The 123,339-nt window shown below is 44.3% G+C and overlaps 3 protein-coding genes and 1 pseudogene across 4 annotated transcripts in view; 3 read left to right on the top strand and 1 right to left on the bottom strand.

The window, feature by feature from the left end:
* The window catches only part of Pomk (protein O-mannose kinase), a 9,388-nt gene extending 9,148 nt beyond the window's left edge, over positions 1–240 (top strand). For both annotated transcript variants that reach the window (XM_036166773.1, XM_036166774.1), the window contains exon 5: positions 1–240. This exon is cut by the window's left edge and continues 896 nt beyond it. The gene's annotated coding sequence lies outside the window, so the exon portion shown is untranslated.
* A 3,335-nt stretch (positions 241–3,575) lies between these two features.
* On the top strand, positions 3,576–39,241 carry Hgsnat (heparan-alpha-glucosaminide N-acetyltransferase). Its single transcript, XM_036166537.1, has 18 exons — positions 3,576–3,791; positions 6,438–6,553; positions 7,563–7,699; positions 8,100–8,221; positions 10,641–10,710; positions 14,706–14,775; positions 16,069–16,178; positions 18,861–18,937; positions 20,286–20,316; positions 21,802–21,962; positions 23,527–23,642; positions 25,339–25,460; positions 26,437–26,563; positions 27,699–27,785; positions 34,819–34,896; positions 36,237–36,307; positions 36,405–36,517; positions 37,195–39,241. The coding sequence occupies exons 1-18, from the start codon at positions 3,602–3,604 to the stop codon at positions 37,374–37,376; spliced, it is 1,980 nt and encodes a 659-aa protein (XP_036022430.1). The 5' UTR covers positions 3,576–3,601; the 3' UTR covers positions 37,377–39,241.
* A 10,588-nt stretch (positions 39,242–49,829) lies between these two features.
* Positions 49,830–122,172, bottom strand: Kcnu1 (potassium calcium-activated channel subfamily U member 1). Its single transcript, XM_036166917.1, has 27 exons — positions 122,128–122,172; positions 118,792–118,911; positions 115,575–115,636; positions 114,470–114,560; positions 112,628–112,739; positions 111,170–111,245; positions 107,856–107,931; positions 101,948–102,118; positions 100,446–100,537; positions 98,989–99,099; positions 95,630–95,735; positions 92,132–92,214; positions 90,305–90,374; positions 89,752–89,904; positions 85,317–85,429; positions 84,674–84,742; positions 82,748–82,837; positions 82,538–82,635; positions 77,188–77,293; positions 75,090–75,189; positions 70,307–70,531; positions 66,885–67,071; positions 65,713–65,790; positions 64,302–64,441; positions 54,958–55,152; positions 53,031–53,143; positions 49,830–50,809 (listed from the first exon to the last, which is right to left on the bottom strand). Exons 1-27 carry the CDS (start codon positions 122,170–122,172, stop codon positions 50,521–50,523), a joined length of 3,171 nt encoding a protein of 1,056 aa, XP_036022810.1. The 3' UTR covers positions 49,830–50,520.
* LOC118597605 lies at positions 59,936–60,760 on the top strand (annotated as a pseudogene).
* Positions 122,173–123,339: the final 1,167 nt, after the last annotated feature.

The raw sequence follows: 123,339 nt of genomic DNA, 5'->3' as shown, positions 1-123,339 counted from the left end.
CTAGGTCTGCATGCACAGTTGAGTGTACTCTGGTCTCCTGGCAACCTGGATAGAGGTTGCCAAGCGGGAAAACCTTGCTTCAGTGTGCTTCCTGGTGACGATGCAGAGAATCTGTGGCTCTAACAGTGTTTGAAGGGAGTGATGGTACAGTAATCATGAAGACACCTTGCCTACCCTGGTAACTGTATTTATAGACTGGTAGGAAGTGGAAATCTTTAAGTGACCACATATGAAAAAACATACATTAGTTCTTCATTTTCTCCTAGTGGGAAAAGTCCTGTTGGAAGCTGGATGTATATAGCTCAGTGGCCGGGCACTAGTCTCGTTCTGTGCAAAACCCTGGATCTGACCCGTAACATGTGCATACACACACTCAAAGACCATTTTGGGTGTCCAAAGCGCACCGCTTGTCAGGGAGGTCATTGTTAGTGTTGGGGATGATTTTCTGTGAAGCTCCCATGCTATCTCTGTCTACTGAGCCAAGTGTGCTGTGGCAGCAGGCTCTTGAGATTGTGAATAGCTAGCAATGTTGGGACCAGCAAGCTGAGGGAACTTTCTTGCCTGCCTTGCATGGTGCTGACCTGGGGTTTCTGTGTGAATGTTTGATATCCAGTGTCCCTCTTCACTAGAAAGTGCTGCATCTCCCTGGGTTTGCACAACTGAATACAGAAAAACAAAACAAAATGAAACAAAAACAAAACAATAAAACCTGGAGCCAGGAATGATGGTGCACACCTGTAACTATAGCACTTGGGAGATAGAATGGAGGAACTAAGAGTTCAGGGCTATCATGGGCTATACCAGGACCCTGTCCATCCACATAACCACCCCCACCCCCCCCCCCCAAATCAAAAAGGTCTCTCCCATGGTGCTGACGTCCTTATTTGGGGAGACATGAGAGATGTGGTGTGTATTCATGGTCACTCCTGATGTGCCCCCCCTGTCTTCCCCTGAACCTGAGCAGGCAACAGAGCCATGTGGAGTCACAGATGGGGGGCCACCTCAGAGTCTCTAGCTTCGCGGGGCCAGAGCAAAGTCCAAGAATTTTCATTTGTGACTGGTTCCCCATGCCGCCGCCGCCATCGCCTCTAATGTTTCCCTTCTCCCCTGGACACCATCATCCGAGACACATTTCCCCCTTGAGAAGGGGGTACCACAGGCAAAGGAAGTAGGCGGCATCATGCTGCGCTATCTTCTGTAGCCTGTGGCTGACTAGCCGGTGAGCTTGCCATTAGTATCTGAACTGTCACTGTGAAGCGCACAGGGTTCTATGTTCACATAGGGTTGGTCGTCTTACAAAAACTCCACCAAAGCTCACTGGCTTCAAGATATTGACAAGTGTTGGCCAGGATGCGGAGTAATTGAAACCCTTACTATGGGGAAGTCCGGTAGTTAGTTCCTCAGAACATTTAAAGAGAATTATCACGTGACCCAGCAATCCTTCCAAGTATATACCCAGGAGGATTGAAATAATGAAAACATGTTTGCATTATCCATGAACACTGATGGCACAATTATTGATAATAGACAAATAGAAAATAACCCAAATGTTGGTCAGTCACTTTTTTTTTAAATGGTGGCACTCACCCCTTTTTTTAAAAGAAAAAAAAGAAAAAAAAAGATTTATTTATTTATTTATTTATTTATTTATTTATTTATTTATTATGTATACAGTGTTCTGTCTGTATGTTGCCTGCAGGCCAGAAGAGGGCACCAGATCTCATTACAGATGGTTGTGAGCCACCATATGGTTGCTGGGAATTGAACTCAACCTTTGGAAGAGCAGCCAATGCTCTTAACCTCTGAGCCCTCTCTCTAGCCCCAGTCAGTCACTTTATATATCATAATGACATTCTTTTTTTTTTTTTTTTTTTTTTTTTTGGTTTTTTGAGACAGGGTTTCTCTGTGTAGTTTTGGTGGCTGTCCTGGATCTCGCTCTGTAGACCAGGCTGGCTTCGAACTTACTGAAATTGGCCTGGCTTCCTCCCACCCCCCATGCTGCAGTGAGCAAGCCTTGAAAACAGACTGTGTGGAAGAAGCTGCTCATAGAAGATGGCATGTTACATAACTCTACCTGGGCCATCCAGGTCTAAAACCATAGAAACAGGAAGATGAATATGTGTGTGTGTGTGTGTGTGTGTGTGTGTGTGTGTGTGTGTGTAGGGCTGGTAGCAGGGCACGGTTGAAAAATGGGAACTGACTGCTATTGGAAGTGGTAACGAGTGCTGAGATCACACACTGGGAGATATTTACCGCTGAGTTGTATTCAAAGGGAAAAACCGAAAAGATGGACCACCAGGCTGAAAGTTTCTGGGCCTCTCCCTTGACGAGGGCACTTGTCCTCAACCTCAGGGGTAGTTACAATGGAGTGATCCAGAAGTACAAAGTCCAGAGAGGGCACTGAATACAAGAGAGGGTGTAAAACACAAAATCCTAATTCCTTGTCCTACTTCAGGGACACCTTTCTGCACCCTAACGAGGAACTGTTACTTGGCACAAATTCAGAAAAGAAATATTAGAAGTGAAATGGGACTAACCATGTTTCTATAACTGGTAAAATGTGTGCTGTGTGCCTCTACATGCTTCTGCAAATGGGCTTTAAATGCTCCAAAAGTCTTGGCATGATTTTTTTTTTAATTCCCACAAAAAAATATATTTTTATAATTATTTCAGGTATAGAAGGGAGAAGCTAAAAATCTTAAAAATAAGGAACAACTGTATAAGTGACATTCATAGGATTCCCTGAAACTGGAGTTACAGGTGGTTGTGAGCCACCTGGTGTGGGTGCTGGGAACTGAACCTGGGTCCTCTGCAAAAGCAGTAAGCATTCTAGCATCATGAGTAGCTATGTGAAGGTCTCATCATTTGCACTGCGTAGTGTGATCCCATCCCATCTATGGCCCTTTGGATTGCTCACGCAATTTTACAACTAGAAACAATTCGGAGACGGACTGAGCACCCAACCCGGGCTCCCGCAACCGAACCTGGGAAGCCAGGCCGGGCCGGGCTCCCGGGGTCGCAGCTCCTGCGATGCCGCCGGCACTGCGGTCCTGTTCTCTAGGAATACAGACAGCAGTGTGGATCTGCAGACTCCTCATCCCTGGGCACCTTTACCTTCCACAGAAGATTGGCAGCAGCCTCTTCACGGTGCCAGCAACAGGAGACCTTTTAGGGGGTGTATCTTTCCCTCTAGTTAGTGAACGCCTAGAGCTTTGTACCTGTGAGGGGGAAGCTCTGCAGTCTTGTTTGTTACCCAGGGATCTCCTAGAAAGTGGACAGAAGCCTGTAACACCCATTTGCACGTTGAAAGGCTAGGATGGAAGAATTTAGAATGCTGCTCAGGAAGGTGGTGAGGGTGAATGAAGGGAGGCAAAGGCCATTCTTCTGGATGTTTCTCCCCACAGAACGGAAACACTGCGCAAAGGTTATAGAAAACAGCCCGGCAGCAAGCACTCCGGTGTGTTAAGTCAGGATGAAACTAGCTAGGCACACGTTGTCCCTCTGAGCGGGGCGGGGCTAGGAAAGGCAGGGGGCGGGGTCTACGGAGGCTCGGCCACGCCCTCCCCCGCGGGACCGCGGCGGTGACGACACCCGAGCGGCCATGAAGGGCGGGTCGAGCTCGCGCAGGCGCCGGGCGGAGGAGCGCAGCTCGGCAGCGGGGACCGAGGAGCGCGGCTGCCCGAGGGAGGCGGCAGGCGGCATGGGCGCGGGTCCGGTGCTGGCCGCGCTGCTGCTGGCCGGCTCGGTGCTGAGTGCCACGCTGCTGGCCCCGGGCCGCGGGAGGGAGCCAGGTGAGCGACAGACCGCGCGCGCGGGCTCGGGGCAGCGGGGACCGAGCGTGGGCCCGCCCGGGACGTCCCCACGACCCCCGGGGCGCAGGACCTGAGCGAGGCGCCGGGTCCGCTCTGGGGTGGACCGCAGTGCCGGCGGCATCGCGGGAGCTGCGACCCCGGGAGCCCGGCCCGGCCTGGCTTCCCAGGTTCGGTTGCGGGAGCCCGGGTTGGGTGCTCAGTCCGTCTCCGAATTCACCAGGGGAAAGGGTGGGAAGAATAGGAATTCTCGACCCCTTGTTCTCAGGACCCCAGGGTCCTGCAGCACCATTTCACAAACTCCTCGAGTTAGTTTGGCTCGAGGACTGAGGCATGTGGACAAACCCCCTTTGCGCATTGTTTTGGATAGGGCCTGTCATCTGGCCAGGTGTGTCGCCTGCCTCTTCCCCACCATCCACCCCCTTTTCCGTGTCAGAACTTGGATGGGGTGTCTGTGTGAAACACACCCCTCCACCTTCCAAACTTCAAAAATATATTGAAATAATGCAAAAAAAAAAAAAAGTACAAAGGAAGGTGTAAGAATTCAGGACTCTAGGAGTCTTGTTGGGGGGAGAGGTTTTAAAAAATCGTGCCCAGTTTGGAGTCTGGTCAGGTCTTTGAACTTTTTGTTGCGTTTCTTTTTGAAGCTTCCCAGGCAATTCTGATGATCAGCTGGGACTCTGTATAGTCCTGAGTAACATAGTAACATAGAGCTTTGAGAGTCTGGAACCCACAAGGGAAACCGAAGCATGAAACGCACCCCTAAAGACGAAGGAATCACGAAGGGATGCTGAAGGAGAGGGGAAAGATGAGCAAGTGCACAGGGAGTTACACTAAACTGGAAAAGGAAGACCGTCAGAAATGAACCATAGACTGGAGGGATGTCTCCAGGTTAAGTGTACTGGCTGCTCTTCCAGACAACCCGAGTTCAATTCCCAAGCACCCATATGGCAGCTCACAACCATCTATGACTCAACTTCCAGGGGTTTTGATGCTGTCTTCTGGCCTCTTCCGGGACCAGGCACTCATGTGGTATATATACATGCATGCAGGCAAGGCACCTAAACACACTTAAAAAAAAATTAACAGGAGAAATGAAAAAGAAAATTACAACAAAGATAAGAAAGAAAGAAAAAAAAAAACCCTAAGAATACCTGGGTTTAGGAAAGGCATTAAATAAGCAACTCTCAGGAAGGGAAAATTGTCCTTTTGGAACATTTGGCGGACATGTTCAAAGCTCTGTTTTTCTTTTCATCAGCTGGAAAGTGAAGGAGACATCCAAAGGCTAGTTGAGAACCAGAGGCTACAAAAGCAGATACGATTCCTCTCCTTCCTAATCTGCTTTAAAGCTGGAAGGAGATTCAGAATCCCCCACCAGAAAGATGAGGGGCAAGAGGTCTCAAAATATTAAGAAGCAGAATGGCCCAGGAGTCTTGCCCACCTGCACGTGTGAGTTGGGAGGGGGGGCTGCAGTCTGCATTTCTGTTTCTTTTACTGCGCCGGCCAATGTAAGTGGGATTTTGTTACAGTTATTAGGATCCCAAGATTATAGGCATCCATCCACCCTTGGCTTTGCTTGGCCTTGGGTTGGAGGCTGGTACAGTGGTAAATTCAGGAGGGGATAGCACTTGGGGCCGATCATCTCCTCTCTGCTACGATGCTGGGAGAGCTGGATGACGCCTCCATGTAGGTGCAGCAGTCAGTGCAGGCTGGACTGTTATGGTGTAGTCCAAAAGAGTGTGGCCATGCCCCGGCTGCTTGTTGTTGTGCATCCAGTGCGGGTGGTCAGGTTGGGCGCCCTGATTGGATCTTGACCGTGGTATGCCTTCTCAGTGAGGTCACTGGGCTGGACTTTGGAGGGTGATGGCCTTGCCTATCAGGGTTTTCATATACATCCGATCTGGGTGTCTCCTCATTTGATGTTTATGTGTATGGGTGTTTTGTCTGCATGTGGGTCTCTGCACCATGTACGTGCCGGAAGAGGATGTCAGAGCTCCTGGAACTGCAGGTACAGATGGTTGTGGAGTTGCCATATGGGGGCTGGGTGTCGAACTAGTGTCCTTTGGAAGAGCACTTAATGGCTGAGCCATCTGTCCCAGCCTTTGATGTCTTCCCGTTGCCTCCTTGGAGAGAGAGAACTGCAGTCTGCATTTGTAACAAGCTGTTGGGGTTGAGCTCATAACTCATGTGGTAAAGTCTAGACATGGGAATAATAGACTCTTGCTTGGCTCAGATGAGTGATTTCATTGAGTGGCTGTGGCTGTGGGCACGGGCAAAGCTGTGAGCTTTGTTCTCCGGCAAAACAGAAAATAACCTAGCTCATGACGTCTTTATAGTGTGGAGACACCTCAGTTCAGTGAATGTTACCTCCTCACGCACACAGGATGGGAATGATGTTGATGGACCCTCGGTTGTAGTTGACCATCTGTGCCAAAGGGCATCTGTGTGGCGCTGCACACGGGTACATCTGCACACGGGTACATCTGCACACGTTGGGCAGTGTGCTGGAGACTCCACATGTTCTAGCCCGTAGGTATTTGTGAAGCGTTGCTGCTGGGCTCTGTCTTTCACCCTCAGGTGCTTTGGGTTTTTGGTTCTTTTGTCTTTGTAACTTTTCTTTCTTATCAGATGTAGATGAGAAGAGGAATGTGGAGCTGAAGATGGATCAGGCTTTGCTTCTCATCCACAATGAACTGTTGGGAACAAGCCTTACTGTATACTGGAAATCTGAATGGTGTTACCAAGTAAGTGTTGTATGCATCCTCACCATTAGCCTCGGGCCTGTTTGATACACTCTTCTGATGTCCTCACATCTAAGCCCTTTTCCTGTTCCCTTCAGATTTACAGGTATGGAGAATGGTTGGCAGTGATTGGTATCGCTCCTTCTCCTTTCTTAAAAAAAAGAAAAAATTATTTATTTGAGTACTTACTGCTAGGCCACATGTAACAGGAATTCTTATTAAAATTAAGATTTTTGTTTTGTTTTGTTTTGTTTTTGGAGACAGGGTTTCTCTGTGTAGCCCTGGCTGTCCTGGAGCTCACTCTATAGACCAGGCTGGCCTTGAACTCAGAGATCCACCTGCCTCTGCCTCCTGAGTGCTGGGATTAAAGGCATGTACTACTACCACCAACAACTAAGATAATTATTTCTATCCAGTAATTTCATATTGGGAAATTTATGTTAAGGAAAGAATTTAGAAAGAACGAGAACCTCACGTGCGGATATTTTAAAACAACCTATTTATGTGACAGAAATGTAAAGCTGTAGTAGAAAAGCTTTGAAGACGTCAGTATCCACAGTTATTATAGTTGGTGACATGTGTGTATTAAATAGAAATGTGTAACATCAGATCCTGTAATCTTAATTGTTAAATGATACTCATGGAAACAATAGGATGCAAGATTTAAAGTATTTATTAACTTGTGAAAAGTTTACTTATGAATAAAGACTGTTCAACTCCATCCTGGCAGTCATTATTTTAATATAAAATGGGTGAATTTTATCTGAATTACTGGAGTTCACGTTTTTTTAAAAGTACAAGGAAAAGTTAGAATTTTTCTCTTGGATATTGTGTCCCTCAACCACTAGGAGACTTTGGAGACCCCTAACAGGACGAGAGGTGTAGTAAATAGGAAAGACTGCCTAACAGTGCAGGGCCCTGGCTTTGATCCCCAGCACTGCCAAAAACAGCAGCTGCAGCTCTCTGAACTGCGAACACCCCAACACTGTGCCTGTTGTTTTTGTCTCCACAGTGTGCCTTCCAGCCTCTGACAAACGTCTCTCACAGTGGCAAGCCTGCAAAGCGGAGCGTGGCAGCCGTCTCCGTGAGCACTCAGCACGGGTCCATCCTGCAAGTTAATTATACCGGGGGAGAGACGGCAGCCTGCAGGTCCGTGCCTGCTCGTCATGGTCTAACTTGAGTCCTCCACGGTTTTTGTTCTTCTTCTCTTTCAAACATTTTTTTTCTTAATCTTCCTGATCTGTATGTAAGAATTCACGTGGCTCCTCACCGATGGTGTTAGCGGAGTCTAGCTTAAGTGGTTCTCAACCTTCCTAATACAGTTCCTCCTGTGTTGGTGACTGCCCCCACCAGCCATAAAATTATTTCATTGCTACTTCATAACTCTAGTTTTGCTGCTGTTATGAATTGCATTGTAAGTATCTGAGATGCAGAATAACTGATATTCAACTCCATGAGGGTCATGACCCACAGGTTGAGAACCACTGGTCTAGCCCCTTCCTTACTTCCTAGTGTAACGGTGTGCCTTCATTTTACCTGTTCTTTTTAGGCTGGAATACAAGTTTGGAGAATTTGGAAACTATTCCCTTACGGTACAGCATGCTGCCACTGGAGCCAATGAAATTGCCTGTGACCTAGTTGTTAATGAGAATCCAGTCGACAGTAACCTTCGTATGTACATGTTTCTTCGTTAGTTTCTGAAGTTTATATTTTCAAAGTTTTCAGCCTTGTTGCATCCGACGCTTCATGACGTGTTCATTAATTTAAAACATGGGTTATGTATTCTCTCTACCATCTATTTATGGTACAGTTGTAGTTTCTTTTTGGTGCTGGGGATTAAAATCAGGACCTCAGACATGCTAAAGCATGTGCTCTACCGTTGGCCTGTACCTCCAATCCCAGTTTGGTGTTTTACTATGTCATGGACAAATACTAAGAAAATGATGTGATGTAGCACCATATTTCGATGTTGCTAGGTCGAAGCACGTGTTTTTACAAAGCACATGCTTTAAAGAGTCAATACAGTGGAAAGAAGCTAGAAATAGGAAAATGAACTTTCTGTTTGCGGATTTAGGGCACAGGGTTTCCTGTGAGTCTTGACACTGACAGCTAGCTGAGGTTCCCTTACGGTAAAGAACACCCTGAAGAATGAATTTTCTTTTCACTCCACTGCAGAACGTCTTCACCTTGAGCCCTCTCTAGATATTAATGTGTGTGGTGCTCTTTAAGGGACAGCAAGGAATCTTTGCATCATTAATAAGCTCTGTGCACAGAGAGCTAAGAGTGACATTATTTTAGAAGAATATAGAGCTGTTACCCAAGGGGCAGTGTGGGAGAGCTTAAGCAGTTGAAAGAATAACGAAGCCCAGCAAGATGGCTCGGCAGGTAAAAGCATTTGACAAGGAGCCTGAGGATCCAAGTTCAGTGCCCTGAATCTCACATGGTAGGAGAGACCAGACGCCTGCAAGTGTTCTCTGGCCTCCACACACGCACAGTGCAGCACTCATACATACACGCCAAACAGTTAAAAAATATGACTGTCACTGATGAAAAAACAACGTGTGAAAAGTGTAAAAACTGCAGGGTTACTACAGAACAAAGAGGACGAAAATAGAAGCAATGCTAAAGTTGCCTTTGGAGTAACAGGCACTTAATATGGCCAGTAATTTAAAGTTATCAGTTGAGGGACAGCGAGACGGCCCAGCGGGTAAAGGTGCTTGTTGCAAAGCCTCCACCTGGCACCCACGCTGCTGTGCCACCGAATAGACAGGCCTTTGCCAGCTTAGCCAATCTGTGCCACCTCAGTGTGTACAGGTGTGGTGGGGTCCGTTGTGGGCGGAGTCTCCTCGGTGTGAAAGAGGTATTGGTACCTTTGCATGACACTGTCTGAGTACCTGTTATCTATGTCCTTAAACTATATCATCATACCATAATTTCCCTGTATATAATTATCAGGACCAGAAACTTAACACAGCACCGCTCTATAGACATTTAAACTTCCCAAATGGGCTTTTTTAAAATATACATTTGTTTATCTATTGTGCTGGGGTGCCGCAGTCCGCATGTTGTGGAATCACAGGACAGCTTTGGGGCTTTTGCTCTCTCTTTTTTTAAAAAATTGTTTATTTATTATGTATACAGCATGTATGACTGCAGGCCAGAAGAGGGCACCGGATCTCATTACAGACAGTTGTGAGCCACCATGCGGTTGCTGGGAATTGAACTCGGGACCTCTGGAAGAGCAGCCAGTGCTCTTAACCTCTGAGCCATCTCTCCAGCCCCCTGGGGCTTTTGTTCTCTTTACCCCGTGGGTTCTGGGGTTGGAACTCGGGTTGTCAGGCTTGGTGGCAAGGGCATTTATTGCTGAGACGTTTTCCTCGGTGTCATTTCTGGGGATCTGACCCAGGATCCCACACTGCCTTAGCTGTGAGAGCTGCGATGTCCCTCCAGTGTCCCCTCACCCTTCCTTTGTCTTCTTGACCTTGTTGGTTTTGAAGAGAACTGGCTCCTGAGTAGACGCACCCTGTTGGCTATTTTCTCATGAGGAGGAAGAGGTTTTCCATCTGGGGGTAGAAAATTCCCCAAGGAGAGTTGTATTCTCCTCCGTGTGGAATGACAGGAGACATCTGTGGTCCCCAGGCCTTCTGCAGGACCCATATGTGTTATGAACCTAGTGACGTGCATAGGGATGAAATGACACCATGTCTGGGCTTTAAAATATGTTAGCAAAACAAGAAGAAGGGAGTTAATAGATAAGACCAAGCAATACCATTTTTTTTTTTCTGAAGATAGAACTCAAGTCCTTGAAAGTTCAGGGTCAGTACTCCATTACTGAGCTGTGCCCCCAGCTCCAAGAGAGACGGTCTCTTGATAATAGTAATAAATCATCCAGGAGCTGAGTGATAGATGGGGCGTATAGCATGAAATGCTCCTGCATGCTCCATTCTTAATTGTTGATTCAAAGTTTAACATAAGAATGTGAGCTTTGCTCATGTTTGTTCCAGCTGTCACTGACAGGGTAGTGTAATGCCCAACGGCTTTGAGCCTTAGGATGGCATTTTGAGATTAATAGTTTTTTTCTCCTTTATAGCTGTAAGTATCGCTTTCCTTGTTGGTCTGGCAATCATCATCGCGATATCTTTCCTGAGGCTCCTGCTGAGGTAAGTTGTTGAGGAGAGCGTGACGGGGAAACATCGACCCAGAATAATGTACCCAGAAAGGGTAATTTGGCCCTCAACTCACCGTTATCCCCTCTCAGGCCAGTCCCCAAAGCAAACACACATAGCTGACCATTGTTCTTTGTTTACTGAGCATTTGTGCATCTGCCGCATCTGTTCCAGTCCTGGGCATCCGAGCAGACGCTAACACAGTCTCTGACCATAAGGCATGCTCATGAAGGTACAAATGGGCTTTTGCCTTCCATTCTCCCAACATGGCTGAAGATGAAGGTGTTTGAGAGACATTTAGTTCCTAAAGAACCTCCGGGACTGAGTTTTGGTTAGTAGAGGTGGTTTCTAATGTCTCTCGGGGAAGGCAGCCACGCTGGAATCTCCTTCCTTCTCTGCTTCTGAGTCTTGACAACCCCTCCCCTCCATCTTTCTCTGCTCCCCATTAGCCCAGGGGTCTGGGGGCCAAACTGCAGCATCAGGGCAGCACACGGCTCAGGACCTCAGTGTGGACTCCCTTTCCTGTGGGCAGAAGCATCTGAGTGGAGAGGGCATTTGGCCTTCTCTGCCTAGTTAACAGTGACCCTGGTGAGTGAACCAGTGGACAAGACAAGAAAAATGGAGCAAACTAGATCCTGGTTTAATCAGCTCGAAGATTTATTAATTTATTTTTCAAAAGTAGTTTGTGTGTGTCTGTCTTTCTGTGTGTCTGTCTCTCTGTGACTGTCTATCTGTGTATCTGTTCGCGTGCACACTCTGTGTGTGTGTGTGTGTGTGTGTGTGTGTGTGTGTGTGTGTGTGTTGTGTGTGTGTGTGTGTGGTGTGTGTGTGTGTGGTGTGTGTGTGTGTGTGTGGTGTGTGTGTGTCCTCAGAGGCCAGAGACATTGGATCTCCTGGAGCTGGAGTTAAGGTAGTTGTGAACCACCCAATGTAGGTGCTGGGACTCAATCTCAGGTCTTCTTTAAGAACAGAATACGGCCGGGCGGTGGTGGCGCACGCTTTTAATCCCAGCACTCGGGAGGCAGAGGCAGGCGGATCTCTGTGAGTTCGAGGCCAACCTGGGCTACCAAGTGAGTTCCAGAAAAGGTGCAAAGCTACACAGAGAAACCCTGTCTTGAAAAACCAAAAAAAAAAAAAAAAAAGGAACAATACATTCTTAATTGCCAAGCAGGATGGTCATTGGACACACACACATGTAACCCCAACAATTGGAGGGTAGAGGAAGGAGGATTTTGAGTTTGAATTCAAAGCCAGCCTTGGCTCCAGAGTGAACTTGGCCTTAGGGAGGAAGGAAGGACAGAAGGACAGAAGGGAAGAAACACTGCATTTTCACATGTTCATCCTGTTAGGGTCTTGGGTCTCCTGAAGGACTTCATTAGTAAGCTGTGTTCTGTAATGAGCCTTTCTCTGGCCCACCAGCAAGCTCCCAAGTAATGACATGGAGACTCCTTATTATGAAGGCTCAGCCTGTAGCTTAGGCTTGCCCCTAACTAATTCTTATAACTTAAATTAGCCTCTATATTAAGCTACGTTCTCTCATGTGGTATTATCTCTCTTCCATCTTGCACCTCCTGTTTCCTCTCTGTGTCTCTTGGTGTCTCTTGACCCTCGATTCTTTCTCCTCTTCCTTTCTTTCCCTGGAAATCCCACCCCTTCCTCCTGCCTAGCTAGCTATTGGCCATTGAGCTCTTTACTAAACCAATCACAGAACATGTCTTCACATAGAGTACAAATACCCCTCAACAGTGTTCAGATTGGGAGAATGGAAATATGACCTTAGTTTGGCTGCCTTAGGGAGTTTATGTGTTCTGAACTTTCTAGCTTTGTGAGTGTTGGAAACTGTCTCATCCCATGTCTAAGAAACCTGACCTTATCACATGCTGCTTGGACGTGAACATTTGACTCAGCCGCTTCCTGGGGAGAAAGTAGAATTCTCGCTGTTTCATTTCTTTGGAGTCAGTTATTAGCTTGTCAGTCTTCTGGTAGGATGGACTTGCTGACTTAATACAGCAGTGTGCTTTCTCTTGGTGCTCTTCATGTGAATGGATCTGCCCCTTCGCTCCATAGTGACAAACAGCTGAATGAGCCATGCATCTTGTCACCTTGCCCTCTGTGTAGTTGGACTAATCTTTGCCTCTCCTGGGGTGGGAGTGTGTGTGGACTGAATGCTCTGCTGGGAGAGGCGTTAACGGCCATCCCTTGCCCCATTGTTTCCCAGTATCCCTGTGTAAGTTCAAGGACGTTTCATAGGCCATTACGTCCCCTTCCACTTGGAGAAGAGGCAGTCAAAGACAAGTGTGTGTTTGTTTTCAGCATTTCAACTTCTCCATTTTGGTGCTTCCTTGCCTGTGTCTATTTTAATGTTCGCATGTGATGGTGACGTGAGCAGTGCCATGTGGACCGGAAATGGTCCTGGTGTGTAAGAGGAGACACAAGTGGAAGCATTCGCTGTGTGGAGTATGTGTGTGGCTCATCTGCACACTTGAAGTGTACAGAACTCTAGCCAGGGAACTGAGCCGGCGATGGGAACATGGTAAAGGATGTTGCTGTCATTTACATGCGGTTATGGGAAAGGCCTGCATGATGGCACTGGCCACCAAGCCTGACGAACTGACCAACTCCAGTTCCACATGAAGGAGAGAACTAACTCCAGCAAATTGTCCTCTGACCTCCACACCATGGTGTGTGCACACCTCCCCCACGTACTAAATAAACTCAAGAAAATCAATGGAAAGTATAATAACATCATGACTGTGTTTAGAAATAAAACAGTTTTTCCCTTTTACAGATAACTCAGTGTTTATGGATGAGGTGATTTTTATGCCCGGGCTTTCTGTAAAATTCTAAAAGGCAGTGTGAGTCAGGAAGGGGAAGTTAAAATAAGATTGCCCATGTGTGGATATTTGAAGCTCAGTGACTCATTGTATTTATTAAAACATATAGACGGCTTTGTTTTAAAGCAAACTGAGATGGAACTTTCTGGGTTGGTTTTTTTGTTTGTTTGGTTTTTTCAAGACAGTTTTTCTCTGTGTATCCCTGGCTATCCAGGAACTCTCTCTGTAGATCAGGCAGACCTTGAACTCAGAGATCCACCCTCCTCTACCTCACAAGTGCTGGGACTAAAGGCATGCAACACTATGCCCTGCAAGATATTCTGTTTTTTTAAAAAAAAAAGTGTGTGTGTGTGTGTGTGTGTGTGTGTGTGTGTGTGTTTGTGTGTAGCAGGGACATGCGCATGTGTGGAGGTCAGAAGACACCTCTTGGGAGTCAGGTCTCTCCTACCATATGGGTTCCTGAGATCAAACTCAGCTTGTCAGATTAGGTGGCAAACATCTTTACTTGGTGAGCTGTCTTGTGGGCTGGAGATCTTTAGAAAGATGTATGCCCAAGTAGAACTCTCATCTTAAAGAAAATCAATGAATGGATTTACCCTTTTGCCAGCCATGCAAATGAATTTGATTTTTAAATTCGGTCGACCATGCAAAGAGAAGAATTGGATCATTGCCAACGAATGCTTGCTCCAGCTTGCTTGGTGTGCACGTGTGCATTTGTATGTAGCTGCTGTGTGCACATGTGCATTTGTATGTAGTTGCTGTGCACATGTGTGCATTTGTATGTAGCCGCAGTCACATAGACGGTGCTTTTTGCATTTATATGTAATTGCTCACCTCTTGTGTGTTCTGTGGAGTCATTCCTGGGATGAGTGGTCATAACTGTTGCCGTGTGCTTGGCTCCTAATTTTAATACCCGTAAGAACCCTGGTGACAGAGAGCACTGTCTCGTGAGATTTCACAGCTCTTTGAGTCTCCACCATTTATTCTCATTAACTCATGAGGCTACTGCAAACTTTGATCTCTATTTTGCCATTTCTGAAAATCTTCCATAAAGTTTATGGAACCTAAATTTTATTTTAATATCTACTCATTTTGAAGACATTACCATTCAAGAAAGAAAACTAATGGAGGCTTTTTTGTATTTTTTAAATACAGTTTGGATGACTTCAGTAATTGGATTTCTAAGGCAATAACTTCTCGAGAAACTGACCGCCTCATCAATTCTGTGAGTTATTCGAGTTTACATGTGTTGTCTGGGAGGTTTTCTGGATTTGAATTTTTAATTTCCCTTTTAGTGAGCATTATTGTCCAGCTTGATACACTTTAATTATATCGTGGAAAGCCTGAATGTTTTCCCTGTGCTGATTTCCAAACCCAGGGCCTGTGCTATGGCACAGATTCTCCACATGGAGCACATTCCTCATCAGGACCTAGATTCCTCTTCCTGTCTGACATCCCGGCATGTGGGATTGTCAGAGTAAGCCAGCATTCCTGCATGCTTACTTGTTTGCCTGCTTCGTGTCTCTTTTTCATTCTCTCTCCTTAGGAGACAGGGTCCCATGAAGCTTAGGCCGACCTCTAACTTATACATAGTACATAACTAACTTGAACCCCTGATCCTCCTTTTGTCCACCTCCTGAGGGATGAGGTTACAGGCATATGTCATCTTGTTTGATAATGTGGTATGGGGAATCAAACCCAAGGCCTCAAATATGCTAGGCAAGCACCTTTCCAGCCGTCCCAGCCCCCTCACATCTATTCTGTATTTTATTACTTATTTATTAATGACGTGTATGAGACACACGGGTGTGAGTGTGTGCATGCATGTGCGATGCTTGCATGTAGAGCTCAGAAGACAACCTTTGGAAGCGATCTCCTCCTTCTCCTGTGGGCTCTGTTGTGAGGCCTGCACAGCATCCACTTCAGCGTTGGCCGTCTTGCTAGCTCCCAACACGTGTCCTTAATAAAGAGTAGCCCTGTCCTCAGCGTCTGTGGAGGTCCTGTACCCTCTCAGTGAGGGTGGAAGTCTGGGCTGCCTTAAGATGTACGGTTTTCGCTCAGCAGCCAGCCCTGTTGGAAAATGAGCTGAAACATCAGTATTAAATGTGTAGATGCCAATGGCCATTGCGATGACTAAATATACCGTGACGTTTGGACTAACAAGTAGTGCCCTATTGAAGAACCAGTTCGCACCTTATTTTTTTGGTGTAGGAGGTTGAACACATGATCTCTCACATGGTAGGCACTGTGTTCAACACTCCGCTGCTGAGTTACACCTGCGGCCCCAGAACCGTTGCTTTGTGTCACAATCAACATGACTCCCAGCAAACTCAGCAAAGGGCATAAAAACGCAAATAAACTGGAGAATGAAACCTCTGAATGGGATCCTTACAAAACCAAGTTCTCGTCCAAAAGTTCCCCTTGCTTTTCCACTCTAGTTTCTTTGCTGAAATGTCAAATGATGAACTCTGTTCCTTAGCCTCATTAAGTACCATCTCTCGCTCCCTTTGTTTGGAAGGAGCTAGGATCCCCCAGCAGAGCAGACCCTCTCAGTGGTGACTGCCAGCCAGAAACACGCCGCACATCTGCCTTGCCACACCGTCTCCGATGTGTGGACACATTTAGGGGGTAAGTGGGGCTCACAACCTGATGGGGATGGGTCCATGTCAGGTTTTGTAGTTACACACAAGCCCATTTTTAGCTTAAGGTATTTGGCATATTTTTAATTTTCTAGGCTGGCAGAGTGTTGCACTCAGCACTCAGGCTGAGGCAAAAGGATTGCTGCGAATCCAAAGCCAGCCTGGGACACCTAACAAGACCCTTTATCAGAAATCAAAAAGGAAAAGTAGTGTCTGCGGCCTCTTTCCTTGGACTTGTCATGATAAGGGGCCAGAGTATAGGCCAACCAGTTACTTAGCTTGCCCACGACCCAGAAGTCATTCCCCAGCACCACAGAAAGCAAACAGAAAAAAAAAGAAACAAAAGATGAGGTCCTCGTGAGGGTGAGAGAGCAGAATGGAAGAACATACCAGAACAGTTTCCACTAGTGTGGTTAGTCGTCTGGGCAAGTGGCTGTGTTTGGCCCACCCTGTCTCACTGTGTCTACTGAGAAGCGGCAGCTGGGAAGGTGTGCCAGCCCATAGCTGCATCCCGCCCTTCAATACTAGAGCACCTTGAATAACAAGCCCTCTGGTGGCAGATCCACAGTCATGTCGTAACTTGTCATACTGTGCTTCTGGTAGAAGGGCAGAGGCCAAACTCTGACAAAGTGGATAACTGTTTAGCCAAAAAAAATCAGATACACAGTGTCAGCTCTTCAATTTCTTCCACCTGGGAGGGACTGGCTTCTGCCAGTAGCCCTCCATTTCCTTCCCAGACTCCAGAGCCCCGAGGGCCTGTTAGATAAATGGGAGCTGGGGCCTGTGTTTGGATAAGCTGCCCCTATCCAGAACCCTTAGAGCCAGAAGTGTTCCAGAAATCTTGTGACTGGGACCCAGGTCTAAGCACAAATTTACTTTACTTTCCTGTATCCCACATGCATGACCTGAAAGTGACCTTAAACAGGATTTTTACTATGCCTGTGGGTTGTTTGTTTATTTGTTTGTTTGTTGTCTTTTGGGGCAGAGTGAGGCATGCTGGGATTCATAGCAGGCTCTACTCAAGGACAGCAAAGACTGCGTCACCACTGGCAGCACCTGCATTTTTACTGAGCTGTCGTGACAACAGTGTGGTGTATCCCACCTGTGGCATCACGGACGCATGTACTTTTCACAGGTGTAGGAGAACCCACCCCCACTTTTTCCCCAGGGTGCTCTTGAGGAGAGAGGGATAAGAGATATTAGGTAGAAAGATAGAGGGGAGAGAGACAGATAGAAACACAGGAGAGCCTTGGGAGGGCCTGGACCAATTTCCACTGGCCCCTTCTGTATCTTCTAAAGGGCCTTTTATAGGAATACCAAGGGGTGGAGCAAAAGACCTTCCCCTAGCACAGCCAAGTGCAGACCCTACCCAACCTGGTAACCACACATGTGGTCAAGCAATGTTCTAATGCAGCCCTGCTGGGTCAAGCAAGCTCCAATCTCACTAGGAAACCTCTGTGGGCCCCCACACATAGGTGTGTTTCACAGCTGGAGAAATAGAGCCACTGAGTTAAAGAACTTTCTCAGCCACTGAGCTGCTAAGTGGGAGAGTTAGGCTTCTGTTGTAGGCAGTTGGGTCACAAGGCACACACAGGCAGGTAGGTAGGATTCTCAGCATGTCTGAGTGTTCCTTCTCAGGAGAGCACCAAAGGATAGCCTGTTCAGAGTCCATTGGGTGTATGTATTCTTTTTCCGTCTGTCTTCATTGACACTTGCAGATAAGAGGTTCATAACAGGACAGAAACCAGCATGAAGTACCTAGGATGCGTCTAACAAAAAAGCAAGACTCAAGCTTTGGACCTTCCGTTTTCTGGGTCCCAGGCTTCTCTGTCTTCTGTGACAGTCAGCCTGAGATACAGAAATAATTTTAAAAATCACATTACTGGAAACTCATTCCTTTGTTTTCAGATCATAAAATTCAGTAGCATAAGCAGGGTGTGGTGGCACATGCCTTTGATCCCAGCACTCAGGAGGCAGAGGCAGGCTAATCTCTTTGAGTTTGAGGCCAGCTGATCTACAAAGTGAGTTCCAGGAAAGGCAGGACAGTTACACAGAGAAACTCTATCTTTAAAAAAAAATTGTTTTGTTTTGTTTTTTATTTTTTTGAGACAGGGTTTCTCTGTGTAGCTTTGCACCTGTCCTGGAACTCACTCTTTAGCCCAGGCTGGCCTCAAACTCACAGAGATCCGCCTGCTTCTGCCTCCTGAGTGCTGAGATTAAAGGCGTGTGCCACCACCACCCAGCGAAGTTTTTTTTAAGTGTGTGTGTGTGTGTGTGTGTGTGTGTGTGTGTGTGTGTGTGTGTTAGTTGGGGATTTGGGGATTCCTGGTCATAGCGCATATGTGGAGGTGAGAGACAGCTTACAGGACTGAATTCTTCCCTTCTACTTTGTGGGGCTGTTGTGATCTTAGGCATGCAGTGAGGGTCTTTACTAGCTGCGCCATATTGCCAGGCCAAGTATTCAGTTTTCTTGAGCTATTGTTAGAAATGTTGGTGACAGAACATCACCGTGTGGCCCCTCATAGTGACACCAGATAATCATCTTACATTCTCTACGGTGTCACAGACTGCTCTGCAGAGTCACACTGTTATGTGACGCCCCTTGTCTGAAAGTGTCTGTCTGTACTTAAGGATGTGTTGTCACACGGCCCTTCCTTTGTCTGCCTTATAGGATAGCTCTCATTGTCATGGTCTTCGTTAATTATGGAGGAGGGAAATATTGGTACTTCAAACATTCAAGTTGGAATGGTAAGCTACCCAGTCCCCCAGCCTCACCCCCGCTACCCCCAGAACTGTGGACCAGAGGATGACTCAACATTCCTGTGGGCGCCCCACCAGGGCCCTCCCAGCCCATGTAGAACCACCCTGGGCTTACTCAGGGCCCTTTGGTTTTGTTCTTCTTTGGATCTAGAGTGATTCTCTGTAATAACACAAAGACTGGATTTTTCTGCTGTGACACTTCAGGTCTCTGTGGGAAATGTAAGACTTGGTTTTGCATCATCATTGTTATAGTGTAGATAACAGAGCTACCGTATTCTTGCGGTGTCTGCCTCTTCTAAGACTTAGAGTCCTTCTTGGGGTGCCCCTGAGTCTGAGTGGCACTTGATAAAAGCTATACATCTGAGTGGGTAGTTGCTGGACAATGGGTATTTTAGGACCAGGAAAAGGCATGGCATACCTGATCATTACAGACAGGGGCTTTTGAGAACTTTTAGTTGTCTTTACTCTGGCCAGACTGGATATTATTTTCTTTTGTAAAAAGAAATGTTTTTCTACAATATAATTCTATAATATAACTACAGAATATTTTTGTTCTGGAAAAGTCTGAGAAGCCTCTAAAAGATATTCATTATGTTTGACCCAGATTCCATGCATGGATGGTGGAGTGTGCTGCACTCAGTACTCAGACCTAGAGGCCAGATGCTTGTAGAACTTAAATTGTGCTTAAGTTATCTATTGAAAACAAGAGGGGTTGGGGATTTAGCTCAGTGGTAGAGCGCTTGCCTAACAAGTGCAAGGCCCTGAGTTCGATCCTCAGCTCCACAATAAAGAAAGAAAATAAAAGTTACTATTCTGCCTTTTGGCTGAGGTCAGGTGTGAAACATAACTCATGCGCTTGCAAAATTGCTCAGCAGGTGTGGTGCTGGCCGCCCACTTGAGTTCAGTCCCCAGAACCCACACTCCTCTAAGTTCTCCTCTGACCTCTACACATGCCTCCCCATCCATAGATAAATACATAAGGTTAACAGAAGAATTTAAAACAAGAGTCCTGCCTCCCACACTTCCCTAAACACCAGCTTCTCTCTTGTGTGACTCAATGGTTTCTGTTAGGTTCCTTCTGCTGGAAGACATAGAGTGTCTGGAGGAAGGAGAGAATGGGTCTAACTAGTACTGTTGGGAGATCACAGACTCGTCCACAGACGTCTAGTCTGAATGGTTTATGATCAGGGGACCCTCCCCAGCTCCAGGCCCAGTGACTGTGGCTCCTGTCTGTGTGTGGTACTTTCTGTGGAAATATGCAATGAAACGTACACATTTTGGAATTGGGAAGTATTATATCTTAGAACCCTCTTTCTTACTGTTCGTTCTTTTGCAGGACTGACTGTGGCCGACCTTGTCTTCCCATGGTGAGCTGACAGTGTACTGTGAGGGCTAGACACATTAGTGATGAACTCCAGGCCCCAATAATGCCTTGGTGATAATAACAGAAAGAGACAAAAAGCACTTCCCCTTCGCCTTGGAGTCATTTAACCGCAAGCGAGCCGAGACTTGAAATCTCTCCCTCCTGCTCATTGCCTTCCATCTCCTGTGTGTCTGTTGCTTGAGCCTGCTGGAAGGCTGTGTCTGTCCCTCTGTCTGACTGTTGTGTGATTGTCCATTTCTGTCTGTGGGTGCTGTGTGTCTCCCTAACAGAGGACTTCACTCCACGTTTGTTGAACAGCACCAGTGGGGAAGGGATGGGATGCTTTACAGAAGTCTTTAGTAGAGTTCTACAAGGGATTAAGTCGCTGGTGCCAGCTGGTCCCAACTGACAATAAGCATCGTTATTTATCAACCAGTACAGTAGTAGAGTAAAAACACTCTTCCGTAGTGGATTCTCAGTCTTGTCAAGGCGTATTTCCCGTGTGATGCAGCACTTGTGTTTACCCCAAGGCTTAGAGCATTTTCGGTGCTTCGTCATCGGAGCTGGTTCCAGGAGAATGTCTCAGATGTTGGCACTCCCGTGTTTTATTACTACCATACACTCAAGGGGAGAAATACTTGGTTTTTTGAGAGGATTTGGATAGGGTTAGTATTGTTGGCCTGAGATCTGGTAATGACTTCAGCATGCTGCTCTGTGAGACAGCTAAATCCAGGAAGGGAAGCCAGGGGACTCTGGGAGGCAGCCAGAGCAAGCTGCGTTTCCCTAGCTCTGAGCCAATAACTAGGAAGACTATACTGTGGTTTTATATTGGTTGCTTTTCTCCCCAGTGGGACAAAATACCTCACAAGAGCAACTTAGAGGAAGAAGTTACTTTAGCTCAGGGTTGCGCAGCAGTAGGAGCGGGAGGCAGCTTTCTCACACTTGAGAACCAAACAGGAAGCCCAGTCTCGTGGCAGGAACAGGGCTGCTCCAGTCCTCTAGCCCCACCCTGCAGCCCTGTGCTGGCTCAGGAGGCCTGGTGTCCAGAAGGCCCCGTGATCTCCTAAAACCCCACCAAATGGGGACCGACTGAACACGTGAGCCTCTGGACGTCAATGTTTTTGTTTTTTAAAGGAGGAAAGGGAAATATGTGTGACTCCTACCAAATGTTGATGGGGGGGATGTTTTGTTTCTGAAGGACTTGGATGGTGTGTTAACACAAGCCCCTTGGGTCCCAGTGACCATTGCTTTCTTCTCTTATAAATGCTTGCATGGTTGTCCATGGACATCTTACTATTAGCCAGTTCCCCGTACAATAGGACTTGAAGATGTTCTGTCAAAATTCCCAGCTGGTCCCCGCCCCCATTATGACACTGTTTCTGTGATTGGCTGCTGTGGATGGATAGCATGTTCCTTCTCTCCTGTAAGACATTACGGATACATGTATAAAAATTGGAAATGGCCATCTACCAATAGCCTTTCTTTTTAGGTTTGTATTTATTATGGGAACTTCAACTTTCTTGTCAATGACCTCTATCCTACAACGAGGATCTTCAAAAATCAGACTTCTGGGGAAAATTGCATGGAGAAGTCTCCTGCTAATCTGTATAGGAATTATCATTGTCAACCCCAACTATTGCCTTGGTCCATGTAAGTATCTCTGCCCCTTTGTTTATATATAGTCAGGTTGAACTATGGAAAAAACTTGTTTTATATATGTACATGCATATTATATACATATGTGTACACACACACACACACACACACACACACACACACACACACACACACGTATTTTCAGTGTTTGGGATCAAACCCAGGCCCTTGTACATGCTAGGCAAGCTTTTTGCCACTGAGCCCCATGTGTCATAATCTAATGTAATTCTTCCATCCTGGATCCCTCCCAAAGGACTAATTTTTAGAGAGTATGTGTACTGCTTGTAGATCGTTGGGCATTGTTACACTTAGCTTGGAAACTTAGTAATGGGAGACACCTCTGTGACTACTCCAGTTCCTGGAATACAAAAGAGAAGTCAGGCTGAGTGAGGTTGAAGTCTTGTTTCTGGGTCATGTCCATGTATGAAGGGACAGAGGAGGAAATGACCAGGTCACTTTGCTCTCAGACTCTGTCTCCTGGGCCATTTGGTCCCACGGACTGTTAGTTTAAGATATGATGGTGCATGCCTTTAATCCCAGCACTTGGGAGGCAGAGGCAGGCGGATCTCTGTGAGTTCGAGGCCAGCCTGGTCTACAGAGTGAGTTCCAGGACATCCAGGGCTACACAGAGAAAATCTGTCTCAATTAACTGAAACAAACAAACAAACAGACAAATAAACAAATAAGGAAAAGACTCTGTCCTTGCCTGTGTGCCAGCTGTGCTCGGGAAGGGACTCTTCTCCTTGCCTCTGTGTTCTTAAGCGACACCAGATAGTGGCTGAGGATCTGCCCCTTGATCTGTACCAGATACACAGGGAAAGCAGCAGTTACTGTCCTGGGGGCCTGCCTTGTCTCTGGCAAAGGAGAACAGATTCTTACACATCAGCCAAGTCTAGCCCTCGGGCAGTTAGTGCCTAGAAACCTCAGTGGTTCTCCGCCTTCCTCTTGCTGCAGACCCTTTAATACAGTTCCTTATGTGGTGGTGACACTCAGCCATACAATTATTTTCGTTGCTACTTCATAACTGTAATTTTGCTACTGGTATGATCATCTTATAAATCTCTGTGTTTTCCAATGGTCTTAGGCAACCCCTATGAAAGGGTTGATCGACCCCCAGGTTGAGAACCTCTGGCTTAGAGAGAGATCATTTTGCTGTGTTCCACGTGAAGTGGTGTTCTTCCCAACCTCAGGGGAAGCCATTATAGGGTTTGCTCTAAGTTCTTTCCCCGAAACAGCCTGTAACTTGTACAGGGTGAGCACTGGTTTGGGTTTGGTCTGCATGTTTCTGGTGACATGAGGGTTGGATCCATATTCCTAATAGGAAAGGGCTAGGAGCTGGATTCAGTGCCACAGGGGGCTCTGCTTTATCCCCCTACTGAGTGAAGCTGGCTGGCAGCTCGTTTACAGAGGGCGCCATGTCCTCAGTCCACGTGTATTCACGAGCTATGACAATTTACTTACAAATAATATAGATATGTCTCCCCTGCAGGAGACTGTACTGTCTCGGGGTAGGATGCATCATGGTGGCTTAGCCTTCGGTGGCTTGTGTCTTTGGCAGTGTCTTGGGATAAGGTGCGGATCCCTGGTGTCCTGCAGCGGTTGGGAGTGACGTACTTTGTGGTTGCTGTGGTGGAGCTCATCTTCTCAAAGCCTGTCCCTGACAGTTGTACCTTGGTGAGAATCTTACCTGTGTGTGGGGTGGAGGCGGGGAGCCTTGCAGGCCATTTATCAGGTACTGTTCACCTTCTTCCTGAGTCAAGGTCTTTCATTGGCCTGGAACTCCTTGGGTAGGCTTGGCTGCTTGGCCAGTGAACCCTAGGGATCCTTCTTTGCATGGGTTCCTGGGATGGAACCATGGTCCCCTACTGACCCAGCAGCCTTCTCATCCCCAGAAATCCTATTCTTTACATGAGGGGAAAATTCATGGTATGGTTTCCTGGATTTTCTTTTCTTTATCTTTTTAAAAAATTGATTCTTTGGGAATTACACACCATGCAACCCAATCTGGCTCATTTAGTTTTCTGAATTTTTATAGTACATAGTGAACCACTGTACTTCTGCTAAGAAAATACTTTTTCTGTTTCCATTAATTGTTTCCTTTTGTTTGGTTGGTTTTTGCAGTAGTGAGACAGGAGCTCACTCTGTAGACCAAGCTGGGCCTTGGACTCACAGAGATCCTCCTGCCTCTGCCTCCTGAGTGCTGGGATTAAAGGTGTGCACCACCAACACCATGCTCTCTCTATTTTTTTTTTAAGATTTATTTATTTATTATGTATACAGTTTTCTGCCTGCAAGCCAGAAGAGGGCACCAGATCTCATTACAGATGGTTTTGAGCCACCATGTGGTTTCTGGGAATTGAACTCGGGACCTCTGGAAGAGCAGTCAGTGCTCTTAACCTCTAAGCCATCTCTCCAGCCATGCTATTTTTTTTCTGAAGATTTATTATTATTATGTATACAGAAGAGGGCACCAGATCTCATTACAGATGGTTGTGAGCCACCATGTGGTTTCTGGGAATTGAACTCAGGACCTCTGGAAGAGCAGTCAGTGCTCTTAACCTCTAAGCTATCTCTCCAGCCCTATTTTTTTTTTCTTGATGTAGTACTAGGGATTAAACCAAGGGCCTCACATGTGCTGGGCAAGTGTTCTACACTGAGCTAACCCTCCAGCCCATGTATTTCTAACTAATGTTTCACTGTGATATTTTAGAGTGCAAGAACATCAGACATCATCAAACATGTTAGATCATGTTGGGTTGGATTGGGTTGGGTTTTAGATAGGGCCTGTGTAGTCTAGACTGGCCTCAAACTCACTGTGTTCCTGAAGGGTTGACCTTCAACTCCTGGTCCATCTGCCTCCATCTCTCAGGAGCCACTGTGCCTCACATTATTGGATCAGCTTGTGTGTGCAGGCCAGAGAAGACCCTTGGGGGCCCACATGTTCTCTTGAGACTGGGTCTCTCACTGGCCTGGACCTCACCGAGTAGGCTAGGCCAGCGAGCTGAGGACCCTACACTAGGGTTAGAGGCCACACACCAGCTCTTTGTGTTTGTTCTGGGCTTGGATGGGGTCCTTACGATCTCAAAGCCAGATGATTTTTTGTTGTTATTTTGTTTTTGTTTTGCTAGACAGGGTTTCTCTGTGTAGCTTTTGGATCCTGTCCTGGAACTCACTCTGTAGTCCAGGCTGGCCTCGAACTCACAGAGATCCGCCTGCCTCTGCCTCCCAAGTGCTGGGATTAAAGGAATGTGCCACCACCACCCGGCCTCAGATGATTTTTTTTTTTTATTCTGCTATAAAGGCCCAAAACCAATCACTAGGCATTTCCTAGGTTCACTGTTGCTTCACATGCCCTGTTCTTGCTTCTCAGGAGAGAAGCTGCCTTTCTCTTCGAGACATCACTTCCAGTTGGCCCCAGTGGCTTGTCATTTTGATGCTGGAAAGCATTTGGCTGGCTCTGACATTCTTTTTACCTGTCCCTGGGTGCCCTACGTAAGTGACCCCTTGCCAGGCAATCCCTGTGTATGTGTGTGTGTGCTCCTGTTTGTGTGTGGGAGTGTGCATGGGGTGGGGGGTGGTGCATGTGTATGCATCTGAAGGCTGGAGGACGGGTATTATTCCTCAGTCGTTGTTACTTTTTTTTTTTTTTTTTTTTTTTTTTTTTTTTGAGACATAGAGTTTGCCAAGTAGGCTGGCCAGTGAGTCCCAAGGATCTACCTTCTCCACCTCTCCAGGGCTGATATTACAAGTGTGTGCCACTATGCATGGCTTTTATTTTTTTAAAAAGAAAATTATTTTATGTATATGAGTATTTTGCCTCCATGTATCTCTGCATACCATGTGCATGCAGCGCCTGAGGAGGCCAGAAGGAGGCATGGGATCCCTAGAATTGGAACCTCCATGTGGGTTCTGGGAATCAAACCCAGGTCCTCTGGGAGAGCAGCTTGTGGTTCTTAACCACTGAGCCATCCCTCCAGCCCCAGTGCATGGCTTGGCTGGTTCGCTGTCTCTGTCTCTCTTCTCCCCCCACCCCCTTATGTGGGATCTGGAAGCCGTCTCCGGTCCTCAGGCTTACAGGGAAGCACTTTTCTGACTGATCTGTCCCTCAGCTGTGGTAGCTCTTTCTGCATGCCCCTTTCTGCCGTGCCAGAGGTAAGATTCTAGAGCATCGAAATTTCTCTAGTCTCAGGAATTCTTTCTTTCACACTTTCCCCTCCTTTGAGGCTTCCTTTACATGGAGAGGAGGGTTGAGTCTCTCAGCATCACCCTGAGTAGAAAGGGACCTGCCTTCCAGTGATGGCGGCGGCTGCTGTCTGGTCAGAGGACAGGGACTAGAGCTGAGGGGTCAGGGGCTGCTATGGGCCCGTTGGTGTGTGAGGCTCTTTGAATCGGCCCTGTGGGGACAGCCACTGCTCAGCACTGTCCCTTCTGCGGTCCTGTCAGTTAAGTGTGTCTTTCACTTCCTTAGCGGCTACCTTGGCCCTGGCGGTATTGGGGACTTGGGGAAGTACCCTCATTGTACTGGAGGAGCCGCTGGCTACATCGACCGCCTGCTTCTGGGAGACAGTCATCTGTACCAGCACCCGTCCTCTGCTGTGAGTGAGCCTTTGCTGTTCTTGGAACTGGAAATGAGGGAAGGAGGCAGACCTAGCCAGTCTGACACCATTTAAGGGCAGTGTGGTGGGGATCGTTGTTATTAGAAAACTGGCTGCTTTTGTGCCTCACGTGTTCACTTTGTTGGTGGTAGGGGAGGGTATTTTTGATTGTGGGGAGAGACTGAACCATATGAAGCATTTTATTTAGCTCTTTAGGTCTCCAGCCCCAGACTCTGGAGACAGGGACTAGAATGCAGGATGTGCTTGAGGCGTCCCCACTGGGTTAGTCCCTGGGAGAAGGGCAGCTGAGGTGGCAGTTGAGAGCTCTCTTCCACACCGGGTGAAGGGCGGGTCCCCATGTTCCTTATTGGATGTGGACTGTCCGCAGCCCAGGAACGGTTTGGAAAGACAGACAAATCCCCACGCTTTCTTTTTTTAACTTGTTTTATGTTGCTGGGATCGAACTCAGGGCCTAGTGAACTGTAACCTCACCCTGCAACTCTGTTTAGTCAAGGACCCTGGACAAGGGTCTTGACTGGGACCTTTTAACAATTAATATTCCTAGTAGCTGGGGATGAATCTTTCAGGCCTTGCAATGGTTGAGGATATCCTATACTTTTCCAGAGTTCCAGAGTCTCATTTTTATATTAAAAATACAAATGTTTTATTTTAACTGACTCTTTTTTTTTTTTTTTTTTGTACTGTTAGAGATTAAAACATGGGCCTTCTAAATGCTAAGCATACACTCTTCCACTGGGCCACTTCCCAGATGTTTTCTTAAATGTTAATTTGCCTGGAAAGAAGGTTAGGAGCTGTTGAAGCTACAATGGGGTTGGCCAAAACGGAATGAACATGGAATTCCTGTCCCGCTAGGCATTTGTATTTGGTTAACCGTGGTCCAACACTCTTGCCCAGGCTTGATAATGTGGCTGAGCAGGATCATGGCTTACTTTGCCCATGATGCCTATAAACTGCCCATGAATTTCTGCTGTAAAAGCAAAAAACAAAGCAAACAGGGAGGGAGGGAGGGAGGAGGTAAAAAGCATCAACCATTGAAATGTATTCAAGTTTGCATTCTGTCTGAGAGTTGTGTTCCTCCTTGTGTTCAGCGAGTGACTTGTTCTGTTTCGTTAAGGTCCTCTATCGCACCGAGGTGGCCTACGACCCGGAAGGAATCTTAGGGACTATCAACTCCATTGTGATGGCATTTTTAGGAGTCCAGGTATCTGCTCCTCTCAGGCTATCTTTTCTGAGTTTGTGACGACTGCCAACGTAACTCAAAGCACCTCACTGTAATAGTTGAAGGAGGTCCTCTGCTGCCCTCCAGGTCTGGTCAGTTCTGTTTAGGATCAAGATTGTGTAAACTAGGGTGGGGTGACTCAGCCATTCAAAGGACTGGCTGAACCCTTACATTCTGGGGACTAAATTCTTACTAGTTGTGGGTGTGTTTTAGCCCAGGAGTTTGTGGATAATGAGTTCCACTGATGACCACATTTATTTATTTGTTTGTTTGTTTATTGCTTGTTTATTTATTTATTTAGGCTTCTCTGTGTAGCTCTAGCTAGCCTCTAACCTAACTCTGCCTCCCGAGTGCTGGGATTAAAGGTGTAGACCGCCAGTAACTTTAAGTCCAGAGGTGGCTGTATTGTACAAGATTCTTTTAGCTATCCTGGGTTTTTTTTTTTCCATATGAAGTTGGGTATTGTTCTTTCAAGGTCTGTGAAGAATTGTGTTGGGATTTTGATGGGGATTGCGTTGAATCTGAAGATTGCTTTTAGTAAGATCGCCGTTTTTTATTATGTTCATCTTACCTATCCATGAGCATGGGAGATCTTTCCGTCTTCTGATATCTTCTTCAGTTTCTTTCTTCAAAGTCTTCAAGTTCTTGTCATATAGGTCCTTCACTTGTTTGGTTAGATTACCCAAAGGTATTTTATATTATTTGTGGCTGTGATAAAGGGTGATATTTCTCTGATTTCTTTCTCAGCCCATTTATCATTTGTGTATAGGAGGGCTACTGATTTTTTTTTTGAGTCAGTCTTGCATCCCACCACATTATTGAAGGTGTTTATCAGCTGTAGGAGTTCCCTGGTCGAATTTTTGGGGTCACTTACATATTCTGTCATATCATCTGCAAATAGCGAATGTTTGACTTCTTCCTTTCCAACTTATATCCCCTTGATCTCCTTTTGTTGTCTTACTGCTGTAGCTAGAACTTCGAGTACTATATTGAATAGATGTGGAGAGAGTGGACAGCCTTGTCTTGTTCCTGATTTTAGTGGAATTGCTTTGAGTTTCTCTCCATTTAATTTGATGTTGGCTGTCGGCTTGCTTTATATTGCCTTTATTATGTTTAGGTATGTTCCTTGTATCCCTGATCTCTCCAAGACTTTTATCATGAAGGGGTGTTATTTTGTCAAAATGCTTTTTCAACATCTAATAAGATGATTATGTGGTTTTTTTCTATTAGTTTGTTTATGTGGTGGATTACATTGACATGTTTTCATATGTTGAACCATCCCTGGATCTCTGGGATGAAGACTACTTGGTCATGGTGGATGATTTTTTTTTTTTTAATATGTTCTTGGATTAGGTTTGCCAGTATTTTATCAAGTCGAGTATTTTGTATCAATGTTCATGAGAGAGATTGGTCTGTATTTCTCCTTATTTGATGCATCTTTGTGTAGTTTGGGTATCAAGGTAACTGTGGCCTCATAAAAAAGAGTTTGGCAATGTTCCTTCTGTTTCTGTTGTGTGGAACAATTTGAGGAGTATTGGTATTAGTTCTTTGAAATTCTGGCAGAATTCTGCGCTGAAACCACCTGGCCCTGGACTTTTTTTGGTTGGGAGACTTTTAATGACTGATTCTATTTCCTTAGGGGTAGTAAATCTATTTAAATGGTTTATCTGGTCTTGATTTAATTTTGGTATGTGGAACCTATCAAGAAAATTGTCCATTTCTTTTAGATTTTCCAGTTTTGTGGAGTACAGGTTTTTGAAGTATGACCTGATGATTCTCTGGATTTCCTCAGTGTCTATTGTTATATCCCACTTTTCATTTCTGATTTTGTTAATTTGGATGTTCTCTCTCTGCCTTTTGGTTAGTTTAGATAAGGGCTTGTCTATCTTGTTGATTTTCTCAAAGAACTAACTTTTTATGTCATTGATTCTTTGTATTGTTCTCTTTGTTTCTATTTTATTGATTTCAGCCCTCATTTTGATTATACCCTGCTATCTACTTCTCCTGGGTAAATTTGCTTCTTTTTGTTCTAGAACTTTCAGGTGTGCTGTTAAGTCACTGGTGTGAGATTTCTCCAAATTCTTTATGTGGGCATTTAGTGCTATGAATTTTCCTCTTAGCACTGCTTTCATAGTGTCCCATAAGTTTGGGTATGTGGTGTATTCATTTTCATTGATCTCTAGGAAGTTTTTAATTTCTTCCTTGACCCAGTAGTAATTCAGTTGAAGTTGTTCAGTTTCCATGAGTTTGTAGGTTTTCTGTAGTTTGTGTTGTTGTTAAATCTAACTTTAAGCCATGGTGATCCAATAAGATACATGGGGTTATTCCAATTTTTTTGTATCTGTTGAGATTTGCTTTGTAACTGAGTATATATGGTCAGTTTTAGAGAAGGTTCCATGAGGTGCTGAGAAGGTTTGAGTAGAATGTTCCTTAGATGTCTGTTAAGTCCATTTGAGTCATAACACCTGTTAGTTCCCTTATTTCTCGGTTAAGTTTCTGTCTGGAAGACCTGTACATTGGTGAGAGTGGGGTGTTGAAATCTCCCACCATTAATGTGTGGGGTTTGATGCATGATTTAAGCTTTAATAATGTTTCTTTTACAAATGTGGATGCCATTGTATTTGGGGCGTAAATGTTCAGAATTGAGACTTCATCTTGATGGATTTTTCCTGTGATGAATATAAAATGTTCTTCTTCATCTCTTTTGATTAATTTTAGTTTGAAGTCTATTTTGTTAGATATTAGGATAGGTACACCAGCTTGCTGTTTAGGTCCATTTGATTGGAAAATCTCTTCCCAACCCTTTATTCTGAGGTAATGTCTGTCTTTGAAGTTGAGGTGTGTTTCTTGTATGCAGCGGAAGGATGAATCTTGTTTTTTTATCCATTCTGTTAGCCTGTGTCTTTTTATAGGTGAATTGAGTCCATTGATATTAACTGATATTAATGACCAGTGATTGATAATTCCTGTTATTTTTTGGTTTTGGTGGTGGAGGTGGTAGTGTGAGTGTATGTGTTTCCCTTCTTTGGGTTTTGCTGGTGTGAGATTATCTATTGCCTGTGTTTTCATGGGTGTAGCTTACTTTCTTGGGTTGGAGTTTTCCTTTTAGTACTTTCTGTAGGACTGGATTTGTGGATAGATATTGTTTAAATGTGGCTTTGTCATGGAATATCTTGTTTATTCCATCTATGGTGATTGAAAGTTTTGCTTGGTATCATAGTCTGGGCTGGTATCTGTGGTCTGTTAGTGTCTGCAAAACATCCATCCAATGTGGTAGTATTATGTTCCCTGAAATATTGTGTACCCTAATAAACTTATCTGGAGTCAGAGACAGAACAGCCACAATATTAAACATTGAGGATAGACAGTGGTAGCACATGCCTTTAATCCTAGCATTCCAGAGGCAGAAATCCATCTGTTCAAGGATACAGCCAAGCATGGTGACTCACGCCTTTAATCCCAGGTCGTGACAGCAGAAAGAGAAAGATATATAAGGCGTGAAGACGAGAAACTAGAAGCATTTGTCTGGTTAAGCTTTTAGGCTTTGAGCAGCACAGTTCAGCTGAGATCCATGTGGATGAGGACACAGAGGTTTCCAGTCTGAGGAAACAGGATCAGCTGAGGAACTGGTGAGGTGAGGAAGCTGTGGCTTGTTCTGCTTTTCTGATCTTCCAGCATTCACCCTAATAACTGGCCTCAGGTTTGATTTTATTAACAAGAACTTTTAAGGTTCCTGCTACAGTCCAGGACCTTTTGGCTTTTAGAGTCTCCATTGAGAAGTTGGTGTAATTCTGATAGGTCTGCCTTTATATGTTACTTGGCCATTTTCCTTCGCAGCTCTTAATATTCTTTCTTTATTCTGTATGTGCAGTGCTTTGACTATTATGTGGCAAGGGGACTGTTTTTTGGTCCAGTCTATTTGGTGTTGGGCATGTCCTTTTTAGGTTGGGAAAGTTTTCTTCTATGATTTTGTTGAATATCTTTTCTGTGCCTTTGAGATGGAATTCTTCTTCTATTCCTATTATTCTTAGTTTTGGTCTTTTCATGGTGTCCCAGATTTCCTGGATGTTTTGTGTCAAGAATTTTTTGGATTTAACATTTTCTTTGACTGATGAATCTATTTCCTCTATCGTATCTACAATGCCCAAGATTCTCTCTTCCATCTCTTGCATTCTGTTGGTTATGCTTGCACCTGTAGTTCCTGTTCACTTACCCAGGTTTTCCATTTCCAGAATTCCCTTGGTTTCTGTGTTCTTTATTGCCTCTATTTCAGTTTTCAAGTCTTGAACTGTTTCCTTTACATATTTGATTGTTTTTTCTTTGATTTCTTTAAGGGATTTATTGATTTCTTCCAATTTTTTGTTTGTCTTTTCCTCAATTAAGGTAATTTTTCATTTCCTCTTTAAAGGCCTCTATCATCTTCATGAAGTCATTTTTAAGGTTGTTTCTTTTGGTTCATCTGCATTGGGATGTACAGGTCTTGCTGTTGCAGAATCACTAGGTTCTGGTGGTGCCATATTGTTCTTTATGTTGTTACTTGTTTTTTGGGTTTTTTTTTTTTTTTTTTTTTTTTTGGTTTTTTGAGACAGGGTTTCTCTGTGTAGCTTTGTGCCTGTCCTGGAACTCACTTTGTAGACCAGGCTGGCCTCGAACTCACAGAGATCCACCTGTCTCTGCCTCCCAAGTGCTGGGATTACAGGCGTGCGCCACCACCGCCCGGTGTTACTCGTATTCTTACACTGCTGTTTCCCCATCTGGTTTGGGATAGTTATAGGTGCAGCTGTTGATTCTTGTGATGTCCTTGTTGGATGGGTCTTGTGTTCCTTTATTGTCTTTGGCCTGAATGGCCAAGGGTTCTTTCTGGTGGTTGGCTGGTCGTCAGGTCAAGTAGGGTTGTCTCTGCTGAGGTTTGTGGGGGTTTGGGTGCCCAAATGCAGCAGATCCTCCCGTTCTTCTGGCTGGTGCGGGCTTTGCTTGTGCGGGCTTTGCTTGTGCCCTTGGAGCCAGTTCTTCCTACCGGTGCGGGTTGTGCCTGTGCCTGTCCTTCTGCCTCTTCTTCCGCCTGGTGTGGGTGCTACTGGTGCCTACAGGGGCTGATGTTCTTCCGGATGGAGTGGGCGGTGCTTGTGTAGGGGCTGCTGATGCTGCGGCGGATGGTTGGCCAAGGGGAGGACGATGGAATCAGCGGGTTTGGACGGTGGAGTGGGTCACAGAGGTTACAGCGTCCAGTGGGTGTCAGGGATGTTGGTGCAGACTGCCCTCGGCTCTCTCACCTGTTGGCCGGCTGAGCATGCGTGTCTTATGGCCAAGTCAAATCTGGTTCCTCTTGGAGTATCTTATGCACTTGTGTTATCATTCAGAACAGTCTAGGTTTCTCTACCCAAAATTTTCTTTACCGGCATTTGAATATATTCTTTGAGGGCAACAAACTGGCAAGGAGAAGGCTTGTGCAGCAGGCCCAGAGAATGTAGTGTAATGATAAGAGTTTCCCTGACCGTCAGGGCAGCCACCAGAAGGGTCTGTGGAGTACAGAGTGTGGCTGTAGTATGACTAGGAACCTCAGGTTTTAATTTTACTTGATTTAAAATTTAAATGATCAAGTGGTGGTGGCACATGCCTTTAATCCCAGCACGTGGGTGGCAGAAGCAGGTAGATCTCTGTGAGTTCGAGGCCAGTCTGGTCTACAGAGCGAGTTCCAGGACAACCAGGACAACACAGAGAAACCCTGTCTCCAAAAACCAATAAGAAATAAAATTTTTAAATGATCACACATAGCTAGTGGTAATCTTATTAAATGGTACAGATCTAAAGTATATACAGTTTGGGGATTAAGTCATTTTGTATTAATGGGTTGAAACTCTATCTCTGTGGCACTTGAGTCTCTGTTTTTACAGACATTCACCTACTCTCTACACGGGCCTAGGCAAACTGCAGCCTGCTAGAGCAGTGGGTGTAGTGTAGAAAGTTTACAGGCCCAGAGCTGCCCTGCCTGGGGTTGACCCCGGCTCTCGCACTTACTGGCTGGGTGATATCTAGGTATGTCACTAGTACCTACATCATAGGGGTGTTATGAGGAACACCCCAAGAACTGGCACACGGGCAACATTTGCACATTTTTGCTGTTATTATAAATTATTAACAGTATATCCTTCGATCCTTTCCAAATTTGACTGTGGTTTCAGAGAGATTTCATGCAGTGTCCTGTCTGAGGTTTTCAGTTTTCCCTGCATCCAGTTCCCTTTTGCTCCTATGCATCTTGGGTAGTGCCACCAGACCAGACAATGTAACCAGTCTGAGCTGGTCTCCTGTCATTTGGTGGGCATTAGTTTTAGTTTCCTTTCTATTAATGTGCTAAAACACTGTCAAAAAGCCATGGAGAGAGGAAAGGGTTTGTTTCACGTACAGGTCACAGTCCATAGGGAAGTCAGGGTAGGAACTCAAGCAGGGACTTAAAGCAAAATCCATGGAGGAATGCGCCTCTGCCTCGCCTTCAGGCTCATGCTCAGCCTGCTTTCTTAGACGTCCACGCCCACCTGCCTAGGGGTGGTGCCGCCCACAGTGGGCAGGCTCTTCTGTGTCAATTAGTGATGCAGACAGTCCCCCACAGACTGTCTGCAGGCCGGTGTGATCTAAGCAGTTTGTCAGTTGAGGTTCCCTTTTCCCAGGTGGTTTTAGGTTGGGTCAAGTTGATAATGAAAACTAAGACAAGGGGTGACTTTGCTGGGTTCCCCAGCACCTCTGGGAGAAAGCCCTGATCTGAATGAGAGCTGCTGTGACCTACGGTTCTGTGTGTGCTGTCCCCTTCATCCTCTGACGTCATCACCACATGACGTCCGCCTCTCTCATTGGTCCCACACTCCTCCCCAGCCTCCACAGGGTATAGGGGTCATTGTATTCCTCCTTATAACCCCAGTGTCTAGAAAACTCCGTATGTTGGATAGTTAAGCTGATAGATGAAGAATAATCAAGAATTCATCTTAGGTGGTTCTCTTGGGCATACTGTTGTCTTCTCCAGGCAGGAAAAATACTGCTGTATTACAAGGATCAGACGAAAGCCATCCTGACGAGATTCGCCGCCTGGTGCTGCATCCTTGTAAGTAACCCATCTTCCCACTCCAGTTATGTTCCTTTTTGTTTGTTTGTTTGCTTGTTTTTCGATACAGGGTTTCTCTGTGTGGCTTTGGTGCCTTTCCTGGAACTCGCTTTATAGACCAGGCTGGCCTCGAACTCACAGAGATCCACCTGCCTCTGCCTCCCGAGTGCTGGGCCAATTGTGTTCTTACTTAAGAAGAAATTAAATGTTGAGCAGCTGCTGGCTCAGCGTGATGGAGAGCATTTCACTTGAATAACAGCATTCACAGAATTACATCTTTAAAAAATCATTCCTATTTTTTTCCTGAGCATGGAACCCAGGGCCTGGTGCATGCCCAGTACACACCCTACCACTAAGGTATGCTCCTAGTCACAAGGAGGAAGACATCTTCACATCTAAATTCTCAGGCTTCTTCTCCTAGAAAACTGTTTTCTATAAATAAATGAGAGCACTTGCCATCAACGCTCCAGTGAAGGCTGCTGGAGGAAACAGGGCTGCTCTGCATGGGGAGCCTTATCAGAAGGAAGACCAGCAAGGGGTGGGGTTGTAGCTCAATAGAAGGAAGGCTTAGCATGCATGACACCCTGGGTCCCATCCCCAGCACCCCCTAAGACAGGGTATGGTGGCATATGTCTGTAATCCAGCTTGAGGAAGCAGAGGACCCAAGATCACCCTTGGCTACATAGTGAGTTTGAGGCCAGTCTGGGATACATGAGACCCTGTCTCAAAAATGAAAGAGAAAATAAAGGGTTGGAAAGATGGTTCGGTGGTTAAGAACACTAGCTGTTCTTCCAGAGGACCTGAGTTCAATTCCCATCACCCACATAGCGGCTCACAACTATCTGTAATTTCGGTTCCAGGGGTCCAACACCCTTACACATACATGCAGGCAAAACACCAATGCACATAAAAAGTTTTAAAAAAAAAAGAAAGAAAGAGAGAGAGAGACAGAGACAGAGACAGAGACAGAGACACAGAGAGAGAATAAAAGTGGAAACAAGCAGGCAGGCACGCGATGGTTTTTCAAAGCAGGAACATCCCGGTTAGGAACAGGATGTGCGCTGCCGACAGGCTGTTCTTCCCCCAGCCTTGTGGAGTCACAATCTCTTAGGAGTCAGTGTGAGTCCTCACTTACCTTCTCTGACTCAGAGATCACCAGAAACGGTTTTGCATAATAGTTCAGTTACACATCTTACAGTAGGTTTCCAGTTAAAAGAGCAAAATAAGAGGTGTGATTTTCCGTCCTCACTAGCAGTTAAGTGACTAATTTTTTTTTTAAATCTCCAGTGGACTGTTTCGAGGTTGTAGTACACATCTTTAACATCCTCTTTTCTTCACAGGGGCTTATTTCTGCTGCCTTGACAAAAATGTCTGCAAATGAAGGCTTTATTCCAATAAACAAAAATCTCTGGTAAGCAGGGTGGAGGGTATCGCGTTACGGGTACTTGTCATGATTGAAGGCAGGTGTTCCTGGGGTGCGGCGACCTTCCCCACTCATCTTCCTCCAGGTCCATCTCCTACGTCACCACGCTGAGCTGCTTTGCCTTCTTCATCCTGCTGGTCCTCTACCCAGTTGTGGATGTGAAGGGGCTGTGGACGGGAACCCCGTTCTTCTATCCCGGTGAGTCGGCTGGGACCCATTCATAGCGGGCGGTAGAGACCAGGCGGACTGGCTCAAAGAGGCACTGAGCTGCCTCAGGGCCGAAGGCTCTGTCCTGGGGACACATTTCCAGGAAGCAAGCTAAGAGGAAGCGGGCAGGGGCTGCCCCAGCTCACAGGAGGTCACTGGCCTGTTCCAAAGCGCTCCACCCCATTTTTACACATTCGGTTTCTAGCGTCAGTAAATAAACTCTGCTTATTTTCAGGCAATATAAAATGGCACAGTACTGGGTACGACCCAGGGCATGCTGATTTTATTAATAAGAGATAGGCTTGTCCTTTTTTTCTGTGTATGTGTGTGTGTGTGTGTGTGTGTGTGTGTGTGTGTGTGTGTGTGTGTGTAGGTGCACGTGTGCCAGAGTACAACTTGCAGGAATTAGTTCTCTCCATCCACCGTGAGGGTTCCTAGGATCAAACGGAAGTCATCAGGCTTGGAGGCAAATGCCATTACCTGTTGAGCCGACTGGATGCTCCTAATTCCTAAGAGTTTAGAAGTAGACGTCACACTTAACTGTCTAAGCAGTGCATCACTTATTGGGGCAGTGAGAGATAATGCCAGTGCATGCTTCCTGTTTTTATTGAATTCATCTCAAGAACTGTGTGATTGATCTGGAAGGACCATGCTCTGATCTCTCTAAGGGATGAATTCCATTCTGGTGTACGTTGGTCACGAGGTGTTTGAGAACTACTTCCCTTTCCGGTGGAAGCTGCGGGATGACCAGTCACACAAAGAACATCTGATTCAGAACATAGTGGCCACTGCTCTCTGGGTGCTCATCTCCTACGTTCTCTATAAAAAGAAGATATTTTGGAAAATCTGACGGCATTCACTCACTGGAACATGTTGCTGGAGGAGCCAGCGGCCCTGTCAGGAGGATGAAAACATTCTTTATTAAAGGGATCCTCCCTCACAAAAGGGATGTACTTCCGGATGCTGTGTCCAAGCTGATTTGCTTAGACATCAGAAAGCTGCCTATATATTTTTTACTTACATATTTGAGATGTTATGCCCTCCATTTTCTATGAAATTGATATATTTGGAACATGTGTAGAAATCTCCTTGAAATTCTCAGAGGGGATTTTCTATGGACAATTTGCCTCTAATGGAGGCCAAGGTCGGTGGGCTGGTTTGACTCAGAGGTATAGAGTGTCTTCCTAGCTTGGACAGTTTGGTTCCTGCTACCACAAACAAGCAAACAACAAGAACACAAGAAAACCCCCAAATAATTGAGGGACCGATTCTCATTTCCTGAAACCGGCCTCCCATGTGTCTATGGTGCCGACAACAAATGCCATGCTTTCTGTTGTTAGGCTTCTAGAAAGCTTTTTTAGTGAACTGTGTCATAATGCTGTCTTTTCTTCTTTACAGCATGCACTTTAATGTTTCTAGAAAGCCAAAGTAAATTTTTTCCCGATGTTCAGGGCTTTGATGGCCCCACAAAATGTGTTTTCCAAAGCTACTGGCTTCCTCCCCCTCACCCCCCCACCCGGAAAAAACCTGAAGTATCGGTTTATTATTGTCAGCTCCTCTACCTGTCCACCCACCTTACTAGTTCCTGCTGTCTGTCTGTCTGCCTGTCTGCACCTCGGCATCTCCAGGCACTCAGAGATGGAGCCATGGAAGGAAGAGCATCTGTTCCTGCTGTGGGTCCTCTGAACCCCCTCCCATGGAAGGTACAGGCCAGTCCCCTGACCTGTCATCTGTGGAAGCAAAGAGATGGGGTGCTCCGACAAGTCTCCCATGCTTAGATGTGATGTGGTGGGGTCTGTCAGTAGCTTCTCTGAAATCCCCACGGTAATCTTACAGAAAAGCCTGGAAAAGGAATAACAAGACCTTTTACCGCCCCGTCGTCGGAGCGAGTCTTAGCAGTGGCTGTCCACAGTTTCCTAGCAGCGAGGGTTATAATTGTGAAAACGGCCCTTGCGTGTGGTCCTTGTAATTTCCTCTTGGGGATTTTCCCGAGTATTCTCATTCAAGGAGGATCATGATGGGGTTGTACTTTAGACCACTCTTCTGTGGTGACCTGGGGACATTTCAGTGACTGCTCGTGCCTTTGCGGCTTTTGAGTGCCCCACCCCTTCTACATTCCCATTTTAAAAATACACATTTTCTCATCGCTACGTCTCAGTTCTGCCCCTCTTCCACCTCTGCCTGCCTCATTCTCCTGTTACGACCCTGGGCTAGTCGAGAAGCCTGCCTCCTCCTGTGACTGGTCCACTGCCTCCAGATTAAACTCGATAAAGCAGGAGCTGAATCAAACCACCATCTTGTCCAGTAGACTGTGCCTGGGCCATCTCGGCCTGGTACGACCTCTTCATCTGATCCCAGCACCCTGCGGTGTTTTCCCACCTTCACAGCCTGCTTGTGGTGGCCCATCGGCGGCCCTCCCTCCCTCCCTTCCTCCCTCCCACCCTCCTTTCCTCCTTCCCTCCCGGTTCTCATCTTCCTCTTCATTTTTCCCCTGACCTGGACTCGATCTATCATTTAAAATGCCCCATTGCTGGTATCTTCTTCAGCGTTTTCAAATATTGATGTTCATCTTATTGGCATTAATGGCTTCTGCCTTTGTGATGGTTATTTTCTGTGATATTGTGATATTAATGGCAAGAATGGCACATTCTTCTGCATCTTCTGCACCAAATGCACTGCCTTGTGCTAAGCAAGTCTAAATAAACATTTATTAAAGCAAAACAATGTGGTTTGGGGTGGTTTTTGAAAGACTTTAATTTTTAATCATATGTGTATGGGGGATTGTGTGGTCCCTGCAGAGGCTAGAAGAAGGCCTTGAACCCCCTGGAGCTGGAGTTACAGGCACTGTGAGTCACCCAATGTGGGTGCTGGGAACGGAACTCCAGTCCCCCACAAGAACTGTGAGCACTCTGAAGTGCTGCGCCATCTCTCCAGCCTGTTTCTGAATGGTTTGGCTGCTGGTTAAGATCGGCATGTCTGATGGAGGGTCTCTTGCGGATGCTGATGCAGCTGTTAATGGGAACAGGCCGCTCTGAGGGCTCCAGTTGCCACCCCAATTTAGTCCCAGCTGTGTTGTCTGGGCCTCTACCACGGAGGCGGGGTTGGGCAGCTTCACAGTTACCGAATGGCACTTCTCCAACTGGGTGGTGTGTCGGGGTTAGGATGCCTTGAGCCATAAGCACTGAATCCTGATAGAGCCGAACTGTTAGGAAACTCACCCACCTAGGCAGTCCTGGGAGAGGCATGCTACACCCCATTTCAGCCAGCAGAGATGGCCTCTAGGATCCCTGCTGTCACACACACAGTATTTGGGGAGACATCTCTGTATATTTTATTAGCCAGAAAACCTGGTTCTTGAGGATCATTGCCTAGAAATGCCTTGATTGGCTCTTTCAAACTCAGAAATGTTGAGAACTTAGATTAAGCCAGGCCAGGTTGTGCCCAAGCAGATGACTACCTGCATGTACAGGGTGCCTTCTGTGAGAGAGAAGTCAAGGTGTGTTGGAGAGACTGACAGACAGGGAGTGGTTGTGGATAGGATGACCACTAGGGGCTGCGGTAATTGGAGACCGCACTGCATCTTTTCAGATGCAAAGTTTGACTTTTGTGTTTTGTTTTGTTTTTTTCTTCAAGACAGGGTTTCTCTGTGTAGCTTTGCGCCTTTCCTGGAACTCACTCTGTAGCCCAGGCTGGCCTCGAACTCACAGAGATCCACCTGCCTCTGCCTCCCGAGTGCTGGGATTAAAGGCGTGCTCCACCACTGCCCAGCTCTTCATCCAGTTTTTAAAACCAGGGGCAGATCCATTCAGATGCTGAACAGTATACTCATAACCATGACCCATTAATAGCAAAGCATCAGGCATGATTTCAGCTTCGACATCTTTAACCTATTTCTTGTTAAACTTTCAAGCAAGGTGGGAAAGCACATTGCTAATGTTCATCTTTCATTATATATTTGTATGATGTGGTTTTCTCCCACGTTTAGTAAACCACTTTTCCTTTGGCCCTTTGGACAGCAGGTCCAAAACAGTATTCACCAAGCTGCCATCCTTTTCTACACTCAAGGCCGAGGGAAGTGCTAGATGTTTACATCACACCGTAAAATGCCTCAGACTTCATCAACTTTTAGTTGCACATGTCAAAACACTGTCCAGGCCAGGCACATGAGCAGATGTCTGTAGTCCCAACATGTGAGGCGGAGGCAAGATCACAAAAAGACCAGCCTCGACTACGTAGTAAGTTAGAGACCGGATTGTGAGACCCTGTCTCTAAACAAAACAAAAGACACGAAGACAAAATAAGCCAAAAGTGAGCTGTAAACCTTTCTCACTGCTGGTGGAGCATGGAGCCACAGAGTCCATGACTGTCGGGTTCTGCTGTCTTTCTGTATGGCAACTGGAGACCCTCCTATGGAGATGGGTTCTTTTTCTCATTTGCCTGTGTTTCTCAGCCAGCTGTTCTGTGTTTTGTCACGTTTGTGGTCACATCTCCACTGCTGTACTTGGGTTTTTCCCTTGGTACTTGTCTGGTGACCTGGTTCCTGTGACACTGGTGCCCAGACAGAACTTGGGGAAGGAGTAGTTCTGCCACTGAGGCAAAGCACAGGTGTGTGGCTGAATCACAAAAGGTCCTAGTAATAAAAGCAAACCCAGTGCCAGGTATTGGGGTGAACGCTGGAAGACCAGAGAAGCAGAACCAGCCACAGCCACCTCACCTTACTAGTTCCTCAGCGGATCCTGTTTCCTCAGACTGGAAGCCTCTGAGTACTCATATCCGAATGGATCTCAGCTGCACTGTTGCTCAGAAGCCTAAAAGCTTAACCAGCCAAATGCTGCTAGTTTCTGGTCTTCACGCCTTATATACCTTTCTGCTTTCTGTCATCACTCCCTGGGATTATAGGCGTGAGTCACCATGCCTGGCTGTTTCCAGTGTGGCTTTGAACTCACAGAGATCCATATGGATCTCTGCCTTGGGAATGCTAGGATTAAAGGCATGTGTGCCACCATTTTCTGGCCTCTATATCTAGTGGCTGTTCTGTTATCTGACCCCAGATAAGTTTATTAGGGTGCACAATATATTGGGGAACACAATATCACCACACAGGTGGTATATTTCCATATCACAATCACCAATTATGGACACTGATACCACCCAAGCAAGGAAGAGAGTCCCATGGACACCACACTGAAGGCAAAAAGCAGCCACATTCTTTATCAAAATATCACCAGAAAGGTCTCTAGGCCACTTACTAACATTCTTCCCTTCTGAAACTTGAGTCCCCAAAGTTCAAATTGGCCTCTGCACTGTCTTCTGTGCTTCTGGCCCGTTGAGCCCCACCTGAAGCATTCAACTGTTTTCCTAGTCCAAAGTCCCAAGTCTTCTATGTTTATCTAACAAGCAGCACGGTCAGGCCTGTCACAGCAATCCCCTAGTTGCTGGTACCAACTTCTATCTTAGTCACTGTTCTGTTCTTGTGAAGAGACACCTTGACCAAGGCAACTTACAAAAGGAAGCATTTAATTGAGGCTTACTGCCTTAGTTTGGGTTACTATCGATATGATGAAACACCCTGACCAGAGCAACTTGAGGAGGAAAGGGTTTATTCAGCTTACACTTCCACATCATCAAAGGACGTCAGGACAGGAACTCAAGCAGGGCAGGAACCTGGAGGCAGGAGCTGATGCAGAGGCCATGGAGGGGTGCTGCTTACTGGCTTGCTCCTCATGGCTTGCTCAGCCTACAGTCTTATGGAACCTAAGACCACCAGTCCAAGGATGGCGCCACCCACAATGGGCGGTGCCCTCCCACATCAATCACTAATTAAGAAAATGCTCTACAGACTTGTTTGTCTACACCCCAGTCTTATGGAGACATTTTCTCAATTGACTCCTCTCAGATGACTCTAGCCTGTGTCAAGTTGACAAAGAATTATCTAGCACACTTATTTACAGTTTCAGAGGGTTAGTCTGTTATCATCATGGCAGAGAGCATGGTGGCATGCAGGTGGATGCTGGAGCAGTAACTGAGAGCTATATCCTGATGGAGAGATGAGGGGAGGGAGAGAGGGAGAGGGAGAGCGCCTAGGCCTGGCATGGGCTATTGAAACCTCAAAGCCCACACTCAGTGACACACTTCCTCCAACAAGGCCACACCCCCTAATCCTTTCAAATAGTGCCACTCCGTGGTGTCCAAGCATTCCAATATATGGTCCTATGGGGACCATTCTTATTCAATCCACCATACTTAAATTTGTTGGTTGGTTGGTTTTCTCAGTTGACGGGCATTATTTCCTTAAACACAGCCAGCTCACACTGCTATTCCTTTTGTCTGAGCCATTAACTTGTTCTTAGTTCCTGTACTCATTACGTCAACTTAATTTGTTATAATTTCCTCAGGTCAAGTGCATAATCTAATTTTCTGATGTTCCAATGGTCATTCTAATAAAGATAAATTTTATTTTCCAATTTTGTTTTTAAAAATTATTCATTCATAGACCTTTTGTACTTAATGTTCTTTGGTTCATCTTTTGTTTTAAATAAATAAATTATTTTATATTCCATTAAAAAATAGCATAGCTTAGCTATCCTTTCAGAACAGAATGCTACATCAAAGGACCATTAATCTTCAGGATGTAACTCAAGTCTGGCAGATTGAAGCTGAAATTTGTCCTTCTAAGAAGCCAGCATGCAACCTGACCGGGGAGTCGCTAGCGAACTGTGCCGAGAATTGGGATGCTGTATTAAAGCTGCTAAGCGTCGCTGGCTACAGTGGAGAATTCCCTGGACAAAAAAAGCATTGGGATAATTATGAAAATGTAAATGATCCTTTGCAAAAAGCGATTGTGCAGGAGACTCCTTCAGTAGTACTATGCATGTTTTGTTCCACAATCAAACTAATTAAAATGTTGTAAGGCACAAAGAAATGCTGTCATTCTCCACAGAAAGCTGTTGTATTCCTGGCACAGAGGTTGTGTTTTAAAGAATTTGAAAATGTAGTTATAATAAAAATTCTTTTGAGATAGAGTCTCTCACTATATAGCTCTGGCTGTCCTGGAATCCACTATGTAGACCAGGCTGGCCTTGAACTCACAGAGATCCACTTGCCTCTGCCTCCTGGGTGCTGGGATTAGAGGCGTGCATACTCCACCTGGCCATAATAAACAATTCTGTCAAGCAAATAAAAACCAAACAGGTGGGCTGGAGAAATGGCTCAGGGGTTAAGAGCACCGGCTGCTCTTTCGGAGGACCTGGGTTCGATTCCCAGCACCACATGGGAGCTCACAACTGCCTGTAACTCCAGTTCCAGGGCGTCTGACACCAATGCACGTAAAATAAAGTTAAATAAATTATTTAAAAAAAAAAAAAAACCAAACAGGCAAAAAGAAGGCCGTTTTCTGCATCCCTCTCATCCTGAGTCCCAATACCCATTTTGAAGAGCTGATTCTGTCAAAGGCTTTTTCTGCATCTATTGGGATGATCATATCAGTATTGTCTGTAAATCCACTTACGTGGTTTATTACATTTATTGATTCGTGTATGGTAGTTAAACCATCCCTGCAACATGGTCATGTGTATGTTTGTTTGTATTCTATTTGCAAGTATTTTATTGACTATTTTTGAGTTTATGTTCATTAGAGATCTTGGCCTATAGTTCTTGTTTTCCTTTATTTTTTTTTTATTGTGTCTTTACATGGTTTGGTTATTAGAACGGTCCTGGGAATGCTCCTTCTGCTTCCTTTTGGCTGAAGATCTTGGAATGTTTGGTAGAGTTCTGCTGTGACTCCATCTGTCTCTGAACATTTTTTTTTTTTAGCTGAAGGCTTTTTATTGTTTCAATCTCCTCATTTGTTATGGGTCTGTTTAGGTTGTTGGTCTCTCCTTAGTTTAATTTTGGTGGTTTGGCTGAAACTAGAAAACCATCCATTTCTTTTAGACTTTCCAGCTTCATGGAATACAGGTTTTTAAAATATTCCCGTATAATATTCTGGATTTCTTTGGTGTCTGTTGCGATCTTTCTCTGTTCATTTCTGATTCTGTTTTTTTGGGCCATCTTTTTCTTTCTTTTGGCTAGTTGGGCCAAGAATCTGTCAATCTTGCGTATCGTCTCAAAAACCAGCTCTTAGATTGTTGAGTCTTTGCATTGGTTTTTTGTTTCCATTTCATTGATTTCTGCTCTGATTTCTGTTATTGCTCAGCATTGACTGGGTTTGGATTTGGTTTGTTCTTGTTTTTCCAACTTTTTGAGTTTTATTATTAAGTCATTTATTTGTGCTCTGATTTTTTATTAATGTAACTACATAGAGATATAAATTTTCCTCATACAACTGCTTTCAATATGTCCCAAAAGTTTTGTGTTTTCATTTTCATTTAACTCCAGGAATTTTTTTTTATTTCTTTCTTCATTTCTTCTCTGATCCATTCAGTATTTAGTAATGAGTTGTTTCATCTCCAGGAGTATGTGTATTTACTAGAGGTTTGTTGTAAATTTGAAGTTTTATTGCATTGTGGTCAGATTGCATAGGAGGGATTTTAATCTTTTTGAATTTGTAAAGATTTGTTTTGTGTCTCAGGATGTGGCCTATTTTAGAAAAGCTTCCATGTGCTGCTGAGTAGAATGTGTACTCTTTGGCATTTGGATAGAATATTCTGGAGATAACTCTTATGTACATTTGATGTATGGTGCCCATTAATTCTGGTGTTTCTCTGTTTATTTGTTGTCCAGGTGACTTGCCTGTTGAAGAATGTTGGGTATTTAAGTCACCTACTATTAATGGATTGGTGTTAATCTGTGTCTTTAATTTCAGTAGTAGATTTGTTATGAAATTGGGTGCCCCCAAGTTGGTGCATATTTATTTAAGATAGCAATGTTAGGACTGGAGAGGTGGGTTAGCAGTTAACAGCACTTGTTGCTCTTACTTAGGACCTGGGTTCAGTTTCCCAGCACCCACATGGTAGATCTGAACCCTCTGTAACTCCAGTTCCAGGGGATCTGTAGACCTCTTCTGACTTTAGAGGGCACTAGGCACATACATGGTACACATACATACATGCTGGCAAAACACACATATATATATATGTAAATCTAAAATTAAAACTTTTTAAAAATATAACAATTTTAAAAAGATAGTCTTCTTGGCTAACTGTTCCCTTGAGTAGAATGGTGTCCCTCTTTATCTCTTCTTATTGGTTTTATTTTGAAGTCTGTTTTGTCAGCCATTAGGATGGAGACATCTGCTTACTTCTTGGACCCATTTGATTGGAGTTCTTTTGTCTGTCCTTTCATTCTATTTTAGTCCTGACCTTTAAAACTAAGATGTGTTTCCTGTAAGCAGCAAATAGGTGGGTTTTGTTTCTTGATTCATTCAGCCAGTCTGTCTTTTGACTGGAGAATTGAGCCCACTGATATTTAAAGTTATTACTGAAATGTGTTAGTTGTGGTCCTCATGCTGCTGATTTTTGGTGGTGGTGTGTTCTCAGTGGTCCTTTGTGTTTTAATAATTAAATTTCATATTTCTTCCCATGGTCTTTGCTATGCTCATTCCTCTCTTCATCCAGAAATAATGCTTTCTGTATTTTCCTTAGGTTTGGTTTCTTGGATGTAATTTTTTAGGCTGTTTATATCATAGAAAGTTTTTCTTTCTCCTTCAAACATATCAGACAGTTTTTCTGGGTATTTCTGTGTTAGCTGTCAAAGTCTTTTAGAACATGGGATTTATTGTCCCAGGCTCTTCTGGCCTTCAAAGCTTTCATTGAAAATCTGCTGCTACTCCGATGTGTTTTGCTGTCTGTTGGTTCTCTCTTGTGTCTTTCAGTACTCTTTCTTTGTCCTGTGTACTTTGTGTTTTAGCTATGGCATGCCATGGGGAGTTCCTTTTCTGGTATTCTCTATATGGTGTTTTGTGTGCTTCTTGTATCTGTATGCGTGTGTCTTTCTCATTTTCTCCTATGACCTTGTAGACGATCTGCTTAATGCCATTGGGATTCCTCTCTCTCATTGTGCCGGTAACTCAAAGGCTTGTCTTTCTCTCTTTCTTGCTTTTCTTTCTTCTTTCCTTCCTCCCTTTCTCCCTTTCTTTCTTTCTTTCTCTCTCTCTCTCTCTCTCTCTCTCTCTCTCTCTCTCTCTCTCTCTCTCTCTCTCTTTCTTGGTGTCCCACATCTCCTGTGTGTTTCTTTCTTGTTAGGTTTTTCATGTTCCTTGCTTATTTGGTCTAGATCTCCACTTTTATCTCTGAGAGCTAATATTCTGTCTTCTGTTTTATTTATTCTACTTGTAAGGCCTTCCTTTGTGTTTTCATTGGGTTTTTCAATTCCGTCTTCATTTCAGATTGAGTCCTCTTCGGTGTTTCTACTTCTCTATTGAATTCCATTGTCAAGCACTGGATCCTCTTTGTCATCACAAGCCTTAGGTGTGTGTGTTCTCGGGCATCACTCGGGTACTTAGTCTCCTTTGGCTCGCTCTTCTTATTTCACTGAGCTGTTCCTTTGTGTCTTCTTTCAATTCCTTGAAGTCTTTGAGGACTTTTATAAATGTTCTTTTAATGTCTGTGTCCTGGAGGTCATCTGGGTAATTCTCATTGGCAAGCATTTCTGCGGGAAGGACTGCTGGGTTTTAGAGAGGAGATGTTGCCTTGACCTTTCCTATTGTTGTTTCTGCAGTGAGCTCTGAGCCTGTGGACTTCCTTTGTTAGTTTTCAGTTTGTTATCTGTGGATCTGGGTGGGGAGAGATGATAGGATGTGGGGGTGGGGTTGGAAATGGCTTGGGTGGAATAAAATAAAGCCAGGTGGGCAGAGGGGACTAGGGTGGAATATGGGATCTGCTTCCTGTTCTTTCTCTCTCTCTCTCTCTCTCTCTCTCTCTCTCTCTCTCTCTCTCTCTCTCTCTCTTTCCTCTTTATGTGCATCGGTGTTCTGCCTGCATGTCTGTGTGAGGCTAGAAGATCTTGTAGTTACAGACAGTTGTGAGCTGCCATGTAGGTGCTGGGAATTGAACCCAGGTCCTCTGGAAGAACAATCAGTGCTCTTAACCACTGAGCCATCTTTCCAGCACCTCTGCTTCCTGTTCTAAGTCAGGAGTGTGGGAATAGATGCATGGACAGTGTGGATATGACATGGGAGAGTGCTATGGGATGGCAGATGGTCGGGAGATACTGGCCCCCTGTGGTGGTTTGAAAGAAAATGGCCCCCAAAGGGAGTGGCACTATTTGGAGGTGTGGCTTGTTGATATAAGTGTAGCCTTGTTGAAGGATGGGTCTCACTATGGGGGCAGGCTTTGAGGTCTCCTTTGCTCAAGATACTGCCCAGTGTGACAGATCACTTCCTGTTGCCTGTGAGTCAGGATGTAAAAACTCTCAGCTCCTTCTCTGGCCCGGTGTCTGCCTGCATGCAGCCTTTCTTCCTGCCATGACAATAATGGACTAAACCTCTGAACTGTAAGTGAGCCACCACAATGAAATGTTTGTCTTTTGTAAGAGTTGCCAGCTGGGCGGTGGTGGCGCACACCTTTAATCCCAGCACTCGGGAGGCGGAGGCAGAGGCAGGCAGGTCTCTGTGAGTTTGAGGCCAGCCTGGTCTATAGAGTGAGTTCCAGGAAAGGTGCAAAACTACACAGAGAAACCCTGTTTCGAAAAACCAAAAAAAAAAAAAACAAAAAACAAAAAAAACGAGAGTTGCCATGGTCATGTTATCGCTTTACAACAATAGAAACTCAAAGTAAGACACCTTCCTTAGAGCACCCCTAAAGGGAAGGCAGGAAAGGCCAGACCAGGATGAAGAACTGGTTGTAGGACTCAGGCTAAATGTGGCAGATTTTGGAAAATGCTTGGATGAAGAGGTCAGGGGTGCTCCAGGGCTAGTCTCAGGAGGAGGATATGGGATGTGTGGTGGGTAGGGAGTGGGGTGTAGATGACACAAAAAAGTCCTGTGGGTGGATGCAGGTAGTGCAAGTTCTGGTGGAAGCCTAGATATTGGGTACCTCGTGAGAGGAAGTGATGGGGCTAGCCTGTGTTGAAGGCTAGAAGAGGCCAGGCTGTGCCAGGGCACTGTCTGTGGGACCTGGGTACCTGGGTTAGCTCCAGCAGGATATAGAAAACAAGTGGTGGGTGGTGGGGGTACTCACCAGGCTAGACCTTAGATGAGAATATGGAAAGTCTAGGCCTGGAACAGGGTGATAGGGAACAAAGGGTTCTGGGGGGGGGCGCATTTTAAAACTTCATGATCTTGATTTCTAATTTAGGGGGTTGAAACATTGCCTACTTGAAGCTACTGGACTTTACTCAGAAGCATTGTGTCCTGGTTAGGTTTTGTTTTGTTTTGTTAATTTGATACAAATCTGGGAAGAGAGAACCTCAATTGAGAAGATGCCTCCATCAGATTGGCCTGCAGGTGAGTCTATGGGGACATTTTCCTGACCAATGATTGTTGTGAGACGTCCCAGCCCATGATGAGCAATGTCACTCCTGACCAGACGGTCCTGAGAAGTAGAAGAAAGCAATCAGAGTGAGCTGTGGAGAGACAGCCAGTCAGCAGCACCCCTCCATGGCCTCGGCATCAGCTCCTGCCTCCAGGTTCCTCCTGCCTTGAGTTCCCGCTTGACTCCCCTTCATAATGAACATAGTCCATAGCTGAAACACATCTTCCTTCAGTGGCTTTTGGTCCTGCTGCTCATCACAGCGGTAGAGACCTCACTAGGATGTTACGGGATGTTGAGTGAGGGGCGGGCACCTGGGATGCTGCTGAGCTCATTCGATGAGGCAGACCAAGAACTATACACCCTGGAAAGAAGATCCATTTAGGTAGGAGAGCAAAGTGACAGAGAGGAGCCATGAGAGAAAGACGGCTCGAGATCTGTGGTGGGGGAGAGGAAAGCTGCAGCAGCTGAGAGGAAAAGACGCAGAATCGTGAGCATCCCTAAGAGAAAGGCCAGCCACAGAGCCCAGGGCAGCTGCCACTGGAAGGAAGTACAGACGGAGGCAGAACTTAGGTGCACCAGCCACAGAGAGACCAAAAGAACAAAAGTTATGTCATTAGAACAGAAACACAGCTTCCATCAAGGGACATGAGAGGCCAGAGATGAGAGTACACCTGGGACAGGACTTTTTAATATTATTAGTACATTTTTTTCATACAATATATTTTGATCATGTTTCCCCCCCTCTCAAATCCTCCCACCTCCTTGCCCAAATTTATTTCTCCTTCTTTCAATAAAATAAAACACACAAATGAAAATCAAAATAACCAAAAAAATCCAGTAAGACAAAAAATGCCCAAACAAAACAAGTGTCTTCTAGACACACAGGACTGATTGCCATGGGCTCACAGAGACTGTGGCAACACACACAAGGCCTGCACAGGTTCACGCTAGGTGGGGTCCCAGTGCTAAGAGAGGGAAGTGGGCATGGGCTCCCACCCCTAACAAAGAGACTCTCTCTCATTATACCCACTAGCAAAGGGGAAGTCAGCTTGCTCCAATGGAGTCTCACTGGGTATATGAACCACACTGGAGCAAGCTCCATGCCCAGGAGTAGTTGGCCAACACAAAATGGGTAGGACTTTTTAATAGTCTCCCTGGCCTTAGCAGTTTGTAACAGCTGTAATGCCCAGAAGCAAGGAGCGGTCCTTCTAAAAGGAACTCATCCCTCTTACCCAGGTTGCTGATTCCCTGCTTCAGCATGATCCCAAAATATTCATAATATTCATTTTAATAAACATCTGCCCTATCCCAGGCAGGTACCTAGATCTCACTCATAGACCAATTAGTTCTGGTTCCGATCAGCATCTGTCCATGTGAAGGACGACTTCTTAATTCAGCTCAAATGAACCCATTTCTTGTTCAAGGGAAAGAGGGCAATGGACTTTCCTTTAATACCATCTATCACGTTCATCTTTATTCATCACACCAGATCCAGTGGGAGAAGAAGGTCCCTCCCACAGCAGTGTGGGCTTGCCAATTTGTCAGCCACCAAGTCACGGGTACCAAAACAGCGTACTTCTGTTCTTATTTTTCTTGATCACTGGAAGCAAACGGTTGTGAAGGGTAGACTCGGGAGCTGGAGTGCTGAGGCGTCTTCTCTGCCACTGTGCTGACTTTGAAAAGATGTTCTGGCCTCTCCGGGGCCATGGACATGACATTTGTAACGTTATCGAGAGTCTGAGCCGAAGGAACGTTTTTCAGTTTGTAAGGAATCTCTTCCGTCTTGTAACAGATGGTGCTAAACGGGATGGCACAGAACACGAGATCTGAGGGCAGCAGGTGAAACTCATTGGCTGGCCTGGTGATCACAAACCTGTAAGGGAAGCCAGAGATAAATTCTGAGACCGCCGTTTGGACAGTGTGGCTACAAGCCACACCCCAACAAAGGATGCCATTGTTTCCTCTTTCCTTCATGGGCACACTGTAACGGGAGGGGTCCTAGAAGTTGGTGTTCTTCATCTCTCTATAACACATTCACTTTGGCATGGGATCTCAGCTCTCTGAGAGCAGCTGTTCCCATCATTTGAATGAGAGAGAATCAAGACTGTATTTGGGAGAGTTCACCTCTATTGGCTTATCTGACTCCAGGTTTATCTGCTACAAGATGGGAAGACTGGGAACACTGGCTCCCAGGTGCAATGCCCTGGGTTCCACCCCTGGAACTGCAAACATACAAACAAAAGCAAGTGCCGTACTTGACTGGGGGAAAACTCCTTTGACCAGAGAAACCAAACAATATGGTTTGCTTGCTACAACATGCCGGTGTCCCAGATATTTCCATGTAGATTTATATCTATCTTAACCTCATGTGTATGTCACCAAATTTTACACAGATTTCAGCCTGACCAAAGAATAAATGCATTTAAAAACCCAAATTTCTTTTCAAAAGACATCTGCGAGAACACCCACAGCCTGGGCCTCCACGAGAAGACTTTTCAGGAGAGCCAGACACCTCAACAAGATGTCAAGTTCAGAGCCAACCTCAGCAGGCATGAGTTAGTACCCAGGACTCGTGACCGAAGTGCAGGCAGGCTGACCTTGTGTGACTTTCACCTGCCCCTTCACTGCTCTCCCCAGAGGTCCCCCCTTCCTTAAGTACGCAAACTTCCCCCTTCAGGGGGTCTTTTTCCCATCTCCTTCCTTGAGGACCTCTCAAACATAAGCTGCGCATTCTTCCGAAAACCTCAGTCTACAGATTTCCAGAGCTGAGGGAGTGTGGGGCTGGGGAACGTATTTTACATAGGAATCATTTCTACTTTCTCCTCCCACTGTCCTAAAGGGGCGTGTTAACGCCCCTTACCCCTCCCTCCTAGTCCTTCCGCCATCTATAGACCCCATGTTTATTTGGGCCTTGGGCACTTGGGCAGCCTTCTTGTTTGAACTCTAGTTCCAGCAACACTGTTCATCCCTACAGTGTCTGTGTGGTCTACAGTTCTGTCACCCGGGCTCACGGCTCTGCCATCTGCTACCCAAAGAATCTCCACCTCCAAACCACTTTCCTGGTACATCCTGTTACTGCTTCCTGACTGCGTCCCATGTCAGACATCTTGAGTTTCCGTAAATGAGTCTCCACCCACAGCCTCCCCCCACCCTTCCCCTCTTTCTCCCTTACTCTCTACCTCATCAGGATTTCCAGTCCTTGTCTTTGGACTCTACAATCTGCTGTTGTTCCCTGTATCCATGACAACCCTGACTTCACATCAACCAGCAATCGATTTGAATTTTACCCCTTCTCAAATCTGTGTCCTCCTCCATCTCCATCTCCTCTGTCTGCACGAAGAAGTCTTCATGCTAAGAACGCCCCCAGACAACCACCCTTACCTTGTGTTGTTCATTTATCCCTTCCCTTGTCTTCTCTTACGTCTTCTCTCCTCCCTCTTTCTCCTTCTCACTTGAGCCCACTCTTTGGAGTGATTCTATCTGCCCTCTGCCTGGAGCGGTTCCACCGACCTATTTCTCATTTTTCCATCCCTCCCTGGCTACGACCTGCTTTCGCTCTGGTGGCAGCCCTGGCTGGAACCGCTGTTCTTGACTGTGTGCGTCTACCTTCCTTTTACCTTCTCCCCCTTTGATGCACACAGATACTGTCTCTTTCCCACGGCTAGCAGAATGATCTCCTTTGAATAAAACTGGAGTCTGAACCCAGTACACTGACGATTTAATAATACAAACCACCATGACCAGAAGGAAGCATTCATTAGACATTCCCCAGTGAATCCAGCAGGAAGCCAGGGCATCTCTCTGATGTAGACAGTGGCTTCATGGATGGAGGTAGGTCAGAAGAACTCTTATTTAGAGCCTCTGTTTCAATAGGGACAGAATCTCTGTTCTCCTTACGAGGTTCACGGGATTCTGATCACAAGCTTCCTGTTGTTTAGACCCAGTCTTCCACATTCTTACGTCATTATCTAGCCCCCTGCATCCTGGTATGCAAAGGCTGGTCTGGAGCTCTGGACTTGGCTTTCACTGAGACAAAGTAGCCTTGGTTCCCATGCTTAAACGATGGCTAGTACTTTCCCAATCAGCATACTCCCCTTTTGTGTTCTAGGTTGTGTTCGCCTTCATCCATCACACGGTATAAGCCAACACATAGGATCCCATAATTATCTAATGAGCCGCAGAACAGTTGTCCAAAGGTTTTTCTTGGCTGGGAAGAGAACAGAACAACAGGTGTTTGGTAAATACCTTAATCAAACGGTTTCCAGAACTTATTTGAGTTTTGTTTGCCTGCTCTCTGCTGCAGACATCTAGAAGACCTAACAGCCATTCATCTGCCTGTGGTGGCAGTGGAAAGTGGGCAGTCAGAGAAGTCTGGGATTAGTTATCCTTTTATCACTCTGGCTGTCCCAGGAGCCTCTGGTGGGTGTAGTGTGGCACATGCTCTTGAATGTTCTTTTCCTGTTGCTAGCTTGGGCCACCATTAAGAAGGATCATGAGCAACCGGTTCAAAAACTCAGTTTTAGGGTAAACTTCAGGGAATCTCAAGCATTCCTGCTCTAAAGCTCTGGTCAGTGAGGTCATAGTTCAAAGGCAGGGCAGATAGGTTAGATGCATCTGGAACGGCCAGGTAAAGTGCTTCCTCTGGGCCTATCCCTCACCAGGCAAGTGCAGGTGAGGATAAATGCAGATGGTATTTGCACCTGGAATTCGCAGGCCCAGGCAGGCCATGCTCATTTGGGTAGAATATGTTGGGACATGGGCAGTGAGTGCAGAGGTCTAAAGAACATGCTCCTGGGAAGGGGCCCCGCTGATATCCACTGAATCTACAAAAGATGTCTCCGGTGTCTAAAGAGCATACTCCTTGGAAGGGGCCCCCACTGATATCCACTGAATCTACAAAAGATGTCTCCAGTGTCTAAAGAGCATACTCCTTGGAAGGGGCCCCCACTGATATCCACTGAATCTACAAAAGATGTCTCCAGTGTCCATGTGCGTTCTGCTGATAACACTGGGCAGGTGGATGCAGCATCACTCAACTCAAAACTAAAACAAAAAGCATAACACTGAGAAGCAGACCGCTTGTGATCAGCTGCACTCTGGTTCCTCAGTGAAGAGCTGCCCCCTCCCCCGCCCCCAGCCAAAGTTGCCCACGGTGTTATCTTGTTATAGTCTGCCTATATTGTGGGCCAAGACAGTGTCAGCATATTCTGTGAACCAGTGACATTCTTAGACTCAGCCACAGAGTTCTGCCTGAACACAGCTAACCTCACCAGAATTCTTTAGCATTGCAGGTATTGAGGCAATAACCAGAGCCTGGACCACACTCCTTAGCTGGACCCCTACTGTGACATGGTTGAAACCGTGGTGGCCTCAGTAAACCTCAGTGCTTTGATCTGTTAAATGAAATTAGTTACTTAACTCAGGTCATCCCTGGACAGATTAAACACAAGAGACGGAAGCAGACACTGAGGAGATCTAGGGCTTCTGGGAAGGCTGAGGCCAAGGGGGCTGAGGTCTCCATAGGACAACAACCTTGCTGCTGCATCGTCTCATGGCAAGGCCAATGGGCAAGAGAGGCCACATGTAAGAGAGAAGGGAGGAGCCAAGCCCGTCCTTCTCCGGATCCCCCACTTCTGAAGGTGACATCTAGTCCATCACACCCCATCAGTCTTTTAATGGCTCATCCTTCAACGCTGTTGCGTTAGGGACTGAGTTTCTCATACAGGATCTACAGGGGACACATTTGGACAAAGTGTTGGGCCTCTCTGATGGTGTGTGCAGGTTTAGCTGGAGAATGGAGAAAACAATTCCTTTCTCTACCTCTTGAGATTGTCGCAAAGAATAAACATAACGGATGAAAATGTACTGTGTATAGACACGGTAGCTATAACACTGTATGGTATGCAACGTTTACTAATTATTATTTCGGTGCTAAGTGATTTATGAATTCGAGCAGCCTAGACCATGGAGACTCAGAGAGTTAAGGAAGTAGGAAACACATTATACTAACAGCAGACTCACCTTAACGTCTGAGAGAATGGTTTTCTCTAGAGAGAGGAGCCCCAGCTTACACCGTGCCCTCCCAGACATGACTGTGGCACAGCCTTCATGGAAACCATAGTGCTTCTCCTTAACCAGACACTGCTCCATCTGAGAGCTGATACCTCCTGTCACCAGCATCTGAAGTAATTCCAGGACATGATAGTTGTAGAAGGCCTGAAAGACAAAAGCAAGCCATGTGTGAAATCAGAAGGGCCAGCACTGAATGGTGGAGGTGTTGGGACATGGAGATTTAGTAGGCATCACCATTTGATGGGGCTCAGATGCAGGACACGGCTTTTCATTGTCACTGTGGAAATCGAGGGCAAACGGGCAGTTTGGGTAGAGAGCTGGGCTGGTCAAAGCAAGGAGGAAAAACCAGTGAGGCAGGTCTAGTTCCTACAGCACAGACGCTGAAAAGTGAATACCGGTGCTGATATCCAGAGCCCTCTCCCTCCATAAGTGGGCAGAGTAGTGTGTCAAGTCACAATCCTCGAGGATCTTCAATGTACATTTTAAAATGTATACATAATTAATGAGATAGATTTTTCCTTGAGGTCACACTGACATTTCTGTCATCTACTCTTGAGTTTTGTAAGAGTTGCCTTGGTCATGGGGGCTTCTCATCATGGGGATGAGAGTTTACTTATATTCCTTTGAATAATGACCCATTTAAAGCCATGCAGTGATGTCACAGAGAAACACATGGGATTCCCATGGTTCTTTTCACCACAGCAGCAGTGATAGGTGTCAGATAAAAAAGCAGAGTTTTAGAATCTTTGGGTCTTAGTCAGTGTTCTGGTGCTCTGATGAGACCCCAGGACTAAGGCAGCTCTTCTAAAAGAAAACATTCAACTGGGGGCTTGCTTTCAGTTTCAGAGGTTAATTCATTATCATCATGGTGGGGAGGATGGTGATGCACAGCAGAAGTGGTGCTGGAGAAGTTGCTCAGAGTTCTACATCCTGAACCATAGGCTGAGAGAGAGAGAGAGACTGTGGGCTTGGCAGGGGCTTTTGAAACCTCAGAACCCACCCCCAGTGACACACTTCCTCCAACAAGACCACACCTACAAATCCTTTGAATCCTTTCAAATGGTGCCACTCCCTGGTGACTAAACATTCTGATATCTGAGGCTATGAGAGCCATTCTTAGTCAAAGCAGACAGAGACACACACTTGGGTCATTTATGGCCCACTAGTGTATCACCACAACCAAAAATGGCAAAACTGCTGTAGAATGTGGTATAAAGTTAAAAAGCATCTAGAGCAAGTGTAGAAATGGTAAATGAAGCAGAAGAAAAGCCACTTTAAAAACACAAAAGGAGAAAGAAGGAGGAAAGAGAAGAATAGCATGAAGGAGAAAAAAAAGGACATGAGATTGGGAAAAAATAGAGTATTTTAAAAGACAAAGACGTCAAGATACTTTTAAATGTAGACAGGAAAGCCTGATGGTGGTGGCACACGCCTTTAATCCCAGAACTCAGGAGGCAAAGGCAGGCGGATCTTTGTGAGTTCGAGGCCAGCCTGGGCTACAGAGTGAGATCCAGGACAGCCAGGACTGCTTCACAGAGAAACCCTGTTTTGAAACAAACCGGGAAAAAAAAATGTAGACAGGAGATGAAGAAACATGGAGGTCACAGAATACAAAAGGACACTCAGGAAAAGTCCCCCAAACAGAAACATGCATAAACAACACTAGATTAATACATAAAGCAAAAATACAAATAACTGAAAACAGTGCTGCAAAAATCCTGTTAACCGTGCGGGAAAACAAAGGACTTGTGTGAGGGATAAAAAGATGAGGTGCTGAGGCGGTTACTTTCTGGGTCCTTGAACACTGGAGACTCCCATGCACGGGGAGGTCAGTGAACGTGTGGTCTCCTCCTTCTCTTCGGGTCTGTGCTCTGGCAGTGCTGCTTACATATCTACTGTCGTCTCCTCTGTCTTCCTTTGACTGGTCCCCTCCTTTGCTTATCAGTGGCCTCTGCTGGCCACACTCCGCTTTGCAGTCTGTGTGCTGGGCAGTTTCTCACTTTCCTGACCCAGATGATATAATCTGGGTCAGCTGCTTTAGCGGGCGATGTCTCCCAAGTGTGTTGGAGACACAGGAAGCAACTGACAGCCACTGGTGTTGATATAGGTAGAGGAACTTCCTCTGTACTTTCCAGGGCTCTTTCTGGAGGGAGGGACAGTACTGTATCATGTACACTCTTGGGCCTTCAGAGTCCTTGGGCTCCACAGCAGTGGACAAGCACATGGCTTCAGAATTTGATCCACCTGCCGACATCATGCCAATAACGATGAGAAGTCCAGGGTAATTCTCAGTTGGTGAGATCTGTTTCCAGCCTTAACTGTAGGGCTATTTTCCTAGTGTAATACTTTATAGCCAAGAGAGGACTCAGCATTAGCCAAGAGGCTACAGGAAGAAAATGAAGATATAATTACTGAAACATAAACTACACCTAAGAACACTGTGGGAGCCCACAAAAGCTTCTTAGTGAGATCTGAGCTTGCTTTACACAGCAGGGCTGCATTAGGGGATGGCTGGACCACGTGCTTGGTCACCAGGTGTCTGAGATGGTCTGCCCTTGGCTGTGCTGGGGGGCAGAGTTCTTTTGCTCCACCCCTTGACATTCCTTTAAAAGCCCATTAGTAGCGACAGAAGGGGCCGGTGAGATTTGACTCAGGCCCTCCCAAGGCTATTCTATGTTTCTGTCTCTCTCCCTCTACATTTCTATCTACATATTCCTCGTTTCTCCCTACTCAAGAGTACGTTGGGGATAAAAAGAGGAAGCAGGTCTCCCTCAGAACACTAACAGCCCCAAATCAACAAAATGTCAGCAACCAATATAAACATTTCTCAATATTAATGGCCTCAATCCCCAGTCAAAAGATACGGGTTAGTTGAATGAATTAAGGAAAAAATCCATCATTTTGTTGTCTACAGGAACCTCATCTTATCTTCATGAATAGGCATCACCTTAGAGTGGAAAGATGGGAAAAAAAGTTTTCCAAGAACAGGACCAGAAAATGAGCAAGCATCATTATCCCTGCATCTGACAAAATAGAATTCAAATCAAAACCAATCCAAAGAAATAAAGGACACTTTATCCCAGTCAAGGGACAAAATTAATGAAGAAGGCATTATAATCCTAAATATATATGCACCAAACTCTGGCATACCCAATTTCATAAAAAGTGGACTATTGGATTTCAAGACACAAATTAATCCCAACTCAGAAGTAGTCAATACCCTAGTAGTAGTAGTAGTAGATTTCAGTACCCTACATTCTCCCATAGATAAGTCATCTGGACAACAAATAAAAGGAAACATCAGAATTCAATTATACAATATATCAAATGGGCCTAACAGTTACATAGTATTCTACTGAAACACCAAAGAATATACAATCTGCTCGGTACTCCATGGAAGCTCCTCTAAAATAGACCACAACTGGGACACAAAAAACTCAATAAATACATAAAGACTGAAATAATTCCATGTATTCTATGTGACAACAATACAATAAATGTTAATATCAACAGCAAACAAATCTCTAGTAACTACACAAACTCATAGAGATTAAACAATTCATTACTGAAGAATGGATCAAAGAAGAAACTAGAAAGGCACAAAGCTACACAGAGAAACCCTGTCTCGAAAAACCAAAAAATAAAAAATAAAATAAAATTTTTAAAAAAAGTAGTTCTAAGAGTGAAATTTATAATTCTAAGTACATGTCTTAGGGTTTTTATTGCTGTGAAGAGATACCATGGCCACAGCAGCTCATAAGGAAAACATTTGAGGGGCTCACTTACAGTTTCAGAGGTTCAGTCAATTATCAACATGGTGGGGAGCATGGCACACAGACAGGGCACTGGAGAAATAGCTGAGAGTCCTACATCTTGCCGGAAACTGGACACTGGGTGGTGTCCTGAACATAGGAGACCTCAAAGCCCACGCCCACAGTGTCACACTTCCTCCAACAAAGCCACACTTCCTAAGAGTGCCACCCCCTATGAAATTATGGGGGACAATTACATTCAAGCTACCACAGTACAATTAAAAATAAAAATGAATACAAATAAATCATTTGATGATGCAACTCAAGAATATGGAAAAACAAGAACAAAACAAACCAAATCCAGTAGATGGGAAAAAAATAATAAAAATCAGAGCAGCTATTAATGAAACAGAAATAAACAATACAAAGAATCAATTAATCCAAAAGCTACGGTTTTTTTTGTTTGTTTGTTTGTTTGTTTCCCTGAGACAGGGTTTCTCTGTGTAGCTTTGGAGCCTGTCCTGAACTACCTCTGTAGACCAGGCTGGCCTCGAACTCACAGAGATCCACCTGGCTCTGCCTCCTGAGTGCTGGGATTATAGGCGTGCACCACTACCGCCGGCTGCAAAAACTCCTTTTTAGAAGGCAAACAAGATTGACAGAACATTAGCCTGAAGAGAGAGAGAGAGAGAGAGAGAGAGAGAGAGAGAGAGAGAGAGAGTTAAAAACCTGAAACCTGTAACAGTAAGAAGACCGAAATAGTAATAAAAAGGCTTCCAACTGAAAAAGTCCAGGACCAGATGGATTCACAGGAGGATTCTACCAAACCTTCAAAGGAGAGCTACAACTAGTACTTCTTAAATTATTAAAAAGAAGAGAAGAGGAAGAAAGCACCCCTACATCCCTTCTATGAAGACAGTATCACTCTAACACCCTAACACCAAAACAGGTACACACACACACACACACAAAAAAAAAAAAAAAAAAAAAAAACCAGGAAAAATACAGGCCAATATCCCTGCTGAACACAATGCAAAAATTCTCAATAAAATACTTTAAAAAACTGAATACAGAGCCACTGGAGAAGCGGGCTGAGAGGAGGGCTTGGAGTCTGGGCATGCGACGTCCGGGTAGATACAGCTGAGCTAGGTGGGGCAGCCAGTAACAAGTTCAAGATGCCAGGGCGTCCCAGTACAAGTTCAGGTTCCACTGGCTACACATCCTTCAGTGGTGTGGAGTCCGCTCTCTCCTCCTTAAAAACTTCCAAGCATGCCTCAGCTCTGGTATGGACACAGTTCCTAGTGGTGCCTTGGACCTTGTGGAGACTCTCAGGCTGAAGTGAGTAGTGAATGCAGTATGGACAGGGCCGTGGCTGAGTGTGCTAATATGGATCAAGAACTAAGCCATTACGTTAAGGCTGTCCAGTCTACGATAAATCATGTCAAAGAAGAACGTCCAGAAAAAGTGCCAGATTTAAAATTACTAGTGGAGAAGAAATTTTTGGCTTTACAGGATAAGAATTCTGGTGCGGACTTTAAGGACAATGAAAAGTGTGTGCAGTATAAGCAGCAGCTGAGGGAACGGAAGAAGCAATATGGTATGCATCAGACAGACGGAATTGACGAAGGTATGATTGTGACCCAGAGCCAGACCAATTTCATCTGCCCCATAACACAGCTGGAAATGAAGGAGCCAGTGAAAAATAAAATGGGTGGCCACGCCTACGAAGAGGAAGCCATTGTCCGCATGACTGAATCCAAGCACAAGAAGGAGGAGGAGGAGGAGGAGGAGGAGGAGGAGGAGGAGGAGGAGGAGGAGGAGAAGAAGAAGAAGAAGAAGAAGAAGAAGAAGAAGAAGAAGAAGAAGAAGAAGAAGAAGGCCTGTTGCCCCCAAATTGGCTGTAGTCACACAGACATGAGAATGTCGGATCTCATTCCAGATGAAGCCCTGAGAAGGGCAATCAAGAGCCACAACAAGAAGGGAAACGTCACTCGGAGTAGGAACCAGCCCCTGGCCACAGGGATGTCAGCAGCCTACCTACCTCCACCCCAGCCACCTGACAGCAAGGTTTGGGGTAACACTTGATGGCTAACTGTAATTGAAAGCATTCTTCAAGTGACAAAATAGAAACATAAGTACATTATATTCTTTGTTTTCAAGTGCTACGAAATTTTAAATAAAACTTTGATAATACTCAAAACAAAACAAAACAAAACAAAAAACTGAGTAGAGGCATAGAAAGATCATCCACCACAATTGAGCTGGCTTTGTCCCAGAGATGCAGAAATGGTTCAACACACCCAAGTCAATAAATATAATAAATCATTTTTCTGCAGAAAATTCAACACGCCTTCATGACAAAAAGTGTCCTGGGGAATGGGACTGGAGGAAACTTACCTAAACTTAATCAAGGATCTATATAACAAACACAGGCAACATTATCCTGAATGGAGGAAAAACAAAGCAATACCATTACAATCAACAACAAGACGGGACAGTCCAGTATCCAGACTCCTTTTCAGTACACAAGCTAGAGAAATAAGACAAAAAAAATAAATAAATAAAAATAAAGAAAATAAAGGGATACGAATGGAGACAAATGTCAAATTATCCCTATTTGCAGATAACAGGATAGTATACAAAAGGTATTCCAAAAATTCCACCACAGGCTGGAGAGACAGCTCAGCAGTTGAGAACAATGGCTGTTCTTGCAGATGACCCAGGTTCAATTGCCAGCACCCACATGGTGGCTCACACTCATCTGTTACTCCAGTCCCAAGAAATCCAACCCCTCTTGTGCCTTCTGAGGGATTGCACTTACACACACACACACACACACACACACACACACACACACACACACACTCTCACTGAAAAATAAATAAAACTTTAAAAGAGATTTAATAGCTGGAAGAGAAGGCACCAGGTGGGTGTTTCATGGTTTGAGATCCAAACTCACCTCCTTAGCATAAAGATGTGTTCTGCATTGATACTCCATTGCTGCCCACGCCCTCATCCATTTAACCAAGACAGTCCTAAGTTAAACATGTAGTACTAAGGGATCTTAGGGGTTAGTTGATGGCCAGTGTTGCTTTTGACCCCATGTGCTGGACACTTCTATGGGACACACTTTTGTGGCCTTGTCTCTTTGCCATAGACTTCACCATGGGCTTTAGAATATTTAGTCTTAGGTTTTATGTAGCTTATTTTGCCCCCAGGAAGATGTCAGCCTCTTCCACTGACTGAAACCCATTAGTACCATAAATAAAGGCATGTTGGGAGAATATGGCACTCAGACTACCCAAGACTAAGCTCAAATTCACATGGAGAATGATGGATGATGGGAGGCTTCATGTGAACTACAGTGCCAACATCTGGTTCAAGACTATATAAAAATATGCTTCTTATGATGGCTCATGTTATATGTTAATTTTTTTATTTCTATTATTCCAACTCTTCTCCATCTACCCTGCCAGCTATGGTTACAATATATTCATTAAAAAGCATGTGCAGGACACTTAGTTCACAGTGCAGCAATGTTAAGTGGTGGGACATTTATGCCTCTTTAGATTAAGAGTTCAGAACCCCAAGAACAGGTCAGTCTATCATAGTTTGACTAACCACAAGAATGGACTATTGACTAAATGGATGTTTGGTCCCTCACCCCTTTGTCTCTTTTTTAATAGTGAAAACCACAGTAAGAAGCCCCTTCACTATACATAAGCAGATGCCAACCTGTGCCCTTGGAGTTCTGAACCTCCAGAACTATGAGTCAACTACAGTCTATTGTTTATAAACTGCCCAGTCTCACGTACTTGCTATAACGATATAAAGATGCATGGAGACAGTCCTCTTCTGACAACTCTTAATAGAATTTTTGGCTTTTTTCTGGCGTGTGTGGCCCAGTAGACAGTCTAAAGTCTAAAGTCTCAGCTTTAGACTATCGGCAGTCTAGGAGAATCTGAAGAGAATGGAGAGCTACATCCAATCTACAATGTCTCTTTCAGAGTGGTCAAGTTCATCATCAGTCAACTTCTGCCCCATATGCTGGTGTTGACTGTTAAAAAGTTCATTGACACATTGGCAGTCAGTTACATAATGCTAAGGAGAGTCTCCTCAGAAAAGCAGCCTGACTTGATTCCTTTCCACGAAAACATCTCTGGCTTGGCTAGGGGTTAATGTTGCTTACCCTTCAGGAACTTGATGACCTGTCAGCTCAGTTAGCAGTGTCTAGTACCAAGGTAGAGCTATTTGTCTGAGAGCTCACTGGGGTTTATGTGATGCTCCCTGTGGCTGAGGGGAGCGGAGCCATGTTAGTCCCTGAGTACTAAAGAGCACTGAGTCATGAAGAGACTGTACACGGGCCAGCATGCTCTCCTAATGTACAGCCTGAGGCAATCACGCAGTTCAGAAATGATGCCTGCTCTACATGGAATTACAGAAAGTGTAACTGACCAAACCCCTCAGAGCCTCATGCATTTAGACTTGCATAGTGCTATTTGGCCTTTTGGCAACCTTCTCTGGAAAAACCCCTAGTGGGAGGGGTCTGTGAAGCGGCGCATTGTGCGATCTCCTTCCAGGAGTTCCTGGTCATTCACAAATGGCCGCACACAGATTCTCTGGGGCTTAGACAAGTTCAAGTTCCTCAGATGCGCTGGGCAAGCTCATACCTCACCCCTGCCTGGCACACTCTTCTGAGCGGCTCTGAGCGGCATCCATTCTCCTCCAGACAATGACTGGCAAGCATCCCCTCAGAATTCACTCCCCCAGTCATAAATGGAACCCCTGCCCCCAAGCCCCATATTGTCCTCTCCCCTGGCCTTGCCCTTGTGATCCATGTTCAAGTCGGTCTCTGCTGTATCCTGCACAGTGCCCAGCCCAGCGTAGGTGTTCGCTATTTCAGAATGGATTCTACTGGGAATCCTTTGATGGATGCCAAGGATCTACTTACGGCTAAAGAACTACTGGACCATCACCGGGCACTTCAAATGGATCCCAAGAGAGGAGCAATGCAGAGAGAGATTTGGCAAACCTCATGCTCCTACCCAAGGCCAACCCTTTCCCCTTGGAAGTCCTGGGTCCCCTTATGGTGATTTCTACATGAACTCTTGGGGTGACCTGCTGAGCTCTGACACTTTGTCTGCCCAGATGAACTCCAAGATCCATGTTTCGTACCCATCCTCCCAGCCATCTGGGACCCCCGAGCCAAGACTGCAAGACTGTAACCTGGAAAATTTGAAAAGATGGAATAACGCCTGGGAAGTTGCCATTTTGGAAAATTAAGAAGAGGTTAGAGCCAAGTGGTGGTGGCACAAGCATTTAATCCCAGCACTCGGGAGGCAGAGGCAGGCAGATCTCTGCGAGTTCAAGGCCAGCCTGGTCTACAGTGTGAGCTCCAGGACAGGGACCAAAACTACACAGAGAAACCCTGTCTCGAAAAAGCCAAAAGAAAAACAGAAAAAAACAAAGAGGTTAGAACTGCGAGCAGTGGCCTCTCCCTGAGGGGCTTGCTCGAGGGGATTCTGACTCAGCTGCACCTACTGTGGCCAGAAGAGAATCCAAGAAGTTGCCTGAGAAGACAGTGCCCGTGGAGAAGGAGGTGCTGAGATGCAGGCTGGTCCCTTTGAGGGTCCCGTCCAGTCCTCCGATCTGCTCAATAAAGTGGATGTTGGAGGGATTCTCTGTAAGACAAGATGAAAAGGCAAGGCCAGCACACACGGGAGAATGAGAGACGGCTGCCTGCAGTCCTCAGCTCAGTCCTCTCTGGCCCAGCTCTACGGCGGAGAGTGCCTCAGCGACTTTCCTTTGTGTCATTCTGTGGTGGCTCAATCAGGAAGTGTCGGCCACACAAGTGGGAAGAGCCTAGAATTTATGTTTAAGGAAAAAAATGGCGCCATGGGGCTGGAGAGATGGCTCAGCAGTCATCAGCACTGGCTGTTCTTCCAGAGGACCTGGGTTCAATTCCCAGCAACCACATGGTGGCTCACAACTGTCTGGAATTCCAGTTCCAGGCGATCCCACACTCCCTTTGGGCCTCTGTGAACACCAGACACACATGTGATACACAGACATGCAGACAAAACACCCATACCCATAAATTAAAATAGTAACAATAATAGAACAAGGAGAAGCTGGGCATGGTGGTTCATGCTTCTGTCCCAGTGCTGGGGCTATAGAGGCATTACTAGCTCATTTGGTGAGTTCCAGGCCAATGAGAGACCCTGTCTCAAAAAACAAAGTGGGGTCTAGAGAGATGGCCAGTGGGTAAAAAGACACCTGCTGCCAACCTTGATGACCCGAGTTTGATCCCTGGGACCCATGTGGTGAAAGGAGAGAACCACCTGCCCCGTGGTGTCCTCTAACCTATCCATACACACACCATAAGACTTTGAATTCTGCTGGGTCATTTAAACCAGAGGCCTCCACAGGTTGCATATGCTATACCAAAGCCAGACCCAAGGCTCCCAAGTTAGCCTGACCCTTTTCCAGCAAAGAAGAGCAAAGACTGAGGGTCCGGCAGGTGACTTGTTAGTTAATGTGACAGTGGGTGTCTGTCTCCAGAAGGTCTTTGGCTGAACAAAGCCTGTGGTCCCTGCTGAGTGGTAGAACATACCTCATCACCTCCCCACCACCTGAATTTACCATTCCTTCTACTTATATACTTAATTGTTATATCCTGGGAGTCAGAGATGGTTCAAGAGAAGAAACAAGATCTGCATTAAGTTCGCAGCCATCTAAGCAAGTAGACTGACAGGTGCTGGTTCAGTTGCTTGGAACAGACTTCAGTGGACGATGTCTCCATTTGGGTAGAAGCCCAGTGGGCATCCAGATAGCACCAAAAGGTTTCTGGGCCCCATTCTGGTTCCCTGGTCCTCTGACTGTGGATTCTAGAAAGAACTTGAGGCACCATAAAAATCTCTCCCTGGAATATTCCGCTTCTAAGGCAACTTACTCAGTTCAGTGAGAATGGGGATCTGCTGGTATCTTCTTTTCCATTCATGTTTACTAAAGGTGGGCACAGCCTTGGCCTCTGCAGACAACCAAAAGAGGGTAATTACGAGCAAGTAAAAACCTTGCAAACCTTGGCTGGATACAGAGTAACACTATGTAACCCAGTGCTTAACTCAGCAAAGTTACTTTCTGGTCCAAAGCCCAAATTTGTCTCTGTATTTAGAAGGTTAGGCTGGCTTCCTATGTGAGTTTATCAGAATGTCAAGATGCCGAAGATTTCCTGACCCTATAAAAGGCTCAGCAGACATGAGGGGCAAGCTTCCTCAATCTCAGTACTGTTGACCTTTAGTGTGGGGCTGCCGTGTGCACTGAAAGCTATTTAACAAACAGCATGTGTGACCTAACCAAGAGATGGCAGCATCTCTCCAGTTATGACAACCCACACTGTCACCACTGACCTGGGGAAATCCAAAGCCTGTCCACCATCAACTGGTGCATTATGGGCCAACCTCCAGCCCTGATATAGAAATTAATACATCACAGGAAATAGGCATCTTTTTGCTGAATTAATAAAAGGTGGAAAATCACTAGCTATTAAAAAAAAATCAAAACATTTGGCACTCAGGAAGCAGAGGTAGGTAGATCACTGTGAGTTCAAGGCCAGTGTGGGTCTATAAAGTGCATTCCAGGACACAGTGAGACCCTGTCTCAAATAAATAAATAAATAAATAAAAATAAAAAATTTTAAATCTTTCTATCCTATAAAGAAAATTAAAGTTTTAAAACAATATCTGAATAACATCCTTAAGAGTAAATGAGAATTAATATCTCTTGTCATAATACAGTAGTTGCTATGCTTTCCAATATTAGATTAACAGCAAAAATAATGCCTCTTACATTCCGGTGCTTTTTTCCTTGAAATAGGAAGCCAGCATATATGAATTCTACATTGAAGACGGATATGGGTTTTCATATGACTTAGGATTCCAGACGAGATAACTGGGTTACTCTTACCATAATATTGTCAGAGTCAGAAAATCTGCGACTTCTGTCCCAACCCTCCTCCTCCTCCTCCTCCTCCTCCTCCTCCTCAACTCAAGGATTTGTGAAGGGATTGATTATCTTTCCTTACCCCACCCTCCCTAGGCTCTTCCCCTCGGGAGTCGTTCTGACCTGGCTCTGAAGGCCTCTGGGTAGGGCCGCTGACCCGCAGGGATTGGATGTTGAGGGTGGCCATGATGGTCTCGGTGTCCACCAGAATCTGGCTGCTCAGCGGCTTGGATGGGGCGGCTAAGACAGCACACATGGAGCACTGCTCTATGTTGACGGCGTGCAGATCTCCAGTGTAGAGTGCGGATCCCTAAGGAGGGAATCCCACATTGTGAAGGGCTGTCAGAAGGGCAGCTGGGAGGTCACGGTTGATGGCAGCCATCTTTGTGGGTGATGCAGTGTTTCAGCTAACACCTCCCCACCGGCTTGTCTTTAAAACTTAGATTCCAGATGTCTGATACAATGTCCTGATCAACAGTTAACATCTTACTAGGCACTGACGTCACAGACCCCTCTCAGAGGATGAGACAAAGGGGGATGATGGGGAGCAAAAATCCATTTTGACAACCCAAATAGGAGAAAAGAAAACAAAGGCGACCACAGTGATGAAAAAGTCAACGAGAGGAGGGAGGCATCGTGGAGCTGAAGGTCAATTCTACACCTCTCACCCACGTGTACTCTCCAAATAGCTAGGAATGGAGCCCCACCTTTAGGAAGCTTGGGGTCTGTCTTAGCCTTTCTATTGCTGGGATAAAACACCATAACCAAAAGCAACTTGGGGAGGAGAGGGTTGATTTGGCTAAACTTAGACATCACATTTCACCATAGAAGGAAGTCAACGTAGGAACTCAAGCAGGGCAGGAACCCAGAGGCAGGAACTGAAGCAGAGGCCATGGAGGAGTGCTGCTTACTAGCTTACTCCTCAAGGCTGTGCAACCTGCTTTGTAACAGCCCCAGGGCCACCAGCCCAGTAGTGGCACCACCCACGGTGGCTTGGGCCTTCCCATATCAATTATCCATCAAGAAAATGTACCACAGGCCAAACTGGTGGGGGCATTTTCTCAATTGAGGTTCCCTCTTCCCAAATGACTCTGGCTTATGTAAACCATTACCTGTCTTTCTTGTTCATCCCCACAATCTCATATTAGTATTAATATCAGAACATAAAACATAAATAATTTTTAAAGTCTCAGTCTTTAAAAATTCAGTCTCTTTAAAACATCCATGGTTTCTATCAATGTTCAAAGCCTCTTCAAAATGCATAAAGTCTTTCTAAACCATCCCAAGTCTCTTAACCATGGGATGCTAAAATATAAAAAATAAGTTAAATATTCTCTTACTCCAAGAAGAGTCAGGACATAGAATCAGATCAAAGTAAAATGAAGTCCAACAGTATACGGCCTTCTAGGATTCAATCACAATCTTCCAGGCTCTGAAAAGACACAGCTCACCTCATGTCTCAGGCCAGCTCCACTCCATAGCTGACGCTGTACTTGGTCTTCCCAGGTCATGGGATTCCCACTCCGGGATCTCCTGCTGCAACTGGGCTCCACTGTCACCAACAGCCTCTCACAGGCTCTCTCCAGGGACTCCACCCCTGCTACATGGTGTGAAGCCTCATCTTTCTCTCTGACTCCTCTAATCCTGAGACTTCTGCTTTCAACCGAGGCTGCACCTTTACCAACAGCCTCTGCCGGCTTCCCACAATGTCAGGTCTCAGCCGCTCTCCGTGACTCCTTGATGCCTCCAAATTAGTGCCATGAAGGGGACTCTTACACATTACCAAGTTCAGCTGCCAGCATAAAGTACAGCCTTGGCCTCCTCAGGACCACAGCTTCCATGTACTGAGCCTGAGGAAATCCTCCCAGATTTATGATGCTCAATGATGCTGGTCTTTTCTTAATCACCTCCAGCAAACTAGCGTCCACTGTTGTAATGAAGCCAGTACTTCAGAACCACAGATTCTTAAAGCTCAAGATATGGAACCTCACTGCCAGTCTTCGATGGCCTCTCCAACTCCCTCAGAAACCCCATAAGCCTCCACTGTCTGCACTGCTCTCAGCATTATCGTCAAAGGTCAAAGTTCATTAACTCCACACTCAATGGCTGCTCCAGTCCAAAGTTCCAAGGTCCTTCCACAATCCTATCCAAAACCCCGTCAGGTCTGCACAGCAGTACCCCATGAAAGGGCCTAACGTGAATCACTCCTGACACTAGCTAAGGCTGGAGAGTTCTAGGCACTTTCTCTCCTGTTGTTTAGAGTGAAGCAGGGGGTGAGGGGCAGGGGACTTTATGGTGGCTTTTTAAGACAGCAAATCCAATTTGCTTTTTACAAAATCAATACTTGGCCAGGTGGTGGTGGTACACGCCTTTATTCCCAGCACTCGGGAGACAGAGGCAGGCAGATCTCTGTGAGTTTGAGGCCAGCCTGGTCTACAGAGTGAGTTCTAGGGCAGGCTCCTGTCTCAAAAAACAAAAAACCCAAACCAAAAACTAAAACTAAAATCACAAAAAAAGAAAATCTACTCCTTATACACTGCCAGGATTATTTCATAAAAATTCAAATGCTCTGGTGCATTTCAGAGTGCATATAATGGGCTTTTCATCCAGGAAAATAGCTTGGAGTAGAAACCTATGGAAGTTAAATGTAAATAGAATGTCAACTAGAAGGCTGCACACTCACACTGTTTTCTGTCTTAGCCCATTCTCCTGCTTCTGTAACAGAATGCCACAGACTGGGTAATTTATGAAGAAAAGAAATTCATGTCCCATAATTCTGTAGTCCAGGAAATTCAAGAGTGAAGGGCCACATCTTATGAGGGGCCTTCCTGCTGCATCTTAGTGGGGGCACTGGGGACCACCCAGCAAGAGTGCACACACAGGACAGAGCATGAGGCCAACTTCCCCTTTCACAGGAACCCACTCCGAGTAGCTAGCCCCGTTAACACATTCAGGGGAGCAGAGTACTCATGCCTGATCACTTCCTTTAGGTCCCAGATCTCAGCACAGTCACAGTGGAACAATGGCATTCCAACCACAGGTCACTTTCAACAGAGCAGACGCTCAGTATCCTGCCTGTGAGGGCCCACGTGTGGCTGTGTGTTCATGTAAGATGTGACCAGAAATGACGAGAAAGTCAGAGCTCAAAGGCCCAGCCAGCACCAGCTGAGGTTTAACCAGAAAGGGAGAAACAGACTGGCAAACATGGAAAAAAATTCTCATTTGCACACAGCCCATAAACGCGCTGGTCTGAACACAAACTCAGGAGCCACAATGTCTGGATTTCAATCCTACTCTTTCCACTCAGCTGTTCTGTGACCTTGGACAAGCTACCTACTTGGAAACCTACTGTTCCCACCCCTCAGGTTCAGCATTTTTATATCCTACCCCAGATGATTATTTAGAGGATTAAATGAAGTAACAGGCAAGCTGTTTAGCTGCGTCTCTGTCACACAGTAGGTACCACTTAACTGCAAACTATAAATATCACTACTATTATTACAGATACTAGTACTGTTATCATCATTATCCTTGTGCATGCTTACAGGCATAATGTAAATCTGGGGAAAGTTCCGGAGAAATCGCCATTCTCTGTGGAAGTATTCCAGAGGCCCGATAAATACAATGTCCTTCAGCTCCTGCCGGGTGAAGTTGCTGGCTCTCAGGGGCATCACAAAGTTCCGAAGCCCCACCAGGGCTGAGTGGGCATCTCCAAACACGCACGCTACAATGTGGTCCCGAAACTCATGTTTCGACTTGTCAGTTCGTTTCTATGGATACACGTGCCAGACTTAGGTCAATTTTATGAACAGGTAGGAGTTCTGTGATGAGTCCTCCCTCTTCCCCCTCCTGACTCTCTAGATGTCTCCAGAGTAGTATTTTTATAGGCCAATAAAACCTTTCAACTGCTTATACAAAAATGGAACTTATATATAACTGGTACAGTTATGGTATCTATTCTATATATACATATACATGAAGGAAGTACACACACACATGTGAGGGTATATGTGTATACTTCTTACTCTTCTGTTTTTTAACTTTCTTTCAGTCTGGACTGAATCAACTAAACTTCAGGTCAGTATCATTATTCAGAATATAAAAATGTGTCAAATGGAAATTCTTAAATTGTGTTTTTAGCTTTGCCAATACTATATGGTATGATTAAATAAAAAGCTGAAATTTATCTCTTCAAGTGGGCCCTGAATATTACATCAGGTTTCACACCATGTTCTAGTATTCAATGGGCTCTCTTACAGTTGTTGGGATCAGTGAAATTGCCTTCTTATGTATCAAGAATGGCTGATTATTGGCAGGTTCATACAATTATATCTAATAAACTGAAATGATCTGATAAATTCTTTATCAAGTTGACGAAATTCATAGTGAAGTTAAAACCACTCACTGCTCCTCTGAGGATCAGAGTTGGGTTCCCAGCCACTTTGGGTGGCTCACAACTGCCTGTAACTCCAGATCCAGGGCATCTGATGCCCTCTTCTGGCCTCCATGGGTAGACACACACACACACACACACACACACACACACACAATCTTATTTTAAAGCTCCATTTGATACCAAAGATTTAATATAGTTCATGCTATTATCATCAGGAAAGTTCAATATATCTCCACAATGGAAACTAAACAGCACATAAGAGACACATTAGATTAGGATTTTGCCACATTCATAGAGAGACATAAAAGCAACAGATATTAAAAACATGGAGTGATTTCCTTCAGAGAACTGCAGTGGGAGTGACAGAGAGCTTAGCTTGGTGATGAGATGCCAGAAGACTCAATTTTGTGCTCTGACTCTCTCTTAGCTGTGTAAAACAACTGTTTTTAGCTTTTATGGTCTTCAATTTCTTTTTTTTTTTTTTTTTTTCAGAGCTGAGGACTGAACCCAGGGCCTTGCGCTTGCTAGGCAAATGCTCTACCACTGAGCTAAATCCCCAACCCCAATTTCTTTGTTTAAATGTACAAAACAGTCAATCTTTCACGTGGAAATTGACTAACCCTGAAGCTGCCGGTCCATACATGTCAACTTCCATTTTTATTGAGCTCCAAGATTGTGTTTTTGTTTGGAAGTGGTTTCTTGTTTTGTTTTTTGCTTACTTTAAAAAATTATAAATTTATTTTTATTATTTTGTGGGGGTGGGGTATATTGCCTCCATGTATGACTGTGCATTGTATGTGTGCCTTATGCCCATAGAGACCAGGAAAAGGGTATTGGATCCCCTGGAACTAGAGTTATGGACAGTTATGAGACATTATATGGGTGCTGGGAGTCAAACTTGGGTCCTTTGGAGGAGCAGCTAGTGTTCTTAACTACTGAACTGTTTTTCTATTCTCTCTCTCTCTCTCTCTCTCTCTCTCTCTCTCTCTCTCTCTCTCTCGTGTGTGTGTGTGTGTGTGTGTGTGTGTGTGTGTGTGTGTGTGTGTGTGTGTGTTGAGATAGGATCTCATGGTGTAGCCTTGGCTGTCCTAGAACTCATTATATAGACCAAGCTGGCCTCCAATTCACAGAGACCCACTGTGGTAATACTATATTTGTAAAATGTGATTTTATTTATATATTAGTAAAGTTGCCTTGGGGTCAGAGCAAGCCATAGCAGAAGCTGGGTGGTGGTGGTGCACGCCTTTAATCCCAGCACTTGGGAGGCAGAGCTAGGCAGATCTCTGTGTGTTCAAGGATACAGCCAGCAAGGTGACACACGCCTTTAATCTCAATATCAACCATAGAAGACCTAGAGATCTGTACAGACAGGCAGTGACGAGGAGGTCATGTGGCTGGGTTTACAACCAATAAGAAAGCAGAACAGAAAGTCTATAAAAAGAAAAAAACACACAGAAGTAGCTCTCTTGTGGAGAGGAAAGACAGCAGAAGCAATGAAGGGTAAGGTTTTCAGCTCTTGCTCTGACCTTGTGGCTTTTAACTCTGCAATTGGATCTGTGTTTCTTATTTAACGAGACTGTTACCTCTACAACCCACCTGCCTTTGTCTCCTAAGTGCTGGGGTTAAAGATGTGTACCACTACACCCCACCCAAAGCTTTGAGAATTGAAAAGGAAGATATTGAATGTTGGTAGAGACTGTTACATGTATTTAAATTTCACAAGCGTGATCTCTATAGCCTACACACATAAAAATTAGAGTACTTCAAATGGACATACATAATTGTAAGAAGTAACACCTGACACCTCATCCACTTCTTTGATGAAATCACTACGTACTGGGGAAGACTCTCTTTCTGTAGGGATTGCCTTCTGCGGGATAGAAAACTACTTTTCTGCAGAGCTGCTAGAGACTGATATGAATGTTAATTAAATTACTAAGTGGTCGTCTGTTTAATCTGATCAGTTTTAACTGGAATAATGAAGCCCCTAAGTCAATCTCATGTAACACGCTAAAGTCTAGTAGTTGCTTGGCTGAGATGAACTGAACAATTAGAAACAACATCCACAGCAGACTGCATCCATGAACACAGCTAGGGAATCCATTGTCTCCAACCAACTATGGCAAAACCTGTCTCGTAGTTAAGAGAGAACACCGAATGAGCGTGTCAACCTGACCCTTCTGCAAGCAGAACCAAGTTCAAAGGCTCTGAGTTTCTGAAATCTGGACTTTTCATTCCTGGGGACAAAAAATTCAAAACCCTAAGCATTATAAAAAGCAGAGCACCTACTAAACTCAACAAATGACTCAGCATTTGCTCTGAGCTACATACATTGAACAACTAGTATTTTAAGGGAAATACAAAGACTTGTTTGCATGCTTAACAAATGTAATCCGACAGAACCCCTCTCTCCACAGCCCTCCCTGTATCTCTTCAGTGTGTCGATCTGGGTCCAGCTTTTCTTTTCTTTTTTTTTATTTTATAATTTGATTTAATTTTACCTATCAGGCATGGATTCCCCTGTCCTCCCTCCTCCCGCCACCCCCTCCCCTTCCCATCCCCTCCAGGGCCAAGACTCCCCTGGGGATTCATTTAAACCTGGTGGATTCAGAACAGGCAGGTCCTGTCCCCTCCTTCCAGGCTGAGCAAAGTGTCCCTGTATAAGCCCAAGGTTCCAAACAGCCAGCTCATGCACTAAGGACAGGTCCTGGTCCCACAGCCTGGGTGCCTCCCAAACAGATCAAGCTATTCAATGTCTCACTTATCCAGAGGGCCTGATCCAGCTGGGGTCTCCACAGTTTTTGGTTCATAATTCATGTGCTTCCATTCGTTTGGCTATTTGTCCCTGTGCTTTTCCAATCTTGGTCTCAACAATTCTCGCTCATACAGTCCCTCCTCTTTCTCAGCCCATTGGATTCCTGGAGCTCCACCTGGGGCCTCCAGCTCTTCTTAAGACCTGCTTCCCACTGGAAAAGCTGAAAGCACATCTGGCCTCCTGTCATGGGTAGAATTGCGGGAATCGTTGTTTGGCGGCTGATCTATCTTCCAGCTGCTACGACAGCGCTGAGAAATGTGATTCTGATCACACGAGGGGTTGTGTTTTATAAATGTTTGGAACATATTCTGTCGGGCATTGAAACACAAAGGTGGGGTGCAGGAGGAATGGCATGTGCACTAAATGCTTTTGAAAAGCAGGAAAATATAGTTATTAAATTGTCATAGGTGGGGAAATTGCTGGAGAGCAGGAGGTGGAACAGAACTGTAGTGTCTACAAGGCTGGGTCGACAGACAGTGTTTTTAGTTAGTGTGTTATATAAGTACAGGAAAGTCAAATTTTGGCCAATAAATTAGGGACATTTTTAAAAATTTTAAAACAAAAGAATGTAGAGTTCTTGGTAAATATGTTTATCTGACATCTTTCGACTTGTTAGGTTCCAGGAAAGCATTGTTGAAAATAATGATTTCAAAGTCGGGCATTGGTGGCGCACGCCTTTATTCCCAGCACTCGGGAGGCAGAGGCAGGCGGATCTCTGTGAGTTCAAGGCCAGCCTGGGCTACCAAGTGAGTTCCAGGAAAGGCGCAAAGATATACAGAGAAACCCTGTCTCGAAAAACCGAAAAAAAAAGAAAAGAATGATTTCAGATAAACTGTTCACGGAAGGACCTCATGGGGGAAGTCACCTGTGTTTCAAATCCCAGCACATTGCCCACAGTCTTTGTTATGAGCCACATGGCTCATGGCCTTCGATGTGGTGTGCGCGTGCGTATGTATGTATGGATGTATGTATGTATGTATGTATGTGTGTGTGTTTGTGTCTAATGTATCTTTCGTTCCAAACTCATGGTTTCCAGAAGAACTTCCTGTGACTCACAGGTCAGTCTTCACGCCTCAAACCATTTCTGTTACCTGAGCTTTGAGGTGTGGTCACCTACCAGAACCACCTTGTCCAAAGGCGTTGATCTGCACCAGTGAAACATGCCACTGCTGTCCAGCTGGTCAGAGTCCTCCGTTGTGTCGCTTACCATCATGCCCCTGAGCAGAGAGAATGGAGAGTTAGTCAGAGAAAGTTCAGAGAACTAGTCTATCACTAAGGGCAGAGCCGGATTTCATTGGCCAGGGTCAGTCACGTGGCTCCTGCTGACACTTAAGGTTGCTGGGGAGTACTGATGTATTTCCAATGAGATACAAGTTCATCACCAAACAACAGAACCCTTCAAGTACAGAAGCCAACATTTCCATTTCTGCCAGAGGCCTTGAAGACCTTTGTCTTGTGTTTTACGGACGAAAGGTGATAGCTAGCAAACTATAAAGCCTGTACTTAAGGCTTACTTGAGGGCACTCATACTCAGAATACCCAGCTCTCCTTTCCTCCCATATATGGACTGGTGGACACAGCAAGTTAGGTCCAAAGATATGTGAGGAACCAGGTCTGAGGTAGAGAGAGGCCCCTGTGGTAATCTGCACTGCTGGAACCACAAGCAAGGCTGACTTCAGTGCCCAAAGAGGAGAGCAGAGCGTGGCAGGCCATGAATACAGCACCGGGAACGGGGAGGCTGGACGGGGCGTCTGAGACGACAGGTCAGTAAAGCTACCAGGATCATGGGAAGAGCACGACAGTGTCTGGATATAGTCACAGAGACAACTCAGGAGGCAGGGAGAAGAATGGACTCGGCAAGCAGTGGACATTAGAACAGAAAAGGGTACAGGATCTAACTAAGACACATGTATATTTTAATTCTTTTGAGAAACTTTCATACTATTTTATATAAAGGTTATACTAGCAAAGTACCTGTATAGTTAATGTCATTCAATCATTTAAAAATCTGTCATGTTGGTCATATTATATAATGTCATCATAATAGTTTATGTTCCATTGATAACAAATTTACCTTTAGGTGTTCACAATTCTCAATCCTTAAGGATCTCTCTAGATTATTATTCTTACTAAATTGAAATGTTGCCTACATATTACAGAGCTGTTTTCATTAAAATTAGGAATGATAAATATTTTAGATTGACTTGTTTTTTTAGAATCAACTAGACAAATCTTTCTCCACCTTGCTTTCTGGTTAGTACATTTTTTTCTTTGTTCTTGAGACAGGGTCTCCTCACGTAGTCAGGTTGGCCTCACACTCACTGTATAAGCAAGGATGACCTTGAACTCCCAATCTTCCCCAGTCACTGGACAAGTGACTGCGATCATGTCCAGTTTTATGTGATGCCAGAAAGAAACTAAGCCCAGGGTTTTGTGTATGCTAGAGCAATCTACCAACTCGGCCATGTTTTCATCCCCAGGTAGTCATTTTAATACACCAAAGAACTGGAGAGAAAGGAGCCGAGGAGGGAGACGTCTTTGGTCCCATTTTGCAGATTTAAAAACTTAAGCAATTTCAGCTGGGCATAGTGGCACACACCTTAACCACAGCCCTGGAGAGGCAGAGGCAGGTGGATCTCTAGAGTTCAAGGCCAGCCTGGTCTACAGCGAGAGTTCCAGGACAACCAGAGCTACGTAGTGAGACCTCATCTCAAAAAACAAACAAACAAACAAACAACGATAAACAAAACAAAACAAACCTTAGGCAATCTCATTATCAATTTGTTACAAGTATGGGGGTGGATTAATAACAAAAAAGCTACTTGGGGCTAGCTGAAAATGAGTCCTTTCACTTACAGAGTTCCTAAAAGAAAATTGGGTGCACAAAATTATTAGTGGCTCAGAGATCTGAGCGGCGGTAGGAAAAAGTGTGTGATATGGGGCCAAAGTAGGGATGAATATATTTTGTAAACAGCGATTCCACTGGTCTATAGAGGTGCCAAAAAAGCAAATGTTTTAATCTAGGTCAACTTTGTTGTTGTTTTTCCAAGACAGGGTTTCTCTGTGTAGTTTTGGGAGCCTGGCCTTGAACTGACAGAGATCTGCCTGGCTCTGCCCCCGAGTGCTGGGATTAAAGGTGTGCACCGCCAACACCTGGCTTAAGTCAAATTTTTAATGCTGAGTGACATAAGATGTCGCCATTCTGTGATTCTTACCTGTTCTTAAGGCTTGCGATGGAGAGTGAGCTCTCCTGTTCTCTTGCGGAATCCTGACTTTCTGAGATGCAGGAGGTGCTGCTTTTCACCACCACCATGGCTGGCCCTGCGTGTGCACAGAAACCTCAGTGAGTGGCATGTCATCTCTCACCTCCTTACCAGGGTCTTTTCAACCATTTCCACTGAGTCATTTCCAGGCACCTGCCTAGGAAGAATCTGGAGACCTTAGCTATTGCCAGTCTGAAAAGATGGATTATAGAAAAGTCTTTGGTTTCCGTCTATACCAGTGGTTCTCAACCTGCGACCCTTTAATACGGTTCCTCATGTTGTGGTGACCCCCAACTATAACATTATTTTTGCTGCTACTTCGTAACTGTAATTTTGCTGCTGTCATGCATCATAAATATCTAATATGCAGGATATCTGATATGCAACCCAAGAGGTCGCAACCCACAGATTGAGGACCACTGCCCTATAGATTCAAACTGCAGAGGCTGCAAATCCCCCTGGCATGTGAGAGTCAGTATCTCTGAGTTACTCCTGCGCCTTCTTGTGTCTTCCAAGGGGCGGAGGCTGGAGTTCCCTTAGGACCAGGAAAGCCCAACTACACAAACCCTGGCCTTCCTGCACATGCTGGACAGGCACCAATTCTTTGTTGTCAGGCATCACCGGTTTACATTTGATCTTCCCTTTGTGGGCACTTTTATTACTAATTTAGCCTTTTTTTTATTTTTTGGTTTTTCAAGACAGGGTTTCTCTGTGTAGTTTTGGTGCCTGTCCTGGATCTCGCTCTATAGACCAGGCTGGCCTCAAACTCACTGAGATCCGCCTGCCTCTGTGCTCGCCTTGACTCTCGCTCCGAGTGCTGGGATTAAAGGCGTGCATCACCACCACCCAGCTAATTTAGACTTTTAAAAAAAATCTTGATCTTCCAAGGGTATGTCTCAAACTGCTTGGGAATTTCCACATATTGCAATAACATAAATACTAATAATTTTCTCTTCTGCAAAAATGAGAAGGAACACACCATGACTTTTAAGGATGTTCATGAGGATATATGCAAGAATATTTGAAATCAGTAGATTAAATGAACAATATTGAGATGCTGTGGGATGGGAAAAAGTGACACATGAGACATCACTTCTTCCTGTACACATATTCTGCTACTCAGTGATGCCAATCTCTTCCTGAAACTCAGTTCAAGTTTATCAATTTATGTCACTTATCTTTCTGTCCATCTGCCTTCCTATGATGATAGTGTACAAGTAATAATTTTCTCATATTTTAGGACAGAAATGGTAGAATGACTTCGTGCTCTCAAAGTAAATTGTTAATATAATGACACAGTTTACTAGGGTTTTCCAGTGGATACCTTAAGGAAGATTCCTATATAAACAATTGTTGTGGTTTCAATAAGAACCCCCAGAAATTCATAGATTTGAATGCTTGGTCACCAGGGAGTGGCACTCTTAGGAGATGTGGCCTTGTTGGATTAGGTGTGACTTTGTTGGAGGAAGTGTGTCACTGGGGGTGGGCTTTGAAGTTTCAGAAGCTCAAGCCATGCCCGGTGTCGCTCTCTCTTCCTGCTGCCTGACAATCCAGATGCTCTCAGCTCCTCTCCAGCACCTGTCTGCCTGTGTGCCACCATGCTTCCCACCATGATGATAATGGACTAACCCTCTGAACTGCAAGCAATCTCCAGTTAAATGTTTTCTTTTGTAAGAATTGCTGTGGTCATGGTGTCTCTTCACAGCAATGAAACTCTAAGACAATTAAACTTCAAAAAAAGAGAAATAGATCCGAGACCTGTGAAGACTGAAAGAAATTAAAGTCCTACCACTCATGGCCAACATTTTAGGATCTTTCTCTTTTTTCATTGAGAAATGGCTTTTTAAAGAGTTTCGAAAGAGAAAAATTGGGTTTCCTAAAATATATGCACAATGGTTGATATTGTCAACAGAATCTAGAATCACCTAAGAGACATACCTGTGAGGAATTATATAGACTAGGCTAATTGAGAAGGGAAGACCCACCGTAACTATGGGTGGCCACAATCTATGGGCTGGGGTTGTGGACTGACTGAAAAGAGAAAGCAAGGTGAATGTGAGGATCCATCACCTCCGTTTCCTCACTACAAACATGTCGCTAGCTGCCTCACCAGTTGGTCCCTCAGCCAAGACTTCCCCACCATGATGAACCCTTGAATGGTGACCCCAAATAAGCCCACCCTTCCTTCCTTCCTTCCTTCCTTCCTTCCTCCCTTCCTCCCTTCCTCCCGTCCATGTTTCCGTTGCTTTTGTTACAGCAGTAAGTTACTAACAGGGAAAACTGGTACCAAAAACTTGATTCGTTGGTGGGATAAATCTTATTATGTGTGTTTGAGGCCTTTGGAATGGGTTTTTGGAAAGAATGTGGAAGTTTTTTAACTTCAGGCTAGAAAAGCCCTTGAATACTGCAATTATAGCTTAATGGGAACTTCTGGTGGGAGACTAGAAGACAAGAATGCAGAGAAATACAGACAGTGAAGCCTGGCTCATGTTTTGGAAGGAACGGGGCTCTATGAGGGATTAGAACAAGGGTCACTCGTGATATTCTGGTGAATAATCCAGCTGCATCCTCTGCCTGTGTCCTGAAAACTTGGGATAAGTTGAATTTAAAGCAACGGACTAATTTGTTTGGTAGGAGAAATGTCAAGAGAATTGAGTATTCAGGCCATGAAATAGTTAGTGCTCATTGCTCTCACGTAGGTCTACAATAAGCAAGAATAGAAAAGAATGTTATTATAGATGAGCGTTTTGCCAAGGAAAAGAGCTCCAGAAAGTTTAACGTTGCAGCCAGGGCATGTGCCCGAAAGGCTCTAACTGTTAAGAGAGAAACCTTCTGCTCTGCACTCAGACAGTAGGAAAGCTCAAAGATAAGACCCTCAACAAAGGCTCCAGTGCAGAATGCTAATTCATTTCAAAGACCAGAGGGTCTAAACCGAGAAGGCCACCAGGGGACGCCCTGATCCTCGAAAACAACTAGGAAAGGGTTTCCCTGGGTCAGCATACAGAAGCTGTAAAAACTGTGGTCCTGCATATGGTACTGGTTTTGTAGGCAGGAAAGATGCAAGGCTGAGGTGGTCATGGAGTCTTGCACTGTGGCTGCAGAGAGCCACGGAGGCCAGCCAATGTGTAGCAGGCTCAGAGTCCCTGCAAGCATGCTCCTGTCAGGATTGCTTGGGACTCTCACATGGAGACCTCTCTGACTCCTGTTACATGTTCTTTGAGTTTTGCTGTTGATGTTAAGTGCTCATAAATTATTTTGTGTAGGTATTTGTCTGTCCTTTCATCTACTGGCCAGCTGGTAAATATAGTCATGATAATTTTTAAACATAATTGCTTTATGTGTTGTTTTGTATCCTAAGACAGATCTAAATAACAAAGCTCACAGCCCTTTGATTTATAATCTTCTAAGAGTTATCAATCATTGCTGTTAACATATGCCTAATTTTAAGATATATGTATGTGTATTGGTAAACATGTATGCATAATAAACATTTTAAGATAAATTCTGACCACTAAAAACAAGTTTTGATTGCTAAATATGAGGGTTTTGTTTTTTTTTGTTTTTTTGTTTTGGTTTGGTTTTTCGAGACAGGGTTTCTCTGTGTAGCTTTGCTCCTTTCCTGGAACTCACTCTGTAGCCCAAGCTGGCCTCAAAATCACAGAGATCTGCCTGGCTCTGTCTCCCGAGTGCTGGGATTAAAGGCATGTGTCACCACTACTGCCTGGCCAAGGATTTTTTTTTCCCCCTAAGGTTTTTATCTATGTCAAGCTGAAATAAGATACAATACAAAAATTGGGGGAGGGGATGACGTTGGAGAAAAAGAGATCTGGAGGTTGAAGAGAGAACTCAGTGGTTAAGAGCTCATGCTGCTCTTCAGGGGATCTGAGTTTGGATTCCAGCACTCACATTAGATAGCTCACAACGACCTATAATTCCAGCTCCCAGGGGATGTGCCACTCTCTTCTGGCCTCCACGGGCCCCTGCACACACATGGCATATACTCATGCAGACACAGACCCAAGTATACAAATAAAAGTTCAAATACATCTAAAAGTATTAACTTGTTTAAAGATATACCAAGACTTCGCAAGGCTTACAGGTGAGCCTCGTCTGTTTTACTCCATCATGACTGGGTACCACCTCCTGTGGTCATGATGTGGGCCCTCCCACATCAATCAATAATTGAGACAGTGCCCCACAGACCAGCCTACAGGCCAATCCTATGGAGGCGTTTCTCAGCAGCCACGACTCCTCTCAGATGATTCTAGCTCGGGTCAAGTTGACAGAAAACTGGCCAGCACACGGTGTTTCCCTTCACATACAATTGTTTTGTGGAGAAAAAAGTGTCTCAAGAATTGTGTAGATTAAATAAATAGATAGATAGATAGATAGATAGATAAATAAATAAATAAGATATCAAAGTTTAATTTATAAAATGTATTTTTGCCAGGAAAGTCATATCTGGAATTGATCAACTTTGTTTTAAGATACTGGAATTTTCCGGGCGGCTGCGGCACACGCCTTTATTCCCAGCACTCGGGAGGCAGAGGCAGGCAGATTTCTGTGAGTTCAAGGCCAGCCTGGTCTACAGAGTGAGTTCCAGGACAGGCACAAAGTTACATAGAGAAACCCTGTCTCGGGGAAAAAAAGAAAAGAAAAAAAAAAAAAAAAGATACTGGAATTTTATCCAAAGACCATGAAATCACTAATGTCTTAAAGCAGAAGGGACAAACTGATCACGGATATTTAGGGTTAAGTTTTCTTTTCCTGCACTTAAGTGGAAAGAGTTGCTAGCGAGCCATTGGGTTCGACCAGACAAAAACCAGAGTTACTTTCACATCACCGAGTCAGAATAAACTCCCCACTGTCGACAAGGGGAGAATGCTCAAAGACCAGTCAGAAGGCAGTAACTTCATGGACAGACTAGCCATCAAATATGGGCTGGATTTTCAGGCCGAGGCTGGGAACTCAGTGTTCTGCAGGGAAAAGGCAGTGGCTGCAAGTCAGCATGGCCGAGGTGGAGTCTGCGGGTGCCATTTAGTGGCCATGTGGCCGATTACTAAATCTCTGCAGAGTTCATTCTCCTGGCCTGTAAGGGAGTTGAACTGGGCAACCACAAAGGTATTGCTGTTTTTCAGCTTTAAAAGACCACTTATCAGGCCTTGGATGCCGCCCAGCAGGAAGCACAGGCCTTATCTTGGCCAAGTTCAAATGGTCCTCATCTTCTCAGCGATGGGAGCCTCTTTCCTCTCCTTGACCAGACTCCCCAGCAAACAGGCTGACGGAGATAACATGTGATTACCTGTGAGTTCTTCCCGGCTCCTGGTTTTGCAGCCACATTTCTCAATTAGCTCAGGAGTGTGTACGTTTTTGTGGCAGTGGGAGCAGTAAAAGAAGGCCCTGGACAATGAGAGGGAATGGAGAATGATTTAAGTGGCAACTGAGGCTGTCTCCCACTAGGTTCTAGCTGCTTTACTGTGTCCTCTTGGTAATGAACTGCAAAGTGAAGTACCTTTTGACAGCTTGTGAGGATTCGGCAATAAAGAACCCGAGGGTGTCCTTCTCCAGCCTCACCTGTGCCGAGGGATTTAGTATGAGACTCCTGGAAATGGAGGAAGAAAGGTAGTGAGTTTCCCGCTGTTATCTGTAGCAACATTTGACATTTCATGCTGTCCTTAGCAAGGGATTCTTTAAGTTGACGTATTAAAGAATGAAGTCTGTTTTATTTACTGCTAAACACAGTGGGGAAAGTGAATTTGCCTACATTTAATCTGCAGTGTGACCGTGACTAAATAATGTTAATGGAGGCAGAGAAGAGCTTGACTACTGAGCAGAGGGGACGCTCCTCCCTCGGAAGAGTCTTGAATCTGAGATGGATTGACTAAGCCTCACCTTGCTGCCTTGTTGCCCTAGGCAACCCTGACAAAGGAGGCATGGCCATACAGTGGACGGCCTTATGGGAATGCTAGGAGTGCTCATCCCTGGACCCTCTAATAAAATGAAACTACATCTAATTAGGTCTGGGATGTCACTCAAGGGAGTAGCATTGGCCCCCCGCCCACACTAGGCCCAGGGTTGGGTCTTCAGAAAATAAAAATATTCTAGATGAACATTCTCTGGTGGCAATGTAGCTCAGTGCCTGTCTGCCTGAGCAGCTGGGTCTCTGGGGCCACAATCAAACAGAAAAAGCTAAAACTGTCACAGCTGTATAATGAGTTATCAAGGTGGATACCAATGTTCCTTTTCTTTTCCAGTAGCTTATGTGCTCGAAAACTGTCATGAAATTTACCCAGGTCTTCCTTGATGTAGCACTGTGCCACAGGTTACCCTGGTCCTCAGTTTCCCTCACTGCTCCTGTTTTCCGAATGTCCTGTCTTTAGTTTCTTTGATGCGTACATCCAGGATGATGAAGCCCTTGACCTCCTAATGCCCCTCAGTTCTTTCATTTCTGATGAAGCCCTTGACCTCCTTTCCTTCTCTAAAAGTGACTTTTGGCCAGGCATGGTGGCACTGGCCTGTAATCCCAGCACCTGGGAGGCAGAGGCAGGTGGATCTCTCTGAGCTCAAGGCCCCTTGGTCTGCAAAGCAAATTCCAGACCAGGCAAGTAAGAGTCTACTTCAAACAATGAAAAGAAATAAATACATAAACAAATTTACTTTTCTTCTGTTCACTTTGGGATGAAGTTAAGTCCTGATTCTGGCTTACTCTGTTGCCAAGATAATTTAAGAGTACATTGGGAGAGAATCCTTATGAATAGACATGGGCTTCTAAACAAAAGCACACTGTTTTGGTAGACAATGTAGGGCATTTGGTGAATATTTAACTGAGAATAGTAACGAGGGGTGTGATTGCTTTTGACTCTCAAATAATATGGATTTGTGGCCCCTAAATATCATTATTAGCAAGCACATGTCTAATGCATCTAGGGACTGTTGAACAGCTCCTTTTGTGAGGAAGAGAGGATCTCTGAGTTGATGTTAAACATCTATTTATCTCTTCTTGATCTTTTGGCAAAGGTCAAGTGTTAATATCTAGTTATAAAGATACTGTCACAAAATACATAGGTACTTGGTCTGAAAAATTGAGAAGAGGCACAATAATAACAATAATACACCTGACTGTATTTGTAAGAACCTATAAACTTATTTTGTCTTGTGTTTTTTTCTTTTTCCTCTTTTTAAATTTGGGGTGGGATTTTTCTATGTAGCCCAGCCTGGCCTCAAACTCTCAGTGATCCTCCTGCCTCAACCTCTCAGGTGTTGAGGTTACAAGTCAATGCTACCATATGCAGTTATAAACTCATAACTTACAAGCTCTTCAGGAATGCCAGTGGTCTGATCAGATCCCCTCTCTCCTTCATCTACTCTATCAACAACAGTCTAACTCCTCAACAACACACAGCCAAACCTTGGAATCAGTGAAAAACTTGATCAGTACCGACAATTATGAAAGACAGACTTGTGCTGGATGGCTATCAGCATGAGATGCAGCTTCACAAAGCAAAGCCTGGGGAAGAAAGCCAAGGAGTTAGGAGGAGGCGAGACAGGCAGGAGGCTGGTCTACATGAACAGAACCGATCCTTTACGCTCTGTGCTGAGAAGATGAACTCCACTCAACAGAGAAAGAAACGTCTAAATATAGGTCAACACTTCAAACTGAATCCACCCAACATCAATTTGGGCACGAATGCCAACGGGGATGGAGGTGAGCCTGTCCCACACACGTGCACCGTAAAGTGCTAGGATCGAAAGCTGCAGTTCTCACTCTGTGGGTCTGACCCCTTTACAGGTCAAATATCAGATATCCTGTATATCAGATATCTATATTACGGGCCATAGCAGTAGCAAAATTACAGTTATGAAGTAGCCACCAAAACAATTTTATGGTTGTGGGTGAGCACAACATGAGGAGCTGTATTAAAGGGTCGCACGCAGCGTTAGGAAGGCTGAGAACCGCTGACCTAGAGGCTCTGAACTAACTGCTCACACACCTCCTGAGCTTGTACCGGAGCCCTCCTCCATCAACAGTGTGGGGTGGGGGCACTGCAGGGAGAATCCGGGAAGGGTTTCATGCAACGTACCGGCAGACCTCAGGAAATGTCATCCCGGTGAAGGTATCAGAGAGGCGCTGGGTCAGAATTTTGTTCTTCAAGCTATTCAAGAAATATTTTTGCCAGGGATGTTTAGGAAAAACCTAGAAAATACAATCATACCACATAGAGAGTTACATATAGATACACACATATACATACATTAACATGCACAATATATTAATAAGGGAAACTGACGCTGTAACAGGCTGCATAGACCACTGAGTACCAAATCAGTCTCCACTGCATATACATCACAGAGAGGAGCTACAGCCTAGTGTTCATGTGGACCAGTGTTGAAGCAGGAACTGAGACTCATCTGTTTTCAGTGGAGTCCAAGATGATGTGGGCCCTCAACACTCAGTTTCTCCCCAGAGGGCCTTGTGAAAGAGAATTCCGGGAAAGAAGCTGTGTCTGCAAAGGCTGGTTGATGAATTAAAACGTCAGTGCCCGTGAGAGTTTGGAAGATGGCGCGTCCAGAGCCTGATTACAATTTTTCACAAGCCTCCTGAAGAGCTATGCCTTACCTACCTCTGTCTGACCTAACTTCCTGATAAATAAGAACCTTTGGAATATATTAACTTAATAAAGCCCTCCTTAATAAACTCTCCACCAATCACAGGACTCAGAATGCACAGTAGCAGAGCCCTATCGCTGAGATTTCTCTGCCTGCCTGTAACTGCCTTCAGGTATATCTACCGATGTGTTTTTAAAACGTCTTCATTTGGGGTTGGAGATTTAGCTCAGTGGTAGAGCGCTTGCCTAGTAAGCGCAAGACCCTGGGTTCGGCCCTCAGCTCCGGAGGAAGGAAAGAAAAAGGAAAAAATGTCTTGATTTATGACTTTCTTTATTCTATTACTATGAAAACTCCATAAAACCACTTCCATATGGGAACATGAGATTTGAGGTAAAAGAAATCTGTGTTCCGGCTGAAAAAAAAAGAAAATAAATCTGTGTTCCTAATCCCTAGTTACTCAAATTTGGCTCCAGGACAAGCTAGCTTGTTCCCTTTGAGGTAAGAGCTATATTTTAAAGTTAAAACAGAATTGCGTTTCCTTGTCGGAATTAGTCATTTTCTCTGGCTCGCTGCTCACTGTAGTGCAGCAGCCTCACTGTTTTTGAGACACTAACAGTAACACGGGAGGGACAATGTGGAATCTAAGCTAGAATTCTCTGGATATGATAGCTTAGGATTGACTTTGATTAATCTTACTTTTGACTGAGAAATTGCATACCACAAAGAAAAGATTGTCTGTGGCTTCTACTGAAAATGAAAACCCTTCACAGGTTCATAGAAATCCAAGATGATGTTGATCAGGATTGATAATACTGCAAAGCCTAAGGCCAGCAGAAGGTCTCTAGAGAAATGGGACAGGCTGCCGGTGACTTTACTCTGGCGTTACAATGGAACCCAGGACCTTGTACATGCAACATCCTGCCCCTAAGATACATCCCAGCTCTAGAATAAATATTCTAGCAAGGCGGAATGCCACCTAGGGGAGGTCACTGGAAACTTCTCTTGGGATTTTGTGTAAGGCCACTGCTCATCTCCTCACCTGCCCTACAATGAGCCTTACAGTACCGCCTCCACAAAGGAGAACAGACACCAGAACCATGGATGAAGATGGAAATTTCCAGTCTCTAGAACAACTCTTGCTACGGAGATAAACGGTGACCTCAGATATTCTCCTCAAACCATTTTGTGGTTTGAAAAGTGGTCACCTATTCCTGATCATTTGGCACCCTTTCCCAGTCCTTTCCTCCACACTGAGATCAAATGAATCTCTTGCTCATTCTCAGTCTCTCAGACTGTCACAAGGAGCGCATGTGGCCATCGATGCCTCAACTACTAAAGAAACTGACCAAGTGTTTGTGGCCTGAATTATTTAGGTTTTAAAAGGATACACCTGTTGATGGCGAGGAGCTCCTTAAAGCTCAGAAAAGACAGAAAGAGGACAAAGGGCATTTAGGCCAGAACAATCTGGGGACTCACGCAATCCAGCTGGGTAAATTTAATCAAGATTGAAGCATAAGGTAACCAACCCTCTGGGTCTAGAGGCGACAGGAAATGTTCTTCCAGCCACAACATCTCACAATACAATTAATATAATTAAACCAAGTGGCACACTGATTCAAGGCCCTCTGGTATGAGCACTCAGGTGTCTTACACATAGTCATACAATGCCTGGAGAAATCTGATTGTGAGATTAATGACTTTCATTTTACAGATGGGGAAATGGGATCAAGGAAAGCAAGCAACTAATTAGAGGCCCACAGCTCTGCGCACTGGCCACTGTCTGAGTATGTGAACCAAAATTTGTTATAAAACAAAATGCAGCGCATACAGGACTGACAAGCCCTGTCCTGATTCTGCTCAGTTTAGGGTTCCTAAAAGGTGGTTTCAGACTTCATTTTTTTTTAAAATATGGAAACCACAAATATCTCTTACATTCTCAAAGTCACTCTGTGGTGCACACTGACATGAGATCGTGTTTAATGGGGATTAACAAGAATCTGTCAAATAGCAAAGAAATACACAGACAGGGTTGGTGTCACATCTGTACTATGTTGCCACAAAGGAAACAAACTCTGTGTGCAGGATTTCCACTTCATTTATGTTCTCCAGTCATGGTTGTTAAAGGCACAACAATCCAGGAAGACACTGAAAGCCTGTCCCTTTCTCTACACACTACACAACTCAGCAAAGCCATGCACAGTCACCGCCAAGTGCTGGCAAGATCCTGGCTAGATCCAGGTTCACTCTCTACTACCTGAGGCTCACTTCTTTTTTCTAGGTATTACATTCTCAGAAAGAATTACTGAAGAATTGTCTTTCTGCTGGAGTTAGTGCTCCGTCGATCTCTACACTCTTGCTTTTCCTTAACAACACCGAGGAAGAAAAGATGTAGAAGAACCAAATGAAGTCCAGAGAGGCCAAGAGGAGCATCCGCGCAGGAAGCAGCAAACGTGGGGTGAGAATGAGATGGCCAGTGAGGCCGTTCTTGGCAGGATCTTCGGGAAAGGACAACAGAGCCTGCCCCCGAACCCCAGAGACATCTCAGGGAAGCGCACTGGACGGCCACCGGTGGGTACAAAACAGCAGTCCCCTTTTGTCCCTTACTTCATCCCACACAAAGGATCTAGGGTCTAAGGCAGGAAGTGGTGGGTGGATACCCAACGTCAGAGCCAGGAAGACTGAACCAGACGGCTCTGGCTCCTGGTGTGGTGCCCACCAGCTGACTCTACATACAACCTGGTTCCTTGGCTTTTCCACACCCTGCTGGTTACTTCCTAAAACCACCGCAGCGTGTGACCACTATTTGATTTATGATCACTATTCCTGTTACTGGGTGGATCTGCCCTACAGTAATCTAGAAATTAATTCGATTTTAGTTATTACTCATATCATTTCTATTTGGTTAATATAATAATTATTAAACTAATCATTTTATATTTTATTTACATTTAAATAGTATGTCTCTGTTAAGACTACAGCTGTTCCAAACACCCTAAAGGTCATGCTGGAACTCTTATCCAATAACTGATGGAAGTGGATGCAGAGATCTTCGGCCAGGCCCCAGGTGGAGCTCCAGGAGTCCAATTGTCGAGAGAGAGGAGGGATTGTAAGAGTGTGAATTGTTGAGACCAAGATTGGAAAAGCACAGGACAAATAGCCAAATGAATGGAAGCACATGAATTATGAACCAAAGGCTGTGGAGCCCCCAGCTGGATGAGGCCCTCTGGATAAGTGAGACAATTGAATAGCTTGAACTGTTTGGGAGGCACCCAGGCTGTGGGACAGGGACCTGTCCTTAGTGCATGAGCTGGCTGTTTGGAACCTTGGGCTCACACAGGGACACATGCTCAGCCTGGAAGGAGGGGACAGGACCTGCCTGTACTGAATCCACCAGGTTTAAATGAATCCCCAGGGGAGTCTTGGCCCTGGAGGAGATGGGAATGGAGGGGAGGGGCTGGGGGGAAGGTGGGGGGGGGGGCAGGAGTGGGGAGGACAGGGGAACCCATGGCTGATATGTGAAATTAAAACAGAAATATAATAATAATAATAATAATAATAATAATAATAATAAATAAAAGACTATAGCTGTTTACATTTTTACTCTCAATAATTCAAAGTGCTTCCAAATTTCTGAAAATATTTACATTTACAGCATCCTGGGATGTAGGTAGGAAGCAGACTTATAGTCTGTTTTGCAGCTCGATGCTGTAAATGTTTTAACAATGACTTCCTCAAGGCCAGGGAAACACCTGGAACTTGAATCCAGATCTTTCGACCCTTCCCTTCCCAAGAGGCAAACCCCATTTCTTAGAGACTGCTTGTATTCTTCAAATTTTTTTTCCTACTTCGGATCCTACTGTGTGGGATGTGGAAAAAGAGCCAAGACTCAATATCCCTTTGTAAAGTTACCTTTTGGTTCTGTTCAATAAACAGAGTCGTAAGAAAGGTGCACAGGCCTGGCACCAAGCAGCCTTGGGCGATAAATCCAAGCTTCAGCTCTGCGAAGCAGATGATGTTGTCCCCGGCACCCCAGTTCCAGGTGGGGATTTTTGATAGGAAAGCCTGTTTCACGGAAGGAAGTAAGTCGGGCGTTAAGAATGCAGACAAACCACAAGAAACCTCTCCGGGTGCACATTTTCTTTAAGCAGCTTTCTCTTCACTCTTGAGAATAAAGGTAGTACCAAGGTCGATGGACACAACAGAACTCCATCTGCCTTTGAAAGTGTCCGTCTACCTCCAGAGCTTTCCAAACAAACACACACACAAACAAGCTGAAGTTGTAAAGGTTGGGTCAAAGGGCTGAACTCACTGATTCTGTTCCTTGCTGGTGTCCCTAAATGAGCCACCATTTGGAAGAGACTCCAAATCTCATCTATTGCTGACTTTTTTTTTTTTTTAAATCTGTCGATCCATGAGGTGACCTAAAGATGAGAAAACCAAGTGTGCTCAACGGCCACGGTACCTTGTTGTGGGACTGCAGGATCTGAATGATGATTCTGGTCCGTGAATTGTAGTTCTTGATAGAAAGCACCCTGAAAAAAAGAACAATATGCTCGATAGTCATGTGTCATATTGACTTTGTAATATAATCCAATTCACAGTTAAATTTCCTGTGAGTAAGTGTGGGACGGACTCAGCACATTAATTACAAAACTCATTGTTAGTTTGTTTCTACACTCATATTAACAGTTAGTTTTCATATACATACTTTCATTTTATGTATATGAGCGTTCCACTCAAACATATGTACGTGTACCACAGGGCCAGAAGAAGGTGCCCGAGTCCCTGGGACGGGAGTTGCAGGAACTGAGCCCGAGTCCTGTGAAAGGGCAGTGAGCCACTGTACTGTTTTCTGAAACGTATTGACAATGGTGTGACCAGAAAGGCAACACTGCTTAGGAGACCAGGTAACCAAATCCATGGGAAGGTCAGGTTTTAGGATTCAAACACTGGAATCCACTGACAGGAAGAAATAAACAGTTTCACATGCCTTAGCCTTGCACCTGACGGCTCGAAGTGGCTAATAGAACGTTTCATTTTATAGGCTAAGGGCCTAAAACGTATCTTCTGTTCAACGTAACACACGTGATGTCATTTCTCAACTTTCTTGCTCTGTGTAGAATCATCTTCAACCACACATATTTATTTTGCTCTAGGGACAGAGCCACCACAATCATCTTTTGAGTTTCTGTCACAAGGCAAGTTCCTGCTCACAGATACCTGACAGTTGAAGTTGGGAACTCCTTTCACCTTGAGAACCCTTGCCAGTGTGCACAAACACATCACACTCAACCATGTGTCCTCTTTTCCTAGAACTACCAAAGAGACATTCCAATAAATAAAGAATACATGCGGGGAGGTGGTGGCACACGCCTTTAATCCCAGCACTCAGGAGGCAGAGGCAGGCGGATCTCTGTGAGTTCGAGGCCAGCCTGGGCTACAGAGTGAGTTCCAGGGAAGGCGCAAAGCTACACTGAGAAACCCTGCCTCAAAAAACCAAAATAAATAAATAAATAATACAGTTGGATTTGTGGAGTATTCCTTTACACAGTGAATATATGTCACCATGACTGGGTTAATAAAGAAGCTGACTGGCCAATAGCTGGACAGGTAGAGGTTAGGCGGGACTTACAGACAAAAAGAAGAAGGGGAGGAGTCAGAGGACTGTGAGGAGACATGGAGAGGAGGAGATAGACTTGCCGTACTGAGAAAAGGTACCAAGCCACCAAGCAGAGCACAGATTAAAAAAAAAAAAAAGGGTTAATTTAAAATGTAAGAGTTGGCTAGTAACAAGCCTGACTTCTTGGCCGAGCATTTATAATTAATAACAAGTTTCTGTGTGACTACAAGGATTCACAAATGGCATCTTTGTTTTGGAACTGAGGAGGATCTTACTCAGAATGGCACTATCTGAATACCAACCTAGAGTTACAGCTGGGAATATAGCTCAGTTGGTAGAGTTAACACATGAGATCCTGGGTCTGATCCTCACCGCCATAAAAAGGGGGAGAGGGTGTTTGTATACAGCTCTTAGCTATGGGAAACATCAGGGGACATGATGGAGAGAGTCATACACATTTAGGATGTTCTACTTTCACTTCCCTTTACAGTCACTGTTTTGGGGTGCATGTGGGACAAGAAGCAGGCAGAAACCTGGCATATGATGAACCTAGTGAATTAGACATCTCCCCTCATTTAGTCCTGTGTGGTAGGCTTTGTTCTAGAATGTAAAGAAGAATACCGTCATTGGAGCATACAAGAACAAAACAGAGCCACGCCGGCTTCTTACCTCATGATGTTTGAATTGTCTTCAGCGTGTAAGTCACTGCACAGAGGGTTGGCTAGAATCAGGCAGGCTTCTGCGGACTCCACCTGTTCTTCAGATTAAACAGCGGCCGTCAGGTTAACGACAAGGGAAATACTCTAGCATTCCCTCTTTGAGACTTTTTTATGGTTTCATCAAACTATACCGCTAACAAGAAGGGCACAGATGTCTTCATATCAAGACCACAGTCCCACAAATGCTGCCAAGGCTCTGAGGGCTGCAGCTGAAGGACCAGGGCACAGGGGCTCTTACAGAATTGAAAATTGCTTGACGATGGGCACGGTTTCAAGCTGTACTTTCCTATACTGTATATCACCATTATTCATGTCTGCTGATGAGCAGTAAGACCTTTTCCAGCAACTGCCAGCACATTTATCCACCTTAAGGACACCAAACAATGGCAGAATTGGGAATATGCTTGTTCACAATGAAGCGTCACTCAACATTTGGGTTCTAAATTTTAAAGTGCTAGAAAATTATTGAAACTACTCCTACAGTAACAAAATGTAAGACAGAAAACAATTATGCTGAGCCTGTCATTTTCTGCTTGGGAGTCTTTGCATTAGCTCTACAGAACAGTGGTTCTCAACCTTCCTGATGCTTCGACCCTTTAACACAGTTCCTCATGGTGTGGTGACATCCAACCATAACATTATTTTCATTGCTACTTCATAACTGTCATTTTGCTACTGTTATGAAACACAATATAAATAGCTGTGTTCTCCAATGGTCTTAGGCGATCCTTGTGGAAGGATCACTTGTGCATGGTTCGCCCAGCAAAGGAGAAATAGATGAGATCTACATGAGTAAACTGGGGTTGAGGGGGCATTATGGAGTGCAAGGGATGGGGGATGAGAACATAGGGGAACAGGAGGTTTGAGCTGAAACAGGAACAGAGTGGGAGAGCAAGGAAAGAGATACCATGATAAATGAAGACATCATGGGAATAGGGAAAGACAGAGTGCTAGGGAGGTTCCCAGGAATCCACAAGGATGACTCCACCATAGACTATTGGCAATAGTCTAGAGGGTGCCTGAACTGGCCTACTCTGGTGATCAGATAGCTGAATACCCTAACTGTCGTCAGAGATCCCTCATCCAGTGACTAATAAAAGCAGATCCACAACCGGGCACCAGGCCAAGCTCCAGGAGTCCAATCAATGAGAGAGAGGAGGAATTCTATGAGCAAGGGACATCAAGATCATGATGGGAAAATGTACAGAGACGACCAGCCAAACTAGTTGAAACGCATGAACTATGGACCAATAGCTGAGGAGCTCCCATGGTCCTGGACTAGGCACTATGGATAGGCAAGACAGCTGTTTAGCTTGAATTGTTTAGGGGTCTACCAGGCAGTGGGATCGGACCCATCCCTGGTGCATGAGCCGGCTTTTTGGAGTCTAGTGCCTATGGTGGGACACTGCCCAGCCTTGGTGCAGGGAGGAGGAGCCTAGACCTGCCTCAACTGAATGTACCAGGCTCTGCTGACTCCCCAGGGGAGACCTTGCCTTGGAGGAGATGGGAAGGGGGGGGTGGGTTGAGGGGAAGGCTGGGAGGCAAGAGGAGGGAGGAGAGGGGACTCTGTGGTTGGTATATAAAATGAATAGAAAATCTCTTAATAAAAAAAAAAAAAAGAAAAGGGTCATTTGACCCCCCAAAGGGGTCATGACCCACAGGCTGAGAACCACTGCTGTAGACTTTTGCTTTGAACTGAATTATTCAGGTTTGTTACTTAGATACCAGGAAGCCGGTTTTGATCCAACACCAAACTTTACTATTCACTTGGCCATTGTTCATTATTTTTAGCCTTGGCCTTGCTGGAATTTCCACTATTTTTCTTAATGTTTATCTTATCAAAGGTCAATATACCAATATCTAAGAAGGGAAGTTGATGAGACCCAACAAAGACCATATTTGGCTATGCAGCCTGCTGAGGGAGAAAAGTAATCAGCAGAAATCTTACCCAGCTGTGAACCTTGCAAGCTACAATAATAACTGGCCTAGCAATAACACAGCAAACTACGGCCATGTATGTAATAGTGGTATGAATGCTACAGGAGTAACCAACTCTGACTAGATTTAGGGCCTGGGAGTAGAAAGAAACTCGGGCCTGGTACTGTAAACCCAAACCCATGGCTGGGAAGTTCATAGACACTAGGAGAGAATCTACTAATATTACTTTGATAAATGGACATACTTTCAAACCACCTTCTAAATACATTATCTCTAAACCCATAGGTAAGTATAGCTTCTCATTAGAGAGGCTTCTTTATGTAGTGGACAGCAGTCAAAACAGAGCAGAGCAACTGGTCAAAGTGCAGAGATTAAGTGTCTGTCAAGTGATCAGCCACAAAGTGGACATCTGTGTCACATCCCTTCCCTCCAAGGTTCCGAGAACACAGTCAAATTGTGTGGTGGAAAGATTCTTAGAGCCAAAGGTTGAGAAGTCTGGGGAGACACCAGTGTATTCTGGACATGACAGGACCGTTGCACCTATGAACCCACAGTAGCTTTGCCTGCCTGTGTAAGACTTGAACAAGAGCAAGCCAGTCAACATTCCCACATGGATTGGGGAGGGGTACAGCCAACAGCTGAGGAGCTGTTGACGGTTCATGGCTACTAGTGGAGGAAATCGGTTTTTCTTAGGAATGTGGATCCTGGGAGGCTGACCACACTCCAATAAACAGCCTCACACCCATGTGTATATGGGCAGCACTAATTGGATTCAGTGAGTTATAAAAAATAAAACAAGAGTGAGAGAGAGAAATGTCAAGTTGGGTGGGGGTCATGGGGGAATCCAGAAGGAGCTAGATGGGGAGAGGAGCAAATATAGGTAAAACAAGTAGTGTGTATATACAAAATTCTCCAGGAATAAATAAAAATAAAGGGCATGGGAGAGTGCATCATATACTGTGCAAATAAATGTTTCTGATTTAAATCTTTTTTAAAGGTTTATTTATTTATTATGTATACAGCGTTCTGTCTGCATGTATGCCTGCACATCAGAAGAGGGCATCAGATCTCATTACAGATGGCTGAGTCACCATGTGGGTGCTGGGAATTCAACTCAGGACCTCTGGAAGAGCAGCCAGTGCTCTTAATCTCTGAGCCATTTCTCCAGCCCTGATTTAAATATTTTTAAAAATAAAAGACATAAAAGAACACACACTTTTATTATCTATAACTTTTTCCAGACCCCTTAAGTAACAGAATAAAATCTCATAGAGACTATGATGGAGGAAGAATTTAAAAGTAATATAGGCCAACACTGAGGTCCACCTGCTGTGAGTCAAGAAGGATTTGGAAGTCAGTTACGGTCTTTTTCTGACCGGTGTTTAAAACCGTGGAAGCTGTGTTTTCCTCCAGTCCAAAGACTTGGACTGCTGGCTCCTGATGCAGCAACCCAGCCCATCATCCCATTCCCGGCTTCCGGACGGGACAAACAGAGAGAGTTAGATCTTACTGAAACTCGCTTCAGATCCTCGAACTTCAGCGCGGAGCCACACACAAACGTCGTGAAGGACAAGTTGCATTTCAGTAAGGTCTCCAGCTCCAAGGACGGAGGCGCCCTAGATGAAAGGGTTTCGTGGCAGAGATGAACCCAGAGCTTGGCTCTGCTTGGTGGTTATCTGACTTAGTACATTTACTAAATCCCTAATTCCATCAGAAGCCATCTGTATTCCATTATACATCCATATGGCTCGAGGAGGCTGGCACAACTAACCCAGTCTACAAATGGGTCTGTAGATGAGGCCTGAGCAACCCTAGTGCACAAAACCAAAACAACAGAGAAACCATGAATCAAATAATGCAAACAATTCAATTACTCAGAGGGATACAGCATTTCAGGGCTGGAAAGATGGCACCGTGGTTAAAGGCATTGACTGCTCCTAGGGCGGACCAGATTCCAGTTCCTGTGACCTACATAAGGTGCTTCACAACCACCTGTGACTCCCAGCTGCAGGTGGGCGGATGTCCTTCTCTGGCTTCCACACGGACCTACACTCAAACGTACACATCCACAAACATATACATAATTTAAAATCTTAAACAGGAAAAGATACAGCATTTGCAGGCATGGCTCAACAAAATGGCTTCTAAATATATGAAGTGAATACAGACAGGACGTGAGAATTGATCCTGTTACTGGCGCAAGCAATTTCACCACACCTGTAAATGATCATCGGCAAGTATTTTAAACGTGGGTTTAGTGTCGTGTGATTTTTGTTTTGTTTTGTTTTGTTTTGTTTTTTGTTTTTTTGTTTTTCGAGACTGGGTTTCTCTGTGTAGCTTTACCCCTTTCCTGGAACTCACTCTGTAGCCCAGGTTGGCCTCGAACTCACAGAGATCCACCTGCCTCTGCCTCCCAGTGCTGGGATTAAAGACGTGTGCCACCACTGCCCAGTGTTGTGTGATATTTTGACTGTGTTCTGACAAATAAAGCTTGCTTGGAGTCAGAGAACAGAGCTAGCCACTAGCTGACCATAGAAGTTTGGAGGACTGTAGAGAGAGGAGACAGGAAGTGGTAAGACAGGGCTGAGAGAGGATTTCAGCCTTTTTGGACTGCCACCATGCCTGGCTCAAGGCATTAGTTTTAAGTCTCCTAGTGGAAAAAAAGGGCCACGATGAATCTGATTTGAGCACAAAACTCAACTACACTCTGAAAGAGCTAACTCTAATCCTCCAAGAATTATTCAGAAAATAGAAGATTGGTTTCCAAATGTACTTTATGAAACCAGTATTACACTGACCGTAAAGCCACATAAAGACACAACAACAAAACTATCTCCCTGGTGAAAAGAGAAACAGAAGTTCTCAACAAAATACTTGTAGACACATCAAAAAACAATCACTCACCATGATAACTTGACTTCATTGTGGAGATGTAGAAATTGTTCAACATATGTAAATCAATGTGCTCAGCCAGTGCATTGGTGGGCTCAACTGTAGAAATCATAAACGTTGACAAAACCCAATACCCTTTCATGATAGACGTCCTGGGAGATTAGGGATCAGGCCAACATATCGCAACCTAACAAAAGCGAGACACAACAAGCCTACAGCCAACATCATGTTAACACAACAAGCCTGCAGCCAACATCATGCTAATTACAGACATGTCCAGAGCATTATCACTAAAATCAGACACCGGTGCTACTTTTCCACTTCTATCTAAAGTCTTAGCTAGACCAAGGAGACAGAAGAGGAACTGAAAGGAACGATCAGGAACAAAAGTCAAAGAATCCCGGTTTGTAGATGATATTACAGTGTATGTAAGAGATCCTAAAGTCCCCACCGGAAAACCCCCCAAAACTCATCAACTCTTGAAGCAAAGTGGCAAGCATAAAATTCACACACACACACACACACACACACACACACACACACACACACACCACCACCACCACCACCAACAACAACAACAACAACAACAACAATAAAACCCAGTAGCCTTTCTATGTCAACAACAAATACATTAAACAAAGAAACAAACCCATTTTACAATATCCTCCAAAACAAAGAAAAGAGGTTGGAATAAACATGACCAAAGGCAGGAAAGATTTCCACAGGACAGTTTTAAAACACTGAAGAAGAAAACTGAGAAAGAAACTAAAAGATAGGAAGGTCTCCCATGCTCATGGATTTGAAGAATTAAGATCTCAAAAATGACTATTTTAGGCCAGGCATGGTAGTACACATCTTTAATTCTAGCATTCTGGAGACAGACACAGGCAGATATGAAATAAAGGCCAGCCTGGACTACACAGTGAGTTCCAGGACAGCCAGGCCTCCATATAGAGATCTGTCTCAACAATAAATAGATAGATAGATAGATAGATAGATAGAGTGAATGAATTAGTGAATGAGTGAATGAATGAATGAATGAACAAGAATGGCTATCCCGCCAAATGCAATTCACAGATTCAATATAATCTCCATAAAATTTCAGCACCATTCTCCACCAGCCTTTTTGGACTGCCACCATGTGGTAGAAGGGGTAGAAGGAATCTTAGATTTCTGATGAAAACACAAAAGGCTGGATTGCAAAGCAATCTAGAACAAAATGATAATGAAGTTTCACTATGTGTGATTTCAAGTTATACGATAGAGATATAGTAATAAAAACACCGACACTCAGGTGTGGACTACCTCTCTTTGAGTCATTGATCAAAAGGGTCCCGTAGCCTTCCAAAAATAAAGGCCAATGCCACTGTTCTTGGCTACCCACCAGAACTTGAAGGTAAGACCCTATTGCTGAAGACATCACGTACCTGAATCATGAGACATGGAAAAATCAAGCTGGTCCCGACCTGGAAGCTGCATCCCTACTGCTAGTTTTCATAGTACCTAAGTGTCCCATAACCAAGTCACTTAAATAATGTTAGTAGATATGCAGAAAAATATCTGGAGAGATAGACTCCAAAATTTTTGCACTGGTTAGGTCTGGACATGAAGTTACTCTTCTTTTTCTATACCTCATCTTTCCAGAGAGGCTGAGAAGCAATTATTTTTTCTATTTTTGTTTACCATTGTTTCCTAAAATTTCTATAAATGTTACAAGTGTTAAAAAAACATTAAAACACACACACATAGCTCGGCAGCCGTGGAGCACACACCTTTAATCCCAGCACTCAGGAGGCAGAGGCAGGCAGATCTCTGTGAGTTCAAGGCCAGCCTGGGCTACAGAGGGAGATCCGGGACAGGCTCCAAAGCTGCACAGAGAAACCCTGTCTCGAAAAGCAAAAAAACAAACAACAACAAAAATGTAGACACATTCCAACTATTAATTTAGAACAGACTGAGCCACACTGATGCACTTACTCTCCAAGGAACACAATCTCAGTGTTGATTTCTCCTGACCTATGGCGGAGGAAATTCCTCAGAAAGGCAGTCACACTGTCAATCGTGATGTTTCCGCAGACCACGATGAACCTAGGCAACAAGAAAGGGGAAGAGGAGCATCCGAAGAACAGAAGGACAGCTCTCCCACGGTATCTGAGGGAATGGACTCCAAGAACCGCGCCCCCCACCCACACACAAATGGTCGAAATCTATAGATGTTCCATGTCTTCATTTAAAATGGCGTAAATGTGCATGTGACCTACAGACGTCCCCTGGCCTACCTGAAATCATCTCTAGGATACTTGTAAAATCTAATGCAATGTAAATATGATGTGAATAGTTGTCACGGTGTGTTGTTCATGGAATAATGAAAAGGAAAGCAATCAATGCAAGTTCAGTACTGGTGCAAATTGTTTTTAAATATTGTCCATCTGAGGCTGGTTGGACCCCCAGGATCTGATAGATCTGACTGTATCTTCCTGTCAAGCTGAAAGAAGGGCAATTAGCTTAAATTGTTTTCAGTACATTTTGTCTATGGATCCTTTAGAATTTAGCAACATAAACACAAAGGAGTTCAAAGCACTGGAAGCCTCCAGTTCTATGGGCTTTTGCCTCATCTCAAAACATGCATGTATGACGGGCAGTGATGACACACACCTTTAATCCCAGCACTTGGGAGGCAGAGCCAGGCAGATCTCTGTGAGTTCGAGGCCAGCCTGAGCTACAGAGCAAGATCCAGGAAAGGCGCAAAAACTACACAGAGAAACCCTGCCTTGAAAACAAACAAACAAAAACAAAAAACCCAAAACAAAACAAAACAAAACAAAATACTGTGCATGTCTCCAAACAGCTGCATTATACAAAAATTTCTGGGAAAGCTACCATTATGGTTATAATTGTCACAATTATTTATCACATAATAGACTTGCAAAACTCTGCTATTCACAAGTGTCATTATTTTGGGGGACTCTCTGTCTGTCTCCTCTCTCTCTCTTATTTGGGTTGACTGAAGTTGATTAAACACTCTTATGAGGGGGCTGGAGAGATGGCTCAGAAGTTAAGAGCACTGACTGCTCTTCCAGAGGTCCTGAGTTCAATTCCCAGCAACCACATGGTGGCTCACAACCATCTGTAATGAGATCTGGTGCCCTCTTCTGGCCTGCAGTCATACATGCAGACAGAACATTGTATACACAATAAATAAATCTTTAAAAAAAAAAACACTCTTATGAATAGATCTATCAGCAATTTGTAACAAGTCGTGAACATCCTGTCTATATGGCATTCATCCTAACACGATTCTCTTCGGTGAATGAAAACCTTGGGCAGGGTGTGCTCTCGGGTCTGTAGCTATGACAGGCCGTGTGTGTCTACAACAATACACGTGGCCAACAGACCATCTTAAACTGTAGGGACTGTGTGGGAGAGCTAATTACTTCTTTCCTTTGACTGCTTCATAGGGCTTGGTGTATTTCCTCCTGTTGGTAAAGAGCTCCACCATTTCTGGGATGCAGTTTGCAAACAGTATCTAAAATAATAAGCAAAAAGAAAAGTTCTTCAGGGCTCATTACTTTGACAGATATTCCCAAACTACCAGGCTATAAAGAAAGAGACAAGAACACATGAATGTCTTTCATCTAGCACAGTGGATCTCAACCTTCCTAACACTGTGACCCTTTAATACAGTTCATGTTGTGGTGACCCCAACCATAGATTATTTTCCCTGTGACTTCATAACTGTAATTTTTGTTCACTGTGATGAATTGTAATGTACATAAATATTTTTGGAGCTAGAGATTTGTCAAAGGCGTCATAACTCACAGGTTGAGAACCACTGATTTAGCAGAAGGCTATAACAGTGAACTGCATTTAAAAGAGAGATTATATTTTCCCCAGTTTTTTAAGAGTTAGGATTTTTTTTAAAGATTTATTTATTTATTATGTACACAGAAGAGGGTGCCAGATCTTATTACAGATGGTTGTGAGCCATGTGGGTGCTGGGAATTGAACTCAGGACCTCTGGAAGAGCAGTCAGTGCTCTTAACCTCTGAGTCATCTATCCAGCCCCAAGAGTTAGGATTTTGATTAAATTTAACAAATTGATGTTCAGTTTCAACATAATAAACACAAATATTAGACAACTTCTCTATAAATTTGTCCCTTGATGGTTTCTAACTTCTCTTTTATTCTGATTTCACACTGTGTGGACTGTGAAAAACAAAACAAGGGCTGGAGAGATGGCTCAGCAGTTAAGATCAGGGGCTGATCTTCCAAAGGTCCTGAGTTTAATTCCCAGCGCTCACAAACATCTGTAATGAGATCTGGCGCCCTCTTCTGGCTTGCAGGCCTACATGCAGGCAGAACACAGTGTACTTAAGTAAATAAATCTAAAAGAAAACCCCAAAAACTTCACATATGACACTGGAGGGACCAGAGAGATGACTGAAATGTCAGAAGGTGACCCTGGTCATGGCAATATAAAAATGGCGGAGTGGAACAAACAGTTATGGTTTTTTAAGAGACTGAAATAAGAAATGAGACTTCTTAGGCCCTCACCACTCCCCGAGCTAAGCATAAATACTAGTTTATCTGGACTTTCCCCGGAACTAATTACTGGTGTAGTAAGTGATTGTCATTTGAGAGAGATGGTACAGAACCAAATCTCAAATGATCTTCCCTTCAGGAGAAGATTTTAGTCTGATGAGGGGAAAAAAATGGAGGAAAATGGACTTGCTTGATTCAATGTAGAATCTACCACCTTTCACCCCTGCAAACGAAGGAGCTGCACTCCAGGTTTGGAAAAGGTGGAATCTGTGCATCTTTTCATTTTCACATACACTGAATAAAGCAACATTCACTTTCAAATCTCTATTGTTTCCTCACCGTTAACTGTAATGCTTTATTTGTATACGCAGGAGAGAATAAAAATACTCCTTACCAAACTTCCAAGGGTGAAGAAAACGATGAAAGTCCGTCCTAGGGAGGTCTTGGCCACCACATCCCCAAAGCCAACAGTTGACATTGTTGCCGTTACCAGATAAATGGACTCAAAATAGGACATGGACTGTGAATTTCTACCGCTGAGCCAGGGATCACCAGAATTTTCCACCTGTCCAAAGAGAGATGGCAAAGGAAAGGTCTGTGAATAGAAGGGAAGGGAGGGGGTAGGCAAACACTCCATCGATTTCCCTCAATTCAGGCCAGAGACAAGAACAAATGACGGACTGCAGCTGCCGAGGGCCCTCCCAACTGTGGGTGCTGATCAGGAGGCCTTGTTTCCACAGTGAGGATTATCACTGGCATCCGATGGGAGCACGGGGCAAGCACTCAGATTGGGAAGACCCTATGGGGTTTGCTGCCTGCTTCCCTTGAGGCCCGGAGCATCCTGGAGCCAAAGGTCTCCAGCAGTCATCATTCATTTTCATTTTCGGAGAAGATGGGGAAAATCGATAAGGAAGCTGAGCATCGGTTTCGGTGAGCGTAAGCACGTGGCCTTAACATGGAAAAGCAAACTTTCCCAGGTTGATTCGAATGAGGTGGACCAAGTTGCTTTTGGTCATGGTGTTTCATCACAGCAATAGGAACCCTAAGACAAGTTGGTACCAGGATGGTTGAGGTGGTGCTGTGACAGACGTGACCATGTTGTTTGGGGGAGGATTGTGGAAGGAACTTTGGACCTTTGGGCTAGAAAACCCATTGAGTGTTGCGAGCTCGGCGAGCTGTTCTGTCAGAGCTTAGGAGACAAGAATGTTGAGAGCAGTGCAGACAATGGGAGACCTGGCTTGTGACTTTTCAGAGGGAAGCAGATTCTACCAGGGCCTTTGTGTGCCGAATCTGCGGTTCTGGTCAGCTGGGGCCGAAGAATCGGCAGTGATTAACCAGAGACCAGAACCACTAAAGTAAAACCTTTGCTATACTGGGACAGCGGATGCTGAGAAGTTAGCAGTGATTAAGAGGCCAATGTCATCGAGGTGAAATCTTCTGGGAAGTGTTTTTTGAGAGTGAGCACACAGAAACTGTGTTCCAGAGGTGGTAGTGTCAGAGTCACCCAGATGGTACTGGTTTTGAAAGCATGAAGGGGTCGTGGAGAAGCGCTTAGGTTTGTCATGATGAAGAGAGCCCAGGAGGGGTGAAAGTGCAGCCCAGTTGCAGAAGACCCAGCATTTTGGAGACGCCAGGACCATGGGATGACCACCAAGAATGGCAGTAGTCGTGGAGTGGAGCCTGCCCTAGCTTAGAAGACAATTGTGTGTACTGCAGAGGGCAAGTTGGAGAAGCGACCCAAGCCCTTTGGAAGAGTCCAGAAGATGGTGAGTGAATCCCAGATAATTGGATGCTAGCTATTTATACTGTTGGGAGTTTGGTTTTGCTTTGTTCAGATTGTGACTGGGCCCCTGGTTCTTCCCTCTTGAAGTGAAGGGGTATTTAATTTTTAATTTTTTATTTTTTGGTTTTTTGAGACAGGGTTTCTCTGTGTAGCTGTGTGCCTTTCCTGGAACTCACTTGGTAGCCCAGGCTGGCCTTGAACTCACAAAGATCCGCCTGGCTCTGCCTCCCGAGTGCTGGGATTAAAGGTGTGCACCATCACCGCCCGGCATTAATTTTTATTTTTATAGGAGCCCACAGCTGAAAGACTGTGAACTTTAAAAAGAGATTTTGGATTTTCAGAGACTGGATATTTTAGGGAGACTTAAGTTTTAATGTGTTTGAATTTGTGAGGACTGTTAGTACTTTTAAAGTTATTTATGTTTTGTATTGTGATATCAACATTAACGTGCCATCTTGGGGATAAACAAGAAAGGAGAACTTCTAATTAAAGAGTGATGTGTTTGTGTGCCAAGCTGCCAAGGGATCAGGTGTACTGGCTACTTTTATGTCAACCTGACACAGGCTAGAGTCATCTGAGAGAAGGGACCTCCACTGAGAAAATGCCTCTGTAAAGACTGGGTTGTAGACAAGCCTGTGGGGCATTTTCTTAATAACAGGGGAAGGGCCCAGCCCATTGTGGGTGGTGCCACCCCTGGGCTGGTGGTCCTGGTTCTCTAAGAAAACAGGCCGAACAACTGTTAGAGCAAGCCAGTAAGCAGCACCCCTCTATGGTCTCTGCATCCGCTCCTGCTCCAGGTTCCTGTCCTGTTTGGGTTCCTGTCCTGACTTCCTTCGATGATGAACATGATATGGAAGTGTAAGCCAAATAAACGCTTTCGTCGCAGCAATAGAAAATCTAAGACAGCAGGTGCACATACCAGCATGCCGCCATCATTTCCCTGGCTATGACATTTGTCTTTACATTCATTAATCACTCCATTTTCACCATGACTCTCCATTCCTAACTTCTTAGTTTAATTCACTCCCTCTGTGGTTTGATTTTTGAATCAGCACACATTTCTGAAAGGGGTGTTGCTTTTCCCTGCAGACTTATGATGCCAAGATATGTTTGCTTTCATACAGGCCTCATATCATCACCTGACATTAATCGATGCTACCAAGCAATCTGATGCTACTTCCTTTTGCTTCCTCCTAACAGTCTTTCCTTCTTCAGCTTGTCCTCTCTTCTTATCCTTGAAGATCAGGGACTGCTCCACACAGAGCAGAGAGGTTAGCTCCATCCCTGCATCGACAGAACTGGACTGAGCGAGAATCATGTGCCTACCAGGGAAGAAGCAACCATTACTGTCCCTGAATGCTACCAGACACATCATCAGGAACCTTTCCTGTAATGCCAATGAGAAGTCCTCAGGCTCAATGCAACACACAGGCATGCTTTATTTGACCTGTTAACTTTAGTAACTGGGAGTCATTTCCCCTAGTGCACAGTATGGCTTTTCATCTACAGACGCCAGACTTCAAGCATTCCTTTGGGAATGCTCGGTGTGTGTCTAGTGCATTAAGTTTCTTAGCCGGCTCTGCTGGACTGATTTAAGTTTTCTCCTCAGGTGGGTCTGTCTGTTCTCACACCCGTGCGTTCCCCACAGCGCTGTCCTCCTGACTTCTCAATCTGTTCTTTTTTCCTTTTGCATCTGGTTCCCTCTTTCTTTGCACTTGGCTTCTGTTCCACAGGACAGTTTATTCTTCTGATGTCTTTCAGTCTACTTGTTTAGCAATCCGTTAGTCACATGTTTTTCAGCCAAGGTTTTTGGAAGTGTTTTGTTTTTTGACAGTTTCATCCATGTACACGTGTGCATTGGTCATCTTCACCTCCCCGCGTTATGCATTCTCCCATGAATCCTTTCTTTGTCCAGTGAGACCTGCTCCTACTCTTGTGACTCTATGTTGTTGTTAGTGTTGTCTGGGAGGTTTTGTGTATGACTCTCGGAGTTCAATTAGGGTTGCTTTCATGAAGCTGAGTGAGGAGGGATTTACTGCCATGGGCAAGTTACCCCTGGCTAGTGCACTGATAGTCAAAATAGTTTATGCCTTTGTATGAAGGATCATGTTAGATTTTTATAGGCTCATCTGCACTTGTTCAAACAAGGAGATATTTCTCTTTTACTTTGTTTGTTTGTTTGTTTGTTTTCGGAGCTGAGGACCGAACCCAGGACCTTGTGCTTGCTAGGCAAGCGCTCTACCGCTGTCCCCGACCCCAAGGAAGTATTTTTCTTTTTCTTTCTTTCTTTTTTTTTTTTTAAGATTTATTTATTATGTATACAGCATGTATGACTGCAGGCCAGAAGAGGGCACCAGATCTCATTACAGATGGTTGTGAGCCACCATGTGGGTGCTGGGAACTGAACTCAGGACCTCAGTGCTCTTAACCTCTAAGCCATCTCTCCAGCCCTTTTTCTTAATTTTTCTATTGTTCCACTTGGCAAATTACATTAAGCAGCTTATAACCATTATATTCTGTAATTACCTTTTATTATTTAAGCTTAGGCATCATACAAATTTCTATCTAGTTAATACTCAAATTTGAATGGTATCAGTGGGGTGGTGGTGGTGGTGGTGTATGCTTTTAATCCCAGTTCTTGGGAGGCAGAGGTAGGTGGATCTCTGAGTTCAAGGCTAGCCTTGTCTATGTCTTGAACCCTAAAAAAAAAAAAAAAAAAAAATGGAGTAGTATCAATGTTTAGCTGAAGGATAGTGTCAGTACAGGATGGCAAGGCAGTGGGACAATCCTAACTTTGATTTGGGGATGTCATTTCTAACATCCTCTCAACAAAATCTATTTTCTGTGCTCTTGGATAAAGCTCTTTTAGTTTAGGTTTGTTTGTTTTAAATTTTTCTTTTGTTGTTGTTTACATTCTCAAAACCAGTGTGGTTCAAAATGGAACCCTCTTGTTCCCCAATCCTCTGATGGCTTCTCCTTTTTTTTCTTCGTAAACCCCTGCTGGAGACATGTCCTCACCTCGAGGACCGGCATGTCCAGCATGCGCCCATGCTCAGAGGCTGAAGCAGAGACTTTAAAGACTCATAGACATGTCTGGTCCAGCAGCACCTACACCCAGGCAGCAGCCATTCTGCTATGACCTTTGATGACCTTGAGAATAGAGTGTCCAAAAATAAATGAAAGAATTAGTCAAATAAAACATGCCTTTAGGCCACACTGAGCCCGAGAACATCTCACTGGAAGCAAAGGTACAGGATGTCTTAATGGTGTCTCCTGCAGAATTCTGGGACAGCAATAGTTGCTTCTGCCCTAGAAAGAATGTAACTCTTGGTCCAATACTACCACTGTGAAGAAGAGAATCTGCCCTTTCTGCCCTGACACTTCAAGGAAACCTCCCCCTGGCTGAACACTAAGGAGTGGTGTGCCCAGTTTCAGATTCCAAGGTTCTGTCAGAGACCGTGCTTAATGTCTGACTCTTTTCTTAAGAAGCTATGCTGTAGATCTTTTTATAGTCATTGTTTAAATTAATTTCAAGAGAGAGCCTCAAGTCAAAAAGCCTTTCGCTGTTTTATTTTTGTTTTTCAGAAAACATTCTGAAGACTTTTGGCACTGCATTTCAATTCTCCCATCTTCTCATAACTCAACTGTCCTGGAGCACTGAAGCCAGGAGTCTTTTCTATTGAGGAAATCTACAGTGTCTCATTCTGCAGGGTAGAAACAAGCCTTTCCCTGTGGATAGTTCCAGAGCACGGAAATATCCCTAAAGGGTAGCCACAAAGCTCTCTTTGCAATAGGAACTCAACCCCTCACAGCAACTATCCAGTTGTAATAATACTGGAATTCTTTCATTGTCTTTTTTTCCCAATAAAACCAAGAGCCTTGTACGGCAAGTGCTCTGCTCCGACTACACCCCAGCCCTTGCTTCATTCTTTCACTTTTATGCATTTATTTAAAACGTAAGAACCCCAAACTTCATGAAGATTTACCAATAAACCTTATGTAAGCCCCCCTGCCCAAAGACCAGGTAACCTCCTGGAATGCTGGAAGTTGTAGTTCTTAGAAGATAACAAAGCCACATGAGAAATAATGGTGACTGTATGATTTTGTCCTTAGAAAGCCCCACAACACGTGTCTTGTTGACTCTCACTGGGAACCCAGGGGTGGACCTGATCAGAGTCCATTTTTCTGGTCAGTACTTAATTAAAGCTTACTTCAAATTTGGCTCAAAATTGTGGAACTGGTTTTTCCTTCATGAATCTCAGGATTAACACTTACCTATGTGTTATAACTTTAGCCCTAATGAGATTTTTCACTAAGACCAGATTTTGAAATATCGGAAGAGGAAACAAAGCTATCTTGATGGTGGGAGATGCAAAAATTATGATAAATATGATGATGGGAAATAAAAAGTAAAACCAAAAAGGTAAAAGTAGAAAGATAAACCTTTGGTCTAGTCCAGTTTCAAAGAAAAAATGCTCACACTGGCGGATGCCATTGGGGACTGCAGTGATCTGCTTACCAGGTGAAGGAATCCTGCAGCTGTGAACCAGGTACTGAGAACTATTGACATGAGTTTGGAAAGCTTCACTGAATTACTAAAAGGACAAAGACAAAGAACTGTTAGGTCTCTGCAGGCAGGTTCTCAATCAACACAAACACATTGTTCTCCAAAAGCCCAGCTTTCTGCTCACAGCATGGCCCACAGACTGGAAGGTACAGCATCACCTGGGGCTCTGCCCTCACCTGTCAGTCTGCATGGTTACAGGGCCTCTGTATCATTCATGTATGCATTAAGAGTCTAAGAGATACATCCAGTATTATGCATTTCTTCAGACGTTATAGATTTTACTGTTACTGTCTATCAGTCTGGTGTTTTAAAGGCATACATGTGATCAGTACTCAACAAATATATAAGGTTATTAGAACAAAACGGCAGGAGTCCAGGCATGGTTTTGTAATGTAGATTACAGGAATGTAGTGACCCACGCTGGACTCATACCAGGATCCTTGAGGAAAAAGTACCCGAGAGGCTTAAGTCTGTCAAGGAAACCCTAGAGTTTAGCTGAAATAGCTGTAGTTTCTGGCCTGGCCATTTGTCATGTAAAAACAGTCTTTCCAGCCTTGACTTCCTCACAATGCATACTTAACTCTGAGATGCACTTAAGACTATAATATTGACATTTCTCGTAAGAATGTAGCAGTGTGTTGAAAGACATAGTTTGGGCCTTTATTATTGTCCTTTGGAGATATTTAGGTTGCACTATATTTAGCTGTAATGCTGGGGTTTGAACCCAGGACCTTGTAGATGCTAGGTAAACACTCTCCCATTAAGCCACACCCTAAGCTCATGGCTCTGCTTCTCTAAGCAATAGTTCACTGCAGCTGATGGATATCACCCGTGCTCAGGGGAGCTGTTGCACCTCTAAACCTGAGGAAATGTTTCTTATTTCAGTAGCCAACAAGAGGTGATTTTTTTAAATTGATTACATCTGTTCTTTCATAAACAGGCATAAAATGCATTGTAGTTACTGTCTCCTGCAACCCTCACTGATCATCCTGTCAATCCCCACCCTACCAGTCCTTTACCCAGATTTGCTGGCTCTTGATTTTGCCTTGTAACCCACTTAATTTAAACAGGGCCATCTTCTGAAGAGTGATTGGAACTGTCCATTGGAACCTAGTGGGGTCACCACTGGGTACACAACTGATTCTCCAGCTCTCCAAATTTATCAGTATACAACGGTTCATCAGTGAGGGGTATTAAGTACCCTCTGAGCCCCTCACTCCATCCATGCCTGATTGGCAACGGGTGCATTCTTGTGCAGACCCAGGGCAGACATCCATGGCTACTGTGAGATCACAAATACAATGGCTGTGTGTTGTATTTTCTTTCTTTTACTCTAGCCCCATGTTGGGTGCCAAAATGTTGTTGGCTGCTTTTTACTCTTTCGTTCTTTGGCTCTTTTAGGGGGCCTGCCACCCAGTTCCCAATAAAGCACACATGGAGGCGTATTCTTAATTATAAATGCCTGGCCTTCGTGTGGCTTGTTTCTTGCCAGCTTTCCTTAACTTTAAATCATCCCATCTACCTTCTGCCTCTGGGCTTTTTTCATTTTCTTTCTTGTATATATCTTATTTTCACTCTTACTCCATGGCTGGCTCTAGCCCCAACGTCCTCCTCTCCTACTCTCTTGTTCTTTCTTCTCTTCTTCACAGATTTCTCCTTCTATTAATTCTTCCTGCCTGCCAGCCCCACCTATCCTTTCTCCTGCCTCACTACTGGCTGTTCAGCTCTTTATGAGACCATCAGGTGTTTTAGACAGGCAATGTAACACAGCTTCACAGAATTAAACAAATCCAACATAAAAGAATGCAACATATCTTTGTGTCATTAAAAAAATGTTCCACAGCATAAACAAATGTAACACATCTTAAAATAATATTCCACGGGGCTGGAGAGACGGCTCAGTGGTTAAGAGCACTGGCTGTTCTTCCAGAGGTCCTGAGTTCAATTCCCAGCAACCACATGGTGGCTCACAACCAACTGGAATGAGATCTGGCTCCCTCTTCTGGCCTGCAAGCATGCATGTAGGCAGAACACTGTATGCATAATAAGTAAATAAATCTTTAAAAAGAAAAAATTCCACAACAGCTGTGTCTTGCTCAGAGATGGCATTTTGCAGCCTTCCTCCCTATCTTCTGGCTCTTACATTCATGCTTTCTGCTTCCTCTTCTGCAACATTCCCTGAACCTTACAGGGGATGGAGTATGTGTCTTATATTCAAGCAGGGCCGAGTACTCATGTATCACTTATTATCAGCACTTTGTACAGCCATGAGTCTCTGCACTCAACATTGATCACTAGAAAAAAAAAACGGTGTCTCTGATTAAGATTGAAAGTAGCATTTGTCTACGGTTATATAAATGTAATTATTTAGAAGGCAGTTTTACAGTACAAAATGTAGCTAGTAATAGCATTCCATCCATGTGCCCTTTGCCCCTATGATATCCCCTAGCATGGGTTTTAACCAGGTTCACAGTACCAGATACGGATTTCCCACAGAGCAGGTCTTGAACCCAAGCAGGGAGCTTGGATCCCATGATAGCAGTGCTGCTGCTGCAGGAGTGGGCGCATCGTGCCCGGGAAGGTGGTCTTATAGCTGTAGGGTTCCCAACTGTGTAAGACCATTGACGCCTTTTCTGCCCCAGCAGCTTACACAGCGTCTTCATGGGAAGACTAAAAAGCCTAGCCAGCAGGGAGGACACTTTCTGCTTAGTTCCAGGTGGATTTCTCTATATTATACAACTAAGGTGTGTGGTGTCTTCAGCAACTGGATCTTATCATCTATACCTTGTGGGAAATCAAGAGAAATGACAAGAGGCTGCATTGTTAGCGGGGGGGGGGGGGGGGGGGGGGGGGGGGGGGGGGGCAGTGGGAGCATTCTGGCACTGTCTAACAATCCCCAGCTTCTAGAACAGCTTTCTCCAGCCACACAGAGAGAGGTGATTCTTAATAACGAATGTGTGAGACCCAGACCTCTGTATTGGCTGACTGTTTTTGTTTTAGGTAGAGAGATCTGGAATGAAAATCAAAATGGTAATTTTGCAAAACAAGGAGCAAGCCATCTCTTTACAGGCACCGCCAAGCTTCCAGCCAGGGTGCTGCATGCTCCGTGGAGGAAGTGAGTGGGGGAGTGAGAGCACAGGTGGAGAGGGATGTCCCAGTTTTCACACCGGAATTCTGCTGGGAAGCAGAGAGCTGGCGGACCAGTTAATGTTTTCATTTCCCAGTCCAAACTGCGGAGCTGGCACGCCAGGCACTGCTGCAGTTACCTGGACTTGATGACATGGAGGATCTGTAAGATTTTTGGGAGTTCCAGCAACCGCAGAGCTCGTAGAAATCTGAAACCTACAAAGCAACCCGGAGAGAGCAGCCTGAAATATAACGTGATGGGGATGCACACGCACTTTCCTTTCCTGAAACCCTTACATATAATGTGCTGTCACATTACAGGTTAAGGGCATAAAGCTTGAATCCTGGTCCTGAAAGTTAACTGCTATTACCTAGAGGACCCACTTTTTTTTTTTTTTTTTTTTCCAAGACAGGGTTTCTCTGTGTAGCTTTGCGCCTTTCCTGGAACTCACTCTGTAGACCAGGCTGGCCTCGAACTCACAGAGATCCACCTGCTTCTGCCTCCCGAGTGCTGGGATTAAAGGTGCGCACTACCACCGCCCGGCCAGGGTACCCACTTCTATAGTTCCTCATCCATAAAGTGAGAATTATTATAGGACCCACCTTACAGCATTGTAGACCTGATCCCAAGCGCATGGACACCAGCCTTGCATGTAACAGTACTGTTCATTTTACTCTACTTTAGAATTTACAGGAAACTTGACAAGGGTCCATTAAGCTCCTGATTATTCAACTTTTCAATACTCCTAGTTTTACTTAATATAGTTTGTGAACAATAGCAAGAAATAGAATTGGTGGGCTTATTTATTTATTTGTTTGTTTGTTTGTTTATTTTTGGTTTTTCGAGACAGGGTTTCTCTGTGTAGCTTTTGGAGCCTGCCCTGGAACTCACTCTGTAGACCAGGCTGGCCTCGAAGTCACAGAGATTCACCTGCTTCTGCCTACCAAATGCTGGGATTAAAGGCGTGCACCACCACCGCCTGGCCAAATTGGTGTGTATTTTATAAAAAATAAACAAAACATAAAATTTTATAAAAACCAATTGTTAAAAGCCCATGCATCATCAATATACCCACCTTAAAGACAAAACAACTGATGAACAATTTAAAGACATGTTACAGCATATCTGAATATGATAATTGACCTTAAGAAGGCAGGGGAGGTCATTCTTTGAGTCCAAATGAGATCCCAGTATAAGGGTCCATGGGTGCTGGAGCCTTCCCTCCTCTGGTTGTAGATATAGTTATCCCATCAAAAACTACTGAACATTTGCTGTGTACCAGGTGTATTGCTACATGCCGAGATCAAGAAATGATTTCTGATCATTCTGGTGATGAAACATCCCAGCATCCGTGAGGCAGAGACAGGTGGAACTCTGTGAGTCCAAGGCCAGCCAGAGCTACATAGTGAGATCCTATCTCAAAATTAAAAAAAAAAAATGTTTCTGCAAAAATAGTACAAACTCTACAGTCAAGAGAAGGTTCTTTGAAAAGGCAGAGAGGTATTTAAAAAGAAAGATAAATATTCTAAATGAATGTTGAGCGGTTTGGGGTTAAAACGACATTGATACTAATTAGTGATTGCCACAGCACACTTACCTAGCCAATTACTCTTCAAATAATAAGAAATAAAGGTTGGTGGTATGGTAAAAATGTCTACGATTGAATTCATCTCCAACCAGAACTTGATCTTGTCATCAGCTGCCCAAAACTGAAATGGAAAGAAAACACCCAAATTCTATTACCTTTGGGATTTTTTTAAAAAGATTTTTAAATTATTTTATGGACATAAGTGTGCTCATATGTGTGTAAGGCTGCATGTGTGTATGTGCACCACGTGCAAGCCTGGCACCCACAGAGGCCAGAAGGCATCAGAACCTTCGGAACTGAAATTACACACAGTTGTAAACTGCCATGAGGGAACTGAATGCAGGTCCTCTCCAAAGCATCAAGTTTTCTTAACTGATGAGCTATTTCTCCATTACCTTCCTACCATCAAGAATTTTAAAGGGAATGTGAAGGGTAGTTCTTATTCAGCTACACTTCATTCATTAACTGAAGTTTTAATCTCATGCTATTTAACACAGATACAAACACATTTGTGCAAATACACAAATGCATACATATTACATAAAGAGATTGTACCTTGGGCTGAGTGTGGTGATACACACCTTTAATTCCAGCACTTGGGAGGCAGAGGCAGGTGGGTTTCTGTGAGTCTGAGGCCACCTTGGTCTACAAAGCGAGTTCCAGGACAGCCAGGGCTATATAGTGTGACCTGTCTCAAAAACAACCAACCAGAACAAAAGAAAAGCGAGAGAGAGAGAGAAATCATACTTTTTGGTTTTTTTTGGTTTTTTGAGACAGGGTTTCTCTGTGTAGCTTTGGAGGCTGTCCTGGAACTCGCTTTGTAGACCAGGCTGGCCTCGAACTCACAGAGATCCGCCTGCCTCTGAGTGCTGGGATTACAGGCATGTGCCACCACCGCCCGGCTTGAGAAATCATACTTTTAATGAGTGTTCTATTAATGAGCATATAATCATTTTACTTAGCGGACCCTAACTCTCACATTTAAACACTTTGAGCTTTCTACTGTTCCTAGAACTTTCTGATATATCTGTATAGAGACTATATACATTAATATAGGATATTTTATATATGTATATATTTCACTTTATAGATCTGTGTTTGTATGTCATATACATAGGGCTTATTATTTGGGGTCAGTGATGACATATGATTTAGGACAGTTTCCAGTGAAGAAGCTACAGCTTGCAGCAAGCTTGCCTGGCCATTGTGTTTTCTGAGCTTCTAAATTTAGATTTAGAACACTAAGTTTTGATCTGCAGATATGGCTCAGTGTTTAAAAGCACTTGCTGCTCTTGCAGATTCAGTTCCCAGCACCCCCATGGTGACTCAGAACCATCTGTGACCAGTTCCATGGAATGCCATACCCTCTTCTGGCCTCTGTGGGCACCACAGGCAAGTGGTGCCCAGACATACATGAAGACATAACACCCATACACATAAAACAAAATAAGTAGAGCTTAAAAACACTTGAAAAACAAATCAAAGATACAAATAAAAGATGGCACACATGCCATTAGTATAACAATGACATTCAAGTTTTACAAGCTTCTGTTAGTCAAACTTCCCCGGTGGAAGGCCAGAAGCCAGTAAGGACTGTAGACCTGGTGTTTAATAGTGGGGTTGTTTCCAGGAATTCTGGACCTGGCTTACACTTTCAAGCACAGCAAGCGAGGGTTTTAGGTCTCACTAAATATTTAACAGCTTAGTGTATAGATCTACCTTTAGAGCCCGAGAACCAAGGGAGATTGGATAACTGGGGAACAAACTGGTCTCTTTACATTGCTTCTCTGTATGTGTGTGTGTGTGTGTGGGGGGGGGGTTGTAGTTGTTATCATTTACCTAGGTACTTACCCTCAACCCAAAATAGAAACTGAAGAAAGCATTGAAACTCAAATCAACAGGGAGGGTTTTGTCTTCAGATATAGAACACATTCCAGTGGGGCTGAAAAGAAATGGGACCATTTTGCAAAGATGAAGATTGAAAACCTATGTCTACAGAGGAGAGTTAAGGGCAGGGCAGGCAATGCACATATTTAACGTGAGTGCTCCATTCAAGAAAGACTCCTGCTCACACCTGCATGGAATTATCCTCCTTTGGGGAGTGGAACTATGACTAAGTGAAGCCACTAGACCATCCCTGGAGCTGAGAACAGTGGGAGAATGGCCCTCCACTCCATTACAGAGCTTATCAATTCCACCTCAACTTCGTAAGCGCAGATCCAGAATTTTATGGTCCTTTGCGGTGCGGTTGAAAAATCATCTATCTAGTCAGGATTTTGCAAATCAAAGGCAGCTCCTAAAATATGTGTCAGGAATTTACAAAGCAAAGACTACCATTTCCCTAGGTTTTCTAAAGTAGCGTGGCTTTTTGTAGCCTGCAATTCTTAATTTTACCCCAGCTGGGTATTTAATATATAATATGCAAAATATAATATAATGTTCAGAGGTTTGGCATGAAGTTTAAATTAGACTGAGTTTAGTTTTTTAAAAATATTGCCCTAGCCTTAAGATAAATAAGAAGGGGAAGACTTCAAAGAACCGATCCAAGGTTGAAGTTTCCAAACCACACAAAGGTCTCTGAAGCCTAACAGAGACTCCAAGATACCCCAGGACTTCTTTCTCAACTTGTGAGGAATTCAAAGCGGCCCCATGTGAGGGAGCTGACAGGTGGAAGTTTTGAGTCCCAGAAGCTCTGAAGTATAGCTGTATACCCCACCCCAACACTGGCAATGGGGCGGGGGTGGGGGGGCAAAATGCAGGGCAAATGCACGCGCTTACCACAGAACTGGAGTCAGCGCTCACGAGGGGGCAGCTACACACTTACCATTTTGATTTAGCTTCTGTGAGGGGTGGGAGGCTGGGGGGGGGTGCGCACATGCAAGCAAAACTCTATTTGACATCTAAAGCAATTAAATTACTGATAAAGCAGATAATAATAACTGGGGTTTTTACTCACTCTGTTGAATTGATGAAATAGATTATAAGAGAGCCGATGCTTAGTACAAAGACAAGGATCACCTGAAAACAGAAAAGGACAGGGACAAGATGCTCTTTTATTGACATGGACTAAATAAATAAGCCCATGAAATTGTGTTTTCTATTTTAATAAAGTAAATATTATAGTGTATTTTTATTACTATGCAGGGAAGGAGGAAATTGGCTTTCCCTTACCTCACCTATGTGTGTAGCACTATGTTCAACATTCATTTATGCCAGTATTCATTCATTCATTCATTCATTGAAGAAAAGCGGATGAAGCTTTACACTAACTCAACATGTATTCATTTTACTTAACTTTAACTCTCTCACACACACGAGTTCAGTGAATGCTTACTGAGCGCTCAGCACGTGTCACGTGCCTCGTTTCATGATAGAAATGAGGGCTAATAAATGACAGTCTGGGACTTGAACTGCCCGTGATGTGTGTCCTTGTGGACATTTCCCTACCCGGGAAGATGTTATGTGAGAACAAAGTGAGTGTGCTTTTACTCTGCCAGTTCATCTGGAATATGGGGCACACACATCGGTGGAACAGAGCCAGGAAGCTGCCTGTGCAAAGCCCCCAGCAGGAGGGGGTACATCCAAGAGGGTAATGGGGGTGAGTATGTTTGTAATACAGTCTATACATGCATTAAATTGTCCCCCCAAATCAGCTATCTTTCTTATATACCCAGGACTCTCTGTCCAGGGTGGTACCACCTGTAGTGGGCTGGGCACTCCCACGTCAAACGTTCATCAGGAAAATGCTAACAATTGATGAAAAGATGCCACGAATTTGAAGGAAAGCAGGGACGGGGTACATGGGAGGGTTCAGAACTTAGAAAGGTCAGAATTTTGTAATTAAAATAAAGTCTTAAAAATAAACAAGAAAGGTTGGGGATTTAGCTCAGTGGTAGAGCGCTTGCCTAGCAAGCACAAGGCCCTGGGTTTGATCATCAGCTCAAAAAATAAATAAATAAATAAATAAAATAAATAAACAAGAAAAAGAAAATGCCTACAGACTAAGTATATTCTCAAACAAATATAAGAATAAAAATCCCACTATATATATATATATATATATATATATATATATATATATATATATATATATATATATGTTGGAATAGAATTATCCATAATAAAGGGACCAAAAAGATAATAAATAATTAAAATGCAAATATCAGCTAATATTTAATATACCCTAAGTGGTTTGCATATATTATTATCTAATTCTCTATAATACTCCAAGAAGGCCTTATAAATCTCCTTTACAGTCATTGTATATAGCTGAAATTCAATTTATAAAAATCAGTTTATAAGGGCTAGAGAGATGGCTCAGCAGTTAAAAGCACTGGCTGCTTTTCCAGAGGTCCTGAGTTTGATTCCCAGCAACTACATGGTGGCTCACAACCATCTGTAATGAGAACTGGTGCCCTCTTCTGGCCTGCAGGCATACATGCAGACAGAATGCTGTATACATAACAAGTTAAAAAAAATATTTAAAAAGAAAAAAAATCAGCTTATAAAAAGTCAGCAAGCAGCAGGTTGAATGTAAAGAGTGACCCCCAAGCCCAGACTGCCCTCCTCGAGGTCAGAGCAGGAAAACCCCCACCTGTCTGTGACCTGTACTCCGCTGACATTTTCTGGCTCAAGCTGGCTCCCCATCCCTGTATCCCCTGCAAAGCCGGAGAACACAAATCTTCCAGGCCAGGTTTAGCCCAAAAGAGACTGGAGAAGACCAGCTCCTGCAACCAGTGGCACTGAGGACAGCCGAGAAGAGTGTGCACACCAAGGAACAAGAAATGGCCGCAGTTACCTGCCGTGGATTGACCAAGATTGGCCTGTGGCCCTCCTGGGTGTCCACTGGGCCTGTCAGCGTCCACTGAAAAATCTCCCTGGTAAACTAAAAACAAAGTGTGTTGTCTAAAAAAGACAAGAACAAAAATCCAGCTCTATGACATCTGCAAGAGACAAGGGTCAGAGGAAATAGGACAAAGGGGTTGGAAGGGAACAAAAGTAGAATTTGTATTATGCTGATACTGTGTTATAAGATATGCCAGAAGAAAACGGATAGTCACTATTGGCTAAGAACACTAACAAGACAGTTTAATAAGTCACTCTTTGCAAGTAAGACTATACCATTCAAATTCTGGTGGAAATGGAAGACATCCAATAAAAAAAAAAAAAAATGAAGGTTTTGACACGCCCCTTTCAATCATTCAGCAACTAATTAGGGAGACTGAAAATACATATAATACTGTATGGGTATCAGACAACACATATTCTTTCACAATCCATTAAGTGGTAGTAGAAGTTGATTGTGTGCTAGGCAATGAAGCATTTCCCATATATCGTACAAAAAGGCAGTGGTTAAAAACAGTCATCCTTGGATCGTAGCTTTCTTGTGGTGATATTTTGTTTGTGTGCTAACAAATAAAGCTTGCCTGGAGATCAGAGTGCTGAGCTAACCACTAGAGGCCAGGCAGTGGTGGCACATGTCTTTAATCCCAGCACTTGGGATCTCATGTCTTTGATCCCAGTACTTGGGAGGCACACACCTTTAATCCCAGCACTTGGGAGGAAGAAACAGGAAGTGATATGGCTGGGCAGAGAGAGAGGAAGTGATAAGGCAGGGTGGAGACAGGTTCTTGGCCCCCGTTTGGTTGGTCCATGGATTCGGCAGAGGTAAGAAGTCTGGTGGCTGGCTGCTCTGCTGTTCTGATCTTTCAGCTGTCATCCTTGATGTCTGACTCCACGTTTTCATTATTAAGACCAATCAGAATTCATGCTACACTTTCCTTCTTAGAAACTAGAAAAATTAGCCACCTAATCAAAGCCCCTTCGCCTCTCCAGGAAAGTCAAAGCATACAACACTTTCCAAACAGATGTTTTTTTCTGTATTTATGTTCTAGACACATCTCTAGGACAAGCACAAAGTGCACGAGACTTTACTAATGAAACTTTCCTCCTAGCAGAGGGGCAAACGATAAGTATAAACTCTAAGTAATTTTGCTCACTTAGAGAAAAATAAAGCAGATTGATGACTAGAGCACCCTACACACAGTGCTTAAACACAGCTAAAACCACCACAGAAAAGAAGATGCCCACCTGTGTGACCAAAGTACAGAGGGGACTATGATCACGTCACGGCTACAGTTCAATGGCATATGAACAGTGTAAGTGAAACTCACCAACACTTGCCCCACGAAGGTCTGTGCAGAAAGCAACAATTCTATGCGGTCATGAAATACTCTATAAAAGTAAAATCTTCTTAAAGGATTAAGGCCACTTCTCTCTGATGAGAACAGTTTCTGTGAGCAAGAAAAAGGAATGGCCAGTGAGCTACAGCTCAAGAGAAAGGATCCCTCTTTAGGCTGAGGAGGTATTGTCATGGTATTAGTCAGAAATAATTCTGCCTTCCCCAACCCAGGAAACGAACACTGTGACCACTAAACACTTCCTAGAGCAGTCAACTAGAGAGATTTCTAAATGCTACAAACTACACACACACACCAAACACAAAACACACACACACACACACACACACACACACACACACACACACACACACACACAGAATATGTTTACCATACACATTAATCTGCAGAGTATCAGAATTCTTTCCCCAATAATTTTATAACATTGTTTAAAGTCTTGTCTTCAAAAGTTTTCTTTATTTTTATTTATGTATATGGGTGTTTTGCCTGAATGTAATGTCTGTCCACCATGCATGTGCCTGGTGCCCAGGGTAGCCAGAAGAGGGCATCAGATCCTTTGGAACTAGAAGTAGAGACAGTTGTGAGTCTCCATGTGGGTGCTGGGAATTGAACCCAGATCCTCCGGAAGAGCACCCAGTGCTCTTAACCCCTGAGGCCATCCCTCCAGCCCTGTTTAAAGTCTTTAAAGTAGAAACAACTGCAGAGCAAACTGGCTTATCAATAAAATCTATGAACTTCAATACTAGATAGTCTCATATACAAAATATAAAATCCATATTACTAATAACCTTAACTTTCTATTCTTATTTCAAACTATGTTACTTTATGCCACCTTAACATTAAGAGATAAAATTTGCAATATTAATTATGATGCACACATAAAAATGTGCTCTATTACAAAAAACTACTATAATCTCTTCCAGGAAGAAACTAAAGTTTAAGAAGTGAAAATGATACAAACTACAGAGGGCTTGATGCAGTTCTTCCACTGAGCTGATTGTGGTGGCCCACGCCTGTAATCCCAGCACTCAGGAGGCAGAGCCAGGCGGATCTCTGTGAGTTCAAGGCCAGCCTGGGCTACCGAGCGAGATCCAGGTCAACAACAACAAAAGATAAAAAAAAAATTAGAAAAAAATAAAGAGGAATTTCAAACAATGTCATCTTCATAAAGCATCATTTGTTCCCATTGCCATTTGTTCCAATCATTTGTTCCCATTGCCATCATTTATTCCAATCATTTGTTCCCATTGCCATCATTTGTTCCAATCATTTGTTCCCATTGCCATCATTTATTCCAATCATTTGTTCCCATTGCCATCATTTATTCCAATCATTTGTTCCCATTGCCATTTGTTCCAATCATTTGTTCCCATTGCCATCATTTATTCCAATCATTTGTTCCCATTGCCATCATTTGTTCCAATCATTTGTTCCCATTGCCATCATTTATTCCAATCATTTGTTCCCATTGCCATCATTTATTCCAATCATTTGTTCCCATTGCCATTTGTTCCAATCATTTGTTCCCATTGCCATCATTTGTTCCAATCATTTGTTCCCATTGTCATCATTTGTTCCCATTGCCATCATTTGTTCCCATTGTCATCAGTTGTTCCAATCATTTGTTCCCATCATTTGTTCCCATTGTCATCATTTGTTCCAATCATTTGTTCCAATCATTTGTTCCCATTGCCATCATTTATTCCAATCATTTGTTCCCATTGCCATCATTTATTCCAATCATTTGTTCCCATTGCCATTTGTTCCAATCATTTGTTCCCATTGCCATCATTTGTTCCAATCATTTGTTCCCATTGTCATCATTTGTTCCCATTGCCATCATTTGTTCCCATTGTCATCATTTGTTCCAATCATTTGTTCCCATTGTCATCATTTGTTCCAATCATTTGTTCCCATTGTCATCATTTGTTCCAATCATTTGTTCCAATCATTTGTTCCCATTGTCATCATTTGTTCCCATTGCCATCATTTGTTCCCATTGCCATCATTTGTTCCAATCATTTGTTCCCATTGCCATCATTTGTTCCCATTGCCATCATTTGTTCCCATTGCCATCATTTGTTCCAATCATTTGTTCCCATTGTCATCATTTGTTCCAATCATTTGTTCCCGTTGTCATCATTTGTTCCCATTGCCATCATTTGTTCCCATTGTCATCATTTGTTCCAATCATTTGTTCCCATTGTCACCATGTATTCCAATCAGTTGTTCCCATTGCCACCATTTGTTCTAATCATTTGTTCCTATTGTTATCATTGGTTCCCGTTGTCATCATTTGTTCCCATTGCCATCATTTGTTCCAATCATTTGTTCCTGTTGTCATTTGTTCCCATTGCCATCAGTTGTTCCCATTGCCATCATTTGTTCCAATCATTTGTTCCTGTTGTCATCATTTGTTCCTATTGCCATCATTTGTTCCAATCATTTGTTCCTATTGTTATCATTTGTTCCAATCAATTGTTCCTATTGTAATCATTTGTTCCCATTGTCATCAGTTGTTCCCATTGTCATCATTTGTTCCTATTGTTATCATTGGTTCCTGTTATCATTTGTTCCAATCATTTGTTCCTATTGTAATCATTTGTTCCCATTGTCATCAGTTGTTCCCATTGTCATCATTTGTTCCAATCATTTGTTCCCATGTCATCATTTGTTCCAATCAATTGTTCCTATTGTTATCATTGGTTCCCGTTGTCATCATTTGCCAGCAGTTAATCACATCAACCTTTGCAAAGTGAGTTAGGCTCCAGTAAACACTCAGGCAATTGTGGCTGGTGTAGGTAACACATAAACACACACAAAGCACATAAGTGTACACATACAGACACATACGAATCATGCATGAAGACTATTCAAAAGAAAGACTGCGTGGCTGTCTGTACCTCTACAACTCCCTTTAATAGTTAACAAAACCCTCTGAAACAGGGTCTCATGGAGCCTAGGCTGATCTCAAGCCTACACTGGACATACAGTCTTTGTAGCTCTGGCTGACCTGGAACTTGCTATGTAGACCATTATGTTCTTCTTTAAAATTATATATATTCTCTCTCTCCTCTCTCTCTCTCTCTCTCTCTCTCTCTCTCTCTCTCTCTCTCTCTCCCTCCCTCCCTCCCTCCCTCCCTCCCTCCCTCCCTCCCTCCTTCTCTCTCTATCTCTCTCTAACACACAGCAATCTTCCGGCCTCAAGTGACTAACCCACAAAGTACCACATTTGGCCCTAACTATCAATGTTTACGGAAGTTTTCTCAGAACAGAGACTCTGGTACGTCCATCGTCATCCATGCTCACCAAGTTTTGCACTGGTGGCCTTGGGCCCTGCTTCCTGCCCTTCATGACGCATCAGGCTCATTAGCCTGAAAAATCAAGGAAGGCCTGAACTGCTTGCTAAACACAGACATGTGCCAAACTTAGCTCCAATCTTCACACATAGATGTCCCAAGCAAGGGAACTGACCAAGATGCCTCCTGAACACTTGATGTTTTCCCATTTTTTTGTGATTTTCAAGATTATTCTGGAAAGGACTAAGATGACGAGTCCCCCGAAGAAAGTCACGAAGGAGGAGAGAATAAAGGCTGCTTGGATTTCAGTACTGCAGGACTTTTCCTCCAATTTTTTTTTACTCAAATTGTCTAGCTGTGGGTAAAACATCTTGAGACCACACTGTTGGCCATTCTATGATGTCACGGTCACTTGGCAACAGTGTATTGCATCATCTTAAGACTGGATGTAAAAGCCAATGGGAAGTTCAAGGGACAAGAGTTTGGTGAAACCCACACTGCAGTTAACCGCTAGAAAACGGTAGGGCCTACCAAGGGCAGTCGTCAGTAGATGGGGATTCTAGACCCCATGGATACTTATCTGTGCCCTGGAGGAAGTATATACTCTGGGGCTGTTAGCAGCTGGCTGCCCATTTCAATGGACCTGTTTAGTCAAACACCTTCCAATTTTGTTTCTGGTGAAATACATCCAATGATCTCAAAACTGGTTCTGCGTCTTTCTGAGACAACCTTACAGTCTTGATAACTTTAGAAAAAAAAATTCTTAAAGATTTGGGTTGTGTTTATTCTTTTAAAAAGCTGTAGGTAGATAGTAAATTTAAATATCTAAGATACAACATGAAGACTGGTTATTAATGTTGAAATTTGTATGTTTTTGCTGAGAGAGTGGAAGGGTGGATTCTGGGTGTTCTGGACACACATTGTCATATGCACACCCATACACACAGTAACTATGAAATGGTGTGTTTGATGGCAATTAACCATTTAAATATGTATAAATAGTTAAGAACACCAAAAACATATCTATTTCAAAAAATCATTTAAAAATTATTATATATGTGGAGATATAATTTTGTTTGTCTTTTAAATACGAATGGCTTATGATTATATAGGTATTATATAAAGTACTTCCATTGGTAATGTCATTGGTTGCTTGATGCAAGATCCTCAAACTGCCCCCACCCCATCTATTCTTGGTCAAATCCTCCTCTTTCTTGTTTTT

The sequence above is a fragment of the Onychomys torridus genome, chromosome 17 (assembly GCF_903995425.1).
Source record: "Onychomys torridus chromosome 17, mOncTor1.1, whole genome shotgun sequence".
In the NCBI taxonomy this organism is placed as follows: Eukaryota; Metazoa; Chordata; class Mammalia; order Rodentia; family Cricetidae; genus Onychomys; species Onychomys torridus.
This window is presented reverse-complemented; position numbering and strand designations above follow the sequence as displayed.

Bases quoted from the DNA above. Each gene is read 5' to 3' on its own strand.
- Kcnu1 (XM_036166917.1), bottom strand. From the start codon at position 122,172: ATGAAGGGCAGGAAGCAGGGCCCAAGGCCACCAGTGCAAAACTTG. The intron at 89,905-90,304 runs GTACCGTGGCCG...TCCGTGAAACAG, and splicing joins TCCTGCAGTCCCACAACAAG to GCTTTCCTATCAAAAATCCC. The intron at 77,294-82,537 runs GTAATCACATGT...GTGCACACGCAG, and splicing joins GAGCCGGGAAGAACTCACAG to GGCCAGCCATGGTGGTGGTG.
- Hgsnat (XM_036166537.1), top strand. From the start codon at position 3,602: ATGAAGGGCGGGTCGAGCTCGCGCAGGCGCCGGGCGGAGGAGCGCAGC. The intron at 3,792-6,437 runs GTGAGCGACAGA...CTTTCTTATCAG, and splicing joins GGGCCGCGGGAGGGAGCCAG to ATGTAGATGAGAAGAGGAAT. The intron at 20,317-21,801 runs GTGAGCTGACAG...CTTTCTTTTTAG, and splicing joins GCCGACCTTGTCTTCCCATG to GTTTGTATTTATTATGGGAA.